At 36.9% G+C, this 144,179-nt stretch overlaps 2 protein-coding genes and 1 pseudogene across 4 annotated transcripts in view; 2 read left to right on the top strand and 1 right to left on the bottom strand.

The window, feature by feature from the left end:
* SLC35G2 (solute carrier family 35 member G2) overlaps positions 1 to 56,782 on the top strand; it is a 60,029-nt gene extending 3,247 nt beyond the window's left edge. The window contains exon 2 of the mRNA XM_072613570.1: positions 51,043 to 56,782. Coding sequence (XP_072469671.1) covers positions 51,066 to 52,304 — 1,239 coding nt within the window. The 5' untranslated portion in view covers positions 51,043 to 51,065 and the 3' untranslated portion in view covers positions 52,305 to 56,782. The remainder of the gene's footprint in view (positions 1 to 51,042) is intronic.
* On the bottom strand, positions 20,588 to 20,907 carry LOC140509246 (cytochrome c oxidase assembly protein COX19 pseudogene; annotated as a pseudogene).
* Positions 56,783 to 58,238: 1,456 nt separating the features above from the next.
* NCK1 (NCK adaptor protein 1) lies at positions 58,239 to 142,307 on the top strand. 3 transcript variants are annotated; one of them, XM_072613572.1, is made up of 4 exons: positions 58,239 to 58,536; positions 128,436 to 128,679; positions 136,239 to 136,951; positions 139,112 to 142,307. In XM_072613572.1, the coding sequence occupies exons 2-4, from the start codon at positions 128,454 to 128,456 to the stop codon at positions 139,304 to 139,306; spliced, it is 1,134 nt and encodes a 377-aa protein (XP_072469673.1). In that variant the 5' UTR covers positions 58,239 to 58,536; positions 128,436 to 128,453; the 3' UTR covers positions 139,307 to 142,307. The 3 variants fall into 3 exon arrangements, with proteins under 3 accessions (XP_072469673.1, XP_072469672.1, XP_072469674.1); XM_072613571.1 differs by lacking the exon at positions 58,239 to 58,536 and adding an exon at positions 59,268 to 59,558; XM_072613573.1 differs by lacking the exons at positions 58,239 to 58,536; positions 128,436 to 128,679 and adding an exon at positions 130,881 to 131,465.
* The last annotated feature ends 1,872 nt before the right edge of the window (positions 142,308 to 144,179 follow it).

Below are 144,179 nucleotides of genomic sequence, written 5' to 3'. Positions count from 1 at the left end.
CCTTGAAAAAGAGAACTAAGTGAAGAGTTGTATAAGAATGTGGCTATATAGTGAAGGAGGAGGGATTGGGGATGGATGTAACTGAATCACATGTTTTAGACAACTTTTTTTTGGTGACCATTTATGTGCCAGTAGAATAATATTTTTTTCAAAGGCAAATATATGAGTTATAGATGGATTGGTCTGCACACTGAAAATATTTTATTTTAAATGTTTGTTTTTATTTTCCCCAACTCTAAGAAAGTTGAGCAGCCTTCAGGGAGTACTTAAACCTGATTTTTGAGCATAAGTATTTTAGTTACAAGGGGCAAACTTGATGTAATGGAAAGAGACTTAGGATCAGAAGTTCTGAGTTTGAGGCCTTACTCCACCACTTACTAGCCATATGACACGGGCAGGTCATTGTACCTTTCTAAACCTCAGTTTTCTCGTCCTTAACATTTTCCTATGTACTTTATAGTGTGCTTGCAGGGAGTGTTTTATAAACTATGATATACTATGTACACATGAGACATTATTACAGAATCTAGTATAAATACCATATTTATATGACCATCATTTCATTCACAAAATCAGAACTATTTTGATGCTGTTTGCATGCTGACTTCCTTGCTTCACCAGTAAATCAGTTTCAATCAGCTTATGGAATAGGCAAGCATGAAAGATTGAATTTGGGAACAAAAATGAATTAGGCCACTTTGGCCAACCCCTCCATTTTTCCTGGAGAGACTGATAAATTTGGTCATCTGACGTAGTCTATTTTAAGTATTCTGGAAGTCATTAAATCACTGGATCTGTAATTTTAATTACATTTTCGAACTATTTTCAGACTATATAAATAGTGCCAAGACCAGAGAAATATTGCATTAGTATGTGTAGCTGCAAAATCTTTCAGAAGTAAAGTCTATTAGAACTGATGAAATGAATTTTTAATTCCTCTGATAAAAATGTATTGCTAAATTCCTTGTTGCCTTTTATCCTGGGTAATAACTGCTTTCTTCCATACTTCAAAACTTCCAGATAAGAACATAGTTATTGACTTGATTTTAAGGTGAGAATTTTTTGGGGGTTGCCCATATGATTTATGTGAATTTGGCCCAAAATATAATGACTAATCTAATTATTTTCAGATGACTTCTAATTCAGGTCACCCACTTTTGGTTCTTATAATTGAGGTACTGAAGTGAACTACAAAGGAAAAGGGATATCTGTATATCTTCTAACACTAATTCCTTCTTGCTACAAGGTTTTTGTTTGTTTTATTTATTCTCTTTTACAATGGGAGTAATTTTTCTTTTCTCTCTGAAACCATTCTAGAATTTGAATTGGATTTTTAAGCTCTCTGAAAAACTGTTCTTCTAGTGGGGTGGCTGGACATTACTACTCTACTTTCTTTTTTCTTTCCTTTTACATCTGCTACGTTTCACCATATACATAGTAATAAATTTCAAGTACATCATAATCTCATTTTCTTTTTTAAAAGATTATATATAACTGGAAGATAATGACATGCTTTAGCTCTTCCAATTATGAAGAGAGGAAAAACTCTTAGAATATACTATAAGAGTCAAGATAGATGAATTCAATTATATAAAAAAAGGTTTTGCACCATCAAAAACAATAGATCTAGAATAAGAAGGGACAGGTTAGGGAAGAATCATGTTTGCAATGAACATTTTTTCCTAAAAGTTTGATGTCCCAAATCTACAAATGGTAAAAATTTGTATGAGTAAGATCCAGTTTACAGTATGTAAGTGGCCAAAGAATAGGAACAGGAGGTAGCGGGTGGTGCAGTGGACAGAGTAGGCCTGCAATCTTTCTAATGTTAAGTGTTTTACAACTCTTAGGCATTATTAGACTTATTATCTGACATCTATAATTGTAATAACATACTACAATGTTATTTACAATACCACTTTACAATACTATTTTAAAAATAGACTTTACTGATTTTCTTTGGCTAGGTTATCCCCTGTATTCTTCCCTTCCTCAGAGAATCATCCCTTGTGATGATTTCTTAAAAATTAAAAAGAAGAGAGACATTTAATAAAACAAATAAGTACTTTAAAAATGTTAATTTTGCAATTCATTTTCAATTATCCTATGTAATGCCTATGACACAGTTGTTCTTTTATTTACATTGTTTTAGCCATTGAGTACATTATATTCTTCCCACTATTTACTTTACTTTGCATCTGTTTATGTTAGGCTTTCCATGTTTCTTTGCACGCATCATATTTGTTGTTTTTCATTACAGAAAAACTTCATTGCATTCAATTTGTTTAGCTCTTGCTTAATCAATAGGTATCCGATGTTTCCAGCTTTTTGCTACCACAAAAATGCTACTAAAAATATTTTGTCTTAAATGGTTTATATTCTTTTTGACAATGACCTCCTTGGAACATATGCCTAGCAGTGGTATCTCTAGGTCAAAGGATATCAACATTTTAGGCACCTCACTGCATAATTCCAAATTGCTTTCCAGAATGGTTATACTGATTCATAGCTCCACCAATAATGCACTAGTGTCTTTCCACAATTTCCCTAATATTAACTATATATTTTGTCATCTTTTCCAGCTGCTAGCAAAAATTTTACTGTGAGGTAGAAATCTAAGTTAAAGCCTATTTCAATCTAAGATTACAGGATCAAAGATTCTACATTTGATTCCTCTAAGTTTTCATGAAACACTCCCACCATTACCACTCCAGATGCAGGGTCCTGTCTGGGCTGGTTGCTCAGCTTGGTTTCTCACAGTCTGCCCTTTTTGTAGCTTAATTCTTAATTGCCAGGACTAGCTCTCTCTTGCATTCATAGATGTCTCTTTTCTTCACTGTTAGAGGCCCTATTTCTTGAATCACCTTGAATGCCACTTCTTAGTATCCATATCTGTTTAGATAGGGTATGTCTCTGCTCCCTGTTAGAAGCACTTTTTAAAGTAACATTTATATTTTCAACATTCAGTTTTAAAAGATTTTGAGTTCCAAATGTTTCTCCCTTCTTCCCTTCCCAAGACAGCAAGCAATCTGATATAGGTTATCCATGTGCAATCAGGTTAAACATATTCCCACATTTGTCATCTTGTCAAAGAAAAATCAGAACAAAAGGGAAAAACCATGAAAAAGAATAAAAAAACAAAAAACAACAAAAAAAGAGAAAATAGTCTACTTTGATCTGCATTCCAATTACATAGTTCTTGCTCTGGATATGAATAGCATCTTCCATCGTGAGTCTTTTGGAATTGCCTTGGATCATTGTATTGCTGAGAAGAACTAAGTCTATCATAGTTGTAGATGTCCTGTGTCTTATGGAGCAGATAGCTTCCCTACAAGATATAAAGGTCAGTGGGTATGGGAAGAAAAAAATGAAAATTCTCTCCTTCTTACCACCTTCTGACATAAATAAGTACAGAGGTTTCCTTCATCACATGACTCCTGTAGTGGACTGACCTGAACTAATTATTGAATGGTCCTAAGACTGCAAGCTTAGCTTTTTAAAAACCTAAAGGGGACTGGCCAATTTTTGTTTTGCCAGTGATGTCACCTCTTTGGTTTGATCAGAGAAAGATATCCACATTTCATAAAAGAATCAATACTTTGTTAACACATTAAAATCTCATCATCTGTGACTAAATCCTGGGAAGGGGAATAGGTAAAATGAATTAGTCAGGGACCAACTCCCCTCTTACAAGTGTAATGCGTTTTAATTGAATACATCAAAATAAATATAAATATTTCCTATAAAAAAAAGAAAAACATTGTTACATCTACTGTAGAGATAAGGAACTTGAGGCTCAGAGAGGTTCACTTCACTAAGGCCATGCAACTAATGAGACATAACACAGATTAGAACACATGCTTCTATTTGAAAGTTCTGTGATGTTCTCCTTATCCTATAATGAGGAATTGTAGAAGAAAGAACATGGAAACACTTAGAAGTGTCAGAAATGGTTAGCTCAGAGAAGAGAAGACAGTGGAGACATGGTAGTTGTCTTCAAATATTTGAAGGGCTTTCATCTGAAAGACAAATATTTGGCCCTACAGAGCAATACTAGGAGCAATTGTTATAAATCATGGGGAAGCTAATTTCAGCTCAACATGAAGAGCTTCCTAACAGAGATGTTCTCCACAGAATGAGCTACCCTAGGAAGTAGTAAGTTTTCTGCAGCTGGACATCCTCAAATAGAGGCTGAATTATTAGGAACATTGTAGCAAGAGAGTATTCTGCTTTGGACAGGGGGTGTCCCTTCCAATTCTTAGACACTGCATTTCTGTGTCTAGATTATAATCCATTTTGCTTCACATTCTTACGTAGTTTAAGTTAACTAATTCTTATTTAGGAAAAACAAATTAGAATCTCAAAGATTAATGAAGGTTGCCAATTGTGGCAGCAGACCAAAAGCCAGATGCTCATTATTTCCTGTACCTTACTGTTTGAAAAGGGGAGGATTATACAAATGGAGCATGGCTATAGCTGAAAAACAGTGGGAGTCTGAAATCATCAAATATAATAATAATACTCTTGAAGTGATTTGGCACAGAATTTGAGATAATTTGAAATAAGAGCCAATTCTCCCAAAGTAGATAAGAAAGAGGAAAACAGTCACTGATACATTTTTGGTGGAGTTTCAAAACGTTAGAAACATTCTGGAAAACAGTATAACAGTATACATTAAAAATCACAAAACTGATCATACCTTTCAACCCAGTGATTATGTTCCTAAAACTTTATCCCTAAAACCTTTTTGTATCTATGAGTACAAAAATATTTGTAGCTTAATTTTTTGTTAAAGTCAAACTTTGTAGGGATGGCTAAACCACTAGATAGGAGTATCCAAAAAAGATCTGGATATAATGAGGTTCTATCCTATGCCCACAAGATTGATAAAGATGACATAAAAAGAAAGTAACAGTTGTTGGAGTATAGGCATAATGGAGTATAGTATAATGGAGGTACATAACTGATGAAGCTGTGAATTGGTTCAGTCAATATGAAAAGTAATTTGGAACTGTACCTACAAAATCACTAAACTGAGCAAACCCTTTGGTCCAGTCATACTACTCCTCTGACTCAAAGAGATGAAAGAGAAAAGAAAAGGATCCATGTGTACAAAAACATTTATATCAGGTCTTTTCCTGGAAACTAAGGGGGTGGCTATCAGTTGGGGAGAAGCTGAACAAATTGTGGAATGTAATAGAATACTGTTGTGCTATAAGAAATGACAGAAGGTATGATTTCAAAGAAACTTGAGAGATGACTGAACTGATGCGCAGTAAAGTAAACAGAACAAACAGAGCTGTCTATTTATTACCAATATTGTAAAAATAACTCAGAAAGACTCAAGAACAGTGATCAATGTAATGACCAACCATGACTCCAGAGAACTGATAGTGAGACATTCTACCTGTCTTCTGAAAAAAAAAGTGATCAACTCAAGTTGCAGAATGACACATAAAATCCCAGACACAGTCAACAAGGGAATTTGTTTTGCCTGACTATGCATATGTTAAAGAAAAGCGGGGAGGAGGATTGTTTTTCTTTGTTTCCAGTTGGGATAGGAAAGGTGGGGAGGCTGGGGGAGTAAGGTAGAAAGGAGGAAAGATAAGGGTAAGGTTGCCAAAAGAAAGAAAAGAAGGGCTATTAAAACATTTTTTAAAAAATTCACAGAAGAAAACAGAAGGCCAGGAGGAATCACAGATAGCAGATCATCTTTGAAGGTTACATGTTGAATGTGACATACTTGAGAAGAAAAGCAAGCTGTATTTAAGAGAGTCTGACAGTTTCATGTACAATCTTTCTTCCTCCACCCTACTAAATGTATAGAAGGACTTGTTTTAATTGGTGTTTTTTTTTTTCTGTGTATGTATTTTATTTTCATGTTGTCTTCTCTATTAGAAAGATTCTTTTTTTCCTTTATTTTTAGTTTTCAACATTCATTTCTACAAGATTTTGAGTTTCAAATTTTCTCCCTATCTCTCCTTTCCCCCACCCTGAAACACCTTGCCTTCTGATTATCCCTTCCCCCAATATGCTCTCCCTTCTATCACACTGCTCCTTTCCCCTATCCCCATCTTCTCTCTTTTCTTGTAGGATAAGATAGATTTCTATACCATTACCTGTATTTCTTATTTCCTAGTTGCATACAAAAACAATTCTCAACATTCATTCCTTAAACTTTGACTTCCAACTTCTCTTCCTCCCTCCCTCCCTCCCCATCTCTACTGAGAAGGCAAGCAATTCAATATAGGCTATATATGTGTAGTTTTCCTACAGAACCCCTAAGAGTCATGTTGTGAAAGACTAATTATATTTCACTTTATCCTATCCTGCCCCCTAGTTATTCTATTCTCTCTTTATACCTTGTACCTCCCCTAAAGTAATTACTTGTTATTACTCCCTCCTCCCATTTACCCTCCCTTCTATCATCTCCCCACCCCACTTATCCCCTTCTCCCCTGCTTTCCTGTAGTATAAGATGGGTTTTCATAGCAAATTGAGTGTGCATGTTATTCCTTCCTTAAGCCAAATGTGATGAGAATAAGCTTCACTTTTTCCCATCTCACCTCCCCACTCTTTCCCTTGATTAAAAAAGCTTTTTCTTGCCTCTTTTATGAGAGATAATTTGCCTCATTCCATTTCTCCCTTTCTCCTCCCAATATATTCCTCTCTCATACCTTAATTTTATTTTTTGAGATATCATCCCTTCCTATTTAACTCATCCTGTGCTCTCTGTCTACGTATATGTATATGTATGTATAATCCCTCCAACTACCCAAATACTGAGAAAAGTTTCAAGAGTTACAAATATGATGTTTCCATGTAGAAATGTAAACAGTTCAACTTTAGTAAGTCCCTTATGATTTCTCTCTCCTGTTTACCTTTTCATGCTTCCCTTGACTCTTGTGTTTGAAAATCAAGTTTTCTCTTCAGCTCTGATCTTTTCATCAAGAATACTTGAAAGTCCTCTATTTCACAGAATGACCATTTCCCCCCTGAAGTATTATACTAAGTTTTGCTGAGTAGATGATTCTTGGTTTTCATTCTAGTTCCTTTGACTTCTGGAAGTTTTCATTCTAGTTCCTTTGACTTCTGGAATATCACATTCCAAGCCCTTCAATCCCTTAATGTAGAAGATGCTAGATCTTGTGTTATCATGATTGTATTTCCACAGTACTCAAATTGTTTCTTTCTAGCTGCTTGCAATATTTTCTCCTTGACCTGGAAACTCTGGAATTTGACTACAATATTCCTGAGAGTTTCTTTTTTTTGGATCTCTTTCAGGAGGTGATCAGTGGATTCTTTCAATATTTATTTTGCCCTCTAGTTCTAGAATATTGGGGCAGTTTTCCTTGATAATTTTATGAAAGATGATATCTAGGCTCTTTTTTTGATCAATGGCTTTCAGGTAGTCCCATAATTTTAAAATTTTCTCTCCTGGATCTATTTTCCAGGTCAGTTGTTTTTCCAATGAGATATTTCACATTATCTTCCATTTTTTCATTCTTTTGGGTTTTTTTTTTTGTAATTTCTTGGTTTCCCATAAAGTTATTAGCTTCCATCTGCTTCATTTTAGTTTTTAAAGAAGTATTTTCTTCAGTGAGCTTTTGAACCTCCTTTTCCATTTAGCTGAATCTGCTTTTTAAAGCATTCTTCTTCTCATTGGCTTTTGGACTTCTTTTGCCAATTGAGTTAGCCTATTTTTAAAGGTGTTATTTTCTTCAGCATTTTTTGGGTCTCCTTTAGCAAGCTGTTGACTCACTTTGCATGATTTTCTTGCATCACTCTCATTTTTCTTGCCAATTTTTCCTGCACCTCTCTTACTTGATTTTTGAAATCCTTTTTGAACTCTCCCATGGCCTGACACCATTGCATATTTATTTTGGAGGTTTTGGATGCAGACGTCTTGATTTTTGGGTCTTCCTCTAATGGTATGCATTGTTCTTCCTCAATGGAAAGGATGGAAGAAAATGCCTGTTCACCAAGAAAGTAGCCTTCTGTAGTCTTATTTTTTTCCCTTTTTTGGGCATTTTCCCAGCCAGTTACTTGACTTTTGAGTACTTTGTCAAGAAGAGGGTATCCTTTAGGGACCTGTAAGTTCTCAGTTCCTCCAAGGTGGCACAATCAATGGAGAGGAATTTACTCCTCTCCTGGCCTTTGCTCTTGTCTGGGAGCTACCAAAGATTTTCTACCCAGGATCTGCATGTAGAATTCCCTTTCTAGAGCCTCCATCAGCTCTACCATCCCATAACTATTCCTCACCCAGGGCCACCACTCAGAACTGAGACCCAGATCAGCAGCTCAATTCCCCGAGGGTCTTTAGGCCGAGGGCTCCAAAAATGGACTGCTGCTGCCACCACCATCTGGGGCTGGGGCTAGGGGATGACCCTCCTCCCTTCTCACCCACTTGAAAAAGCTTTGTCACTGACCTTTGAAGCTGTCTTTGGCATTTGTGGGTTGAGGAATCTGGGAAGCACAGCTGCTGCCAGGGAGTCTGCCCCCAAGGCTTGCTCCCATCCTGATCCTGCAGGTGCTGCTCAGTCAAGGCTGGGCTGGGCTCCGTGGGCTGCACTCCACTCCGCACCCTGTGCGATAAACTTTTCTTGTCGGCCTTCCAGGCTATTTTGGACTAGAAATCTCTTTCACTCTGTCGTTTTGTGGCTTCTGCTGCTCTAGAATTTGTTTAGAGTCAATTTTTACAGGTATTTTAAGGGGCTATGGGAGAAGAGCTAGAGTAGGTGGATCTTTCTACTCTGCCATCTTGGCTCCACCCCTTAATTGATGTTTTTTAAGTTTAGAATTCTTAAAAATTTAGAATATTGTGCTTCATCTAGTAAAAACAAAATTAAATAGGAATTAATGTAAAAATCTTACATGTGTTCACAAAATCTATTTCACAAGTACAAATGGGGAGAAATATTGAAATAGCATTATAAATTAAATTATATGTTATATTATTAAATTAAAAATTAAATATCATTTGAAAAAATTTCTGGGATTTTAGTGGACTGCGAGCTCAATATAAGTCAAACAAAAATATAAATGTACAAAAAAGCTAGCACTATTTTCAATTATGTTAAGAGCAGAATAACTTTATGAATTTTTTAAAAAGTTTAGTGGATAGTCCTATTTTCTGATCAGATCACATCTGGCATATTATGTTCCATTTTGAATGCCACAGTTTAGGAAAGACATTGATAAGATGGAAATTGTCCAGAGGAAGAGTACCAGCATGGTAAGGGGTCTTGAGGCCATATCATATAAAGATCTGTTAGCAAAGCCAAGGATTATCAACATAAAGAAGAAAAGTCTTAGAGGAATCATTATAGCTATCATGGAAAAATAATTAAATTTATTCTGTTTAGTCCTAGACTGAAGATCTGGGAACAATTGGTTGAAATTAGAAATTTTGACTTACTGTCAGAAAAACTTCATTAGAGTTAGGGATATCCAAAAGGGAAAATGGGTTGTCTGAGGGAGAGAGTGAACTTCTCCTGACTGGAAGTCTTTAAGCAGAGACTATGTAGTAATTATTAGGAATGCTTTTTTTGCATGTGTCTTGGACTAGCTGGCCGTTGTGGTCCTTTCCAACTCTAAAAGTCTATGGTTGGAATAGGAAAAAAATGGAAACAACCTACATATCCAACAACCTGATATAGTGATGAAATGGAATATTATAGCAGTATAAAATTATAAATATAAAGAATGCAAGACAATATGAAATTCTGCAATTTCACTTTGCAGAACTACAGCTATACAACTGACCAAAATCATATAAATGGGGCCCAACCAAGAAGTGGTAGAACTCCATACCCCAGAATAGTCATTTTTCTTTTTTATTTATTTGTTAATTCATTCATTTTGTTAAAAGGTTTAGACAAGATTTTCCCCTTTATATTGGATGTGTTTTTGTTTTTATCAATTTTTTTTTCTTTTTTTTTTTATTTAACTTTTAACATTTATTTTCACACAATTTTGGGTTACAAATTTTCTCCCCTTTTCTCCCCTCCCCCCCCCAGACCCAAGCTTTCTAATTGCCCCTGTGACCTATCTGCTCTCTCCTCTCTCCTCCCTCCCTGCCCTTGTCTCCGTCTTCTCTTTTGTCCTTTAGGGCCGGATAGCTTTCTTGACCCCTTAACCTGTATTTCTTGTTACCCAGTGGTAAGAACATTACATTTGGTCCTAACACTTTGAGTTCCAACTTCTTTAGCTCCCTCCCTCTCCACCCCTTCCCCTTGGAAGACAGGCAGTTCAATATAGGCCATATCTGTTTAGTTTTGCAAATGATTTCCATACTAGTTGTGTTGTATAGGACTAACTATATTTCCCTCCATCCTATCCTGTCCCCCTTTACTTCTATTTTCTTATGGTCCTTTCCCTCCCCATGAGTGTCGACCTCGGATTGCATTCTCCTCCCCATGCCCTCCCCTCTATCCTCCCCCCCACCCTGCTTGTGCCCCTGTCCCCCACTCTCCTGTATTATGAGATAGGTTTTCCTATCAAAATGAGTGTGCATTTTATTCTTTCCTTTAATGGAATGTGATGAGAGTAGACCTCATGTTTTTCTCTTGCCTCCCCTCTTTATCCCACCACTAATAAGTCTTTTGCTTGCCTCTTTTATGAGAGATAATTTGCCCCATATAACTTCTCCCTTTCTCCTCCCAATATTTCTCTCTCACTGCTTGATTTCATTTTTTTTTTTAAGATATGATCCCATCCTCTTCAATTCACTCTGTGCACTCTGTCTCTATGTATGTGTGCGTGTGTGCATGTGTGTGTGTGTACTCCTACCCAGTACCCAGATACTGAAATGTTTCAAGAGTTACAAATATTGTCTTTCCATGTAGGAATGTAAACAGTTCAACTTTAGTAAGTCCCTTATGACTTCTCTTTGCTGTTCACCTTCTCATGGTTCTCTTCATTCTTGTGTTAGAAAGTCAAATTTTCTTTCTAGCTCTGGTCTTTTCATCAGGAAAATTTGAAAGTCCTCTATTTCATTGAAAGACCATTTTTTCTCCTGAAGTATTATACTCAGTTTTGCTGGGTAGGTGATTCTTGGCTTCAGTCCTAGTTCCTTTGACTTCTGGAATATCCTATTCCATTCCCTTCTATCTCTCAATGTAGAGGGTGCCAGATCTTGTACTATCCTGATTGTATTTCCACAATACTTGAATTGTTTCTTTCTAGCTGCTTGCAATATTTTCTCTTTCACCTGGGAATTCTGGAATTTGGCCACAATGCTCCTAGGAGTTTCTCTTTTTGGATCTCTTTCATGCGGTGTTCTGTGGATTCCTTGAATGTTTATTTTGCCTTCTGGTTCTAGAATCTCAGGGCAGTTTTCCTTGATAATTTCATGGAAGATGATGTCTAGGCTCTTCTTTTGATCATGGTTTTCAGGTAGTCCCAGAATTTTTACATTGTCTCTCCTGATTCTATTTTCCAGGTCAGTTGTTTTTCCAATAAGATATTTCACGTTATCTTCCATTTTTCGAATCTGCACGCTATGTTCTGTGATATCTGTCTTTCTCATAAAGTCCTTAGCGTCCATCTGTACCATTCCAGTTTTGAAAAATCTATTTTCTTCAGTGAGCTTTTGAATCTCCTTTTCCATTTGGTTGATTCTGCTTTTGAAAGCATTCTTCTCCTCATTGGCCCCTTGCACCTCCCTTGCCAACTGAGTTAGGCTAGTTCTCAAGGTGCCAATTTCTTCAAGATTTTTTTGGTCCTCCTTTAGCAGGGAGCTGATCTGCTTTTCATGCTTCTCCCTCATCCCTCTCATTTCCCTTCCCAGTCTTTCCTCCACCTCTCTAACTTGATTTTCAAAATTCCTCTTGAGCTCTTCCATGGCCCGAGCCCATTGGGTGGGCTGGGACACAGAATCCTCGATTTCTGTGTCTTTGCCTGATGGCAAGCATTGTTCCTCCCCATCAGAAAGGAAGGGAGGAAGTGTTTTTTCTCCGAGAAAATACCCTTCAATAGTTTTACTTCTTTTCCCTTTTCTTGGCATTCTCGTCAACCAGTGACCTGACCTCTGAATGTTCTCCTCACACCCACCTCGCCTTCTGGTCCTCCCAGCCAGCGTTTGGGGACTGAGATTCAAATGCTGCTTCCCGCCTTAGGGTTTTTGGCGGGGGCAGGGCTGCTATTCAGTGTGAGAATTAAGATCAGGTGGTCAGGGGCAGGGCTGCCTCCCTGGCTCAGTTCCCTCTGGGGGTTTATGCTTAAACCTTCCACAATGGATCCAGGCTCCCGCCCATTTGGGGAGCCCCTGTCTGTAGCCGCCTCTCAGCTTCTATCTCCTGGGGGGGCCCGAGCCACGGGGGCACCCCATTCCCCTCTCAACCCGCCAAAGAGACTCTCTCACCTACCCCCGTCAGTCCCCTGTTGGTGGGGGGGCTTGTAATGCCTCTGGAGATCCTGTCTCTGGAGCCTTCTCGGATCTGTACCTCTCGGAGCAGCGGCCGCCGCCGCCGCAGGTCCGGGCTGGGCACCGCGTCTGCAGCGCGATGGACCTTTTGCGAGAGGTTTGCAGGTCCCTCTGTGGGTGGGGGGACCCTCGTGGCCACTAAAGATCCTGTCCCGTAGCCCTCTCGGATCTTTTCCTCACGGTGTTGTGGCCGCGGCAGGGCTGCTCTCTGCTCCCCGTCCAGGCGCCCAGTCCTTGGAGCTCCCCGCGAGAGGTTTGGAGGTCTCTCTGGAACAGAAATCTCCCTTGCTCCAATATTCCATGGTCTCTGTGTGCAGAATTCGCCCTGGGTTGGTCCCCTCTTCCGTTCTGTGGTTTGTGGGTTCGGAGCTATGTGTATGTGCTTCTTTCTACTTCGTCATCTTGGCTCCGCCCCCCTTATCAATGTTTTACAATAGTTTTTTTTTTAATTAAGTAGGCCAACGTGTCAGAAGGAAACATATATTTTACAATAGCTGAGGGCTTAAGGGTCAAAGGCATCGTTAGAGATCATTTAGTTCACCCTTCTGTTTTCACATACATCTACATATCAATCATTTTAGGTAAAAAATTGTTCATCTGATTCTTAAAATTCTCCATAAAAGGAGACTTTGTAAACCAAAACCTTTTTTTTAGAGGTTCTCTGTTATTCATTCTGAATCAATTTAAGCCTTTTAAGGAATCAAAAGCCCAAAATCTAGTTTTCACTCTGTTCTGAAAGAAGGGTTTTGAGTTAACAACTTCATTTGCCCAGTGTTTCAGCCACAAGCCAGTCCTAGATTCCAAGGTCACATTAGTTCCATTAATATTTCAGACTTGTTTCCTTTTGATTTCTGGGTTTTTTAAAAGACATCTAATGATTAATATATGCCTTTATTCATAATATCTGGGCCTTTTAAAGAGAGGACTCACCATATCTGACCAAGTGTTTGTACCTTTAAAAAAGTAATGCTGCCTGGCAGCTCTTCCAGAGACTCCTCTGTAGGTTTGCATATTTTCTGTTTCTGCGTTGGGATATGAATCTGTATTTAGTTACACCCCAAACCCTGCTGGCAGAAAAAGTCTCTTTAGCAGATGTCAGAATAGGAAATCAGCCATGACATCTACAACAGTATTTCATAACAGTGATACATAGTGAATTCTCAAATTATTCTTTTTGAATGAATGAATTACCAATCAAAATTTTTTCCTTTTTTTTCTAAGTGAAGATGACTTTTCAAGGTTTTTCCTTGGTTATTGTTTTTTGGTTTTGAGACTGGCTGTCTTTATTTCACTCAGGCTAGAAGTGTGAAACTCAGGGCCCTGATGCCACTGCTGAATGACTTGGAAGCTTTGACCTATTCACTTTCCAACATGAGTTGGTTGGCAGCCTTGTGGCAGCCTGATCCCAGGGGAATTCCTCTTTTGGTGTCAATTTAGTGCAGACTCTGGATCCACTTCACAGTATTACAGCTTAGAATGATTAAACTCAAGCTATCCACCAGCCATAGTTCCATGATGTAGCAGGGATTATAGGAATGAGGTACCATGTCCAGCTTTTTTCTTGATTATTAAAAAATTTAGTATATCTTTTGCATATGCACACCAGTTAATAAAGAATTATTCACAAGAACAATTTATATTTGAACTACAAAATCACATTCTAAACTTGTTTTAGGGTGACTAAAATACAAGTGTCAAGTTAAAACTAGGAAACCAGGGATGGGGTTAGAGTCCATATAATCAATTGGGTGGACTAGGAATAAATTCAGTCAGTTTAGGGAATCCTTTATTGGATCTACAAGCCAAAAATAAACTTTTTGTGAAACTGCTGCTGTGGGTCACTAAGTTTGAGGGGGATAATCAGCTACCTTAACAACTGCTAAAGGAACAGAGGTTAAATATAGTATTTTGTAAAAGAGGTCTGATGTTGCCAAACTGTTTCTTGTTACCAGATCAATAGCATGTCCCACTAAAGAATGAATATAGCAGTGAAAGTATTTTAGGATTAGATTAGAATCTAATACTGTACTACATCTCTGAAGAAGTAATATTTGTTCTTGTCAGTAATATTGGAGAATAGGTGGAAAGAAAAAAGGGAGGGAGAGAGGAAGAAAGAAAGAGAGGAAGAAGGAAAGGAAGAAAGAGAGGAAAAAGGAAAGGAAGAAAAGAAGGAAAGGAAGGAAGGAAACCTGCATTTATTAAATGCCTACTTTGTGCCAGGCACTATCTTAAGCACTTTACAAATAATATCTCTCTTTTGATCCTCATAACAATCTGAGAGGAAGAGCTTTTTGGTTTGTTTTCTTAAAATAGTCACAGGACACAGGCAAAAAGAGATTGAGTGACTTACTTAGAGTCATACAGTTAGCTATTAAATCAGGTCTTTCTGAATCCAGGACCAGTGTTTTCTAATCCATACCACTACCTTGCTGCCTGTTAGTTTGATACTGACTTCTAGTTCAAAAGATCAAATCTGGTTTTTTCGGGCAGTGTGAGGGCCATCTATTTAAGGAGGATTTTATTTTGAAGAGTTGTGGAATATGACTTATGAAGAAGAAAACCAGTGAAATTTACATTATCTTTTCCCATTTCCAAGCCTAGTGCTCCAGGGCAGTATTTATCTGCCCTAATTTCCACAGGAAGCACAGAAAGAACTGAGATTGTATTTGACTTAGGGACCATTCTCAGGGAAATGGAGTTATTGCCAACTCTTCATGAAACAGGTGGATTATAGGAGTATATTGATTTTTTTTTGGGTTATATATTAAAGAAGAGAAGTGATTTTCAGTGGCAGTCAGATCACAAAACCTCCATTTCTCAATGGTCTGAAAAGGTTGTCAAGTAGAGAAGGGAGTAGTCTCATTTTGTTTAGAACCAAAAGAAAGAGTTTAGTGGATGGATTTGTTAGAAAGGCAGACTGCAGTTACTATAAGGTGGAACTTTTCCTCAAACAATTGGCTTTGTGTCAGTGGGATGGGTTACTTCAGGCACAGGATTAAAGCTCCTCCAAGCTTTTCCCACCCTTAGAGGAAAAGGAAGGAGTGAGGAAAGTGAGGAAAAACCACAAGCATTTACTACGCTAAGCACTTTAAAACTATCTCATTTGATTCTCACAACAACCCTATGAGATAGATACTAGCATGATCCCCATTTTTTTACAGTTGAGAAAACTGAGGCAGATGTTAAGTGACTTAACCAGTATCACACAGCTAGAATGTGTCTGAGGTGGGATTTAAACTTAGGTCTTTCTGACTCCAGGCCCAGAGACCCATCCATGGTGCACTTAGCTTGCCTACTTGCTTTTCCTGCTAAGCTGCACTTTCTTTACTGTACTATCATCCACATTCCACAAGATAGGATTTGACTGGGGTTTTTTTGTGTGTGTGAAATGTGGAACAGTAGTAAATGTACTCTTGCAATTCTCTCTGCTACCTTGAAACAAAATGATATTTAGTTGTGGTTTTTATATGATCTACACTTTTTGACAGATTTGAGCACAATTATGTTTAGAGATTACAGAGTTGTGATTGCACTGAGTGATTTTGTTTACAGAACTACTATTTATGAATAGACCCAGTACGTAGACTTTTGAACGAGCAGAATGAGCAAAATGAGGAACTAATTAATTTTGCATAATATAATTTAAGAATTTTTCAGATTGGAATACATCACGTGAAACAAAAGCACCAAGTAACAATGTAGGATGTAATAAATTACTATGCAATATAATAAGTTAGTATGTCATGTTTTGGTAGTTTTCTTCAGACATAGGAGTAATTCTTCTGAATGGTGGATAACAGGTTAACAGTAGATAAGAGTTGCTATAGACTATTTTGGATTACAAGTCATCTTGGGGAGGGAAAAAAGGAGGGAGAGGGGAAATTTTAGATTCAAAATCTTATAAAAGTGAATGTGGAAAACTAAGAATAAATAAATAAATTTTTAAAAAGAGAGTGAGAGATACTACAGATAGGAAAGTACTACAAAAGAAAGCTGACCTGCTGGATAAGAATGACAACTCCTAGGATACAAGAATGAACAGCTCCTAGGATACAAGTATGATTGGAATATTATAATAAATATGTTGAAACCTACCGTATTCACTAAAAGTTTTTAGCTTAGCCAACTATACAGGGTGTCCCTAAAGTCTTCAGTGTAGTTTTAAGCTTTAATAGTTTAGACTTCTTGGACACCCCGCATATATTTTTCCCTCACAGGAACTCTGCTGAAATGTCAAAAGCAGGATTTGTTTTATAGAGAACTTTGCTTGTGAAGCTACTCTAAAAACTGTTCTGATTGCAAGTTCTTTTTGATGTAACTAAGCTGAGGTAAACGATACAGTTCGTTTTTTAAAAATGTACTTTTATCCTATTCCATGCTGCTTGAAACTCAGCAGGAGACCTTTTAAACCAAACCAAGGCAGCTCAGTTTAGAGACATGCTTTGTGTTGAGAAATGTTAGTGTCCCTCTTTGGCATAGCATAAGGACAAGGTTGAGAAACTGGGAGCTTTTCCAACTCCAAATGAAATCAAGCCTTCCTTGTGTGGCTTCTTAGCTTTTGTTTTTCAGGGCTTTTTTTTCTGAATGATTAAATTCTCATAATGTCAAACACAGCTGCATTCAACTTTAAGTACAGCCAAATAGTATCTTTTTTTTGGTTTATGCTGTTATAACTTGTCTTCATTTCTATGGCAGATAGAGAGTAGGTTAAATTTATTGGCTTCTCCCATGTGGTTACTTCACACAATAATAAAGTTCTGGAGTTGGAAAGGATTTTCAAAATATATTTACACTGCAATTTCTCCTCCCCCTTATGTCTAAGGGAACTAACTGACATGTAGAGAATATGAAAAATCATTATCTGTTGTTTATTTATTTTGTTTAATAAAGGCATTTAACACATTAAAATCTTGCAAGATTGTGTGCCTGATCAGATTATAGAGGAAACTATTCAATATCAAGCAAGTCACAAAAGAGGGAGATATGTGCTTTCCTAAAGTGTTTCCGGGGCCAAAGAGAAAAAAATGGTTCTTTATCCCCAAGAGATTTCTGTAGATGCCCCAATCACAGATGCCACTGTGCTACTTGCATCTAGTCATAGAACTCTACCAAGTCCCTTCTCTAAAATCTCTCAAAAATCAATCTGAAATGGGAAAAACAAAGTGGATAAAAATGTATGTAGCTCAAATAACAACATGTAGTTAAGCATGCTAAAAATCAAGATATTAGAGTTTTAAAATGTACTAAGAAGTTTGGGAGACCCTGTATATCTTGGACAGACCTTGCTGATAGACAATGAACTGGAACCATAATGGAAAAGGAGGAAGATATTGAAATGCACTGCATTTGGCAAACTATGCAGTACTTTTCAAGTTATTCAAAGTTTCTCTTTGCCAAAAAACCTCATCTTTTTAACACAAGTGTTCTCCCAGGATTGCAATATGGGTGACAAAAATGTCTCAGAAAATTCAAAATTGCATGTGACCCAAATAATAATAAAAAGATCCTTGGAAGATATATATGATTATTATGGCATTTTACCAGTGATATCTTCTGTGTGAGAAAGAGTGTAATAAACTTCATCAAGGACATGTATGACAAGAAAATAAGGGAAATTCATAATTTCATTAGAATGATAGAAAACAGATAGATAGTCTTAGAGCTGCACTTTTTTGTTGTTGAGACATTTTTAACCATGTTCAACTCTTCAAGACCCCATTTGGGGTTTTCTTTGCAGAGATACTGGAATGCTTTGCCATTTCCTTCTTCAACTCATTTGACACATGAGGAAACTGAGGCAAACAGGGTTAAGTGACTTGGCCAGGGTCACATAGCTAGTAAGTATCTGAAGCCAGATTTGAACTCAGGAAGATGAGTCTTCCTCACTCCAGGACTGACACACTATTCACTATGCTACCTAGGAGTCCCAAAATATTAAAACAATGATTTGGCTTCTATCACATTGGATGAATTTTATATGAAAAATTTATGGAAAGACACAGATAGGAATAGTACAGAATGAAAAGGTATGAATGGTTGTGATCAGCACTAGTGTAGAAATTACCCATACCAATGAGATTGCACATCTATCACATACATATTCAAGTAATATGAGGGTAAGGAGTAGGAGTCAGGGAAAAAATATAAAACCAAATATCTGTCTTCCTTTCTCAGAATATAGCTCTAAATGATATTCACTATCTAAATGATGATGATTTTAAGTTCAGTGATGAAAAAGGATACCAGTAGAAAATGAATATGCATATTAAAGGCAGAACCAAATCAACAATTAGTAATGAGCTAGTTATAATATGAACATTATTACACACCATATTACATGCATGAAAGAGTTTCTATCAACTTTGAATCGATGGAGAGAGAGAGACAACTGACCTATTTTCTTTAATTTTCTTTTCCTGATGTAACAGGAAATTGACCTACAAACTCAATCTTTATAATCCTGAGCATAGTACTTAACTAATATAATCTCCACATGGACTTCTCTCACCTGAGCCAGGTTACCAGGCAGGAAAAAAAAATGAAACCAAGAGAAAGAAGTTCTGGTTGACTAGTGCTTTTTGAATGCCTCTATTTCTGGCTAAACAGCCAATTAAAGAGATTCCTCTCACCATGAGTTGAAAAGACCATAAACCAATTACAGAATATCTATACATACACCAAAGTCCTTGTGAGGATTATACCAACCAAATACTTTATGCAGGTTCATATGAACTGAGATTATTGGCCAGTCTCCTGCTATATTGATATCTTTTGTTTTTACATAACTATAAATTTCCAAATATATCCCACGTTTCTCCTTCTCAGAGAACCACTCCTTCTAACAAATAATAAAAGAGAAAAAATTCAGCAAACCTAACACATTGACCAAATTTGAAAGTATACGCCCCAAATTTCTTACCTCTGCAAGAGATAGAGATAGGTACATTCCCATCTGTCCCTCAGGGTCAGGCTTGGTCATCATAATTACATAAAATTTAATTTTTGGGGGTTGTTGTCCTTTCCATTTGCATTGTTGTAGTTTGTATGTACGTTGTTTCCTTACTTGTCCTTGTACCAGATCATATAAGTCTTCCTCTCTTTCTCTGAATTCATATTCATTGTTTATTAGAGCACAGCAATATTCCATTACATTCATGTACCATAACTTTTTTTTTATCCAACAGCACAATTTTTATGTAGAAGTCAAATTGTAAAAGAAATAATAAACCAGTGATTATTAAAAGTGGCTACATGAGGAAATTACGTATTCTCATGGAGCTGCTGTGGGGTGTCAGTTTCATCACTCAGGCCACAGCCATTTCTCATTGTGCAGTCTCTGTTGCAACTAATGTTGTTATTGTTTTCATTGCTGAGAGAGTTCCTGCCAATTTTTCTAAATATAGTAGTATTGAGAAGTCCCTAAGAGTTATAGTAGTGAGAGCATTCTCCCTACTCATCTTTCAGAAGATAAAGAAAACAGCCATAGCAGATGTTCTTATGAACTTAATTTAGAATGATCATCACTAAATCTACCAACAAGCGTTACTAAACATTTATGTACCAGTCTTTGTTCTAGGTAGGCACTGATGGCACAAAAATATAAATGAAAAAGGCCTCTACCCTCAAAGGAGATTACATTTTCTAGAGGGAGACAACATGTACACTTGTAAATATATACACAATATATACTAAACTAAGAAAGAACTAGTTAGGATGTGGAAATAATAGAACTTTGGAAGAAAATGGCCATGTCATCTTGGAGTTAATAAAATTTGAAGGTGGGAAAATACAGAAATTAACAGACATGTATGCAAGACTTTAGGAAAACAGATTTCAAAATATCCAGAGGAAAAACAGCATTACTCATTGGACAAAATGAATACAATTCCCCCTCCTTTACTCTTTTTAAAAATAGAATCTTTATTGATATATTTCCTTCATGTCCATCCTCTTCCTCATTCCTAAAGAGCTGTCTCTTATAACAAAGATTTTTTTTTAAAGAAGAAAAAAGAAGAGGTAACAAATTCAGTAAAACTCATCTATATGAACTAAATTAAATTTTTTTCCTAAGTAAGATTTTAATATCAATCAGGGTCAAATATTAATCTCTTACAGATGGTGGAAACAATTAAAGGAGAATGTACAATATGTACCACTACAGAGGATTTCTGTAAGAAACAATTCAGTTGTCTTCTTCCTATTACAAGTTCTTTTTTGTTTCCAATTTTTCACTCGTTAGATCTTTAAATCCCAGCTTTTCCAGTGATTCTTGTGCCATTAGCTGCCTCTCTATTCTGCATTCTAAATATTCTTTTGATTCATTTCTGCACAAAGCATTTTCAAAATTATTATCACAAAGACACTTCATGAATTTTTTTTTTTTTAAAGTTTTGCATTCCCCAAAATGCTCCAGAGGGAAGCTGCCCTTATCTGGGGGCCAGGGCTGGAAACTCTTGGTCCCAAAGTTCATGGCAGTAGACATGGTGGTCATGGGCCTCTAAGAACGAGCTGGGAACCAAAATTTTTTAATGTTATAGATAGTTATATACCTCTGAACTGCCCATTTATGTACCCCGATTCTACTCTTCAATGAAATTCTGAGTATGTGATGAGAATAGCCAATGCAGTTATGTGGATAGAATACTGGGGCTGGATTCAAGAAGATCTAAGTTCAAATACAGCTTCAGATACTTACTAGCTGTATGACCCTGGGCAAGTTCCTTAATCTTAATTTGCCTCAATTTCCTCATCTGTAAGATGGGGACACAATGGAGAAGGAAATGGCAAACCACTCCATTATCTTTGCAAAGAAAACCCCATGGACAAGTCCATGGAGTTACAGATACAGACACGACTGAATGACTGAACAACTACAACAATGAGAAAGAAAAGAAAGGATGAAATAGTTAAAGAAATAGAAATAATTATAGTTATAGAAATAGGTAAAGAAATCAATCTGATTGCATAGCTCCCAGAAGGATTCTCACTGTTACCTGCTAATTGTGACAACAATCCTAACTACTGTAGAAAGCACAGTGAGAACTAAGGTTACATTTCATTAGTGAATTGAGGTATAGCCAATGCTTGGTTAAGTAAGTAGATTTTGGCACCATTTTGATTTTTTAGTTTACAAGCTAAAGAATTGTGTATTAATGAGACAAAGAGGAGATTTAGCACACACACACACACACACACACACACATTGATATCATTTTAATTTTTGTGATTTGATTTGGTGCTTACCATGTCCAGTGTTTTCCAAAGCTCTTTTTGAATAATGTACTTATAATATATGGGCATTGAATTGTCTATAAGCCTTTGGCTCTGTCATTCCTTAACTCTTGAATCTTGCTTTTTAATATTTTCTTCTTCACTATTCTTCCTTTCTCTTATCTTTGCACTGTAAGTCATTTATTGAATAGATGTTATTTTAATTAGAAAGGTCTTACTGAATTCTTCCCTCATGATCTTCTGAAACAGATGGTGGCACACAAGCTGTGACCATCTTCATGGCCTTATTTTTGCAAAAGTTCACCATGAAAATTGCAAGATGAGATGATTATTTCATAACATAATATTTTATATTATTATGGATTAGTAAAATATTTAAATTCTCTCTCTTGGACCTTGTGCAATAATAGTGTGGTCCTTGGTGGCTCAAAGAGTGGGGACTGGCAACCAAGAAAAAGGAAAAAGGCAGAGATAAATTGGACGTAAGGAGAAGGTGCCAATTAAAGAAATTGTACATTTTTAAAACTAAAAAACTTTGATAGCAAAAGTTTTATAGTCTGATAAAAATTTGAGATAACTTGGAATAATGAATAAAATGTTATATCTAGAGTCAGAAAGAACTGACTTCAAATTCTGCCTCCAACATTTGCTAACTGTGTGATCACCAGCAAGTCAGTTAGCCTTAAACAACTCTCTAAGACTTATCTACTAAGTTACAGTTTGGAAAGTCCACCAAGAAAAAAATTGCCACTCCTTAACATCATTGACAAAACAGACTAGGATTGAGAAACATTTTTATAAAAGAAATTATTCTTATATTAGAGGAAAATTGTACTATGTGAACTCTAAGTTCCCAACTCTAAAGGAGAAAAGTCCATAGCGTGGAGCCTGGTTGACACCTTATGGTTTCAGGCAGCTTCGTCACTTCCCTACTTCAGGATTATGTGGTTATAAAAGTCATTAGAAAGAAACACCATAGCTGATTCGAAACATAAATGTTCTCTCTCCATCAAGATTACTGCTTTGTTGCATTATTGAATACTTGGTAATAAGTATATATCTGTCCTCAGCTGGACAGATTCTCATTCCTTCTGACAAGTGGCATGCGCATTTCCTCTTCTCCCAAGTTGTTAGTGCTTCCCTTACACCTCTGTTAGTTTACTGTGCATTTACTCTGTGTGTGTGTGTATGTGTGTATTTATACGTATGGATAAGGGTATAGATATGTGTGTACATATATGTAGATGTGTAATTTGTTTCCTAAGTAGAATGTAAGTTTTTTAAGGAGAGGGACTGTATTATTTTTTTTTATAACCTGATCCTGACATCCTAGCTCATAGTAGGTTTTCAAAATATCAGATGAATTGATTTCAGTTTTTTTTTCATTTTTTGAGACTGGGTCTCTGGTTTCACTCATGGAACTACATGGATGCACTAGTGGATCATATCCCACTGCTGATTAGCACCGAAGTTTGGACATGCTTGGTTTCTAATCCAGATGTGTTTGGTTTTCCTTAGACAGTCTGGTGGCTCCTCAGCCATTCCTAGTACTGGTGCCATATTGAGTATGGATACCAGATTGAATTTAGCCCAAATGCAGCTCAGAACTACTGAGCGCAAACTCTCTACCAACTTTAAACTTTCCAGGAGCAGGGATTACTAGTGAACACCACCCTACCTGCTTTAATTCAATTTAATGAGTCAAATCATGAGTTTCTTAAAAATGAAAAATAAAAATGAACTCTTCTTTGTGCAGAAGAGGTTGTCAGTTCTCTGAGTTAAGGAGAATCACAGAAAGAACGCCTGTACAAGCATAGTAATTAAACAGCATTACTCATTGAATGTCATAAATAAGGTACGATTACAAAATATCACAAAGAAAAATTCAGAGCAGGTTTGGGATTGCCAATATATTGCCTGGGTCACTCCACCCCCACCCCAGGTTGATGAGGGCATAATCTCTGACATCTGCTGTCTCAATAACAATAGCTAGTATCAACAAGCCTTAGTATCACAGAATAACCTAACACTTAATAACAGAAGACGGATCCCTGTCAATGGGGAAACATCAAGGAACATAGAATTTAAGATGCTCCTGGGGAGCAAGCATAGACACATAAAGTTCTGGTCCCCTTATAGAGTGTCATTGAACCATGAAAAATTGCAGACACTGGTCTCAGGATTCCTAAAGGTGAAGCGCTGCTACTGCCAAATCCCCTAAGGTCTGCTTGCATCTGAGTTGCTCTCTGAAAGCCACTTGAAGCTGCTGTAAGGCTGCATAATATCAGTGAGTCTAATATAATTCCATTACATTAAGAAGATGGTGCCAAAACACTGCCTAGCAGTGAGCAGTCAGTCAGTCATTAACATCTATTAAGAACCTGTTATGTGCCGGGCACTACGCTAAGCCTTAGGGACACAAAGAAAGGCAAAAGACAGTGCCTGATCTCAAGGAGCTCATAGTCTAATGGGGAAAACAACATATAAAACAACTACATACAAACGAACTATATGCTGGATAAATTAGACATAATCAAGAGGAAAGAAATTAGAATTGCACAGCTTGCTTGTGGTCATTTGCTGAAGTAATGATCTTGCTCAGTTTCATTGCTGCCCATGGCCAGGGTTTGACAGAATCAAGCTATGAGAGAGAGCGTAGGTCTAAACATAAAGTCTAGACAACCAGGAGCAGGGAAAGGGGGCTCAGAAATACAGTACTTTGAGAAAAGGGGATGCTTCCAATGCAGTTTTTTAAAATATAGAATAGTTCCTTGTCCTCTCTGCTTGGTGTATTTCTTTTACTTCTGCATTACTTGTTCATTTCTGATGCATGTTAAAAGAAAATAAGTAACAATTGATATGCTGATGAACATCTTTAAATAGCCTAAGGACATGGCATCTATGAGACACATGATCAGAAATTCATTTGTGTGTGGACTTATATTTTTTTTTACAGTTAGCATGTGTTGGACATCAAAGACATAGATGATCTCTAAGGTCTCTTCCAGCTCTGAGGTTTTTTCCGTCTTTTTTATCTTTTATTAGCATCTAAACTAATTAGGAATTAGCTAACATATAATTTAGATTTATACTAAAAAGGAATGAAAGTCAAAGGATCATTTTATTGCCCCTTGCCATACTAAGGTTGTTGGCATTTACAGTGAAATTTTCTTCTGACAACAATACATCCTGTGTCATCCTTCACCACCATATGCTTCAGGGAATCCCTCTCAAGCACTGCGGGCACCTGTACATTTCAAGATGCTAATTCACTGGTGAACTAATTCCAGTGTTTAAAGTGGATATTTAAGCTAGTGGTACATGGAAAACATATATGTGGAGAAGGCACCTTTTATTTAAAATGTTTCAAAATCTAGAAAGAAATCTTTTTTAGAAGGGAAAATAGAGATTATATGAGTATTAAATTTGGCTAATACTGCTGCTGTCTCTAGCTGTCAGCCAACTCATCACAGTACGCCAGAACTGATTTTTTAAAAAGTGCACGTAGTAAATCTGATGCTCTTCTCTAAATTAGGCACCAGTTTTTTTGCATTTTGCTCAGGAAATGACTTGCTAATATTTGACAGTCACTTGACACCCCCATTTCAATATCACCCTACATTTCAATGTAAGGCCTTTTTAACCTTACATATCTGTTTCTTTTTCAGGAATGATTTATGTAACATTTTATTTAACTCATTGGCAACAGTCTAAAAATCTCGTCATCGCTAGAGGTGACAGGTTTATTCTTAAATTATTCTTACATAACAAATAGAGCTTTACCTAGTTAGTTACATAGATAGAGCAAGACTGGATTTAGTCTTGCCTCAAGCAAACACTGTCTTCCACCTACCTCTCTTTTTTGTCCCTGATGCACTCACCTTAGTCTTTCCTCAATAATGCTTCCTCCCAATGTCCCTTCTACTCCATCAGAAAAACAGAACTATTCATTGCCACCTAGCACTTAGCCTTCACCCTCAATGATCCTATCCCTGAATATATTGTAGTCAGTTCACCGTCTCCAAACCATCCCAGCACAACTCTAACCACTCACCTCAATCTTACTGTGTTCCCTCAGTCTAGCCTACTCAGTATCCCTATAATCCCATCTTTACTACATTCACACATCTCTTGCACTGTCCTTGGGTTACTCTCTCACAATCCTAGATCAACCCAGCCAAAGCTCTTCCAACCCCAACAAATCCATTTTAGCTCAGATCATATTCCCTTAGACTAATTTTATTTTCTTAGCTCTTTCTCTCAGACTAGTCATACACCCTGTAGCAGACGGCCTGCGTTCCTACAAGGCTTGGTGACGTGGTGAAGAAGAAAGACACGGGAGGCGGGAGAAGAAAGACCAACTCCCTTTATTGATCTGAGGGTCAGAAACTGCAAGCCTATGTGACTTTGTGCTTGTCTCCTGCCCAGATTTAATCGGTGGTTTAATCAGTCTTATCTTAAAGACTGTGAGCCTAGAGGGCATCTATTTAACATATCCCTTGTTTTCTGTAATTCTCTTGTTTGTCTCATGGAGACAGCAACATCTGGGGGGCATGGAGAGCCATTCTGGATGATAATGAGCACAGTCTCAAAGAACAGTTTCCCCTAAGGTCTGTCCTGATCTTGTCAACCGCACTCCACCCTGGCCCTCAACAACACCCCTTACTACTACTGCTGCTGCTGCTACTTCTACTGGCTAATAATAATAATTATCCAATTCTATCACCAGCCTAGTTCAATCCAGTCCAACCCAATCTACTTTTTAAGACCATACAGTTTCTCGTCTTCCTCACCTAATCCAGTCCAGTGGTTCACCACAAAAAAGTAACTATGTATTCAATAAAAGTTTCTACTTCCTCTAGTTCAGCCAGATCTCTAGTAAAAAGTGCTCCATCCCCTATGAAAACAGTTGGATCAAACTATACTTCATTGCCCGGTTTAATCAGCTTTAACCACAAAGATCATTCGAATATGTTAATATCACTGCTATTGTTAATAACAATGATACCTTACATTTTTATAAACAGTAGAGTTTACAAAGTATTTTATAATGCTTACTTCATTTGATCTTTATAGAAATCCTGTGAGGTATATAGGACATATATTGCTATCCATATTTTAAAAATGTTTTTGCCATCCTTTTTTTGTATTGATTTAGTTTTTCCTCAGTTACATGCAAAAACAATTTTAACATTTGCTTTTAAAACTTTGAGTTCCATATTCTCCCCCTTTTTTCCTTCTCCCCTCTGCCCCCAATTAAGAAGGCAAGCAATTTGTATAGATTATACATGTGTAGTCATGCAAAACATATTCATAATAGTCATGTTGTGGAAGAAAATACTATCCACATTTTTAAGATAAGGAAAACTAAGGTATAAATTAAGTCTTTCCTGTCTTTTCCAATGTCACACAGCTAGTAAGTGAAGGATCTGGAGAACAACTAGGTTTTTTGGGTTAAAGTTCAGAATTTTTTCCACTATGCCATTGTGATTCAGAGAAAGAGAGAGAGTGATAGAGGGAGAGACAGAGAGAGACAGATATTTCTTACTCCCTACCCCAGCGCCCAGCCAAGTTACTCATCAACTTAGGGTAAAAGGTTAAGCACATCAATTGACCCTGTGGACTTAGAGTTTAGAGTGAGATGACCATCCATTCCAATCCTATGCTGCTGTGTACAAGAAAAAATTTGCTATCCTTCGTGTTTGAAGATAATAGTGACCTGCTATCAATGCCTGCAGGCACTCTGAATTCATTTTCTAGGACTAATGATGAATTTGGATGAATTCATCCACACTTTTTTTATTTTTTGCCAGGGATTCCTTGTGACCAACAGGATGCATTTTCAAGATCCTGATCAATATAATTAGGTGCTGCATGGCAATGAAAACAGGGAAAAGCTAACTGTGCTATAGTCCTACTTGAAGAACAGTATATAATAAAACTCTAGAATCCAAGAAAGAGTCTGAAAGCCTCAGGCAGAATAAATGAATAAAGGTCACATCTCTCAGAGTAAAATGTGAGATTTTTTTCCCTTCCGCAAAGAGGAGTTCATGATTAGAGAATATAGTTATATATCAACCTATTCTTCCCCATAAATTTCAATTTTAAATCAGAAATTAAGATTACTCAAAAATCATAGAATCATAATTTTAATATAAATTTTATTTTAATATCCATTGACAAGTACAGATATTCAAATATATCTATAAGAATATAAAGGGAAAAAAAACCAAAGGAATCAAAAGATCCAAGTGACTGTAAATGATTGTACATGTGCCTTTAATCTTCTATTATTTATTGATTGGTAGCCTGAACACTAAAAAAGGTTTGTGCTGAATTTCACACCAGATATTGATTTAGAGCTGCAAGGGACCTTAGAGGTCACTGAGTCCAACTCCTTCATTTTAGACCTGAGGACACTAAGACCCAGAGAATAACTGTAAATCATACAAATAAAGATAAGAAATAAAAAAATAAGAAAAAACTAATAAGAAAAGGCAACACTAGAATTTGAAACCATCTCCTCTGACTCTAAATCTAAGACTCTTTTCCCTTTCCTAAACCTCTGCCAGTTCAGTTTAATTTCACAAATATTAAGTGCCAACCATGTGCAAGGTATTGTGCAAGGCACTGGAAGAGAAAGAAAAAAATGAAATGGTCCCTATCTTAAAGGAATTGATTTTTTTTTCTGGGATATTGCGCAATGCCCACAATGATTTATTAAGCACCTACATATTGCATGCACTGTGCTAGGGTTTGGAGATACAAATAAGAATAAAATAATTCTTGCATGAGAGGAGCATGCATCTTCATGGGGGAGACAAGTATTTATATCATTACATACAAAATGAATATAAAGACAATGAAAACAAATAAATACAATGTAGTTAGATAACAAGATAGGGAGAGAGGGCACTAGAGATTTCATCAGGAAAGGCGTCATGTAGAAGGTGGTACTTGAGCTGCATCTTGAAGATTGGGGCAGGGGATGAAATGACTTCCTGAAGATCATGTAACAACTTAAAACAGACCCTGGTATTATGTTAGACACCTTAGATATTCCTACTAGTCTTTAAAGAAGTAGGGATTAGACCTATGATTTCATTGGTACAGGGAACTCCCTTTACCAATGCTGGTCAGCCCCTTCTCTAAAACTTAGAGACTTTCTTAAAAATATAAATTAATTAATTAATTAATTAATTTTATTTATTTATTTTTAGTTTTCAACACTCACTTCCATAAGTTTTTAATTTTCTCTGCCTCTCTTCCCACTCCTCAAGAAGGTATGCATCTGATATGGGTTCTCTATATACATTCTTATTAGGGCATATTTTCACATTAGTTGTGTTGTATTTAGAAAAATTAGAATGAATGGGAGGAACCAGGAGAAAGAAAAAAAACAAATTAAACAGAAGAAAACATAAAGACAGAGCGAAGACTATTCTTTGATCTGCATTCAGACTCCATAGTTCTTTTTCTGGATGTGATGGCATTTTCCATCATGAGTCTTTTGAAGTTGTTTTAGGTCCTTGCATTGCTGAGAAGAGTTAAATCTATCAAAGTCATTATACAATGTGGCTGTTACTGTATACAGTGTTCTCCTGATTCTGCTCACTTCATTCAGCATCAGTTCATATAATTCTTTCCAGGTTTTTCTGAAGTCTGCTTGTTCATCATTTCTTATCGCACAATAGCATTCCATTCCATTGATATGCCACAACTCGTTCAGCCATTCCCCAATTGATGGGCATCCCCTCAATTTCCAATTTTTGACTACCACAAAAAGAGCTCTATAAATATTGTTGTACATGTGGGTCCTTTTCCCATTTTTTGATCTTTTTGGGATACAGCCCTAGAAGTGGTATTACTAGTAAAAGGTATGCACATTTTTATAGCTCTTTGGGCATAGTTCTAAATTGCTCTTCAGAATGGTTAGATCAGTTCACAACTCTATCAGCAATGAATTAGTATTCCAATTTCCCCACATCTTCTCCAGCATTTATAATTTTCCCGTTTTGTCATATTAGCCAATCTGATAGGTGTGATGTGGTACCTAAGAGGTGTTTTGATTTGCATTTCTCCAATCAGTAGTGATTTAGAGCATTTTTTCATATGACTATAGATAGCTTTAATTTCTTCCTCTGAAAACTCCCTGTTCATATCCTTTGACTATTTATCAATTGGGGAATAAAACTTAGAGTCTTAGACAATAGCCTCGACTTGCTATGGATCACACAGCTAGTATGAGTCAGAGGTAGCCCTTGAACTCAAATCTTCCTGGCTTTGAAGTCAACTCTTTATCCACTTCTCCATGATACCTTTTCCTCTTCCTTTAAAACTAAATGCCACCTCTTTCATTAAACCTCACTTTGATGATGCCAATCACTCAGCTAGTAATGACTTTTCACAACTTGTATTGCACATAGCACTTTGCTCACATCTTTTTTTCCCATATATTTATCATGTATTATTTCATCATTAGTGTATATATTAATTGTGGATCAAGGGACATTCTTTCCCACCAGAAGCCCCAGTTCTGGACTTTTATGAGGGAGTCTAACTCCCAAAGAGAGGAGGCAGGGTTTTTTCATTCTCTACTTCATTGTCCCTACCCCAGAATTCCTGGGGAAATTGCTTAAATACAGTTAGGATATGATAGTTCAGGTCTAGTGTCTCTTCAAAAGAAGGTTGCCCTTCTAGAAAATGTTTATGTATAAAGAACATAAGAAGTATTGGAAAGCTAATTATTTCCTCTGCCATAAAAGAAATGCTCAAAACACAAAAGATTTATAAGTGTGCATTAACAAATACTAAAGACATCAAATAGGAACCCAGCACTTATTATTTTTTCTTGGGAGATAAAGACAATTTTGTAGGACTGCTCAACAGGTATTAACTTTCACCTTAGGTCCGTAATTATGTGAGCAACAAGTTGGATCTCCTGTCAAGTTTGGACATGGCTTGAGCTTTCTTAGCCCTTTCAACTTCAGTATCTTCTCAGCAGTGGCCATGTCTGAGAAATTGTGGAAATCACCTCTGGCTGAGATCCTCACCATTTGTACTCCTGGGATTACCAACAGGGCTGGACATAATCTATTTCTCAGGATTTTATTTGGTGACCTGGATCCAGGAAAAGAAAAATAAAAGAGAAGAGGTAGCTAGGGGCATGAAGTCCAGTCTTAGGCTCACCTAAGTAGTGACATGTTCATATGTACAAAGTTGCCATTGCTAAAAGCAGTGCAGAGAGAAAGTTGATAAATCTCCTTCCTCATCTCACTGGAAGTATTAGGGAGAGCTAGAATTTGGTGTGTCCCAACAGAGGTTACACCTCAAGAGAGGTAAGAGGCCATACATATCTCCCCATAGTTTATGGAAGGCTCTTTCGTGGTTCAGTCATCACATGCCATGGCACAGTCATAGGGGAAATAAGAGGACTGACTACCCAGGAGCTGTTGGTCATACATGTTCTTCAAGCCACAATATGTGTCCCCCTCTATGAATCCAAAGCATCACAAGAAGAGCTGTAGTCCAGAAGATCAGATGTTTCCTCTGATTATTTCTATTATACATAAGGCATAGGTCTCTTTTAGCTTTAAATCTTATGATGCGTCATCCTGCCAGACTATCATCCACATGAGCTTTGAGATCCTATCTTATCTAACATTTTTATCTATTCTAATATTTTAGTACTGTATTTCAGAAATCTATTTCAAAAGGATTAAAATTTTTACAGTTAAAATCTGATCTTTACTTCATCCAGTAGGAAATATGAGAGAGAAAGCCTAAAGTTCACTGTACATACAAGAAAATTAAAGGGATGATCCTAATGGATACAATGGATTTTGAAACAGCTCAAAATATCAAATATAAGAACTGTTACTAATAGTCTAAGGGGTTACAAAATACAGCTCATGGATTAAATCTGCTTGTTTTTATATAGCCTGCCAACTAAGAAGAGCATTTCCATTTTTAAATGGTTGAAAAAAATCTTATCCCCCCAAAAAAGAATTTCATTCTCATTAGTAGATCTATGTTGCAAAAATGTACTCAACTATTATTGTTATTGTTTTGAATTTTGCCAATAAAAATTTGTGGAAATTTTCTCTTTTGGTTATATAAGTACCTACATAATATCTTTGACTTTATCTTTTGACCCCCAATGCCTGAAATATTACAAAAAAGTTTTCCAACCCTTGGTTTAGGTGTTCTTTTTCTCCCAGTTAACCTGCTGTTTAAAATTGTAATGAAGAAAATTAATAAACAATAAAATAATGTCTTCTCTCATAGGAAAAATAAGATGGAACAGAGTCATCCTTAGCAGGAAAGAGTGGTTGCTTTAAAAGAGTTTTGTCTATCAGCTTTCTGCTCAGGAGAGGGCACTAAAGCCTCTCTACATAGCTTTGAGTTTGTACACAGTGCACTCTTCATTTCTAACTCTATGTATTGTAGAAAAAAACAAAACTTTCAACAAATACTAATAAATATAATCTGGAGTTGAGCCTCAAATAACATTAACAAAAATAAAATTTTCAATAATTTACTTGCTCATTTTGTCCTGAAATGTTTACTTAAAATTTTATGCTCTTTTAAAAAAACAACTACAGTTGGAATGTATATTGTTCTTTTAAGACTGCTACTCTTGTTCGCCTCCCTTAAGATAATCTGATCATAGTGTCAGAGCTGAAAGTTTGCTGAGTCCAACCCACTAATTTTACAGATAAAGAACCTGAATCCTAGAAAGCTTAAGTAACTTGTGCAATATTAAAAAAAGCTAGCATCTGAAGTAAGATTTGAACTCAGGTATTCCTGACTCTAAGTCTAGTGTTTTGTTCACTATACCACCCATGTGCCCCTATAATTCATGTCATATTTATTTTTACTTTTCATATTTTTCATTTTTATGCCAAAATATTGCCATACGTTAGGTTGATATATCACAATTTATTTAGCCAGTCTTAGTCATCAGACATGCAAGTCTTTGTGATATAAAAAGATTTGAATATTTGTGTAGATAGATCCTTTTTTATAGAAAGAAAGGAGAAGTACAAAATTCATCATTCCATTTGACCTAGCAATCTCATAGACCCAAGCAGACCTTTGTGACTTTCATTTTATACACAGATCAATGCCTCTCCAAAAAGAGGAAAAAGCAATAGTGCATGATATAGTCCACATATAGTAGTGGGATGTTCCCCATTTTACTTGATGGCACTGAGTCTGCAGCTACATTCTACTCAGGTTTCTTGATGTTTTCATACTTTCATACTTTCTACTTCCAGAGATAGAGTCCTAAATTGTATGCAGGGTCTCTGTCTGCAAATTGAATTCCATCTTGGTGCTGAAGAAAAAAGATCAATATTGTAATGTGTGTTGTAGTCACAAGCCTACCCAAAACAATTTTAATTAATTAATCATTATTCTAAACCAAGAATTTGTTCTACTTGGAGAGAGAAATGGCCAAACTGGCAGAGTCCTTTTATGCTCTTGGACATTGCCCTACCACAAGGCATTTTTGAAGTTACATTTATAGGAATCTTGAAATAAAGAAAGCTTCATGATATAATAAAATATGGCAATACAATTCAAGGTAAGGTAGAAGTTATTATTTTTGCTTCATTAAAAAGAACATTTGTCATTTAATCTTTTTGCATGACATTGGATAATCAGTTCCTCCTAAAAAAATTTCAGTCCTTTTATGACCACTACTCTTAAGGGCTTTCCCCTCATCTTATCCCTGGGAAGCTTCTTTATTCTCTTAGGCATATCATTATCCCAGTTCTTTCAGAGCACTGGGAAGGAGATGGAATAACCAAGGACTCCTTGCCTTGGTTCTTGTCTTGTTACCACCCTAATTATTTGAAGTGAGTAGTCCTTTCTGGGCTGATCAGAAAAGGGAGAGCAGGACATGGTTCAAAATTGATAAAGACTGATAGTTTCTCGTTCAGTTTAGTCCAAAGACCTCAGACTAGGATAATTTTTAAATGCTTTCTTAATATCTCCAAAAAGGAAGCAGGGACAATTTGTCTGCTTCTACTGGTTAATTATAATTTGTATGTTCCTCCTTCCCATCCATAAAGTTTGAGGTCCAGCCATTAGAGCATGTACCATTTGTTGATTACAAATTATCTGCTTCTCACTTTCCAGGCAAAAATTTGAAGCCCAGACTTTAGAGTTTATGGGACTTTCCAACTCTGGTTCTCAGTCTGTGGTGTCAGACTGCAAACTGTCTCTTCCTAAAGTTCCTCTTAAAAAAGTTTCACTTCTTGAAGACTCCTACCCCCCCAGTGACCTCTAAGAATTGCTGTGTCTAAGAATTCCCTAATCCCACTGCTCATATTAACTCCTCTATGTTTTTTAAGTGTCTTTTAGGTTAGACATCTGATCTTGTTTGGCATTTAATAAGTGCTTTTCCATGTATTCGAATTGTATTATTTTATGAGGAAGAGGAAAGGTGCCAAATAAGGGCACAGCCCCGTTCTTAGGTCAGATCCCCAAGTAAGGGAAACTAGATGTTTTGCTGTGAGATAAATTTTTTTAAACAAGCTGAAGTAGCCTTTCTGAGTTTAAAAAAAAAAAAAAGTAGCTTCTGGGGTTGGCTGACAGACCATACTTAAAGATAACAGCCTTATAATACTGTGGGATTTTAGGTTAAATTTTCACTTCTTCACACTAATTGAAACTTTGAATTTCCCTAATATACCACTTCCCATATCTCTGTCTTCAATGTTAACAACTCCTCTCTCACCCTCAGACTCACAGTCCAAGAGGAAGACTTGCATAATCCTTATTTCCCCCTGCCATCTTTTGATCTTTGAAGTTCTTAAAGTGTTTGATATGAAGTCAGGAAGACCTGAGTTTAAATCAAGCCTCAGATACAGCTGTATTATCCTGGACAAGCCACTTAACCTCTGTTTTCCTCAGTTTCCTCAATTGTAAAATGGGGATCATATTGCCACCTATCTCAAAGGGATAGTGTGAGGATCAAATGAGATAATATTTGTAAAGTGCTTATCACAGTGCCTGGCACATAGTAGGTGCTATATAAATGCTTGGTGCCTTTTCCCTTCCCCTTTGAAGTTCATGCCTCCTAAGTGCAGGCACCTCCAAGGCTCATATCTATCCTTGGTTCTCTTCTGTTCCCCCTTTATATTTTTCTCATTAGCAATCTAACCTCCTGTAGCTTCAAGTAACGCTTTTATGCAGATAGCTCCTAAGTCTCTATGCCCAGACCCACTTTCCCATTAAACACTGGTTACACATTTTCTAATTGCTTATTGAACATCTCCACTGGAATCACCTCCATCTAATATGTTAAAATGGAGCTGCCTCTGGGGAATCTAGAAACTTAGGTTCTGCTTCGGATTAAACCACTATCTGGGTGCTTAACCATCCTAGGCCTTCATTTCCTCAGCTTATAGATGAGGCTGGTAGACTAGAAGATTTCTAAGGTCTCTTTCAGTTAAAAAAAATTACAATTCTACGATAACATGATGCTCACACCGACTGAGGAAAAATAGCAGCCAAAAATAGATAGGCTGAAATCAGCCTACGATATATACTTTGCTCAGTAAAACAGAAAATATTGTTATCAAGATACTTCCACAAACTGGAATCACTTGAAGCAACCCAAAGACAGAGCCTCATACACAAGTACTATACAAAAAAATCCCAGTGACAGTCTTTGGGCTCAGGTGCCAGGATCAGTGAGTAGGTTTGGGGACAACATTGCTCCACAGCATGCATTAATACTATTTGCATTGTCTATTTTACAAGATTAGTGTGATGGAAGTGCTTTAAAAAAAACTTGAAGTGCAAGCTGGGAATAATTATTATTATTATATGGGAATAATTATTAAACACAACTTAGCAGTGATGACTGGACAAGCAAACCCCTTAAGCTATAAGACTGTAGTTGCCAGAAATCTCTCTAACTGAAAGCTAATACTATTAGCTGTATCTCCTCTGAATTTCACTCATCAAATAAAGCTGAAAAATTCTTCAGGAGAAGAACATGGAAATTCACTTCAGTCCAGCAAGCCTTTATTAAGCACCTGGTACTAAATACCAGACACTGGGCTAGGTAGTAGGGATATAAAGGCAAAAATAAAACAGTGAGTTCCTAGTCTCAAGGTTGTTGTTCAGTCGTATCTGACTCTTTGTGACCCTTTAGGGTTTTCTTGGCAAAGATGCTGAAGTGGTTTCCCATTTCCTTCTCCAGCTCATTTTACAGATGAGAAAACTGAGGCAAACAGGGTTGATTGACTTGCCCAGGGTCACACAGCTAGTACATGTCTGAGACCACATTTGAACTCAGGTCTTCCTGATTCTAGATCAAGTACTCTGTTTATACTCCCAGTATGGGTTTAGGGATGGTCTACAGCAAGTACACAGATAAATAAACTCAAGTTATATGCAAAGTAATGTGTAGGAGAGGGAGAACTTTAATAGTTAGGAGGAAGAAGAAAAGAGCACTGGACTGTATTTGGCGTCAGAAACCTAGCCTTCCAATCTCTTCTCTAATGTTTACAACTAGTCTTACTTTGGACAATTTCATTTAATCTCTTTGAGCTTCACTTTTGTCACCTGTAAAATGAGACAGTTGAATTAGTCTTAAGGTTCTTCCCAGCTCTAACCCTATGATCCCATGATCTCTTGCCATCAGATTTGTTCAAAATTTCTCCTATGCGATGGGTCCCAGCCCTTGCCTGATTATCCTAGTTAATTTTACAAGGACAATTTCCTTAGGATGGACACAAAATGTGTCCTATTCTAACTTTTAAAAGAGAAATCTTGTGTTATTCCAAAATTAAAAACCAATTGATTCATTGTGCAGTCTTTCAAAACATTAGATCAGTTTTCATTTCAACAAATTACTTGACTGAGTTTCACAAAGAAATACCTTGTCTGTGTAAAAAGGATCCAGATACATTTATTACGTTACTGACCATGGCTGTTTATAACTTTTTCCCATATCATCCAGAGATGTAGGGTTGAGAATGCAACGCTATTTGAAACATTCATCTGTCTAGCATGAATCTTCAGTTCATCTTTGGACCAATACAATCTTGAGATGGATCCTAGTCTATTTATGCTTCTTTACCTACTGAATCAAAATCAGAGAAGACAGGAATAGGCACATGACAGATTCATTTTCAATACTAAGTATTATCAAATAAGGCTGTCTTAAAATGCCTCTAAATAATCTTAACTCCAAACCTAGTACAACTATTAGGTGAATTAATAGTAATATCCTACTGCTATAGAAGACAAGGAAATAAGCATCCTCCCTTATGCTCATAACAATTATATTGTCTCTAAGTGTACCTTATGAGATAGTTGGATCTGTTGACAGAGGGAGTAGCTTGGTCCCAATAATAAATTAAAACTATTGTGCTTGGGAGGCATTTAATGAATAATCTTAACTCCAATTATTACTCTTTAAAAATTTTTAATGATACATCAGTTTTAGCTTTACTGTAATTCAGAACTGCTGAACTGAAGTGATCTACCAACCTCGGCCTCTACCACTCCAGACTAGCTCTTTTGCCAGGGAGCTCTTAGTATAGCTGAAGTCAATGAGTGACCCATCCTATTAAGTTCAAAGTAGAGCTGTTAAACAAAAAAGCATGAGAAACTTGTTTAGAGCAAGTCAGACAATGCTTTGAGCATGGTTTTTTGTTTTTTTTTTTCTGAGCTAGTGGTGTATTGAATTATTGTGCAGCAGTTCCCCTGGTCAGTGCAAACTGTGGGATGGACAAGGAAGGAGACAGTAATGTTTTAGTCAAATTAATTTTCACTTAGAGTTGAGCCCGGCACTCTGGAGAGAAGCTGACTCTAGCCCACTATATAATTGAAAGAGTATAATTTAATTAGAAAAAGCAGATATGAATTACTCAATTCATTCAGCCAAGTGTTTATTAAACACTTTGTGCAAGGCACCATGTTAAATTTTATTGGTGATACAAAGAAGGATAAGATGCCATCCTTCTCTTAGAATGGTGCCAGCTAGAAAGACATTTCAGAAGAATTTAGTTCACATGAAAGCTGGGAAGCGTGGTCACAGAAAACAATCAAAGGGAGAGAGGCTGAGAACAATGATTCTTTAAAGATATGATCTTTAGAACTTGAAACTAAGTTTTGTTGTCAGTAAGGGAAGATAAGGGAACTTACCATAAAGGAAGTCTTTATCTGGCTGAGGTTCCTGTTTGAGTTACAAGCTGCGCGGATTACTTTGATGTTGATTTAGAATTTAGATGGATATTTCATAAATGACTTTTATTAAGTGGTACTTATAAAGATACTATTGTTAATTAAAAATTTGCTTTGTTGAGAAAATTCTGTAGCTTTCAGGGTCCAGGAAACTGGAGAATAGAAACTGCCAAAGAGCTTCACCTAGTGGTAACACTAGTATACTACATGATTGTTATTTTTTTGGCCTAAAAGAATCTAGAACAGTTCCCCAACTGGTAGATCTGGAATCTCCTAGTAGATCTCAAATCTTTATTTAGTAGATGGCCACACTGGGGTGGTTGCTACAGCAAGGCCCCCTATCTCCTCCCTCCTTCTTTTTGCTTTATCCTTTTTGCAAACTTTCCTAGTTTGTAAGGATTTTCAATGGAAAGAGGAGTATAGCTGGAATGGTATCCACTTCCCCTATTTTACTTAGAAATCTTTGTACTGAGAAAAATTACATTGAAATCATAGAGCTCAAATGAACTTTAGAAAGCATTTTGTGAATGAAATGTGATTCTTGCCTTCTCATTCACTCTTAGCACCCCCATGTCCAATCAGTTGCCAAGTCTTATAGTTTCTGCATTGGAAACATCTCTTGTGTTTGCCCCCTTCTCATCTCTGACATAGCCACCTCCAGCCCCCTTGCAGGCCCTTATCACCTTACCAATGGATTATTGCAATAATGTGGTGATTGGTCTCCTTGTTTCAAGTCATTCAGCTGTCAAATTAATCTTCCTAAAGTGCAAATCTAACAGTATCACCCCCTGCCCCCATTCAATAAACTTCAATGAGTCCCTATTGCCTCCAGGATCAAATACATAATCCTTTGGCTGTCTTTTAAATCCTTTCATAAATTGGCCCCTTCCTACCTTTCCAGTTTCTTATGCTTTACCCCCCTCTACATACTAGGGGATCCGGTGTTCCTAGAACATATGAACATCTCCCAACTTGGGGAATTTTCACTGGATGCCCCCCAGGCTGGAACACTCTCTCTCCTTCTCTCTGACTCCTGGCTTCCCTTGCTTCCTTCAAGTCTCAGCTGAAATTCTGTGTTCTATAAGAAACCCTAGTTCTTAATCTCGGCGCCTTCACTCTGAGACTATCCCCACTTTATCCTGTATATATCTTGTTTGCACATAGTTGTTTGCATACTGTCTCTCCCATTAGACTGTAAACTCCTTGAGGGCAAAGATTGTCTTTTGCCTTTCCTAGTATTCCCAGTGTTTGGAATAGTGTCTGGCACATAGTAGGTGCTTAATAAATGTCAGTTGACTTACTGACTGAGGAAGTTGTGCCAATATAAGATAAATCATTGGTTCAAGATTAGTCAATTCACAAAGAGTAGACTTGGGCTTCAAACATTAGTCTCCTACTTCATAAATTGTTGTGAGTTTTTTATTTTTGTTTTCACTATGCCATGAAACTTTACTGTCAGCACACTTTCTTCCTCTTGCTCGAGGACTTTTACACATGGAACAGCTTCTTCCCATTGATGATTTCCAGGCTTTAGGGTAATTAAAATTAGTGTCTCCTTACAGAGAGGCTAATTAACCCCATTCTGGAACATAAGTTGGAAGCAGAATATGGAATCAAAAGTGAGAGCAATAGGTCAAATACACAAATTCCCCTTTAAATTAATAAAATAAGCCACTTTCCCTTTTCAAATTCAGGTGAAATTTCCATAGATGAGATTGTTGCAGGGTTGTAATAACTAGCTCCCCTCTAAGAATTTCAAAGTATTTTCCTCATAAAAAGTCTGTGAGTACAAGGTACAAGTGTTATTATTCCTGGTTTGTAGACTAGGAAACTGAGGATCAGAGGTTAAGTGACTTGTCCAAGGTCATATAATCAGTAAATATCAGATATGGAATTAGAACTTGAATGTCTCTTGAATCCAAGTTCATTGGATCCTGTTCTTCTTTTATATCATGTTTGTGTAGGGTAAGAGACGTCATTGTGGTTTTCAGTTTTGCTCCTGCCTTCCTTCAGTCTTTTAGGAGCCTATGAAATCCACAATAATATTAGAAAGGATTTCCATTATAGCCCAGCATTTCCCTTTTAGACTCTCAGAACCCAAATCACTCAGACCTGTCTTGTACTGATTTATCCAAAGAGTCAGAAGACTCTTTGTTCAAATCCTTGTCCTGCAACTTCCTAACTTAGTGATCTTGGTCAAGTCACTCACTTAAACTCTCTGGGTTTCAGTTCTCCTCAAATGAAAAATGAGGCAGTTGATTGGATTAAATGATTAATCTCTAAGGGTCCTTTTAGCCCTGAAAGTCTATGATTCTATGTTGAAGGGGAAGTAAGAAGTAAATGACATCACAAGTGATAGGCGCTATCATAAACAGTAAACACAAGAGCTTTTGTAATTACAGGACTGGGGTTTCTTTAGTGGAACTCTAAGGGATAGAAATATAAAATGTCAGAGTTGGAAGAAATCTAAAGGATCATCCAATCCAATCATCCAATCATTTTCCAGATAAGAATACTGAGATTCAGAGAGGGGAAAGCTATTTGCCCAAGGTCACATAGCTAGTTAGTAGCAGAGCTCAGGTTAGAGTACAGGTTTCCCAAATTCTAATCCAGTCTAATCCAGTCTTATTTTGGCACACCCTACTGCATCTCAATTGTAGTAATGATAACAATAGCAGTCCAAACCCTACTTAGGCCAGTCACTTAAAAATTTTAAAGTATTCACCCAAGTCATTCCCTCTTCTAAACTTTAGCTATCACCATGAAAACCAGTGATATTTAGTGCTGTCAAAAAGTACTTTTGATAGTACTTTTCAAGGTCTTTATTTCATCTTTGACTTATTTTTAAAGCAATATATTTTTTTACATCACCAAAGTTTTCCCCAATATCTCTCCCAGATAGTCATTCCACATAGAAAGTATTTTTATGATTTATTTTAAACATTCTTTTCTTTTTAAATTTTAAGTTCCATATTCTTTCCCTTCCTTCTACTCACTCTCCCATTCACTGAGAAGGCAAACAATGTGATATCAATAATACATGTAAAATCACACAAAATATATGCTCACATTAACCATATTGCAAAAAATAAATAAAAGCAAGAAAAAGAGAAAGTGAGAAAATTATGCTTCAATTTGAACTCAAAATTATCAGTTCTCTCTAGAGATGGATAGCATTTTTTCATCATAAGTCCTTTGGAATTGTATTGGATCAGTGTATTGATCAGAGTAACAAAGTCTTTTACAGATGATCATCATTACAACATTGCTGTTATGGGGCAGTGATCTCCCAGTTCTTCTCACTTCACTTTGCATCAATTCATATAGATCTTGCTTTGTTCTTTTGAAACTACCACCCAACTACCCCAGTTATTTCTTATGGTTTAATAGTACTCCATTACGATCATATGCCACAGCTTGTTCAGCCATTCTCCTAATTAATGGGCATTCCTACAATTTCTAATTTTTTGCCACCACAAAAAAAAGTTGTTATAAATATTTTCTTACATATAGATCCTTTTCCTATTTTTTTGGTCTCTTTGGGAAACAGACCTATGAGTGGTATTGCTGAGACAAAGAGTATGCACAGTTTTATAGACCTTTGGGCACAGTTCCAAATTGTTCTCCAGATTGGTTGAATCAGTTCTCTACTCAACCAACAATTCATTAGTATACCTATTTTCCTTTAATGCTTTCAGCATTTGTTATTTTTGATGGGTGTAAGGTAGTACCTTAGAGTTGTTTTAATTTGCATTTCTTAATCCATAAAAATTTAGAGTATTTTTTCACTAGAGATATCTTCTGAAAACCATCTGTTCATCTTCTTTGACCATTTATCAACTAGGGAATGGCTTTTTTATTTTTTTGTAAATTTGACTTCATTCTCTATATATTTGAGAAACGAGGCTTTTATCACAGAAACTTGTTTAAATTTTTTTTTGATATTACTTTATTGTCTATGGTACCTTTTAGCAAAGTGTAGTTTCTCTGATTAGTTCTTTTAATGAGTTATGCTTTTTCTTCTGCTTTGTCTAAGATTATGATTGTGACTCCTGCAGTTTTCCTTGACAATTTCTTAAAATAGAATGTCTAAGCTCTTTTTTAAATCTTGGGTTTTTTTGGTACTCCAATAAGTCTTAAATTATCCCTTCTTGATCGATTGTCCAGGTCTGTTATTTTTCAGATATGATAGTTCATATTTCCTTTTTTTTTTTCATTTTTGACTTTGTTTTGTTGTTTTTTGATGTCTCATGGAGTCATTAGCTTCTAATTGTCCAATTCTAATTTTTAAGAATTATTTTCTTCAGTGACCTTTTATAATTCTTTTTCTATTTGGCCAATTTTGATTTTTAAAGAGGTCTTTTCTTTAGTGAATTTTTGTGCCTCTTTTTCCATTTGGCTTATTCTAGTTTTTAGGGAGGTCTTTTCTTCAGTGAATTTTTGTGTCTCTTTTACCATTAGGCCAGTTCTGTTCTTCAAGGTGTTATTTTCTTCAATTTTTTTCTTTGTAGCTCTTTTGCCAAGCTGTTAATTCTCTTTTCATAATTTTCTTGCATCACTCTCCTTCTCCCCCTCCACTCCAATTTTTTCTTCTCCCACTCTTATCTCTTTCTTTAATTTTTCTAAGAAATCTTGTTGGGCTTGTGTCCAGTTAGCATTTTCTTAGAGGCTATGGTTGTAGTTGTTTTTTCCATTATTGTCTTCTTCTGTGTTTCTGTCTTGATCTTCCCTGCCATGATAGTAGCTTTTTATGATCAAGTTCTTTTTTTTGTTTGCTTGTTTGTTCGTTCTTTGATCATTTTTCCAGCCTGTTTTTGACCTGATGTTAAAGTTGGGCTGTGCTCACCTCGGGGTGGGGAGGCATTGTCCCAAGCTTTAGGCTTTTTTTGTGCTACTGTTCTTAGAGCTAGTTCTGGGGGCCTGCAAGTTTTTGGTATTTCCAAGGAGACACGTGGTCGGTTACTGCTTTTCTGGTCTGTGCTCTGGTCTTTACCCACTGGTCCGCTGCAGCTGCAAGCACTAGTATTCCTCTTTGCGTTGGAACTGAGACTATGGCCCCTGCTCCCTTGTGACTGATCACAAGCACTGCTCTCCATACTAGAACTTTAACCCAGAACCGTATATGGGCAGTAGAATTGCCAAATAGCACCAGCTATATATCCAGTGCCAGCAATGGGTCCCCTGTGATCTCTTTCTGATCAGTTGTCCAACCTTCTTACTATCTCTAGGCTGAGAGCTCCCAAAACTTCTGCATTGTTGCTGCCACCATGTATACATGTGCTTCAGGTAGGCCTCCACCTCAACATCATAGACCTTTTCTGAAGACCTCCTAAGTTTTCTTAGGCCAGAAAAATGTCTCAGCCTGATCTTTTGCTGGCTCTGTTGCTCCAAATGTTTATTTGAGGCATTATTTAAAAGTTGTTTTGAGGGCAATGTTGAGAAAGCTCAGCTGGTTTGTTGCCTTTAATCTTCCATCTTTGCTTTGCCCCATGGCAAGTATTTTTTAAAGAAAAAACTCATCAATACATCAAAAAAGTCTTTCTGTATTATTTTCAATTATATGTTGTGATAAAATTTGATTGGGCTGTGTGTAACTTTATTTCCCCACTTCTGTACTAATTGGAGACAATGTTTAAGGTTCCTGGAGGTCTGAGATGGTATTTTATAGAATGAAGCTTGATTAATAGCTCTTCTTTATACTTGAGTCATCCGATACTGAATAAGGGTGTCTCTTCCAATAGAATAGCTCCTCTTCTAGCTGTCAAGGTTGATGGGTGGGTAGTGAGAAAGAGAGAAATCTTCTCACTGACACAAGAGTTATTCCATTATAGGACCTGGATTCTTCCTGTTGGCTCCTGCGTAATTGAATATAGAACTAGCAGCTCAGCCTTTTAAGGGCCCTCTAAAGGGGCAAATCTTTGTGGGTTAATGTTCCAATTCAATCAGAGAAAGGTATTCACACTTCGGAAAGGGATTGCAGAGTGTTAGAACTTTGCTAACAAACTAACACCCTATCATCCATCTTGTTAGATTCTATAAATTATAAGTTTATATATAGTATAAATGTATATTTATATAAAAATATAATGTTATAAATATATAAATAATAAATATATATTCTCTCTATATATTATATCAGCTAAGCTGGGGGGAGGGATTATCATATCTCCCCTCCCCCATTGTGTGAATAAACACCTCTTCAAGTTGTTTCTGTTTAAATTGATCATCAGTAAGGATCGGTTAAGTACTCATTGAGGACCCTTAGCTGAGCAAATATATGATAGTAGGAAAATCCTGTTCAAAAGATCCATGACTATCAACATAAAATGCAGTGGCCACAAGAAAAATCCTATACAATTGGACTGAAATTGACTATCTCTCTGACCAAGTGGATGCATAACTAATGCTGCATTGAAATATCCACTGGAGTCAACAAGGGAGGAATCCAAGAAACCAATTATATCTACTTGGGGGCACATGTTTAATTGCAAAAATACCTTTGAGGGATAATGCAGAAGGAAAAAAGGCAACCTGGACAAAGTAAAAGAATAATAACTAACATTTATATAGCACTTACTTTGTGCCAGGAATTTTATCATTATTATCTCATTTGATCTTCACAATAGCCCTGTGAAGTATTATTATCCCCATTCTACAGATGGAGAAACTGAGGCAAACAGAGGTTTAATGACTTGCCCAGGGTCACACAGTTAGTAAGTGTCTGAGGACAGATTTGAACTTAGGTCTTCCTGACCCTAGACCCAGCATTCTATCCACTGTGCCATCACTTTGAGCAGGTTTTACTGAGGCAAAACACTATTTTATTTCCTTCCATGACCCAAGATGTGAAGTGTTGGTCAACTATTCTTACTAATAAAAACAAGTTAATAACAAATCAAAACAAAGGGCACTATGGCTAGAGAAAATAGCATGAACAAAAGCTATTTACAGGTGTGGCAGTATAGGTGACAGTCAAGAAACTAACCTGATTAGACAGACATTGGACACCAAGGTTCATATTATAGACAAGTAGGAAATAAGGTGGAGTTAGTCTGAGGATTATGGAGGGCCTTGAAAGCCAGACAGAGATGTTTGGACTTGACAGAACAGTCAATAAGGAGCCACTGAGCAGGAAGCTGCATGTTAAAACGTTTCTGTTGTTTTTAAGCAACTGTCATAAAGTGATATGCAGGATAGTTTGGAGTCAGTAAGAGGCTGGAAGTCAGGTAGACAAGTTAAAAGACTGTTCAATATTTTAGGCAGGAAATGATGAGGGTCTAGACTAGGATGCTGGCACAGGAAATAGAGAATAAGAAATGATCTGAAAAACATTTCAAAGAAAGAAAGAAACAACTTGGAAATTGACTGGCTATAGAGGATGAAGGGGAGGGAATGAATCTATGAAGACTCAGATTTTTGCTCTGAGTATCTATGAAAATGATGGCACAGAAAGAGAAAGCTGGTTTTAGGGAAGAAAACAAGACACTAAATTCAGTTTCGGACATGTTGAATTTGAAATGACAGTAGGATAAACAAATAGCATTGTCCTGCAGATAGCCAAAATCATGGGGCCAGTGTATTTTTCAGTGATGTAGATTTGAGAATAGCATAAAAGTGAGATTTGAAACTATAGGAACGAATGATTTCATATTTTTATAGAAGCAGGTAACTATAAAAAAAGAGAGGATCAAAGACAGAGCCCTGGAGGAAACTCAAGTATTCACAAGGAGTGAGAATAACCAAAGAAGTCGGAAGTAGGAAAGTGCTATGTTGGAAAGCCAAGGATTTCTAGAAAGTGGGACTTGTCACCTGTCAGATGTTACAGGAAGTTTAAGGAGGATAAGGTCTAAGAAAATGTCATTGGATTTTTAATGAATGAATCAATCGAAAAGTTAATAATTTACTATGCTCAGCACTGGGACTCCAAATAGAAAAGAAAGATATTCTCAGCTTTCAAGAAACTCACATTCTAATAACAAGATGTACAGGAGGTTTTAACCTCAAGTCAGGATAGAATGGCCAAAGCACTCAGGTTACAACAACAAAGTGGACAGTAATGCATCTTTTTTAATGTTATTTCTACTGATAAAACCATATCTGTTTCTGATGTTGAACCAAGAGTATGGCAGAACCATCTCTCACCATCTGGTTCTCACATTTTCATGAGCATTTACACTTCAGAAATCAGCAAGCGCTACAAATCAGAGCTTGATTCATTGTTCTGTTGATTGTAGACTGAAGAAAGTGCTAAAAATGCAGATTAAACTTCAATATGTATGCATACATTTTTTTTCCCTCTAGAACCCGGTTTTTAGAACATTTTCCAGCACAAGCCTGTATTGCTCTATCCACATTGCTTGAGCTCAGCAGGAGTGCAGTCCAAGGCTCAGTGAATGAAGTCATCACCACCCTGGAGGTCTGGTGACCGTAGGATGATATTCCTCACAATACCTGGCATTTATATAATACGTTAAAGTTTTCAAAGTGCTTCTCATCCACTGTCTTATTTGAGCTTCACAACTGTCCTGTGTGAACCATTTGACAATGCCAAGGACTTTGGTGAGGAGATATTTTTCTCCCCTAGGCCTCAGTACCTGAGACTGCTGAGGAGTCTGGAGTATAGGATATGAAGAGATAGTAATTGCCTTCTCCACAAGGGTTGATCTCACAGGGGTTAAGGTAGGAGAAGGCCTAGTGTTCTGGGAGGTGCTGCCATTTTCAGAATTCTTGGTGGATAGAGAGATAGCCTTAAAACCCGGAAGACCTAAGTCTCCTGCTTCTTACATATACTGATTGTGTGACCCAGGGAAAATATTCCTTCCTGGGTAAATCGCTTAACCTCTCAGAGCCTCAGACAACTCTTTAGGACTATAACTTGCAGAGATGGTACCAGTCTGCTTTGGTAGAGGAAGTTTAATCACTCAGGAGTTCTTTGTATCAATTAAAATCATAGGTCCAGATTTTATCCCTTTTGAAGTCCCTATAAAATGCTTTTATAATTTGAAGATTAATTATTACTATCAATACCAAAAATCTAAATAAGACACCACCTCCTCCTCTGTGGTGCTATATTCTGGGCTAAAAGGTTAAATTACATTAATATGTCCAGTTTTTCAGATTTATCTAGAATTTTTTTCTCTTCTTTCAAATTTTAATTCAATTCAGCAAACAAGTACTTTCTGTGTGACAAGCAGCTTCTTATCCCCTCTAATGATATCAGTCTGTCTTCCACTAATTTAGAAAGAAGGAAATTGTCAGTTATGTTAAAAAGAGAAGGCATAACAGGAAAACAGACTACAATGGATTAAGAAAAGAATTGTTGGGTAGGAAGCTGAGGCAGCAGGTGTAGACCAAATATTGAAATGTTTATTTTCAGAAGAAAAGACAGGAAGAGGACAATAGCTTAAAAAATGGGCTATTAGATCAAGTGAATGATTTGTTTTTTTCTCAAATGTTCTTAAACATTTTCTTTAAATATTTTTTTCTGAATATATATGAAGAGGGAAGAGAAAAGAGAAAAAAAGCCATCAGAGCAGGGGCATAGTAGAGTGGAAAGTGTTTAGAGTCAGAGGTACTTTGTTTTCATCTGAATTCTGACACTATCTCAGTGACCTTGGGCAAGTCATTTATTCTCTCTAGATCTAAATTTCCTCATCTGTAAAATGTAGGGATTTAACTAGGTGACCTCTAAGCACACTTTTAGCTACAAATCTATCATCCTCTGATAATTAAGTCATAAAGGAGGTATTCTGGATGGACTCCAGAATAAAGGTGGGAGGTGGAAATTTCAGAAAAGAGAAACAAAACCTCTTTATTTGAGATTAAAGGGAGGAAAGAAATGTAAAACAAAAAAGTGATATGTCAAGGTGAAATGAAGGTCTTTGAGGTAGACCATAGGGATGGGTGATCTCCATCTGTTTTTTTTAAAGAAGTTAAATAGATAATCCTGAGAGGGGGCAAAAGATAGAGATAGAGGATTAGTTTCTTAAGGAGAGAAAATGTTTGGAGTAAAGTCATCAGCAATACACGAAGGTGTCAACAAATTATAAATAAGAGAATACTGAGAAGCAATGAGAGTTAGATGAAATTGGAGAACATCAGTCTTATCTTTATCCAGGTTTGTATGTCTTTTCTAGTTAATCTTATTGATGGAACAGGAGGGGAGAAAGTAGAGAGTGTAGTGTAGTAGACTGGGCATGAGGGTAAAGTTCTAAAGAGATCGATAATGAAGTAACTTACTATGGATTTTAGGTTTATGAGGGAGTCCAGTGTTGACAGAATGAGGCTAATGGACTGAATGAGGTTGAGGGTGCCTGACTGACTAAATATCAAAATGAGGTTAGAAAAATAAGTTTGGTTGGTATGATGAAGGAGTAGAAGAGATATTTGTGATCAGAGACAGAGAGGGAAATGACAGAATTTCAGAGGTAGAACAATCCCCTGCAATGACAATTTACTGATTTATATGATACTGATATATAGCTGATGTGGAATAAAAAAGGTTTGAAGAGTTAAAGTAGAGTGAAAGCCCATGAGATTCAAGAGTCTGAATACTCATCAAAGCAGTTATTAAAATTGCTGAGGATGATCATGGGGCACAGAGTAGAGAAGAAGCATGAATTCCCATCATAATTACTCTATTTCCTTTAAAAAGGGGGAAATGATTGATAAAAATGGAACTTTCAAGGAGAGAGGGCAGTGGAGGATGTGGCGCATATATAAAGGGTAGTTCATTCATATTGTAGTGTGGGTTCTATAGGGCACAATGAAAAGAGGCAGGGGGATGATAGAGGGAAATGGGGGGAGAGTGCACTAAGGGTATGAAAAGAATGAGAGTTAGGATGGTTTAGTTTAGTTTAATGCCTAAAGTATCTGATGAGAAGAATGGGCTGATGAAAGTTTTCCAGTGAAGGGCAGAATGTTGGAGTGGGGAGGGAGCAGAAGAAATCCTGAGGTAACAGGATATGGTTACTTAAAGAGTATGGGTAACAAAAGAGTATTGGATTAGGTACACTGAAAAGAATGGGCTGGGATGGTTTGATTTGATTAAGGTTTGGTTAAGGTACATGGACAGTCCAAGCCATACTCTAGCATTCCCAATAGGATGTTAAACAATTTTTTCTCCCTTGGCTGGTTTCCTTTGTGTCATTCTCTTGCAGAGTGTCACCAAGAAGAAGCCTCAGAAAGATCCTCTTTTAAATTATTATTATAAAGTTAAACAGATTTCCAGATGAAAAGTTCCCTTTTTGCTTTTTGCTCTTTAGAACAACTGAGATAATTTGCCAAAAGTTTCTTTTTCTTCTCTTCTCCTCATCTCATACCATTCAGATGTTTTTCTTCATGATCTCTTCCTTCCCCTCTGTCTTTCATGAAGAGGTGACTCTTCTATCTCTCCATGCACCCTTGATCCTATTCCATCACATGACTCTCTCTTTTATCTTCACTCTGTCACTAATCTTCAAAATCTTGTTTTTTTGCTTTTCTTTGTATCCCTAGAACTTAGTACACTGTTTGGCAGATAGCAAACACTTAATAAATGCTTGTTGACTGACATGAAGTTCAATACTAACTCTGCTACTTGTGTGACCTTAGGCAAGTCATTTAATTTTCTGAGCATCATCTTCCTCATTAGTCAAATGAAAGATTGGACTAAATGGACACAAAGGTCTTTTCCAGTTTTAAATCCTATTAGTCTATTTGAAATAAAAAATAAATAAAATAAAAGCAATTCCAAATTAGAAGTATCACTTAGACTCACAGCAGTTTGAATTTGAATGATTTGAATTTAGAATTTAGATTTGAATGATAGTAAGATCACAGTTGTAGAACTAGACGGGAACTCAGAAGCCTTTTCATCCAACATCAACATCTTAATTTTATAGATGAGAAACCTGAAGCTCAGGGTCACATAGGTAGTCAGCATTTGGGATGGAATTTGAAGGGACTAATGGCCTCTGACTCCTGAGTTAGCATCCTTGTCTTTCCACTGTATCACACTGCTTCCTAGGTCAGTTCTTCCCAGCTTTTTTATAATTCTTATAATTAACAACAATCCAATAAGACAATATATATGAATAATGAATAATAAAATATGTAATGAATAATGGGACACTCCAGATCACATATAAAACATTTCAATGGAATATACTACAGAAGCTTTCATTGTTTTTGATTGTTCTTCACAATGCTTCACACATAGTACAATTCTATTTAAAAAAATTATTTGTTTATTAAGTGTTGACTTAGCAGGCAGGTTTCCTCAGCAAATCTAAACATATTGTGTTTATCTAATTGTTTTGCAAGGACTTTTGGCACTTAGTCTGAAATCTTTTACTAATTGATTAATTAATTGGTTCTTAAATATTCTTACAAGGCATTGTGCTAGGCAATGGGAATACAAATTATAAAACAAAATGAAACAAAAAGAAGAAGACTTGGGCCTTAAGACTTTACATTCTAAAGGAGGGATACAACTTGTATATTTTCCAAATCCATATTCCACGTTGCTACCAATGTAATATTCCTAGAGCATGAGTCTGATCATGTCACCGTAATCCAGTGAACTAAGTAGAATCTACTAGGGGGAACTAGGCATACAAATATCATAATTAGTTATTCAACATTCACAGGTGTAAGATTTCTTTATGGATATCCTAAGTATAATCCTGGTATATTCAATGTTTTCATGAAGTAATGACAGAGTGACTGGACATTTGGAATATATAATATAGACATAAATGACCCAACAGCAAAAAGAAAAGGTTTGATATAATTTGCTATTTTTAAAACTTATTTTCCTTGCAGGGTGGGTGGGGGGGAGGACAGCTAAGGTAAGACTAGAATTTTGAATGAGAATAATTTCTAGTAAGGAAATGATTAGACAAGTAAGGTTTGAAGGTAGACCAGAATTATTAATGTAAAGAAAGAAAGATCTACAGTGCTAAAGGACACTATAGGAGACAACTAAGATAGGTGGAGGAAAATGGGTGGCTCATTCCATGGGGTTCATGGTTCTTAAAGGCAACTTTAGCTAGAGACTTTTACGCAATTCTACTACTGCCAGTTCATTTCTTCTATAAGAGCTATTTCTCTACCAATGAATTGATATGTAGGTGTCATATTGATTAAATTTGCAACTGAGCAAAAGTGTAAATCTATTTTTTTCTTTTTTTATTCAAGTGTAGACACATTTATCTGAAGACATGGATACTTCTCCTTCCAAAAAATATCCTGTAAAAAAACGTGTGAAAATACACCCCAACACAGTGATGGTACAATATACTTCTCATTACCCCCAACCAGGAGATAGTGGATATGAAGAAATAAATGAAGATTATGGAAGTTTTATGGAGGAAAATCCAAAGAAAGGACTTCTGAGTGAGGTGAAAAGAAAAGGAAGAACTTTCTTTGGGACCATGGATAGTCGAACCCCACCAACTGAAGACCCAAAGGTCAATGAGATTGAACAATTCCAGAGCTTTGCAGAAAGAAATATTTTTCAGTCTAGAAAGACTTGGATAGTGTTGTTTGGATCTGCTTTGGCTCATGGATGTGTGGCCCTTATCACTAGACTTGTTTCTGACCGTTCCAAAGTGCCATCTCTAGAACTGATTTTCATCCGATCTGTCTTACAAGTATTTTCTGTGTTGGTTGTGTGTTACTACCAAGAGTCTCCTTTTGGACCCAGAGGATATAGACTGCGACTCTTTTTCTATGGGGTATGCAATGTCATCTCTATCACCTGTGCTTATACATCTTTCTCAATAGTTCCTCCCAGCAATGGAACCACTATGTGGAGAGCAACAACCACTGTATTTAGTGCTATTTTAGCTTTTTTGCTGGTAGATGAACGAATGGCTTACATTGATATGGCTACAGTTGTCAGCAGTATCTTGGGTGTTTGCCTTGTCATGATCCCCAACATTGTTGATGAAGAAAACTCTTTGCTGAATGCCTGGAAAGAAGCATTTGGGTACACCATGACAGTAATGGCAGGACTGACCACTGCTCTTTCCATGATAGTATACAGGTCCATCAGGGAGAAGATCAGTATGTGGACTGCCTTATTTACCTTTGGTTGGACTGGGACAGTCTGGGGAGTATCCACTATGTTCATTCTTCAAGAACCCATCATCCCATTAGATGGAGAAACTTGGGGATATCTCATTGCCATATGCATCTGTTCTACTGCAGCTTTCCTGGGAGTTTATTATGCATTAGATAAATTCCATCCAGCTCTGGTTAGCACAGTACAACACCTTGAGATTGTGGTGGCAATGATCTTACAGCTTCTAGTGCTACATATTATCCCCAGTGTTTATGATGTCTTTGGAGGGGCAATCATCATGATTAGTGTTTTTGTCCTTGCTGGTTATAAACTTTATTGGAGAAAGTTAAAAAGGGAGGACTATCAAGAGATACTAGATTCTCCCATTAAATGAGACTCAATTTTCATTTTCTGAATCATGTTCAATTATGTGCACTGCCATGTTGTATTCATGTATCAATGTTTTTTGTGTTGTATAATGGACAGAGTTCTATATAATATATAGGTATAAAAAGAGGAAAAATATGCAAATGTAGAAAGATTTATATTAGTCTAACACATAAATGCAAATATTAAATATATGAAATACTGTGAACTTTGGTCTCTTAAAAATATCTATTTAATTATTTAAGGGATAACTGATAGAAAAATATGCTAGCCTTAGTTATCAATTTCTGCACTAATAAAAATTTTCCCTTTTAAGAAAATTTAAGTTATTGAAATTTATAAATTAAAGAAACTTAAATGGTATTATGACACTTTTCCTAGCTATAGTTATTTCAACATTAAACCTGAATCCCTTCACATGCACAGTGTACATTCTGGAAAACCTGTCTATAAAAAGAGATTCTAATTATAAAACCTGATCTGCATTATTACATTGGAAGTTGGCAGTAGCAAAGTGGGGAACTGAGGTAGTGTGGTTGGGGTCAAAAGGTAGGAGAAGGAAGGCTTTTTCACTGACTCAACTTTGGTTATAGTAAGTAAACATCACAGCAAAAACCTGGTCTTTCCTTTATCAGGGTTGCCATGAGTAGTGGAGGTGGAGCATACTTGAGTTTTTCCTCAGACTTTGTGGATCTGATGCACCATCCTATTGCTAATGCAGTGTTCTTTTCCATTTAGCTTCACTGGTTTACAAATCTCTCCTGGCTACTGCCCTCTTACCTTGCAACAGAAGGAGTGCTCCAAGCTACTGGCAGAGGTGCCCGCAGTGGAAATGGCAAAGGAGTAAATTAATGTGGCATGTTATCTAAAGATTTTCCTCAGGGGAACCAAAAAGTCTCAAAGGTGTATATTAATGTGTCATAATACATTTGTTCTCTACTCTTATTAATTCCTTTAAAACATGGTTGTCTATTGGATTTGCATGGGTAGGATAAATCAATAATAGTAGAAACCTTACAACTAAATTTCAGCCCATAGTTGACTTTTTGAAAATGAAATGAGAATGCAGAGGTGTACTTTATTCTACAATAATTAATGGGTTGTCTGACTTGCCATAATAATGCTTTATTTCAGATATTCAAATTCTGCTCATTTCAACTTTCAGTTGACAATTGAGTTCACAGAGGCAGAATGAGGTCATAGAAAACTCAATGAACTGGGAGTCAAGAGAGTTGGGTACTTATGCCAACTGGTTACTTCTTTGATATGTTACAATCTCTCTGGGACTCAGCTTCTGTATCTGTAAAATGAAGGGGTTAAGATAGATGATATCTGTGCCCCCCCTCTCCCCCTAATTTTGAAAACTCATTCCTTCCTTGGACCTTTAAATAAATAAAAATATAAAACAACAAACTCAACATTCTTCTGAATGAGGTATATTAAAGACACTTTTAACTAATACATGCTTATTGATTTTCTCACCCTTTGGAGTCTGAGCCAGTAGGGAAAGGAATGCAGAGGTCTTGCTTTAAGTATCATTCTTCTAATACTAAAATCTGAATGTGTAAAATATCTGAAGTTTACAAAAGGATTGTTCACTCTATAAAGGGAATCACTAGGCAGAAAGGTGATACAGTGCATAGAGTGTAGAGCCTAGAGTGGGGAAGATTCAGCTTCCTGAGTTGGAATTCAACCTTAGACATTTATTAGTTGTGTGATTCTGGGTAAGTCACTTAACTCTGTTTGCCTCAGTTCCTCATCTATAAAATGAGCTGGAAAAAGAAATGGCAAATCACTCTAGTATCATTGCTAAGAAAACCCCAAGTGGGGTTCACGAAGAGTTGGACTCAACTGAAATGACTGAGCAACACCAACAGAGGGATCCACCACAGATTTCTTCTGAATAGATGTCTTTACTACTCAAGTTAAATTGTATGTTCAAAAAATTTAATTTATGAACTTTTAAAGAGTCCATTTATTTAATCACTCAACAAATGCTGATCAAATAGATATCAATTTGACAATATTTATTTATTTATTGAGCCATGCTAGGTATTATGAAGTCTACAAGCAAGAATAAGAGAAGTGTGGCTCTGTGTTTAAGGGGTCAATAGTCTTCTTTGGGAAACAAAACATATTCATTAAAGCAATAACTTCATATGATGGAAGAAACTTGGGATGGAGTCAGACAAGCTGAGTTCTGGTCCTTGATTTAAGGTTAACTAGTTGGGACATTTGACCATTATAGGCTCTCTGAACTTTAGCTTCTTCATCTGTGAAGTGAAGAGATCATAATACATTATTTCATAGCTTACTATCCAGTTCTATAATTCTGTGATTATAAATTAGCTAGGATGACTATTAATATAATTCAGAAGTGGGACAATTTAGAGTCAGAAGAACTGAGTTCCAATTCTAGCTCTGCAACTTAGTGTTTGTGTGACCTCAAGAAAGTTATTTGACTCCTCTAGGTCTCAGTATTCTCAACCGTAAAAATGAGAGGACCTCTAAGGTCCTCCCTATCATCTCTAAATCTATGACCTTATGCTTCTATGATAAAGTATGAAAAAGACAGGAAAGAACTGAACTTAAGACCTAGAGATCCATGGATTCCAATTCCTTGTCACTTATGACGAGCTATGTAACTTTGGACAAATCACTTAAACTTTATGTGTCATAGCTTGATCTGTAGAACTGGGATAATATTAAGTATACTACCTACTTCATAGGATTATTGTAGGAAAAGTGCTCTGTAAATCTTATATAAACTTATATGAATGAGTTATTTTTTTTTTTGAGACATTAGGCAGGAAAAAATCACAGGACTTAAGTGCTTAGTTGGATATATGTGACAAGAGAGAGGTTCCAAGTCTTCATGAGAGAAAAAATGATGGTATTATTGATAAGAGTAGGGAAGATTTGGAATGGAATTTTTGGGGAAAAATGATAAATTCATTTTCAGTTCAATTCAACAAACATTTATTAAGCATATGCCTACCATGAGCAAAGCAGTCTTGAACTTGAGGTGATGGCGAGAAACTCATGTAGTTTAGAGGAGAGGTCAGGCCTAGAAACCTCTTTTGGGGAGCCATTTACATAGAAGTTATAACTGAAACAATGAGCATGGCTAAGTTCTATAATGCAGAGGAGAGCAGGGAGCCTATTCCAACCTTGCAGAAAGAAGAAAAATAGGATAGTAGGAGGAGAGTTTTGCTGACTGTTGAAGCTTAAACTGGGTTTGAGGCCTGATCAAAGGTCATTAGATATAACATTTAGGAGATCATTGATGACCTTTGAGAGATTAGTTAGAGCAGAATGTTGAGGGCAGAAGGTAATAATTACACCTGGATAGAACTTTCTTCAAGACAATTCTGTGAGGGTTAATAATTGAATTATTATCCCTACTATATGGATGGGGAAACTGAGGCTCTGAGAGGTTGAATTCACAATCATGTAACATGTTAGAACTAGACTTTGAAAGTGTGTTGCCTAAATTTAAGTCCAGTATTCTTTTCATTACCTTGATGGGTTTTGGAATGAATAGATGACGGAAGAAATAGAAACAGCAGACAACTTTTGGAGAAATATGACAGTCAAAAGAAGAGGAGGAAAAGGACACTAGGTAGGAGGGGCATCTTTTTTTTTAAAATGGCTATAGATATGTATATATATATATATATATATATATATATATATATATATATACCTGTTGTATTATACCACATAAAATAAATATTATAGTGTTTTCAAATGTTAAAAATTTACAACTGAAATTAATTGGTACAAAATCCATTAAAATGTAATATTACAAAACATAGGATTTAAATTTATTATTGCTAGGCTACTCTCTACTTCATCATAGGGTTTTAAGAACATCAGGTAAGGGAGGGCCTTAGTTCCACAAAATTCACCCATCCTCATTGTTTTCCTAGAACACTTAGTTCCTTCAGTTACTTCCGCTTACCCACATCTCTCTTTTTAATATATCTTTGTTTTTATATCTCCTAAATTTCTTCTAGCATCCTTCCCTAGCCTCTCCTAGAGAGCCATCCCATACAACAAAAGATATAAAAGAAGCAATTAGCAAAACTGAATAATACATTGAAAAGGTCTGAAAATATATGCTAGGTTCTACACCTGTGGACTTTCTATTTCATCAAAGGAATTGAAGGAAATGTTTTATGTCTCTTTCTTTGGGACCATGCTTGTTCTTTGTAATTTCACAACACTCATTTTCAGTTATTTTGTGGTGGTTTTTCTTTTCATCTACATTGTTGTAGTTACTGTGTATATTGTTTTCTTGGCTATGCTTACTTTACTCTGTATAACAGCTTTCCTTGCTTCTTTGTAGTCATCATATTCCTATTTCTTATGAAATAGTAAGATTCCATTATACTTATCTTCTATGATTTGTTAGTCATTTCGCATTCGATGACTTTGCTTCCAGTTCTTTGTAAACAGTGATGCAATAAATATTTTGGTGTATATTGAGACTCCTTTATTTAGTCCTAATTGGCTACTAGCAACTGTCATCAGTGGCCCCACCTCTGAATAAAAAGGTCAAATGTACTATGTAATTCAAGGCAGGGAGAAATCAGGAGGAATCGTTTTGTACCTTCCTAACTCCTGCCGCTTATGGATAGCAATGGACCTCATCCCATCTATCCTATAGCCTTTTGGCCATTCTCAACACATTGATCTCATTCATTCCTCAAATCCAAATACACTGCCAATCTTGTTGCTTCTACACTTACAGTACATGTTATCTTCTTTCTTCTCACAGAATTTTCATCCTGATGTAGGATCATATCACTTTACACCTGGGTTACAATAGCTTTCTGGTTGGTCTCCTTGTCTCAAGTACCTCCCCATTTTAGTTTCACTCATCTGCTAGGGTAATTTTTCTAAAGTGTAGTTCTGACTTCCTTAAAGACTGAGCTCAAATTTTACCTTGTGAGGGACTTTCCTGACCTTCTCCCCCAACTCCCCAGCCACTGATGTTTTCCCTTTTCAGCTCATCTTCATCTCTTTCTATATCTTTCATGTACCTAGTTATTTACATGTTGTCTTTCTCATTAGAATATATACTCATTGAGGGCATTTTTTTTTCTTTCTATATATCCCCAGGACTTAGCACAGTACCTGGCATAGTAAATGCTTAATAAATGCTTTTGGACTGTCTACGTGATTTTGGTCAAATAACTTACCCTCCCTGGTCCTCAGTTTTCTGATCTGTAAAATGGGGATATTAGACTCGCTGGCCCTCTGAGGCACCTTCTGAGGTCTAGATTTATGATCCATTGCCTACAACTCTACAAAGCTTCTCTTTAGCTGGGATTCCAACCACTCTGACTCTCTAGACAGCCCTTACTTCCTAACCCAAATGGCACTATTCTTGACTAGGGAAGAAGATTCTGATATATTGTGAATACAGAACACGCTTAAGAAGAATATGAGAAGGGAAAAGTACCAACAAAAGATAATTAAGCTTCATCGGTGAGGAAGGGAATACTCTAGAGAGGTCTTTACCCCAGAATAGTTGTAATACTTTCAAGTATTACACATTTCCAGTGAAGGTATTCATTACATAACTCCTTATCTCCTTTTTTTGCTTTCCCCTTTGCTTTGCCATCTCTCCCCTCCCTCCCCCTTTTTCTTTGCCCTTCTGGTCTCATTCCAGTGTGGGTGCCGAAAAAGAGATGGGGGCAAAATAAAGAAAATCAAGAAAGAACAAGCTTAGAGATAAATTGAAACCAGACTTTAGCAGGATTAATCTCTTTCCTAGTTGCTTCTGTGAGGGCTGATGTGGGGTGGAGGAACTACAAGATTCCAAGGGATGTAGGTTTAAATCTTGGCAATTATCAGACAGAGAGGAAGTCAGATGACTGTCAGCCCTTCGCACAGTGCCTAGCACACACAGTTGACCTCTAGTAAATGCTCATCAACTTGACTCAGGATCAGATACCTGGGTGCCTTATTTAACCTCCTAGGTTTTAGTTTCTTCACTTAGAAAATGAAAAGGGCTGGCGAAGATGATTTCTAAGGCCCTTCTGGCTAAATCCCTTCAACATGTGCCTTTAGTGCGGTACTGTCTCCCAGGCAGTGGTATCCACTGAATTTGAAGAAGTGGATGCGAGCCAGGACTGTGGGAGACGATGTGGAAACCCCCCCAACAGGTGCCAGGTGAGACACCGAGAGGAGACAATGCCCAAGTCACCGACGGCTTTTTAACTTGTCAGGTGAGTGTCATGGCTTTGTCTTCCCCCCCCGACTCTTTTTTTCTTTTGTAAGCCAGAAAGGAAGTGGCTGTTTAGATCGGAGGTAATGAGAAGTAAAGCTCCCCGGACCGCAGCCTCATGGTTTGGGTTCGCGTCTTTGTGGCTGGTCTGGCCCACGAGATCGGGGGGAGGAGGGTGCCCGCCTGCTCCGGCCCAATTGAAGATGGGTTCCCATTTCCATCCCCGCGATCTATACTTTCCACCAAACAACTGGACCTTCCGGACCCTCCCAGGTCCCAGAACCAGGGTGCTGCAGCCTCTGGGCCTCGCGGACGGCGCTGCGGCGGCCGCCCAGCCCGGACACGAGCCGGAAGGGAAGTTGCCATAGAAGCCGCCAAGGTCAGCGGTGCCACTACCGGGGAGGAGGCGGCTAGGTGCCCAAAGGAACGGGCAGACCCAACGAGGGCACCACGAAGAAGCGGCTTGCTGCCCTGGCTCGGTTTGCGCTCTTAAGGTCACCCCGACAACCGCGAGGCAAGGTACAAGGCAAGCGAGTGACATCTGGCCCTCCAAGCCCCAGCCACCAGCCACCCGGTGGGTTCCCTCCCAGCGCGCGCGTGCCCGGCGACTTTGATTGACGGACAGCTACGCCCAATCCCCTCCCGCTCTCGGAGCGCTCCTCGAGTCAGCGTCTTTGAGCCAATCACCGGCGGCCAGGAGGGAGTTTCCTGGGGGGCGGGGTACCGAGCTAGGGAGAAGTAGGAGGAGCCGACCCAACGGATCGGAGCGAGGCTGCCGCAGGCGGGGGCCGGTGGGCACCGTGCGCGCGCCCGTGCGCGCTCTTCTTCCCTCCCTCCTTCCCTCCCTCTCTCCGAGGTGCCCCTCCCCCTCCCTCTCGGGCCCGAGCTACGCGGCGGCGCCGAGGCCTCCTGCCCGGTAACGGCCGTTCCCCCTTCCCCCATCCCCGCCGCGGCGGTGGCAGCGGCTTCCTCGTCGTTCCCTCCTGCTCCTCGGCTGAGCGGCGACCGCGGCGGCCCTGCGGGGTAAGTGCGGGGCCGGCTCGCGGGCAGGTAGCCCGGCTGCCCTGAGGTTGGCCCCGGGTGGGGGGAGGGCAGGGCTGGGGGCCCAGCCAGTCTCCCGGCCGGACGGCGGACGGCCGTTCCCCGCCCCCTCCCGTCCTCGCCTCATCCTCCCTCCCCCTCCCCCCGCCCTCTGTGGTCTCCTTGCGGGCCCTCCCTCCCCGCACGCTCCTCCTGGCCAGCCTCCCCCGCCCCGTCCGACTGTTCATCCATTCGTCTGTCCCTCCCTCCCTCAGGATCGGTCGCTCTCAGTCCAGGCGGCCGGTGGTGCCCAGCCGCCGCCCGTCTGGGAGCATCGGGGGCTGGAGGCAAGTCAGTCAGTCAGTCAGTCAGTCAGTCAGCAAGCAGTTACTTAGGGCTGGGTTCTGCGGTAAGAGCCTGAGATGCAAAGAGTGAAAAAACAAAACGTAGCACCCCCCGACCCCCCAAAAAGCAGAGAGCCCCCGCTTCTTTTCCTACAGCGAAGACAATGTCTAGGTGAGGGGTCCTTCCCCTTTTTGTAAGCCCCTTTGGGATCAGCATGCTGGGACCTCATCTCGGAACAATCCTTTTAAATGCATGAAAAACACAGGATTTGCAGAGGAGACCGGAGTTATATTAAATACAGTTAGAAACACATTCTTGAGACAGCTAGAGTCACAGACCCCAGATTAACACTTTTCATCTTGGCACGTAAGTGAAACACGAGGCTCTGAAGGCAGCTGTTGAGGATTTAAGAAAGGAGGTGTGATGAGGGAAGATTTTGATAAGTTCTGTTGTACGTCTGTTTAAAAGTCAGAAGTATAGCTTAGTACCCTGAGAAAGAAGGGAAAAGGTGAGGGTAGGGATGATAGGGGAGCTCCCATAAGTTTGTTACGGTAGAAGGGAGTTGGGCACCTCATGGAGACTTGTGAACCTTCAGAACGGGCTTTTCCTTCTCCCCGAGTCTTTTTTGTTGTTTGTTCACTTGTGTTGGGGGATCCCGAGCCATCACTTCCATCACTAGTGGAAGGCGTATGTCTTTGAAATGGTGCCACAAAGCTTCATTGGTGGAGGCATGTGCTTTAATTGGTAGCGTAGACTGGGAATGTCATTTGATAGGTGCTCTTGGTGCACCTATTGCGATTTGTGTGTGTCTTTACATAAAAGTTAAGCTTAGCAACAAGAACTGGGTTGTAGACTAAAGTTCAGAGGAACTGGGAAAAATGATTTAGTTCTTAGGTAGACTAAGAACTCTACCAAAGCAGTCCTGAAAGAAACAGTAGCATTTTCAAAAGAATAATTTAAAAGTGATGGGGTTTTGTACTTTTAGCCCTACCTTGATATTAGGTAACTCTAGATGATAGGTGCCTAAAGTCGAAAACAGCATGTTGCAGTGGAAACAGTGCACTGGATTGAAAACAAGAGGAGCTGGATTCGATTCAGAAGCTACCACTTACTATCTGCTTATCTTATGGGAATTTATTTTGATTTTTTAGACTTCATTGTCCAAAAAACTACAGCCCTTTCCAGCTCTCCATTTATGATTTATGATCCTAAAACTAGAAGGCCTTGCAGAAGATAGGAATAGAAACATATATGAAAAAAATCTCAAGTAGTTTTATTTAATTTATTAATTTTCTGTTGAATTTAGTGTCAAACAACAAACATTTATAAAGTACCTATTTTGTGCCAGGCTCTGTGCTAAACCCTGTTAATTAATAGTTTATTTTTGAATCATTTTTAAGCACCTAGATCTTTACAAACTGTAAACCTCTGTTTATTATTACTTCTAAAGAATACATTATGGAACTGTGGTGACTTCCTCTTCCTCTTCTTCCTCCTTTTCCTCCTCCTCCTCCTTTTCCTCCTCCTCCAGTGTTTTTCATGTGATTTCCCAAAGTGTCTATCTTTAACAAGACTGCAGTTCAAAGGTATGGCAATTCACAAAGAAAATTTTTGTATTTACATATAAGCACTATTAAATATCTCAACAACTCTTAGTGTATAGTAACTATTCAATATGAGATCAGTTTATTGATAGGAAACTGTTGCAGTTCATCTTGTTCCATGATGTTCAGTTGTTTTAAGTCTTGTCCAACTCTTTGTGACCTCATTTGGGGTTTTCTTGGCAAAGATACTGAAGTAGTTTGCCATTTTCTTCTCCACTTCATCTTATAGATGAGGAAACTGAGGCGAACAGAGTTTATTGACTTGCCTAGGGTCACACAGCTAGCAAGTGTCTGAGGCCGAATTTGAACTCAGGTCTTCCTGACTGTAGGCCCTCTGCTCCATCCACTGTGTCACCTAACAGCCCCTAGTTCATCTTGGCCACAGATTATTCCGTAGTTGTTTCATGCCCATCTCTGAAAAGTCTACCAGCTCTATTGATGGTTTATCAGTGTTACAATACACTTTCTTGGATCTGTGGGACTTAGAAAAGGTCTTCTATTTCATTTTTCTGCCCATTCTGGATTAAAAAGAAATCACTTCTGAAGGAAGGTAATCTGCTCTAGTTTGTGAAAGCTCACAGTTTGCCTCTGGTTTCTTTGTAATGCTACTTAGGTCTTCCAAGGATGAAATAGTTTTGTTTTTTTTTGTTGTTCTAAGTTAAATTTCTCGGGTTTCTGGGTTGGCCCACTTTTTTTTTCAGCCCTGAGGGGAGATGGAGACCTTGGTGGGATTGGGGAAGAGAAGAAGGAATTAGCATCTACCATGTGTCAGGCACCATGCTAATAACTTTATAAATAGTATCTTATTTGGGCCACCATGACCTGTGTTTGGAACAGAAAAATTTTTCTTTAAAAAAAAAACTGTTGGATGCTTTGTTTTTGTATCACTTTATTTCCCTGCCTCTCTTCCAGAGTAAAAAAGAAAGGAAAAAAAATGAAAACTTATCAAGAAATATTTCATTCAACCTGACATTGTATGTAGTTGTCCATACCCCATAAACCCCTAGTCTTCAAAGAAATGAAAGATTCCCAAATCTCTTCTCTGGGTCAGACTTTTTCATTACAATTACGGGCATTCAGTTTCAATTTGTTGTCCTTCCATTTAGACTCTTATAGTTTTCTGTATGCTGTTGTCACTATTTTGTGTATTGTTTTTCTGGTTCTCTTCATTTTGCATCAATTTGTAAATTTCTTCCTATGTTTTCCTGTATTCCTTATATGTCTCTTTCCTTGAGCACAGTAATATTCCATACATTTATATACTGTCTGTTTAGTCATTCTCCCACTGGTGGACATCTACTTTCTTTTCAGTTCTTTGATACCGCAAAAAATAATGGTGAACATATTTTGATGTGTTAGAAATTTACTTGGTGTATAGTGGAATATCTTGCTCAAAAGATAAGAATAATTTATTCCAAGTTGCTTTTTAGAATAACTGGACCAGTTCACAGCTCTGTCAGAAGCATATAGTGTGCCTTTCTTTTCACAACCTTGTATGAGAATTTGGTAATTCAACCAACATTTGTTAAGCATCTGCTATTTTCAAAACCCTGAGCTAAGGCTGAGATACTGTGATTGAATTGGCTATTTTTGAAGGAAAAAGCTAATAAGCATTTATGAAATGTCTACCACTTGACAGAACTGGAGTAGTCCCAGGGAATGCAAATATGAAGATGAGATGGTCCTTGCACACAAAATTACTTTCCAGTTGAAGAGTTCCCACCTGTAGGGAAGAGACCATCTGAAAAAGGTTTGGAGATTTTAGAGTACTGAAAAACCAATATAGCTCAAGTATGTTATAGCTGCCAAAAAAATGTAATTCAGTCTTAGATTGCATTGAGAGACATGCTATTTATAAAGAAACTTATAGTTTCCATGTATTTTGCCCCAGTCAGACCCCAACTGGATATGTTCAGTTCTGATCATCACATTTTAGGAAGAATATTGATAAACTGAACAGTATGTAGAATACAGCAACTAGTGTAGTGTCAGTGAGAAGATAGTTTGAAGGAACTAGGTATTCTTAGCATGGAGAAAGACTTTCGTAGAGAAGAGGAATTTGGCTTGTTTTGCTTGTCCAGTGTTGCTCCAGTGTTGCAGGAGTGATGGAGGGGCAAGGGTTGCACAGAAGTAGATTTCTACTGGATGTAATAGAAAATTTTCCCATTAGAATTATAGAAGTAGGATGGTTTGCCTCAGGAGGTATGATACTGCGTTTCCCTTCGCTAGAGATCTTAAAAGCAAATGCTCGATGAACACTTGTTGTAGAGGGGATAATTTTTTTTCTTAGATACTTTCATTGATATATTTTTTAATGTCACTATATTTCCCAATATATCCCTGATCATACTTCCTTCCAGACAGCCACCCTTATTGCAAAGAATAAAGGAGAGGAAAGCAGTTCAACAATTCAACCTAAAGTGTGACATATAGAAGTGCTCCATACCCATATTCCTTCTCCTCTGGAAAGTAAAGAGGAAGTTGTCACCACCTCATGTCTCTTCTTTGGGGTCCAGCTTGGTCATTATAATTCTGTAGTATTCATAGGATCATAGATGTAGAGCTAAGGGACCTTAGGGAACAATCTTCTTGTTTTACAGGTGACGAAACCGAGACCCAGAGAGGTTAAATGACTTGTCCATGGTCACATAGGTAGTGAATTGAAAAGCCAGGTTTCAAACATGAATCTTTTTTTCTTAAATTAAAAAAAATTTTCCCCATTTAATAGTCTTTTATTTTTTTTCGATTACATGGAAAGATAGTTTTGAACATTAACTTTTATAAGATTTCGAATTCCAAATTTTTTTCTCCTTCCTTCCTTACCTCCTCCCAGACAGCATGCAATCTGATATAGGCTATACATGTATGATCCTATTAGACATATTTCCACGTTAGTCATGAGTCTTTTGGAATTGTCTTAGATCATTGTGTTGCAGAAAAGAGCTAACTCCAGCAAAGTTGGTCATTGCACAGTGTTGCTGTTACTGTACAGTGTTGTCTTGGTTCTGCTCACTTCACTCAGTTCATTTAAGTCTTTCTAGGTTTTTCTGAAATCTGCCTGTTCATCATTTCTTATAGAACAGTAGTATTCCATTATATTCATGTACCACAACTTGTTCAGCCGTTTTGCCAATTGATAGGCATCCTCTCAATTTCCAGTTCTTTACCATAACAAAAAAGAGCTGCTATACATATTTTTGTACATGTGGATCCTTTTCCCTTTTTTACGATCTCTTTGGCTATATAGGCCAAGTAGTGATATTGCTGTATCTTGTATATGCACAGTTTTATAGCCCTTTGGGTATATAGTTCCAGAGTGCTCTCCAGAATGATTGAATCAGTTCACAGTTCCACCAACAATGCATTAGCATTCCAATTTTCCCAATCTTTTTCAACATTTATCATTTTCATTTTTTCTCATATTAGCCAGTCTGATAGGTGTGAGGTGGTACCCCAGAGTTGTTTTAATTTGCATTTCTATAATCAGTAGTGATTTAGATCAGTTTTATATGACTATAGGTAGCTTTAATTTCTTCATCAGAAAATTGCCTGTTTATATCCTTTGACCATTTATCAATTGGGGAATGACTCAAGCACAAGTCTTTTGATTCTAAATCCAGTAGTCTTTCTATTACACCATGATAGTTCCAGTGTTTTTTGTTCTAATTGCATTGTTGTAGCTGTATATGTTATTTTCCTGGTTCTGATTACTTAATTTTGCATCAGTTTATATTACTATAGTCTAATTGTACTTCTCTGTATTCATTGTTTCTTATAGCAATTGATCATATTGTATTAAATTCACGTACCACAGTTTGTTAGTCATTCATTCTTCCACTGATAGGCATCTTTGTTTCCCGTTCTTTGATCTACAAAACATGCTGCTGTAAATATTTTGTGGCATATGGAACCTTTTCTTTTTATCATTGACTGTATGAGGGAATTTTTATTCGGGTATGAGTTGGAATAAGATGGCCTCTGGTTACCCTTTTAACTCTGAGATTTTGCCATTCTATAGAAAATCTTATTACATAGAAATGTGTAAATCAGGGAATGGACTAAATATGCAATTCTAATTTCTGGATCCCCTATGCTCTGTGTCACAGTAAACACTCTCACATTTTTGCTTATTTACTCTTGCATTATCAATTGCTATCTTTACTATGTGCATCTTCTCATTTCTTCATTCCTGATTACCTTTAGTGAATATCTTATACACAGTGCTAGAAAAAAAAGCCTGTGAACACAGCTAAAAAGAATTACCTGTTATCTGGCTATTTTGATAGAAATAGAGTGATTTTATAATCATTCATAATATTCAATATCATTCTTTTTCCTCTAAGCTTCTGTGCCAAATGAAGGATAGAGTTTTTGTTTCATAAAGACTTATTTAAATCTCTATCTAGAATATTTTTTTTCCCCTTAAAAACATTGTTTTATAGTATGGAAGTTCAATCTTATTTTCACAGATGAATAAACTGAAATCCAGGGAAGCTCAATGACTTGCCCAAGGTCAAAGATGTAGGGTTGGGGATTAAATCCTGACCTGCTGACTCCCAGGGATTCAGTGCTGCCTCCACAACACTGCATGACTTCTTTTGTGGTGTACATCGTAGAATTAAGATCACAGTTCTAGCTCTGGAAGAGACCTCAGAAACCATCTAGTCCAGTGCCCCTCATTTTGCAAATATGGTAGCTAAGACCCAGGGAGCTTTAGTCTGTAAGTTAGTACTACAAAAGTAGAGGTGGAATTTGAACCCAGGTCTCTTGTACTTCCATCTCAGAGCTAGAAAGGGCATTAGAGATCATCTAGGTCAGTCTCCTTTTTTTAGATATAAGTAGTGTTGTACAGTGGGGAAAGGGAGAGAATAAGCATTTATATAGTGCCTATTATGTGCCTGGCACTTCACAGATATTATCTTACTTGATCTTCACTATAGCTCTGTGGGGTAGGTGCTATTTTTATCCCAATTTTACAGTTGAGAAAACTGAGGCTAACAAGAAGTTAAGTGACATGCCTAGGTCACACACCTATCTAGTAAGTGCCTGAGGCCAGATTTGGACTCAAGTCTTCCTGTCTGCAGCCCCAGTGCTCTGTCAACAGACCACGGTTTAACTCCCACCTCCATACTTACTAACGGTGTGACCTTGGGCAAGTCACTTAATAATAATAGATAACATTTATATGGTACCTGCTGTGTCCCAGACTGTATAAAGGCTTTTTACAAATTATCTCATTTGATCTTCACGACAACCCTGGGAGGTAGGTGTTGATATCATCCCTTTTACAGTTGAAGAAATTGAGGCAAACAGTGAATTTCTTAAAGATGCACAGTAAGTGCCTGAAGCTGAATTTGAGCTCAGATCTTCCTGACTCCAGGCCCACTGTGCCACTTAACTGTCAACCCTCCTGGCTTTCATTTCCTTTCCTTAAACAGGATGTGCTAATATAATACTTTCAAGATTTACTTAACAGATTTGTTGTGAAGAAAGTGTTTTATAAACCTTAAGGCACTAATAACTTTTATTCATAAGTATTGTATTTGTATCATAGCCATCCAAAGAACTGTAACTTGTCCAAGATGAACCATCTGTCTAGCAAGTGAGACTAAAACATAGGACTTCATAGACTGTCAGAAGAGAGAGGATCTAGTCCAGTGAGTTTTGGAAGAGTAGGATGGGTCCAATCCTTGGAGACAGAAGATCAGAGCTCTAGAGCTGGAAGGGATCTTGGAAAGCATCTAGTCTGGACTTTTGATTTTAAAGATGAAGAAACAGTCTCAGAGAGGTTGAGTTAACAGCTCAGTGTCACTCAGGCAGTAAGTTAGAACTCAGGTCCTGTGATTTCCATTCAGCGTGCCTTGCTTTATCCCTGATCTGAAGAGTACTGTATTCCAAGTCAGCCTCTCTCCTTTCCTTAGTATGATCTTGACTGAGTCACTTAGCTTCTCTGAACTTGAGTCTTCTCATCTGTGAAGTAGGGATAATAATGCCTTTTGCATCTGCCTCACAGTTGTTTTGAAGCTCAAATGAAATAATGTATAGATAGCATTTTATAAACAATTAAGCATTAGGAAAATGTTAATAATTATTATTAGTCCATTGTTCTTTTTGCTGCTAACAGGATGCCTTCCCAATTATAATGAATATTTTTCATAGTTTATTAAAGATACAAATTTCATGCTTAGAAACTATATAATATGTGCTTTGAAATTTATTTTTATAGTTTTTCTTACTTATTTTGCTGTTGCACCTGAAAATAGATGACCTAATTAACAAAGATTACTGAAGGAAAACTTTTGAGTCATTACTTCCTATCAACATGCAACATTAACCTGAGTTATGCTGACCAAAAGCCCAATCAGACCCAAAAATTGATGCACGGAGTTTTCTCACAGTTGTACATCTCAAGCAGCCCATATGTCTTTTCTGAAAACTGGCCCCATATTGATCAATCACTTATGTTTTCATGTTCCTTCTATTGTTTACAGATACATGGAGGAGAGTGGGCTACCTCTTTTTTCTGATTTCAGAGAATTGTACTTGTTGGTCTCCTCCTTCCAGCTTGGAAAGTCTCTAATCTTTCATCCAGTTAGAAATCAGATTACCAAATGATGTATCATGGTTAATTGACTGGAGTGGATGTAGAATAGTCTAATGGTTATGATTCCCCCCTCTTGGAAAGGGCTGAATCTACCTCTGAGTTTAAGGTATTTCTTTACCAACGCGCGTGTGTGTGTGTGTGTGTGTGTGTGTGTATGTGTGTATGTAACTCTCCTTTGTCCATTTCAGATAAGAATGAAGTTCATTTGATCTCCATTACACCAGCATATCTTCTCATTTTCCCTGATTATGAGAAGTAGCAAGCACCTTCTTTCTCCTCTTTATACTAGTGTATTCCTCTTTGTACCATCCCTTCAAATTCCCCTCAGAACAGAACCAGTCTACTTTTTGGATGTTCTCTTTTTCTTATTTAACTCCATCAATGTCTTTTGAAGACATTATGGTTCTAAAGGACACCGTGATTTTTTGTCCCACTGGAATGTTAGTACTACATGTGCATAACAATGCCCTCTAATTGGTAAAATAAATTTGCCTTTCTAGATTTCTCTGGACTCTTGTGTGTGCATTTCAGAGTTCTTTCTTATCTCTGGTCTTTTTATCAGAAGTGCTTGAAAGTTCTCTATTTCATTAAAAGTCCACATTTTTCCCTTGTAGGACTATGTACTCACCTTTGCAAGGAAAGTTATTTTTTCTTGTAAGTCTGTTTTGCCTTTTGGAATAATGGTATTTCAAGATCCCCTCTCTTTTATTATAGAAGTTACAAGTTCTTTTTTGTTAACTGTGGATCCTTTGTTCTGGAACTATCTGAATGGCTACAGTATTTTTTTCCCATATTTTTTAATTTGACCTGAGAATTTGGGGTTTTACCTATGATATTCATAGGACTTTTCCTATTGGAATTACTTTTAGGAGATGTTTGGTGGATTTTTTCTATTCTTTCTGTTCTGGTTTATTTCTTGTCATGATTTTCAGTGATTCTTAAATTCTCTCTCAACCTTTTGCTTCCTGGTCTTTTGGGTGAGATGGTTGACTTTGGTTGGTCCTCTGATTTCTTGAGTTGACCACTACTGCCTGAGGTTTCTTCTCTCTTGGCGCACCCCCCCCCCCCCCCCAATACAAAATGCTGTTTGGCATTCAAAGCCCTTCATAACATAGCCCCCTCCTACCTTTTCAATCTTCTCATACTTTACTCTTACATATGTATTTTATGTCTTACATATATATTTTCTGTGGCTTTCTCCCATACCTGTAATACCCTTCCTCTTCAGTTCTGCTTACTATCTTCCTTTAAGTCCTAACTAAAATCTCATCTTTTCCTGGAAGCTTTTCCCAACCCCTTTTAATTCTAGTGTCTTCCTTCTGTTAATTATTTTTCATTTATCTGATGTATAGCTTACTTTGTTTATATTTGTTTGCATGTTGTCTCCCTCAGTAGAATGCAAGCTTCTTCAGAGCAAGGCCTGTCTTTTGCCTCTTTTTTTATCCCCAGCACTTAGTGCAGTGCTTTTAATATAGTAGGCATTTAATAAATGTTTATTAATTTATTGAGCACTGTGACATCAGGCCAGCACCTCTCAGATGTCCAGGGTCCCCATCCTGGAGTTTTCTCAGAAGATCCCTCAGTTTTTCTTGCCTTTAAAAGCTTTTCAGGCTGCATGTGGTCCCTAGTCATCTCTGATTGTGCTGGCACTCCTTTTGCTGTAGGGGTCCTCCTTTCTTATTGCCTGTTGACTTCTGGCCCACTTTTTTGCACTTTTGGAGAGGAAAAAGTCATTTATTCTAGTTTCTCATTGAATTTCTTGATCATTACTTGATTTGGTGCAAATTTTAGGTTTTGTGGGACCCAGGCAGTCTGTTTCTTGTTCAGAGAGCCATTATGGTAGACTTTATCTGATTCTTGAAGGAAAAAAGAGAGAAGGGAGTTCATCTGACCATAAAGGGGATGGCCATTGTAAAAGCACAGAGATGGAAGACCTTGTGTGAAGAGGAGTGGAGTGTGGAAGGGAAATAATATATAATGTTTAATGAGGATAGAAAGATGGGTTGGGGGTCACATTGTGAGGGGCTTTTGAAAGCCATTTAGAGGAATGTATACATTTATTACTTCCACATCGTGGGGCTTAGGGGTGCTGCACCTGTGTGATCTGGAAAATCCGTGTAAAGCTTTTTGCCCCTCCCGTAGTACCAGAGAAGAAATCCGAATTATTATGGTATTAAAAGATAAAATATGTGGGTAGTATACAGTATATTATACATATATTTTGTGCATTTCTGAGTTTTTAAACTTTTTCTGTGTCATCTGCTGGCCTTCTCAAAGTTCCCATTTAATTTCTTATGCTGACTTGTGAAATATCAAGCCTATGATAGGGAAAGTTGTGATATGGAAGGGATAACTGTATTTTACTCTTATGGCAATAGGGAATCACTAGTCTGTCTTCATAGAATGTAAACTCCTTAAAAGAGCAGGGATTGTTGCTTAGAGTTAGGGCTTGATGGGTCATACTTGTAGTCCCAGCTACTTTTGAGCTCCAGAGTTCTGAGTTGCAGTAGACTACTAAGCTGATTGGGTATCTGAACTAAGTTTGACATTAATATGGTGGGTAACATTTCTTCCCCTTCCCTCAAAGTACTGAGGGATCGGTAGATTGTCTAAGGCATGGTGAACAACTCAGATTGGAAATGGAGCAGGATAAAGTTGGTCTCAGTTGGATCAGCTGGTGAGTCACCCTTGTACTTCCAGCATGTACAAGATAAGGAGAGACCCAGTCATTTAAAAAAAAAAAGAGAAAGTAGGTATTATTTTTGTTTTTTTAAATCTCCAGGTACTAGAGTGTTTTGATTGGTCCTGAACCAAGGAATGACATAGTCATGTCTGGGCTTTAGAAGAATTATTTTGGAGGCTATATGAAGAATGTGCTTGAGTGGAGAGAAACAAGAGGCAAGGAGACCATTAGAAGGTCATTGTAATAGTCTAGGCAAGAAGTGTTAAGGACTTGAATTGAAGGTAGTGAGGTGGCTCTGTGAGTAGAGAGAAGAGGTATGATGCAAGTAATGTTTTGGAGGGTAGAATTGACAAAAGTTAGCCGTTGATTGAATATGTGGAGTGGGGCAGAGTATAACAGTCTTATGGAAGATTGGAAGAACGGCAGTTCCCTTGATAGATATAGGGAATTTCAGTAGAGATAAGATCCTTCTTAATACTTTGTCATTACCTCGATTTCAGCATGTCCCACACTAAGCTTATCATTTTCCTCCCCCCACTTTCAAACCAGTTCTCCCCTCTCAATTTTTTTCTCCATTTCCAATGGCGATTACTAAGCATATATGTGTACACTGTGATCTAAATTCCAAATCCCTCTCAGGAACAATGCTTCTTAAATTCTGAGACATAACCCCCACCCTCAAACAAAAGTCTGTAGAAGTTGTTAGAAGAGTTAGGTTATATTTTAATGTTTTTGACGGTAGGATTTTTCTAATCTGAAAAGGCTCAGCCTTTTAGCAGTGGCAGTTCTTCTGTTTTGGTGTAATTTTTAACCACATCCTTTTACTTAAGCTTATTCCGGAAGTATTTATGTTGCAGGTGTTTATTTGATAAGCTTTGAAAAGCATTGTCATTTAAAGTTGTTTGTGCCTTTGCATTAGCAAGACCAATGTATTTTAAGTAGAATGTAAACTTAAAGCTGTGTCAGTTCTCATTAACTAGATTTCATGGAAGGTCTACATTTTTTATTCTAAAGGAATTTGGTTGTCCGAATACACTTCTAAAAGTCATATTACCAGTCTGCAAAAAGCTATTGACAAAATACCATTATTCTGAATTAGCAAGTTAAAAAGGAGTGCCCTGAACATAGGGGAAAGAAGGGAGACATCCTACAATCTCTTCCTGTGAAACTTCTGGATATTTTCGTTTTGTTTCAGTAGGTGCTATGTTAGAGGGTTGGGGAGAGTTTGGGATTTTCATATTCATCTTGAGGGCATAAGAATTCTGCGTAAGTGGTAGTGATGGGGGCAGCGAATGCTTATAAAGTCTTTTGAATGCCAAACAGGCTTTTATATTTAATCCCAGAGTTTATGGGGAGCCACTAAAACTTATTCAGTCAGAGGGAGAGGATGACATGATCAGATCTGTGCTTTGGGAAAATCACTTAGGCAACTGAGTGTAGGATAGGCTAGAGTAGGAGAGACTTGGAGTAGAGAGATCAGTTAGGAGAATATTGCAATAGTCCAGGCATGAAGTGATTGAGGGCCTGTACCAGGTTGGTGGAAGTATTAGAGGAGAGAAGAGGGAGTATGTAAATGATGACTACAGAGATAAAGTTGACAGACCTTGCCAACAGATTGGATATGGGTTATAAGAGAGAGGGAGGAGTCAAGGATAACACCCAAGGTGCAATTTAAGAATCATCTGCGTAGAGATAATTGAGTCTATGGGAAATGATGAAATCACCAACTGAAATAATATAGACAGAGAAGAGAAGAGGGCACAGAACAGAGTTCTCTGGGACACCCACAGTTAGTGGTGATAACCTGGATCCAACAGAGAAAACTGAGGAGTGGTCAGATAGGTAGGAGGAGAACCAAGAGAGAATGCTGTTCCAGTAACCTAAAAAGAAAAGAGTGTCAAGGAGAAAGAGGGTGATCATTAGCCTCAGAGGCTGCAGAGAAGTCAAGGATGAGGGTTAGATTTGGCAATAAAGAGATCATTGGTAACTTTGGAAAGAACAGTTTTAACTGAATATTGAGGTTGGGGGGAGTTATGGGAGGTTTGAGGAGGGATGAAAAGGTTTGGGATAGTCATTGTAGTGAGTAGGATAATGAGTTAAAGCAAGAAAATATAAAAGGATTGCTTTGCAATAGTGAGGACCCAGTTAAGATTATGTAACATAAATTTCTAGTGATCCCAGCTGGCACTTTTTCCACAATTTTTTTTCAGCTTTATTCAGCAGTATGTGAGTAAGAGGGAAGCTGCAGATGGTGGGAATAATCCAAAGCTGAGACTTGGCAGGACTAGGCTCATGATAAGATAAGGGGGCAGGGACTCATAGAGATCAGTGTGGAGCTGAACTAGTTTACCAGAGAATCAATATGAAGAAGGAATGAGAATGTAGCTAGTGCAGGGGTGATGCCCAGGGAATGAAATGAGTGGTAAAGGGATAGAAGATTGAGAAGACTGAGTTTAGGAGGAAGACTGGGGTTTGGGGTCACAAGGAAGGTGGAGAGGTGAAATGACAATAGCTTGTGGTCAGGGGAATTTGAGAGTTCATGTACAAGATGATGGCAAGAATCAAGGGTGTGACCATCTTTGTGTGAGTCTGAGGTAGGGTAGAGAAATAGGTCTTGAGAAAAAAGGAAATTGAAGACTTGGGAAATGAGAGTATTTAAGGGAATATCAATATGTATTATGGTCTTCTGATTCCAAACCTAGCATTCTATTCGTGATGCCATCTAGCTGTCTTTTCATTATGTATTTTGAAATCCCTTAGTAAGAGGGCAAGAGTTGGGAAACAGAGAAGAGTGTGAGTTGGCACTAACCTCATTAAGGAAAAAGGGAGAGTGCCCTGGAGGTTGGCAGAGAACAGCCAACCAGAATTTTGATTGGGTGCTAGATATGGATTGTGTGAACCTCAAGGGAGAAGAGGTTACTAAGTGATGGTGGTAAAGGCAGAATCTGTAAGTTGCAATGGGGAACAAGGAGAATTCTAATTTCCTCCCCACAACCAGTCATTCAAGGAGTATGAGTCAAAGTGTGTGAACTTAGTCTCTTTGAGAACCAAAAGGTGGTAAAAGAAAAGATTTAAGATGAGAGCAAGTTTGTTACCTACAACAAGCATTTCAGAGGATGTGGTGGAAAGGGCAGGTAGCTTTAGAGTGGAATTTGGAGACAGGGGAAAGTTGGGTTGAGGGTAATGAAAGTAATGGATAGAATAGTGGGGGACAGATAATAGTGTTTGAATTATGACCCCCAGGGGCTGAGGTCAGGCATGACTTTTTTTTTTTTTTAACTAATTTGTTTTCAGTTTTCTACAATCACTTCCATATATTTTAGATTTTTTTCCCCCCTCTCTTCCCTACCTTCTCCCCTTCCTCCCCACTCCCTCCCCAAGGTGGTGTGCAATCTTACATAGGTTCTACACATACATTCTTATTAAATACATTTTCACCTTGGTCATGTTGCATAGAAGAATTAAAATGAATGGGGGAAACCATGAAAACAAAACAAAACATAACACAAGAGAAATGGTCTGCTTTATTCTGTGATCCAGTTCCATAGTACCTTCTCTGGATGTGGAAGGCATTTTACCTCGAGTCCATTGGGAATTTTTTAGGTCCTTACATTGCTGTGAAGAGCTAAGTCTACCAGAAAAATTCCTCGCACACTATGGTTCTTGCTGCATACAAAGTTCTCCTGGTTCTGCTCCTTTCGCTCAGCATCAGATCATATAAGTCTTTCCAGCCCTCTCTGAAGCCTTCCTGTTCATCATTTCTTATAGCACAATAGTATTCCATTACATTCATATACCACAACTTGTTCAGCCATTCCCCAACTGATGGACATCCTCTCTATTTCCAGTTCTTGGTCACCACAAAGAGAGCTGCTATAAATATTTTTGTACATGTGGGACCCTTTCCCATTTTTATGATCTCTTTGGGATACAGTCTTAGAAGCCATATTATTGGGTCAAAGGATATGCATATTTTTGTAGCCCTTTGGGCAAATTGCCCTCCAGTTTGGTTGGATCAGCTCACAGTTCTCAGATGGGACTTTGCTAATCATTGAGGAATAAGTACAGATTTTTAGTCTGTTGATGTCACTAGTCTCTAATACTAGCTTTTCTATTGATACTAAAAGAACAACATAGGTAGCAACAAAAAGCTATATTATATAGTTCTCATTCTGTATGTGTTCTGTTTTTGTTGACTTTGATTGCCTTTCATTGAAAGAAGAAAATTCATGAGGATTTATACTTGAAGATATCCAGTAATTTTTGCTTTTGCTTCACCTCTGGTCTAATGTGGTTATTAACAGAGCTGCAACTGAAGTTTTCATGTTCTTTCTAGTGTGACTTATAAAAGTGTGTGTGAAATTCATACTGAAGGTAAAACAGTGATTTAAACAATTGCTATATCATGATTATGGTATATTTTTCTTGTGTGATATCACAAAAGCATGTTGATAAAGCCCATTACAAATTAGTTACATAATCTTGACTGGACCCTCACTTTGCAATATTATCCTTTTCCACATCTAACTCATCCCAGCATATATTCCAGACTTTTAAAAAAAAATCCTTTGTTAAATCCCCTATAGTACTTCTTCTCTTCTCCCCATTCCTCTCCCTTACCCCCCATTCAGCTAAGGACCCAGATTCATTCTTCACTGAGAAATTGAGGCTGTTTACTAAATTTCCTCTACTCCTCTCACATCACTGTTTTCCTCCATCATTTCCTTCTTGAACCTTTTTTGATATGAAGAGGTGGCTAAGGCAGACCTTTCCACATGATTCTGGATTCCATCTTGTTGTGCAGAGAGCCCTGTCTGTCATTCCCACTCCCATCAATTAATTAATTAATTTCTGCTACAGGCTACTTCTCTGCTGCCTATAAACACATTAATATGTCTCACTTATTCTTTTAAAGAAAACAAACAACCCTTACTTGATCTATTCTTCCTTTGCCTACTATACTAGCTACAACCTACTACTCTAGCTCTCTTCTCTTTCATAGTTTACCTCTTTTAAAAAGCTATCTGTAATTTCTCCCTCAACTTCCTTTCCTCTCACTCTGTAAACCCTCTGCCATCTGCCTCAGACTTCATTCAACTGAAATGGCTTTCTTCAGATTTAACAAGTCTAATGACCTTTTTCTCAATCCTCATCCTTCTTGTTTTCATTGTAGTATTTGATTCTGCCTTGTCTTTAGGATATGCTCTCTTGAGGTTTTGGTGACCCTCTTCTGATTCTCCTCCTCTTTGTCCTTATCGTTCTCTTTTGCCTCTTCTTCTCCTAGGTCATATCTATTAATCTTGGATGTCTCCCAAGGCTTTGTCCTGTCTCTCTTATCTTCTTTCTTTACCATCTCACTGGGTGATTTCACTAGCTCCCATGGATTCAACTGTTATCTGTCTATAGATTATTTTCAGATCTATTTATTTAACTCTTGACTTCCTTCCTGACCTTTCCACGTTTCTAACATACAGCTTTGGTGGTACAGTGAATAGAGCACTTGGCCTGGAGTTCCAGTTTAGCTTAGATACTAACTGTATGACCCTGGGCAAATCACTTAACCTCTGTCTGATCCAGTTTACTCAGCTGTAAAATGGGAATAATAATACCATCTCACAAGGTTATTGTGAGTATCCAATGAGATATTATTTGTAAAGTACTTAGCACAGTACCTGAAACACAGTAAGCACTTAATAAATGCTTATTCTTCCCTTCCCTCCCCTTTGGACATCTCACAGTGGATGTGCCTATAGACATTTATAAAGAATATGATTGACTTTTTGACCCACTAAAAAGCTCCTGAGAAGCTCAAAAACACTCAAGTCAGTCAGGAACCCAAAGCCCTCTTTTCTCTTCTGCAGAGTTTGTGTGTGTGTGTGTGTGTGTGTGTGTGTGTGTGTGTGTGTGTGTGTGTGTGTGTGTGTGTGTGTGTATGTGGTTTGAATATCAACTAGTTGCCAATTTCCTCTTTACCTAGCATGAGTCAGCACCAGTCCTAAACCTTGACATATACCCTGGTCCAAGCACCTCCCTTCCTACTTTCAAACTTTACCTTATCCGACTTTACTGGTTGGAGAGAGGGTGCCTATTTTCTTTAGGAAACTTGTGGAGGGAATGGCTGTGTGTACCCATTTCTACCTAGAGCCCAGTGGACCATTTCCATTCTTCCTTACTGTCCATAGTTTTGTAAGTATCTCCCCTCAATAAACGCTGCCTTGATTTACTGTCCTGTTGTGAGCTCTGTGATTTTTTTGTTTTCTTTTGGCAGGGGGTGGAGGGTAGCGTTGTGGTATTTTGAACCTCAGGTGTAACACTGAACTCATATTTTTCTCCAATCCCTTTTCTATTATTAACTTCTCTATTACTGCCTAGGGCAACATTTCTCAAACTTTGTGGTCTTATGTTCTTATGGTCTTAAAAATTATTGAGAACCCCCTTCCCCCATCAGCCTTTTGTTTATGTGGGCTATGTCCATTGATATTTACTGTATTAGAAATTAATTTTTCAGTACAATTATAAAATAATCTTGTCCTTATGGTTCACTCTGAGAGGGTCTTGGTGACCCCCCCAGGAGTTCCCTGATCATACTTTGAGAACCTCTGGAATAGGGTACCACTGTCCTCCCAGTCACCCAGATGCAGATCCTAGGTGTTATCTTTGTCTCCATATTCAGTCATTTGCCAAGTCTGTCCATTGTACCTTTGCAGTATCTCTTGTACAGTATATGCTGCCTTTTCTCTTCTGACATAGCCAAACTTTTATTAGAGAAACTTGTTGTAAAAATTTTTTCCCTTCTAATTTTTACTAATTAAATTTGTATAAAAACTTTTAAATTTTATTATTAAAATAATCCATTTTATCTCGTGTGATTTTCATTGTTGCTTGTTTATTCATGAACTCTCTTCCTCATTTGTAAATATGAAAGGCAGTTTCTTCTTTATAAATTTGTTTCTGATGTCTGTCTTTACCAGTGATCTCATAATTGCTAAGCTATAGTCTATAAGTATATAGTTTTCATTTGTAGCCCTTGGGATACTTTTGAAGCATTCTTGTTTATGTTTAAGAAGTGTTAGGTATATTGTCCTAGCTTCCCCAGATGATATTTTCTGATCACACTGGACAATGACTGCCAATTTTGTTTTGGTCTCTTTAGAGAGGAGTGAAGTTTTGCTTTGTTGGCCTTCTTGCTTTGGACTTACGTGTCTTTTGCTTTTTGCTGTTGTATGAAAGAAGTGGTTCCTCTATACACTGACTTTGGTACTACTCTTCTACTGAAGCCTTTAAGTCTGAGATGATTCTAAAAAGACCTGAATCCAAATTTACCACCAACCACCTGAAGTGTCATTATATTGCATTCCTCTTTTCATATCTACTGCTAGAGGGAAATGGAGTGTGAATAAGCCATTTATCTTTGAGATAGTGAAATTGGGTGGTCTTTTGGTCCAAAAAGAACCATTGGGTTTCCTTGGCTAATTCTGGGGCCCTAAGTGGGGCGGTGGATAGAGTACCAATGCAGGAGTCAGGAGGAGCTGAGTTCAAATCTCACCTCAGACACTTGACACTCACTAGCTGTGTGACCTTGGGCAAGTCACTTAACCCCAATTGCCTCATCCTGGGTCATCTCCAGTCATCCTGATGAATGTCTGGTCACCGGATTCAGATGAGAAGTGTGGAGGAGAAGTGAGGCAGGTGACCTGCACAGCCCTCCCTCACTCAAAACAAAGTTAAGTGCAAGTCATGTCATTATTTCTCTGATGGCATGATCTTCTTCAGCAGTGACGGATGAACACACATGAAGCTTAAGCTCCCTGAGCCACATTTTTCTCTTCTGTGAAAGGAAGAAATTGGACTAGATGGTATGTGAAACACTGTTCACCTCTTGAGCTTCAATCTCATGACTAAATGATGACCATTAAATACAATTTCTAATATTATTGTAGAAGGGCGAGATTGTTAGCAGTGCCTTTTGCATCAGTATTCTTTGGTAGTTGGAGATTTGATTCCCAACACTTAAATTGCCATTGGATAGATTGTGTAGTTATGCACCTTGAAAATTGCTTGGATAGCATGACTGTCTTTTGACAAAGTTATTTCTAAGCCACTCTCTTTAATATGGTGACAAAACCTGACAATTACTGATTTAGTAAATTCCAAATCAAACTCTTCGGCTTCACCATGTTGAAAATACTACTTAGCAAAATAGGAAAGTTAAAAATATCTCTTCTTCTCACATAAACAATTGCCTTATAAACAGAAACTGAGTATGTTTCTTACCCTAAAATTTGCCTTTCATGGTACTAATTATATGTACTGAGTACAAAATACATAGTATTTTAGGTGAGTAGTCTCAGAGGGAAGGAGGACCAGGAAAAGCTTCTTGCAAAATATTGGACTTTAGTTGGGAAGGAAACCAGGAAAGCTGAGAGGTAGAGATAAGGAGAGAGAGCTTTCCAGGCATGGGGGCCATGAAATTGCTCTATGTTCTTAGATTGAGTTCCATGTTTGAGGAAAGAGCAAGGGATCCATCATCATTGAATTGTAGAATATGTGGAGGCCAGTTAAATATAACAAGATTGGAAAGGTAGGAAGGGGCCAGGTTATGAAGAATTTTAAAGACCAATGAGAAGATTTTATATTTGATATTGGAAGCAATAAGGAACCACTGAAGTTTGTTGAATAAGAGTGAGGGGGGGTGGAGATTTGATTTTGTCAGATCTACATTTTAGGAGTGGGAGAGCTAAGTAGCGTAGGGAATGGAGTACTTGGCTTGGAGTCAGGAAGACCTGAGTTCAAATCCGGCCTCAGACACTTACTAGCTGTGTGTCCCTGGGCTGTAATAATTGTATTAGCTGTATAAACTCAGCTTGCTTCCATTTCCTCATGTGTAAAATGAGCTAGAGGGGGAAATGGCAAACCACTCCGGTATCTTTGCCAAGAAAACCTCAGATGGGGCCACAAAGTGTTGTACGTGACAAAACAACAATAACAAATGTTTTAGGAAGATCAGTTTGATAGTTTAATGGGGGATGGATTGGAATGGGGAGATACTTGAGGTAGGGAGTCCAACCAGAAGACTATTGCAATAGTCCAGGTGTAATGTCATTGTGGGTATGCACCAGGTTTGTGACAGTATCAGAAGAGGAAAAAAGGGTATACATGGGAGATGTTGTGAAGGTAGAAACTATAGGACTTAGATGTGGAGGAAGTAAGAGTGAGGAATAGATCATGACACATAAGTTGTGAACCTGGGTAACAGGAGTTGGTGGTACCCTTGGTGATAATAGGAATGTTAGGAAGAGAGGTAGATTTGAGGAGGAAGATAATAAGTTCAGTTTGGGACATAATTGTGTTTAGGATGCCTGTATGATATTTTACTTTGAGATATCTAATAGGTTAGATGGTAGATTGGAGGTCAGGATTGGGCAAATAGATGAGAGAATCCTAAGCAGAGAGATGATAATTGAAACCATGTAAACTAATGAAATCAATAAAACTAGTGAAATAGTATAGAGGAAAAAGAGAGAATGGCCCAAGACAGAACACTGGGGGACACTGACACTTTGTAAATATGATATGGATGAAGAACCAACAAGGGAAAATGAGAAAGAGCAGTCAGACATGTAGGAGGAGAACCAGGAAAGCAAGTTTTCATGAAAGTCTGTAGTGGGGAGTGGAGTCAAGATGGCGGAATAGAAGCAGAGACTTAGAGTTCTCCCCTCAAACCCAGCCAAATACCTGTGAAAAATGACTCTAAACAAATTCTGGAGCTGTGGAAACCACAGAATGATGGAGTGAAGCAAATCTCCAGCCCAGGAAAGCCTGGATGGTCAATGGGAAATGTCTGTTGTGCTGCGCTAGAAGGAGAGCACAGTCTAGCATGGACTGTGCCAGCATAAATGAGACTTGAAGAGGCCTCAGGGGGACTGAATCTCTGGCACCTGTGACAGTTTGTGGACTTCATAACTCCAAAACACTGAGGACAAAAAGTGAGAAAACCTGTCAAACGTGGTGAGACAGTAGAGTGATCTGGCCCCAGCCCCAGGGTGGCAGAGGGGGCAGAGGAGCCTACAGCAGCCTCAGCAGCAGCAGCAGTAGCAGCAGCTGTCTCTGGAGTTCTAGGCCCATAGATTGTGGGGGGAATTGAGTGGCTGACAGTACACCCCCTAGTCCCACTGGAAACAGAGAATTACCTTGACAAAGAGCCCAAAAGTCAAGTAAATGGCTGGGAAAATGAGCAAAAACTGGAAAAAGACACTATAGAATCTTACTTTGGTGAGAAGGAAGACCAAAATATACAAACAAACAGCAGAAGACAACAAAAATCAAAGCTCCTACATCCAAAGCCTCCAAGAAAAATATGAACTTGTCTCAGAACCATGGAAGAGCTCAAAAAGGATTTTGAAAATCAAGAGAAGCATAGCAAAAATTGGGAAGGGAAATGAGAGCGATGCAAGAAAATCTTGAAAACTGAGTCAACTGCTTGCTAAAGGGGACCCAAAAATGCTGAAGAAAATAGCACCTTAAAAAACAGACTAAATCAAATGGCAAAAGAGGATCCAAAAAGCCAGTGAGGAAAAGAATGCCTTCAAAAGCAGAACTGGCCAGTTGGAAAAGGAGGTCCAAAAGCTCATTGGAGAAAAGAATTCCTTAAAGATTAGAATGGAGCAAATAGAAGCTAATGACTATGAAAAATCAAGAAATTATAAAACAAAACCAAAGGAATGAACAAATGCAGACAATGTAAAATATCTCATTGGAAAAACAACTGACCTGGAAAATAGATCCAGGAGAGATATTTACAAATTATTGGACTACCTGAAAACAATAATCGAAAAAAGAGCCTAGACATCATCTTTCAAGAAATTATCAAGGAAAATTGCCCTGATATTCTAGAATCAAAGGGTAAAATAGATACTGAAAGAATCCACCAATCGCCTCCTAAAAGAGATCCCCAAAGGAAAACTCCTAGGTATATTGTAGCCAAATTCCATAGCTCCCAGGTCAAGGAGACAATATTGCAAGCCTCCAGAAAGAAGCTATGTGAGTATTGTGGAAATATGATCAGGACAGTAATATCTAGCAACTTCTACATTAAGGGATCCTAGTGCTTGGAATATGATATTCCAGAGATCAAAGGAACTAGGATTAAAACGAAGAATCACCTACCCAGCAAAACTGAATATTATGGTCATTCAATGAAATAGAGGACTTTGAAGCATTCTTGATGAAAAGAGCAGAGCTAAATAGAAAATTTGACTTTCAGACAAAAGAATCAAGAGAATCATGAAAAGGTAAACAGGAAAGAGAAATCATAAGGGACTTACCAAAGATGAACTGTTTATATTCCTACATGGAAAGATAATATTTGTAACTCTTGAGACTGTTCTCAGTATTTGGATAGTTGAAGAGATTATATATATATGTACATAGAGAGAGAGAGAGAGAGAGAGAGAGAGAGAGAGAGAGAGAGAGAGCAGGCACAGGGTGATTTGAATATGAAGGGATGATATCTAAAGCAAAATAGAGGGGTGAGAGATGAATATATTCGGAGAAGGAGAAATAGAATTGGGTAAATTATCTTTTATAAAAGAGGCAAGAAAAAGCTTTTTCCATGGAGGGGAAGGGGAGGAGCTGAGAGGGAAAGAGTGAACCTTATCCTCATCAGATTTGGCTTAAGGAGGGAATAAAATGCACTCTCAATTTGTTATGAAAATCTATCTTACACTACAGGAAAGTAGGGGGAAAGGAAATAAGCTGTGTGGGGGGAGAATGATAGAAGAGAGGACAAAAGGGAGGAGGGGGTAATTAGAAGTAAATACTTTTGAGGAGAGATAGGATCAAAAGAGAGAATAGAATAAATGGGATGGAGGGAAATACAGTCTTTCACATCATGACTCTTATGGAAGTGTTTTGCATGACTGTACATGTATAACCCATATCGAGTTGTGTGCCTTCTCAGTGGGGATGGGTGGGGAGGGAGGAAGGAGAGAAGTTGCACTCAGAGTTTTAAAAATGAATGTTACAAATTGTTTTTACATGCAGCTGGGCAGTGGGGTATAGAAATCTATCTTGCCCTACAATAAAATAGAGGGGAAGAGGATGAGAGAAGGGAGAGATGTGATAGAAGGGAGGGCACATTGGGGGAAAGGGTAATTGGAATGCATGATCTCCTGGGGTGGGTGGAGGAGAGAGATGGGGAGAAAATTTAGAATTCAAAATCTTGTGGAATTGAATATTGAAAACTACAAATAAAATAATTAAAAAAAGTCTATAGTGAAGGGGGTGCTATGTGGTATCACAGACTGCAGAGAGATCAAGAAGGATGAGGAGTAGAAAAGGCCATTAGATTGTTGGTTGAGATCATATATATACATAAATCAAAAGTGAATGTTGCAAAATTATAAAGAACTAATATGGTTCAGAAGAAGAGATATGAAAAGACACTCTTAACACCTTTTGCAGAGGTAGGAGGTCCACCATTGTCACATATTTTTAGACTTTTTTTGATGTATTTACGATATGTGCAAGGGTTCTGTAGTATGCATGTGCTTCTCTTCGCCTCCCCTCTCTTTCTCCTTCTCTCCCTCCCTCCCTCCTTTTCTTTTGCCTTCCTCCCTCCCTCCCTCTCCCTCTCTCTCTCAAACACACACACATGCGTGCGCGCACACACACACACACACACACACACACACACTCTTTTGATCTTTAAAATATACTGTTTGTTAAATGGGATGGCTCTCTGGGAAGGAGCAGGGGAAAGTTTACTGGGGGAAACTGGTGATATATAAAAAAAACAAAAGACATCAGGAAAAACTTTTTTAAAGAGATCATCGGTGACTTTGGAGAAAGCTATTTCAGTTGAATGATGAGATTGGAAGCCAGGCTTACAAGTCAAGTGAAGGAGAGAAAAAGAAGTGGAGGTACCTAGTGTAGACAACTTTTTCAAGAAGGTTAGACACAAAAAAGAGAAGAGATACATAGAGGATGTTAGCTAGTTGGAATGGAAGAATCAAGGGAGTGGTTTTTGAGGATGAGGGAGACATGGGTATGTTTGTAGGCAGTAGGAAAGTAGCCATTGGACAGGAAGAGATTTAATGTAAGTGAGGAAAATTAGGGGGGACAAATCTGTTGGAGAAAATGGCATGGAATGGCATACCTATAGAGGGGTTTGTTTTGGCATGGATAAGAGTTACCTCTTCCTGTGAGAAAGGAACGAAGGAGGAAATAGTGGTGGAAATAATCTGAGTCATATGAAGATGAGGTGAGGAGAAGAAGGAATTATTAGGAAATGGCTAATTTTTTTTCAGTGAAATATGAGACATGGTCCTCAGCTGAGAGGGTAGAGGTATAGTTCTGATGTTAGCATTAAACTCTTAGTTCAGATTTCATGTTGGGATGAAGTGAGACACTTGCAAATCATTAAACATTTAATACAAGGTGGTTTATTTTGCTCCAACACAGTAAGGATATACAGCAAGGATATAGTATAACACTTTGCTTTTTTGGACATAGCCCCACCATGTCTTCAAATGGAAACATATTTCTTAAACTGGGCAGGGTAAGTTTATTCTCATGGGCTTCAGAAATCCACCAAGGTAGAGTGGTCTATCATGTGCATGAGACTTTTTATATCCTTAAATAACTAGGAAGATGTGTCAGATAAGCCATGCCTAATTAAGGCCTGGAGGCAGCTTTTCTTAGGTCTGCCCTATATTGTCTGGGGGAGGGAGGAAAGGAAGATTGCCAGGCCTAGAGGCCTGTGGGCTACCCGAGTCTTCTTACCTCACCTCCCGAGGTCTTCGGTTGGCCAAACCGGATGCTCGTAGGAGAGAAAGGACGTTCCAGAGTCGAACAAGGGTTGAGCTTTATTTCAGGGTCTCGGTTACAAGTGCAGGGGATTTCTTCCTTAGGAGGAATAGAAGAATCTCCCAAGGAGGCAAAGATCTTACAATAAGAGATTGGAAGTAGAAGTACAAGCGGGGAGAGAGGGGGAGGGGAGAGAAGGAGAAAAGAAAAGCGGAGCCTTGTGTCCTCTTTGGCTCCTCACGTGCTAAGAGAGCTTTCAGGCTTCCCTGATCCTACTTAACTCTCCAGTCGCATAGTTTGCATCTAAATACCGTGCTGTTAGATAACAATAGTGTGCCCAGATCCGGGACAATCTCGAGGGCGGGGAGATCTCTCTCCCATCACGTTTCTCACGGGAAGAGGCGGAAATACACGAGATAGCTCGGTTCACCTCGATTCCCAGCCGTTTCCTGGGGAGGTCTCGTGGGAGCTCTAAGATTTAGAAGTTCCCACCTTTACCCGCCCAAGACTGTCCATACGGAATTGAGCTTCCAACCCCAACAGAAGATGAGACAGAAATTACAACAGGGAAGCCAACTCCAGCCAGTCCTGGCTAATCAGATCTCTGGGAGGCAGCTTTGCTTTCTTTTTGATAAAGCCCCCTCATTGTAGGTAAGAAGTGGTAACAGGGAAATGCAGTCCTGTCACAAGGAGGGATGAACATTTGAAAAATTCACTGTAGTAATTGGGATAGTGAATTCATTAGGGAAGTATAAAAAAATTGCCTTGTCATTGTGAGGACCAATTTGAGATTATGTAACTTGTAGTGGATGCAGTCAGTATGTTTTTTAAATTTTTCTCTAGCTTTGTTGAGCAGCATATAAATTGGAGGGAAGGCAGTAGATGAGAATAAGCCAAGTCTGGGATTTGACATGGTAAGATGTGGAATAGAATACAGGGAAGCAAGGGACTTAAGAATATGACAACGTAGAGTTGAACTTATTTGCCAGAGTCATAATGGGGAAGGGAAGAGTATAGCTAGTGCAGGACTAATGGTCAGAGAAAGGGCTAAGTGGTGGAGGGAATTGAAGGACAAGGTGACTATGAGGAAAAAGGTTTGGAATTTTAAGGCAGAGGAAGTGGAGTGATAATAGACTGTGATCAGACAAAGGAATTTTGGAATTCATGAACATGGATGTGGAACAGTTGTAGGTAATTGCATGATCAAGAAAAAGTGTGACTATATCAATGTACAGCTGAGGTGAGGTAGAGAAGTAAGGAAGTGAATATGGAATTGGGAAGTTAGGTAATTCAAGGGAGCACCAATATTAAAGTTCCATAGTAAGAAGGCAGAAGTTGGGGAGGAGATGAAGACTGTGAAGCCAGTTACTAAACTCATAGAAAAAAGAGGGGGAACAGCCTTGACGTCAGTAGGCAATAGTTACCAGAATTTTAATTGATTAGTAAATAAGGAGTGAGTAAACCTCAAAGGGGAAGAAAAGAGGTTACTAAGTGAAAGTGGTAGAGGGAGAACCTGGAAGCAGCAGTGGATTGTGAGGAGTTTTTCCATTTCCCCTCCTCCTACTCCTATGACCAGTGATTGCTGGAGGAAGGGGTATGAGTAAAAATACATCCATCCCTGGAAAGGATAACCAGGGAGAAAGTTTTATCAGGAGGGAGCCTGATTTCATTGAATGCAAAAAGATGGAAGGAACGGAAAAGGAGATTTGAGATGAAATCTAGTTTGTTACCTATGGAGCAGGCATTCCGGAAGAGGGCACAGTTGGAAGGGTTAGGTAATTTTAGAGTGGAATTTTTTGGAGACAGGATGGTTGAAGGGTATAGGAGTAATGTAATGGTCAGTAGTAGATGGAGAACAGGGTTTTTAATAATGACTACCACAGGTTCAGAATCATTAGAACATAGTGCATATAATGGGATGAAATTATTTAAATTAGTAATGAGAAAGGTTAGGTTATCATCTGCCACAGGGGTTCAGCCTTGGATAGGGTGGTGGTGTCCCAAGACATCAGGTGATTTATTGTGACTGGAAAACAGGGGTCTGAGGTATATTTAGTACCCTGGGCAGGGATAAGGCAAGCCTTGTGGACCTGTAGATTGCTGGAGAGGGTATTTGCAATGGGATGGAAGTTGGCTTTTGTGTACTACTGTTGCTTGCTGCTTCCAAGCTTAGCTTTTTTTTTTTTTTTCCAGAGTTACAGCAAATTATGTTGAGGGACACTTCCAAAATATTAAGAGATTTCCCAGCCTTTTGCATTTACTGGATCCTTTCTTTTTTGGACATCTTATGACAGTTCAAATAGAGCTGAGACATCTTTGAGTTATTAGCCAGAGGTATTTGGATAGTGGTGCAACACAGTTCAGTTCCATTTCCCTTAGATTTCAAGTGAAGTATACTGCTGTTTCTTACATTTTCTTTAATAGTAGGATCCATATATTTTCTTTTGATTTTACTAGCTATCCCCCCACCCCCAAAATCCCAATCCATCTCTAGTTATCAAATGTTCACTTAACAAAAACACCTAAATGCAGAATTTCACATTTATTTTTGTTGAGTTTCATTAAGTTAGATTTTGGACCATTCAGGACTGGTGATTTTTTTTTTTTTAACATCTCTGTTCTCTCCTCATTGTGTCATATGCAAATCTGAGTCTCAAAAATATTCACATTAGTCTTAACCTGGTGAAGGGTGATGGTGTTCTAGATTTTTACACTTAAGGTGATTATTTCATGTTAATAGAGGCTACCCTGGTAGATTCTAAGAAATAAATAGAACTTTTCATGCTGGAATGCTTGTGTGTGGGGATACATTGTTTTCTGTTTTCATCTAAGTCATTAGTTATTGTTGAATGTAACGGTGCAAGATCAAGAGTTTTTAGAAACTCCACTTGAGACCTGAATACTGAATTGTTAATTACTATTATTAGGTTTGTATTAGTTGTTCAACTGTTTGCAATTTCACCTAATAACTATCATTCACTCTATGTTTTGCCTCCTTTAAGAATATGATGGGAAATTTTGTCAGATACTTTTCAGAAGTCAAAGTATACAATGTTTGTATTATCTTTTGATCTATCAACCTAGTCAGAAGAAGAAATGAGTAAACCTTTCTAAAGAGAAAGTATAAACCAAGAATGAAAGACATGTTGCAAAGGGGCTGAACAGTGGAAAGAATTTGAAGTTGGGCACTTCATTTTAAATCCTGACTTTGCTACTTTTTACTACCTCAGTTTATTTTGAGCAAGTTACCTGACTATTCTGGGTTTTAGTTTCTTCATCTGTAAAATCAGAGAGTTGGACTAGATGATTTGAGAACCTTTTTATTTCTAAATCCTCCATATCCTGAGTAAATTGCCTTTGAGTAATTACAAGTACTGTTTGTTATATTAATTGCAAATTATTTCTATCCTATCCTTAAAGCAAATTCCTTAAGGACTTTTCGTAGATAACATTTTAATAACCTAGTTCCAGTTGTTTACTTAAAAGTAGTAATATATAATTAGGGAATATTTTTAAAAACTACAAAGTTTTTATTTGTTTAGCTTGATTTTCTGTCTGCTAAGTCCAGATTAGTGAGGTTCTATTGTTTTAAACATTTTCCTGGATTCCTACAGAATTGATCAATCAGTAAATATTTAAGTGCCTGTTTAAGTGCCAGGCACTATATTAAACTAGAGATTGTGAAGGAAAAAAATGCTATAAAAGTTCATTTTTGTGTTAATGAATACCTGTTAATTTCAGCTCAATAAAGCACCCAACTTTTACAAGACAAACTTTAATTCAGAAAGTGAAATTTAATTTCAGAGTTGAATTTTTCATTTAAGTTGTCAGAAATATTCATTTAACCTCAACCCCCTGTGATGGAGATTATTGATGGTTATACCATTTTCACATGCAAGGTGAATGTTTCTTAACCGAAGTGACATGATTTCTTTAAAAAAAAAAAAGTCCTGCTCCAAACCAGAATAACTGACTTGAGGCTACTTGAGAACTGTCTTTACTACTCTGATAGGAGAACTAGTATTCAGAGTTTAAAGGTCAGGAGGATTGAGGTCTAGCACAGTAAAAGCCTAAGAGTTAAGAGAATTAGAGTTCAGGAGAATTAGGTCAAAAACCAAAGTCAGTTCAATTCAACACATATTTCTTCACTAAGGCGTTATGTTAGGCAGTGGGGATAAGATGAAAAATGTTAACAATTGCTGACCTCATTGTGCTTGCAGAAGTGTAATCTGATGGGATTGGGAGAGGGAGATCTGAAATGTATACCCTTAGGGTGGGTACTGGGTACTTGGAGATCTCTGTTTTGTTAGGATTTTGTATCTGCAGGGGATTTCCACGTGAACACTTGATGTGAGCAATGGTAAACATTCATTAAGCACCTTCTACTGGCAATGCATAGTTTTGGGCACTAATTAACATAGAAGAATTAAGTAAGAATTTATTATGTGGTTTGGGAACCGAATTCCTGGCAATATGAAACTTATCTTGAGTCAGAGTGAATTCAGTAATGACATTCTCTGTGAGTTTTAGCTTTGAAGAACATTGAACTAGGTTAGAGGTTGGGCTTGGAAGGGAAAGGAGAGAAAGTTGCAGATGTAGGAAGAGCATTTTTTGGAGTCAGCTGAGGGAAGGAGAAGAAAAGGGAACTGGGTGGATTAGGAATCTATGCTGAGATCAGGGCAGAACCCAGGGTTAGGGAGAAGAATACTCAGTTTGATATTGTACCCTTGATTTCTTGCTTCCTGTTCCTGGCATTTGAGAAAGCCATCTTAGCTCAGCATTTTCATGAACCCTCCCAGGTACTAATTGCACCACGACCTTAAGTTCATTGCTGCTCCTAGGCATAGCCAATAGAATAAATATCTCCTCATTGATATTGATTGATAATTTCTCTTCTATTACTTAAAAAAAATTCTTATTTTGAACTTAAGCACCAAGACATTGGTAACTTTGGAGGATCATTTTCAGATGAGTGATGGGTTCACATGCCATGTTACAGAGGAAATTTAAGAGAATGGAGAGGAAGGGGAGGCATCCAGTCTAGATGACTTTTTTCTAGCAGTTTAGCTAACAAGGAGAGGAAGAATATAACCGAAGAAAATAGCTAGTGGAGATGATGAAATCTAGAGATAATTTTTTAATTATGGAAGAGAGTTGGTCATATTTGTACATGACAAGAAAGGATGAAGTAGATAGGTAAAATGTTTAGAGATAAAAAGGGAATGATAGTGGAAGTAGTCTGCTTAAAGTGGTAAGTAATGGGATCAAGGGTACATGTAGAGGGGGTTGGTCTTGGCTAGGATAAGTACTACTGCTTTATCAGAGTCTGTTGTGAAAGAGGAGATAGTGAGTGATGATGTCAGTAATATGAGAAAAAAGTGTTTTGCTCAGGGTGGATGACCTCAGTTTTTTCAGTGGAATTTGAAATGAAGTCTGTAAGTGAAAGGGTTAGGGGAGGAGTGCTGTGGGAAATTTGTGGAGAGAAGATATGTCAGTTTCCTGGTGAGAAGTAGATTACACAGGTTTATGCTATGCTGGTCTTTCAGAGGTAGGCTCAGTAATTGGTCTGAGGCACAGTTGGGTAGAAGTAGCTTCACTGTCTTCAGTCAGGAGGATCATGTACTCCCATACTTGCAAGCAGGGATTCATAATCCCCATATCTAGAATGGTGGTGGACCCATTCCCCACCTCTGTCATTCTTGTAAGGGCAGTCAGCTTGGTTGCTCAGTTCTGCAGAGGGCACATGATATTTCTAATGGGCACTCATATACACCACAAACATATACCTGGGGGAGGCATTGACAGAATTCCTACATTGATCTTGACCTCAAAGAATGAGAGCTTTTGATTGCCCAGTCTTATTCTCTCTAGTCTCCACAATACTCATGCAGTCCCTTTTGTCCTACCAAATCTAAGGTCTTCCCTAAATCCCCTTTCCCACTTGATAGTTCCAATTCACCTGTATCAAGTCCCTGTATCCAGACTTGAAGAACAGGCAGGATAATTTCCCCTAGGCCAAAGGCCCAAATTTTCCTGAGGTGTGGGCCATGTCAACTATAGAAGAATAGTGGGAACCAGAGGCCATATAGGGTTAACTCACAGTGACCTGAAAAAGGAGAAGTATGCCAGAAATATAAGGAACTTTTGTATACTGGCAGCCAATTTACCATAATTCCAGGCAACCTCCAGTGGTCCACTGGGGCAACCTGTTTCCCTCAGAGGTTTTAGGGTTAGACCACTGAAAGGAGAAGCATCCTTGATGAGGTGAAAGTGGCTGGAATACTCATATACCCTCTTAATTACTTCCTCACACACAGTTATAGTGGTTATCATAGTGTGAGAAAGGACTTCATGAGTTCATGGTTCTTATTTTGTTGCTTATAGTAACCTTTATATATTTTTACTAACACAGCATCACACATCTAACACATTGCTAAGAGGATTCATTGATCTTTCTTCCCAAACTCATCTACTCTTTTCTTGATTTCCTTACCATTGTCATCAGCATCACTGTCCTTTCAGGCACTTGAATTCACAACCTCATGGTAACCCTCAAATCTTGACCCTCAGTCACATTCACCCCACATTGCCCAGTTTTGCAGATATGCAAGATAATTGCCACATTTTGTAGTTTCTATCTTTACAGTTCTCTCTTGTACAGTGCCCTCCACTCCATTCACACAGCCATCACCTTAGTTTGGACTTTTATTATCTTTCCTTAATTATTACCCTAGCCTTTTAATTTGTTTTCCTGCCTCAGATCTCTCTTTACGCCAATACTTCTACACAACTACCAAACTGATTTTCTTCATGAGCCTTTTTCCTGATCTCCAGGGACTCTGTATTTATTACTTCTAGAATCAAATATAAAATCTGTTATTTAGCAACTAAAGCTCATGTACTAAGCTCTCAGGATGTGAAGAAGGTACATTCTGTGCTCTCTAGGAGCTCATAATCTAATGGAGGAAGATAGCTGCTAGTGCCTTCTACTCTATGATTATCTTCCATCTAATGCTCTGTATATATCTATGTACATACACGTTATCTCTCCCAGTAGAATTCCTTTGGTGATCGGGACTGTTTTGGCTTTTAATTTGTATTCCTAGAACTTAGCTCAGTGCTTTACTCTAGTAAGGACTTAATAAAATAATATTTGTTGATATGTCATCATATATACACATATGCATCCCATAGAACATAGCTACTTGATCCCAGATATTATTTTTCTTTGCATCCTCATTGTTTAGCCCAGAGCCTGGTATATAGGAAGTGCTTAATAAATTCTTTCTCCTTTTTTTCTTTCATCCTTCTTTTGCTCATTCTCGTCACTCTTCTTTTTAAGAATCAGTAATTCTTTCAACCTGCATTAAACGCTTACTATGGGCCAGGCACTGTGCTAAAGCACTGGGGATGCCAAAAAAAAAAAGCAAGCAAAAGTAGTCCTTGCCCTCAAGGAGTATACATTATATATGGGGGCACAATACACATGGTGGGGTGGTCATCAGAAATAGTGTCTTTTCCCCAGTAAATAGGGTCTTCAGGTTATCAAATTCTACCCTACTGTGTTTGATCCTATATGTTATATAATTAATTTCACTGATCTCTTCTTTTCTTTTAATAACATTTCCCCACCAATTCCATATAAAGATAGTTTTCAGCATTCATTTTTGTAAGATTTTAAGTTCCGAATTTTTCTCCCTCCCTCCCCTCTCCCCAAGATAGTAAGCAATCTTATATAGGTTATACGTATACAGTCGCGTTAAGCATATTACCACAATCATCATGTTGTGAAAGACAAATCAGAACAAAAAGGGAAAAATGACTAGAAAGAAAAAAACAAAAAACTGCAAAAAAAGTAAAATAATGTACTTTGCTCTGCATTCACGCTCCATAGTTTTTCTCTGGGTATGGTTAACATGTTCCATCACTAGTCCTTTGTGATTGTCTTAGATCGTTGTTGTGTTTGTCCTTCATTCTCAAAGAGGACCATGACATCAACATGATGACATGACTTGTAGTTGACTTTGATTTAAGTGAGGGAAGGATGTGCAAGGTTACCAACCTCACTTTCTTCTCCTGAGCCATCTGGGTACAGTGGCCAGATATTCATCAGGATGACTGGAGATGACCCAGGATGCAGTGGGAGATCTTGGCCCTTTCAGGCTAAGGTCTTATCACATTCTCACTTTAAGTGAAGATTTCTTGATCTCTTTGTTTACAAACTGGAAAGGGAAACTAATGGGGATGTTGGGCAATACTAGGTGAGGAAGGGAAGAGGATGTGACTGTAAAATAAGAATACAGCTTTTAAGATCTGTTTTTCCAGGGGTGAACAAATTGAGCTACAGCCAGACTTTGTATGATCACCTGAGATAAGCTACAAAATCAGAACCAAGAGAATAATATACGCATTGACCTCAAGAAAACAAGACTAAAAAACATCAGAATTCAAATAAATGAAATGGTCAACTTGACTCCACTCCAACTCACACTTCCTCATGAGACACTGCACCTGGGTCCCCTCCCTCCCCCTGATTGGAGAGGGTGAAGGGTGAAGCTTAGATCATTATATTGCTGAGAAGAGTTAAGTCTATCACATAGTTGAGCATCACATGATGTTGCTGTTACTGTGTACAATGTTCTCCTGGTTTTGCTCACTTCACTCAGCATCAGTTTGTATAAGTCTAAGTTTTTCTGAAATCTGCCTGCTTATTATTTCTTTCTTTTTTAAAAAATTTCTTAGCTTTTTTTAAATTTAGCCTTTTATTTTTCCCTAGTTACATGTAAAAACAATTTTTGACATACATTTTTAAAACTTTTGAGTTCCAGATTCTCTCCTTTCCTCTCTCCCTCCCTGCCCTTGCATTGAGAAGGCAAGCAGTTTGATATAGGTTATACATGTGTCGGTTCATCATTTCTTATGGAACAGTAGCATTCCATTACATTCATATACCACAGCTTGTTCAGCCATTCCCCACTTGATAGGCATCCCCTCAGTTTCCAGTTCTTTGCTACCATGAAAAGAACTGCTGTAAATACTTTTGTACATGTGGGTCCTTTTCCCTTTTTTAAGGATTTCTTTTGGATCTGACCTAGTAGTGGTATTGCTGGGTCATAGACTATACATAATTTTATAACCCTTTGGGCATACTTTCAAATTGTTCCCCAGAATGGTTGGATTAGTTCACAACTCCACCAACGATGCATTATTTTTCCAATTTTCCCGTATCTTCTCCAGTATTTATCATTTTTCTTTTCTGTCATATTAACCAATCTAATAGGTATGAGATGGTGCCTCAGAGTTGTTTTAATTTGCATTTCTCTAATCATCTAGAGCACTTTTTTCATATGACTATAGATAGCTTTCATTTCTTTATCTGAAAACTGCCAGTTTATATGCTGTGACCATTTATCAATTAATCAACTCACTTCTCTCTATATTTTAGAAATGAGGACTTTATCAGACACTGGATGTAAACTTTGTTTCCCAGCTTTCTGATTTCCTTGTAATCTTGGTTGCATTGGGTTTGTGCAAAAATTTTCAAATTTATTATGATCAAAATGATCCATTTTGCATTTCATAATGTTCTTAATCTCTTGTTTAGTCATAAATTCTTCCCTTCTCCCTAAATCTGACAGGTAAACTATTCCTTGCTCTCCTAATTTGCTTATTGTATCACCCTTTATATCTAAATCACATACCTCTTTCTACCTTATCTTGATATATATTTCTGCCATACTATTTTCTAGTTTTCATAGCAGTTTTTATCAAATAGTGAGTTCTTATCCCATAAGCTGAAACCTTTGAATTTATCAAACAGTAGATTACTTTAGTCATTTACTACTGTGTCTTGTATACCTAACTTGTTCCACTGTTCCACCGTCCTGTTTCTTAGCTAGTACCAAATAGTTTTGATGATTGTTGCTTTATAATATAGTTTTAGTTCTGGTACAGCTAGGCTACCTACCTTTGCATTTTTTTCATTCCCTTGATATTCTTGACCTTTTGGTCTTCTAGATAAAATTTGTTATTATTTTTTTTAGCTTTGTAAAATAAATTCTTGGTAGTTTGATTAGCATGGCAGTTGTCATTTTTATTGCATATTTTATTATATCAACTTGGCCTACCTATGAAGAACTGATACTTTTCTAGTCGTTTAGACTTTATTTGCATGAAAAGTGTTTTGTAATTGTGTTCATATAGTTCCTGGGTTTGTTTTGGCAGGTAGACTTCCAAATATTTTAGGTTGTCTATAGTCAAAATGGAATTTCTCTTTCTATTGTTGCTGGGCTTTGTGGGTAATATACAGAAATCCTGATGATTGATGTGGGTTTATTTTATATCCTACAACTTTGCTAAAATTGTTAATTGTTTCAAGTAGTTTTTTAGTTGATTCTCTAGGATTCTTTAAGTATAGTGTCATAACATCTCCACAGAGTGATAGTTTTGTTTCCTTATTGCCTATTCTAATTCCTTGGATTTCTTTTTCTACTCTTATTGCTAAAGCTAACATTTCTAGTACAGTATTAATAACAGTGGTAATAATGGCATCCTTGTTTCATGGTTTTATGATGGTTTTATATAGATACTGCTTTTCATTTTAAGGAAAATTCCATTTATTCTTCTGTTCTCTAATGTTTTTAATAGGAATGGTGTATTTTGTCAAGAACTTTTTCTGTGTCTGTTGAGATAATCATGATTTGCTAGCTCTGTTTTTGATAGTGACCTCCATTTTTATATAGTACCAAATCATCTCAGTGTTGCCTCTTGTTAATATACAACAAGTGCAAAGGAAGATTATCTGTCATTACTTGATCTCAGAGCACATGACAAAGGCAATGATCATCAAAATGACTTGGTATTGATTAAAAAAATAGAGGTCAACCAGTGGAACAAATTAGATGACAACATATAGAAGGAAACAAATGGAGTAGCTTAATGTTTGATAAGCTCAAAGACCCTGTTTGCTGAGTAAAAGACTCACTCTATGACAAAAACTACCAGGAAAACTATGTAGCAGTCTGGCAGAAATTAGGCTCAGAATAATATATAGCACATGCCGAGATAAACTCTAAATAGATACATGATTTAGATACAAAAAGTCACTTCATAAACAAATTAGAGAGGAATAGATTACCTTTCAGATCTATATGGAAGAAGAAAAATTCATGACTGGAGGTGCTAAGAGGATAAGATTAAATGCAAAATTTTGATTATATAGTTTTTTTTGAAAAAATACACAAACAAATCCGGTTTTAGATAGCTACTATGTATCATGTAAAGCTCCATTTGTTCCTATGCTTTCTAGTTTTTTAATAGGAATGAGTGTTGCATTTTGTCAAAATCTTTTTCCTCACTGATTGATATACTTTTATGGATTTTTGTTGTTTTTAATTATTGACATGGTCAATTTTGCTTATAGTTTGTTTTCATAATATTGAACCAATCCTGCATTCCTGCTATAAATCCAACCTGAGCATGCTGTATAATTTTTGTGAAATCTCATTAGCATTTTATTTAAAATTTTTGCATCAATTTTCATTAAGGAAATTGGCCCATAATTTTCTTTATGTTTTTGCTCTCCCTGTTTTACTGATCAGAACAATATTCGTGTCATAGAAGGAATTTGTTAGGACTTATATTTTTTCTTTTTTTAAAATGTTTATTTATTTATTTTTAGTTTTCAACATTCATTTCCACAAAATTTTGAGTTCCAAATTTTCTCCCCATCCCTCCCCTCCCCCCACCCCCAAACGCTGTGCATTCCGATTACCCCTCCCACCAATCTGCCCTCCCTTCTATCACACCCCTCGCCCCCTTTATCCCCATCTTCTCTCTTTTCTTGTAGGGCACGATAAATTTCTATACCCCATTATCTGTATTTCTTATTTCATAGTTGCATTCAAAAACAATTCTCAACATTTGTTCCTAACACTTTGAGTTCCAACTTCTCTCCTTTCCTCTCTCCCCCCCATCCCCACTGAGAAGGCAAGCAATTCAATATAGGCTATATTTGTGTAGTTTTGCAAAACACTTTCATAACAGTCATACTGTGAAAGACTAATATATTTCCCTCCATCCTATCCTGCTCCCCATTTCTTCTGTTCTCTCTTTTGACCTTGTCCATCCCCAGAAGCATTTATTTCTAATTACTCCCTCATCCCACTTGCTGTCCCTTCTGTCATCCCCCCAACCCCACTTATCCCCTTCTCCCCTAATTTCCTGTAGGGTAAAATAGATTTTCATACCAAATTGAGTGTGCATGTTATTCCCTCCTTAAGCCACATGTGATGACAGCTTCACTTTTTCCTTCTTACCTCCCTCCTTTTTTCCCCTCCATTGAAAAAGCTTTTTTCTTGCCTTTTTTATGAGAGATAATTTGCCCCATTCCATTTCTCCCTTTTTCCTCCCAATATATTCCTCTCTCATCCCTTAATTTTACTTTTTAAGATATTATCCTTTCCTATTCAAGTCACCTTGTGTTCTCTGTCAATATATATATGTGTATAATCCCTCCAACTACCCAAATACTGAGAAAAGTCTCAAGAGTTACAAATATTATCTTTCCATGTAGGAATATAAACAGTTCAACTTTAGTAAGTCCCTTATGATTTCTCTTTCCTGTTTACCTTTTCATGTTTCTCTTGATTCTTGTGTTTGAAAGTCAGATTTTCTGTTCAGCTCTGGTCTTTTCATCAAGAATACTTGAAAGTTCTGTATTTCATTGAATGACTATTTTTCCCCCCTGAAATATTATCCTCAGTTTTGCTGGGTAGGTGATTCTTGGTTTTAATGCTAGTTCCTTTGACTTCTGGAAAATCATATTCTAAGCCCTTTGATCCCTTAATGTAGAAGCTACTAGATCTTGTGATATCCTGATTGTATTTCCACAATACTCAAATTGTTTCTTTCAAGCTGCTTGCAACATTTTCTCCTTGATTTTGGAATTCTGGAATTTGGCTACAATATTCCTAGAAGTTTCTCTTTTTGGATTTCTTTCAGGAGGTGATATTTATTTTCAACATTTATTTTGCTCTCTGGTTCTAGAATATCAGGGCAGTTTTCCTTGGTAATTTCATGAAAGATAATGTCTAGGCTCTTTTTTTGGCTTTTTTGGCTTTCAGGTAGTCCCATAATTTTAAAATTATCTCTCCTGGATCTATTTTCCAGGTCAGTTGTTTTTCCAATGAGGTATTTCTGTCTTCTATTTTTTCATTCTTTTGGTTTTGTTTTGTGATTTCTTGGTTTCTCATAAAGTCATTAGCCTCCATCTGTTTCATTCTAATTTTTAGAGAACTATTTTCTTCAGTGAGCTTTTGAACCTCCTTTCCATTTGGCTAATTCTGCTTTTTAAAGCATTTTTCTCCTCATTGGCTTTTTGAACCTCTTTTGCCACTTGAGTTATGCTATTTTTCAAGGTGTTATTTTCTTCAGCATGTTTTTGGGTCTCCTTTAGCAAGGTGTTGACCTGCTTTTCATGCTTTTCTTTCATCTCTCTCATTTGTCTTCCCAGTTTTTCATCCACCTCTCTTACTTGATTTTCAAAATCCTTTTTGAGCTCTTCCATGGCCTGAGCCCATGGTATATTTATTTTGGATGTGTGGGATACAGAAGCCTTGACTTCTGTGTCTTTCCCTGATGGTAAGCATTGTTCTTCCTCATCAGAAAGGAAGGGAGGAGATATCTGTTCATCAAGAAAGTAACCTTCTATAGTCTTATTTTTTTTTCCTTTCCTGGGCATTTTCCCAGCCAGTGACTTGACTTCTGAGTGTCCTCTCCACACCCACCTAGCTTCCAGATCCTCCCAGCTAGTCCCTGGGGGCTGAGATTCAAATGCTGCTTCCCAGCCTCAGGGCTTTTGGCGGAGGTAGGGCTGCTATTCAGTGTGAGATTAAGTTCAAGTGCTTAGGTGGGGGCAGGGCCACCTCAAGGGGCTCAGTTCCCTCAGGGGGTTTATGTGGAGACCTTCAACAATTAATCTGAGCTCCTGCCTGCTTTGGGAGCCCCTGTCTGCTGCTGTCTCTGCTACTGCCTCCCGAGGGGGCCTGAATTATGGGGACACCCCACTCCCCTCTCAGCCAGCCAAAAAAGACTCTTTCACTGACCTGTGAGTGGAAGGACCTACCCAGTGGGTGGAGATTCCATCCCTGAAGCCTGCTCGGATCTGCTCCTCTCGGGTGCTGCGTGGCCAAGGCAGGGCTGGGCTTTGCTCCGGGTTGGTGTGATGGACCTTTCGTGTCAGTTTTCCAGGTGTCTCTGGAACAGAAATCTCTTCCACTCCGTTGTTCTGTGGCTTCTGCTGCTCCAGAATTTGTTGGGAGTTCTTTTTTACTGGTATTTTATGGGCTGTGGGTTTGGAGCTAGCATATGTGTATCTTTCTACTCAGCCATCTTGGCTCCTCCCCCTATTTTTTTTTAAATCAAGAATGTTTGAAAATCCTCTTTTATTCTTCCCCTCCTACTTCTCAATGGCATTATATTCATTTTTACTGGGTAGGTTATTCTTGGTTATAATTCTAACTTTCTTGCCTTCCAGAAGATCATATCCCAGTCCCTTCACTTTTTTATAATGGTAGCTTCTAAGTCTTATGTGATCCTAATTATTGGGCTATTTTATTTTATACATTTAAAAGCATTGTTCTGAGAAGGGGTTTATAGGCTTTACCAGACTATCAAAGAGATCCATGACACAAAAACGGTTAAGAAACCTAGCAAAGGTGGGATTAGATTTAAATCTGCACAAAGTAAGAGTTGTACATAGATTTTCCCAAGCTTTCTATTGTTTTTATGAAACCCTCTGATCTGTGGCAATCACGAGAAAATGGCAAATGGACTAAATGATCTCTAAGGGACCTCTTTAGTTTTATAAATATAATATTAAATTCATAAAATTTCTTTAATGTGGGCTGTTTTTAATTAAATTTTGTTCTTCAATAAGCAGAATTCTGTCCACTTCCCCTAGTTGAGAGAAAAAGAAAAACAAAATGTCTTACAAGTATATGTAGTCAAGCAAAACACATTTCTGCATTGGCCATGTCTAAAAGGGCACACACATGTATGTATGCATACATGCTTGTACACACACACACATATATATGTATATGTGTATACACATTCATGCCTATTCATTCACATGCATATTGTAATTTGTCTCATTCTGTACTGTATACTATTAATAGGTAGGCAGCATGTTTTATCATTAGTCTTCTGGAGTCATAATTGATCCAGAGTTCCTGAGTCATTCCAAATGGTTCATCTTTGCAGTATTGTTGTTATTGTTTAAATTGTTCTCCTAGTTCTTTTCACTTCATTCTGTATCAGTTCATACAGGTCTTCTAAAGTTTCTGTGTCACCATTTCTTAGATCATAGTTTATTCCATCATTTTTGTATGCCATATCTTGTTCAGTCATTCACCCCATTTCAGTTCTTTGCCACCTCAAAAAGAGCTCTTTTTTGTATATCCTTAGAGTTTGTTTTACTTAAGACTTATCCCTCCCTTAATCTACCTTCCTAATTTCCCTTTCTTCCCTTTTCCTCTTATTTTCCCTGTTGAGTGACCTGTATTTCTATACTTTGTGTGTTGTGTGTGTATCTTTCTCTCCTTTGACCAGTTTTCAGACAAGAGTGAGTTTTTCAAGTTTCAATCACCCATTCCTGCTTGTTTATATTGATAATTCTTTATACACCCTCATTATGTGAAATAGTTTTCCATAACCTTCCTTTTCTTTCATCTCTCCCACTTTCACACAGTATATTCTATTCCTCTTCCTCTCTCTTTCCACTTCTATGTTTTCTGTGTAATTAGACTCTCTTTATGAACCCTGTTGATGGTAGGTTTCAGAAGGGACATGAATCATTTCTCTATATTTGAATTTAAGCAGTTTATCCTTTAATTCCTTATAATTGTTCATTTGTGTTTACCTTTTTAAATTGTGCGTTTTTCAGTTTCTGTGATTATATTTCAAAGTTTCTGAACAGTTCTAGTCTTTTCAACAGGAATGTTTGGAAGCCTTCTGTTTTATTTAAGATTCATTTCCCCCCCTGTAACATTATGCTCAGTTTGCTGGGTAAGTTATTCTTGACTATAAGCCTATATCCTTTGATTTCTAGAACATTGTAATCCAAGCTCCCTGCTCCTTCATTGTGGTGACTACTTAGTTCTGTGTGATCCTGACTTTGACTCCTTGGTATTTGAATCCTTTCTTCCTAGCTACTTTCACTATTTTTTCTTTGATCTGGAAGTTTTGGATTCTGGTTGTGTTCATTTGGGGGTTCCTTTTAGGAAGTGCCCAATAAATACTTTCTGTTTCTACTTTTCCCTCTGGTTCTGGGTAGTTTTCCTTCTAAGAAATAAGATGGGGAACAAGGAAATACATATTAAGTCCCTGCTATGTGCCCAGGCGCTATTCTAGACAATTTTATGTACATTTTCTCATTTAGTCCTCACAACAACCCTGCAAGGTAGATGAGGAAGTGGAGTCCGAAAGAGGTTAAAAGATTTGCCCAGAGTTATAGAGCTAGTAAGTGTCTTGAGTTCTGATTTGAACTCTGGTGTTCCCAACTCCAGGCCAGATTCTCTATCCATTGTGCCACATAGCTGCTGCTTAAGATTTCATGAAATGTGTCTAGATCTTTTTTTTGGGGTGAGGGGGGAGTTTCATAGCTTTTAGGTAGTATAACAATTCTTAAATTTTTTTGTTCTTGATCTCTTTCCCAGGTTAGTTGTTTTTGCTGTTAGATTTTCTTCCATTTTTCTTCTACATTTTCTTATATTTTTTTCAATCTTTTGATTTTGTTTTTAACTTTGTAGTTTTTCTTATTGTCTTATGGAGTCAGTGGCTTCTGCTATTCTAATTTTCAGGAAGTTTGTTGCTTAGGCAAGGTTTGTAACTCTTGTGCCAAGCTGTTAATTTCCTTTCCATACCTTCTTTTATAGCACTCGTTTCTTTTCCAGTTTTATTCTCTTGCTTTATCTTCTCATATGTGTAAACATTTGAAACTTTTTGTTTTTAACTTTTCCTTCATATCTGTTAGGAATTCTAGTTGAATTTATGCAGCTCCTATGTTTTTCTTTGAGACTTCAGTTGTAGATGTTTTAGAATCATTCTGCTCTCATGCATTAATATTAATATTATATTGATTAATATCAACAAAATGCCATTTTAAAGTGGGATTCTTTTTTTGTTTGCTCATTCTTCCAGCTTACTTTTTGACTTTCAGACTTGATGTTATGGCCAGGTTCTGTACACTTCTGGAGGGAAGGTGTGGACTGATTCTGTTGTTATTTTCTTGGGTTACTGACTATTGTGTTATTTCAGAATCTCAGGGTCAGCTCAGGCCTAGATATGAGCAAGCTTTCAGTGATTCAAAAGTCATCTGATCTAAGGCAAAGTCTGATAACTGCCCAGTTGTCTGAGCTCTACAGGTTCCTGATCTGGGTTTTGGTCTGAGCAACAATAACATGTTGCTTTACTCATTGCCATGAACCACAAGCTTTGTGGTTCAGAGTGAAAGTACTTTAGGCTTACCCTTTGGTTGGGGATTCCCACCCTGATTATTCCTTTGCAAACTTCAGACTAAGGTGGAAGCTGGAACTAAGACCCTAGCCCTGCTCTTAGTATCTGAGCCACACCACTGCTGCTTGCTTTTGAACTTAATTTTCTCCATATGTCTCCTAGTGCATGTCCTACCATTTTTTATCCCTTGACCACTGGGTGCAAATCCCCTTCTCACTTCACCCTGTTTTGTGACCTTAGACTAGATACTGGGTAATAAAACTGCTATCTATTCCTGGATATTGTGTGAAGTCATAGTACAGGTGTGGGACCTATATTTGCCCTGGAGCACAGCCTGTGTTGGAGTGCTCCATTCTGTGTTGTTCTGTCTAGGCCACCTCCCTAATATCCTCTTTCTGTCTTCCTATGTTTACCTAGGCTGGAAAAATTACTCACTGTGACTTTTTCATATATTTCCACATCAAAATTCAATCTGATGTATTTTCTATATCTGTTTAGAGGAATTTGGGTGAGAAAACTTAACTGCTTCTTGCTACTCTGTCCTTTTGGCTCCTTCCCCTGTGTATTATTTCTGCTAATGAATAATCAGAATGTAATATGAATACTGGGACTGCTGGGTGGCTCAGTGGATAGAATGGTGGGCCTGGAGTCAGGAAGACTCATCTTCCTCAGTTCAAATCTGGCCTCAGATACTTAATAACTGTGTGATTGGGTTAGTCACCTTACCATGTGTCCCTCAATTCTCTATTATCTCTATAATTGTATTAAAAAAAAATTCATTAATCAACTTACTATGTGCAAGATAATTTGATAGGCATTGAGAATCCAGATACAGAAAAATGAATTAGTCCTTGACCTGAAGTAGTTTATTTTTTTCTGGAAGAACAGCACAAACATTTGTAAGTAAATACAAACTGTATCCAAAGTAAATACAAAATAAGTGTATGGTCTATGTAGCTAATAACTTGAGGAATGGCCTTTGTAGGAGGAGACATTTGATCTGAGTCTTGAGGGAAAGTTCACCTTCTAAGAAGTGAGAGTGCTTTCCAGTGCAAAGGCAGGAATGTAGAAAGTGGAGTTTCCCTCCACTTGTGGGAAACAATAAGTAGACTAGTTTGACTGGAATATAGAGAGTGTGAGGGAGAATGGTGTGAAATCTTAGTCTAGTAACAATAGCTCACATTTGTATAGCAATTTAAATTTTCAAAGGGCTCTATTTATATTTTGTTATTTATATCTTTTTCTCATCATATCATAGCTCATTTGATCCTCACAAATTGTAAGGTAGGTTCAATTCTTATTAACATTTTCCACATTAGGAAACTAAACCTCAGAGGCTAGTGCCCAGGGTCATTTAGGAAGTCCATACGTGAGATAGTAGTTGAGCTGATATATTTTAGCAAGTTCAGTACTTCTTGGAGCCAGATTTTGAAGGGCTTTAAATGCCAAACAAAATTTATCTTAGGGCTATTAGGGAGCTCCTGAAACTTCTTGAGGAGGGGAGTGATATGTTTAAACTTGTGCTTTGGGAATATCAGTTTGTTGAGTATGTGGAGGTTTAACTAGAGAAGAGAGTGACTGGAGGCAGAGAGAATAATGAGGAACCTATTCCAATAGTCTAGGTAGAGGTGATGAAGTCTTAAACTAGGAAGGTGGTCATATGAAAAAAAGATATGGGGGCAGATTTAAGAAATGTGTGTGGGAAGTGTTATGGTAGAGTGGAAAGAGAGCTGGTTGCAGATTCAGAGGACCTGAGGTTTAAATTTCTCCTTGGTAAACTAGTAGTATGACTGTGGGCAAGTCACCAACTTCTCTGGATCTTAATTCTTTTATCTTTAAAATAAGGGAGGTGGGCTTGATAGTTCTTGCTTTTCCTTCTTGCTCTAGAACTATCATCTTAAAATCCTAAGGGATAGAATTAAAAAAAATGTAGCAACTGATTGACTGTTTGGGGTTTGGGTGAGTCAGGTAGTGCATCCATAATGGAAAGTGAAGTTTTGAGAACGACTCAAAAATTGCGAATCTGAGTGTTAAAGTTGTAGAGTGCTCAACAAAAATAGGGATGTCTAGAAAGAAGGAAGCAACACTTGGAGAGAAAAATAAAAGCTTCCATTTTATACATCTTGAGTTTGTGTATGTTTGTACTTTGTTGCTGAAGAAGACCATGCCATCAGAGAAATGATGACATGACTTGCACTTGACTTTGTTTTGAGTGAGGGAGGGCTGTGCAGGTCACCAGCCTCACTTCTCCTCCAGAGCCATCTGAATCCAGTGACCAGATATTCATCAGGATGACTGGAGATGACCCAGGATGAGGCAATTGGGGTTAAGTGTGCCCAAGGTCACACAACTAGTGAGTGTCAAGTGTCTGAGGTGAGATTTGAAGTCAGATCCTCCTGATTCCTACACTGGTGCTCTATCTACTGCACCACCTAGCTGACCCATCTTGAGTTTAAGGTTCTTAGAGGATATCTAGTTGGAAATGTGTAGTTAGTGATGTGAACCTGGAGCTTAGGAGAGATATAGACTTACAAATTTGGAGTTGGAAGGGATCTTTAGAGAAGTAGTCTAAGGCACACCTCAGTTTATAAATGAGTAACTGAAGCCCAGACTTGCCCAAGGTTACATAGGTACTAAGTAACTAAATAGTATTTGACCCCACATCACTGGTCTCTAAATCGGTCCACAGTTAGCTTTGAGGTATAGAATAGAGGATTAAATGCTGCATAAATTTCCTTAGTTGTGTGACCTCTAGTACCATTTAGTGGTTGTTCAGTCATTTCAGTCTTGTCTAACTCTTTGTGACCCCATTTGGGGTTTTCTTGGCAGAGAATCTGCAGTGGTTTGCTATTTCCTTCTCTAGCTTATTTTTACAGATAAGGAAGCTGAGGCAAACAGGGTTAAGTGACTTATCCAGGGTCACATAGCTAGTAAGTGTCTGATGTGAGATTTGAACTCAGGAGGATGAGTCTTTCTGCCTCTAGGTCATGTACTTTATTCACTGTATCACCTGTATGCCACATGAGTAGAAATGGAAAAGGTGAATGGTACGAATAACCTAGTCTCTTAAAAAGAAATGAAACATTAGGAACAAGGGGAAAGAAATCGAAAGCTGAGCTTAGTATAATGTGGAACTGATTGGTGAGTTCTACATTTAGCATTGGGAAGGGAGAGAAATGAAGTCAGAGCAGAAGTAATGTCCTGGAAGAGGAGCCAGAGTCGAGTGACTGGAGGTCAAGGTAATCCAGAAGTTTAGCGGGGAGAAACTGTTGATTATAACTCAGTTTAGCCATAGGTATTATGTAAATGAATTGGGAAAGATTTTCTGTGATTTCAGGCAATTAACCACTCATTTCCAACTGTATATAGTAGTTGGTTGTTCTTTCATTTCCTCTGTCCTCCTTAACTTCCTAGAAATTCTAATTCAGTATTTCCTAAATCTCTTCGTTTTATCTCCAACAAACTTTTCTCACCCCGTTGCCAGTTTTTACTTGACACCTGTGCACTGTGAGAGCTTTCTTAGCTCCCTTCACCTTAGACAAGGGAAGTAGTTTTAGAACCTGTGATCTCTTAAAGAGAATATAGAAATATTTCTTACTAACCTTTGAGTTGATTTTTTATTAATAGTTATTCTAAAAATTCCCCTTTTAATTTGCACTTACATATCCTATTTACTTAATCTTTCCCCTCTTTATAAGATGCAACCTGATCCTTATGCCTAAATATATTTTTTAAATTTAATTAATTTATTTGTTTTTAGTCTTCATCAATCACTTCCATAAGTTTTAAATTTTCTCCCCCTTCCTCCACCCTTCCTTCCTGAGCCAGCATGCAATCTTGTATGGGTTCTATACTTTTACATAGTCATGTTGCATAGAAGAATTAAAACGAATGAGAGAAATCATGAAAGAAATGAGAGAAACCAAACCAAACTAAAGCATAACACAAGACAAAATAGTCTGCTTCATTCTGCATTCTGATTCCATGGTTTATTTTCTGATATGGATGACATTTTGCCTGAAGGGTCCTTAGGGAATGTTTTAAGTTCTTGCATTGCTGTGAAGGGCTAAGTCAAGCAGAAATAGTCCTCGCACACTGTGGCTGTTACTATGTGTAATGTTCTCCTGGTACTGCTCATTTCACTCAGCATCATTTCATATAAGTCTTTCCAGCCTTTTTTGAAGTCCTCCTGTTTGTCATTTCTTACAACACATAAGTATTCCATTACATTCGTATACTACAACTTGTTCAGCCATTCCCCAATTAATTGGCATTCCCTTGATTTCCAGTTTTTGGCCAACACAAAAAGAGCTGCTATAAATATTTTTATACATGTAGCACCTTTTCCCATTTTTATGTTCTCTTTGCATGCAGCCCTATATGCCCAAATATATTAAACCTTTTTCTGCTATAGAAATTTATAATTACAGATTTAAAAAAAATTTTTTTTACTTTTAAGACAATATAAAGCTTTTAATTATGGTTGTTGTTTTTTTTTTTTAATCTAGACCCATATTGAGTTAAGGAGCAATGTCATAAGTAACTTCCTTTTTCTCATGCAAAGGGATATAATTCTGCAATTTATAATCTTAGAAAGTTGTCTAGGCCACTGAGAGGTTGTTACTGGCCTGAGTCAAAGGCCAGCATGTGTCAGATGTTAGACTTAAACTCAGGAATGCGGATCTTGCTGCTAAGAGGACAACTCCACTATACCAGGTTCTTTCTCTTATGGTTGCTATATTTTAATTAGTTTCTGTTGTCATTATCTTATTCTGAAGGAGTCTGGTTTCTTTGCATTTTGTTTAAATCTTGGCACTAATGAGATGGTATTCCAGATGACCACAATGTGGGGTGCTATCTTAGTCATTTTCTGGCCTATACACCAAAAAACAGGAGCTACAATCTGGTATCAGATATAATTTTAAAAACAAAAACTTAAAATATAAGTAGAGATAAACAGGGAAATCACATTATGCTTAAAGGAAACATAGACAACAAACCAACATCAATCTTAAACTATATGTTTCAAATATTAGTTTGGAACATGTAAATTTATATGTAAATTTATAAAGAAAAACTGAATTCTAAGAAGATGTGGATAGCAAAACAATAGTAGTAGAAAATTTTAATGTCCCTTTATTAGATTTGGACAAATCTAAGACAAAAAGACAAAAGACAAACGGGAAATAAAGATTTGAACAGATTGTTGTAAAAACTAGAGCTTAAAAGATTTAGGATATCTCCTTAATCTGACTGCTTGGGGATATTTATTTCTTAGCACTCAGTGGAATTTTACAAAAATTTTCTATGTTAGGAAGAAATTTATAAATACATCCTTTACAGACCATAAGGATAAAAATAGTATTTAGTTTAGGAAGCAACTTAAATGGATATTCAGTAATGAAATCCTAAGTAACAAGGGAATCAAAGAATAAGTCAGAGAAATAATAATTCTGTAAAAGACAGTGAGAATGATGAAAAAGCATTCCAAAATTTGGATGCAGCTAATGCAGTCATTGGGGAAAAATTTTGTTGCTAAAAGCATACATTAACAAAATAGAAAAGATTAATGAACTGAATAGTCAATTTTAAAAAAATGAGAGAACTAAAGATAAAAGAGATTTTGAAAATTAAAAGAAAAATAGATAAATTGGAAACAAAAATACTCTACAGAATGGATAAACAAATTAGCTTATTATGATTTTATATTATTATAATATTATATATTATATTTAGCCAACCTGAAGAGGTCAGGAAGTTAAAGCAATACAATAACAAATGAACAAGGTAGAATTAAAACAAAACCAGAAGAAATAAAAAAAAAAGAATTATCAGAGCCATATATGCATAGTTACAAGATAATAAGACTGAGAACACAAATAGAATATTGTCTTCAAAAATATAAAAAACCCACACTAATAGAAGACCAAATAGAGATCTAAAATATTACAATCTCAAGAAAAGGAAATAGAACTGGCTGTAAAAGAACTACCAGAGGAAAATTTTCTTTGTCATGAAGAATTTACAGGAGAATTCTATCGAACTTTTAAAAACAGTTAATACCAATAATGCACAAATTATTCTAAAAAGTAAAAAAGAAACCACTTTTTCATACTTTTTTTATGAGACAAATATAGTTCTAATAACTAAAACAGGGAAAAGGTAAAATACCAGACTGTAGACCAGTATTATTAAGAAGTATTGATTTTTTAGAAAAATACTGTAATAGCTCTCAGTCCTTTAAAGTTTGTAAAGTATTTTGTATGTGTTATCTCATTTGATGTCTTACAACAAACTTGTGAGGTAGATGCTACTATTATCCCCTTTTACAAATGAGGAAACAGAGGCTGAGAGGGTTTAAACCCAGGATTACCAGGAGAAAGTATCTGAGGCAAGAGTCTAACTCAGGTCTTCTAACTCCAAGGTTAGCACTCTACCTTCTATGCTACCTAGCTGCTTCCAATTCATAATTTTTAAATAAAATTCTATCAAAAAGGGTATAACAGTTCATCTAACAAATCTTTGATTATAACAAGTTGGATTGGGGATGAAAAGATGGTTCAACATTAGGAAAATGGTCATCATGGTAATTCTAAAAAAACAAAATCATCCAAATTTACTTGATAGTCTCAATAGATATTGAAAGAACCTTTGATAAAGTACAGTGTTCATTTTGCTAAAATCTCTACAATATATAGATATTGGGGGATTGTTTAAAATATAATAAAGTATTTATTTAAAAGCAAAAGTAATCATTATGAGTAATGGGCAAACACTGCAAATTATCCTAGTAAACACAGCAGTAAAGCAGAAATACACATTCTCCCCATATTTGGTATAATTCGAGAAATGCTAGCAATAGTAGTAAGATAGGAGGAAGAAATAAAAGGAATAAAGTTGGTAAAGGAGAAGATAAAACTATCTCTTTTTTCTGATGATACGACAGTTTACTTAGAAAATCAGAAAAGACACCAGTTGAGATAATAGCTTCAGCAAAATTGGAGTCTACAAAATAAACCCATTAATAATAATAGCATTTCTATATAAAATAACAACATTTAAAGAGGCAACAGTAGAAAGTGAAATCTCTATTCAGATAACTACAAAATGCATGGACTATTTAGGAATCATTCTACCAAAACATACTGAATACTTAGAACAGCTTAAATAACTGGAGAAATAATTAGTGTTCATGGATGGTCCATGCTAATATAATAAAATTTACTGTACTGTTAATTTGCCTTTTTAATGCCATACTAATCAAAAATGGGATACTGGAGAGAATTTCATAAAATAATAATTCATTTGGAGGAACAGAAATCTAGATTACCAGTGGAAATATATGTTTATCCTTCATTCTCGAAGAGGATCATGACATCAAAATGATGACATGACTTGCAGTTGATTTTGATCTGAGTGAGGCAGGGCTGTGCAAGGTCACCAACCTCACTTTCTCCTCCAGAGCCATCTGGGTCCAGTGGCTTGATATTTATCAGGACAAGTGGAGATGAGCCGGAATGCAATGTGAGACTGTGGCCATTTTAGGCTAAGGTTTTATTAGATTTTCTCTTTGAGAGAATACACCCATTCAATGAATAGACCTCTTTAAGTAGTTACTCAAGGGATGGCCCCTTGTAATAAAAAAAAAAAAAAAACAAACCAAACCCGAAAAGAATCAAACTTGGAGGGGAAGACTCTCAGGGTACCTGGGTAAAAGAGAAACAGTTACTATTTAGTGTGAAAAGAGGTAGGGATAAAGTGGTAATATCATTTCCAGACCACAGACTATATTATGCAGCAGACATCGAAACTATTTGGTATTGGTTGAGAAACAGAAATGTATCAACAGAACAGACTAGACAGGGTAGTTAGAAATAATGGAATTCCATAACTCAATGGTTGATAAATCTGAAAGCATACTTTACTTAGGAAAGAACTACATGACAAAAACTAGGAATATTCAGTGCAATTTGATAGAAATTAGGGTTAGATCAACGCGTGATACCATATTTCTTAATAGATCCAAAATGAATATATGACTTGAATTAAGATATATATACATATGTGGTATATGTATATATATGATATGTATATATGTAGATATGTATATATATATAATCATATATCAATATATTAACTTAGAAGAGCAGATGATTTTATATGTCTATGATAGCTATGAGTAGGAGATATATTCTTAGTCAAATAATTATAAAAGATAAAATACATCATTCTGATTACATGAAATTGAAAAACTGAACAAACATAACTACTGCATCCAGAATAAGAATGGAAGTAATCAGAAAGGAAAAACATTCTTGTATCACATTTATAAGGTTTTAATATCCGAGACAATACACATGCATAAATTAAGCATACATATGTGCATATGTGCATATATCTATACATGTGTATTTGCATGGACTTGCATTTGTGCATATAAATATAAAACACAAAAAGCCATTCCTCAGTAGATACGTAGTCAAAGGATACAAGCCAACAGCTCTCAAAGTGAGAATTTTAAATGATTAACCATATGAAAGAATGTTCCAAATCACTTATTAAGTCTAAAGTAAATCAAAACATTCTTGGTTTTACTTCACACCCAGCAAATGGGCAAAGATGATAAAAGATGGGAATAGTCAATGTTAGAGGAATTATTGAAAGATAGTCACACTAATGGGTAGTTGAGTACTGCTATGAATCAATAGGGTTATTTTGGAAATCAGTTTGTATTTATGCAATTTAAAGCAATAAAATGCCTATACTCCGACTCAGGTCAGATATTCCACTACTGGGCGTTGAAGTTCTTGATTAAAAAGCAGCTAAGTGGTGCTTTGGATAGAGTCCTGGACCTGTAGTCGGGAGGATCTGAGTTCAAATTCGGCCTCAAACACTAATTCTGTGACCATGAGTATATCACTTAACTTCTGTTTCCTCAGATGTAAAAGAGGATAATAAAAGCACTTACATTGAGGGTTGTTGTGAGGATCAAATGAGATAATATTTGTAAAGCACATGGCATAGACCTGTCACAGAGGTGCTTTATAAATGTCATTATTACTATGTCTTCATAGGCAATAAAATATAACAGCACCTTTTGTGCAAACAAAACAGATGCTCATTGATTAAAAATGGCTAAACTGTGGTACATGAAATATTGCTGTACAATAAGAAATGATGAATTGATAAATACAGAGAAGTATGGAAAGATTTACATGAACTTGAGCAAAGTGAGTGTAATCAGAGCCAAGAAAATAACATACACAACGACTACAGCAATGTAAATGGAACAAACAACCACTGCAAAACAATTAAAAATGATTGTTTCAGAGTTACAGAGAACAAGCGTGATTCCAAGGAAGAGAGAGCAGAAGATACCTTCACTCCTCCCTCTAGCCTTTTTGCCTCAATAGAGAGGGAAAGGTTTTAAACATTGCATATGTTTTTGTTTTTCAATGTATTTATCAGGTTTTTTTTTCTTTTTCTTTTAAACATATTTGTAATATAGACTAGCTAGCTCTTTGGAGGGGAAAGATATATGGGGGAAATTGAGGTGATGTAAAGTAAAAATTTATTTTTAAAATAACCTATGTCTACTACAACTTCATCTGTCCAACGTAATATATTTCACATTACCTTTCCTTCCCAAGTATCAGCATGAATGTATTACCTTTTACAGAATCATCTCATTTAACTAGATCTTATTGTGCCTTCCTGTTCTTGTAATGTGAATTTTACTGTGAACTTTTATCACTTGAATGACTACTATTTTCAAAGGGGACTGCATCTGAGGTAGGACCTATACTTATTCCAGCAATAAGGTTTCATCATATATCTTTATCTCTCTTCATGTTATAGTATAATTACACTTTGTTTTTTTATATGTTTCTAAAAAGTTATATATAAATGGAATTATTTTAAAATGCCCATGGAGAGCTTAATCTTTTTTTGAGGAATCTTGTAGTAAATTCTTTTATGAAGTGAATAGCCATACCTTAATTTTTTTATAAGTTCAGAATTGGCATTTTGGATTTTCTTAAAACAAATCATCTTTAATTTGGAGTTTACTGTGGCATTTTTAAATGGTGCATGCATTCTCTTCATGAAATTATGGATTAGAATGTTTCAGGAAGTTTTAGTTTATGAGAGCATAAAAGTAGTTCTAGAGCTGAAAAGGAATTCAGAGCTGAGTATCTTAGCTTTTTCCTGGGCTTGGAAATCTCTGGAGATTCATTTTAGGGGAGAGGGATCAGTAATAACCCAGCATAAGGTGTCACCTGCACATTTTAAAGGATCATATATTGACAAGAAAAGACCACAAAACCAACCAGGGCAAGTCAGTAAAATGTGAGAATAATTATATGGGGGGAGGGGGCCCACAGATGGGGATTGAGCAGGTGATACATAACCACTGAAACCTGGGACAATACATCTGTCCCCACCCCTACTCCCACTGGAAGCAGTCTTACCTTGACAAAGAGTTAGAAAGTCAAGTATTTGGCTGGGAACATGAGCAAACAGGAAAAAGGTCAGACTATAGAATCTTACTTTGGTAATAAAGAATATTAAAACAGACAGACAGAAGAAAACCAACTCAAAACTCCTACATCAAAAGCCTCCAAGACAATAGTTATATGGGGATATGAAAGGAAGGAAGCAAGCCTTTATTAATCACCTACTACATACTAGGTACTTTGATCCTCACAACAACTCTGGGAGGTGGTAGGTGCTATTATTGCCCCAGTGACTGATTAAGGAGCCTTAAAAATTAAGTTTGAAACTGAGGAAGATAGGTTTAATTGACTTGCCCAGGGTCACATCTAGTATTTGTCTATGGTCATATTTGAACTCGAATCTTCCTGACTCCTGGCCCAGGATACTATCCGCTATACCATTAATCTGCCTGTAGATTGGATAGGAACCAAGCTTGTGATTTCATACATACTCTTAGAGAGTTGTTTAGAACAATGAGAGGTTAAATAATTTGTCCAGGGTCACGCAACCCTGAATGTATCAGAGATGGAACTCAGACTTGGGTCATACTGCCTCTGAGGCCCACTCTCCATCCACTAATTCAAATAATCTTTTGTAGATAGATGAGATCTTGAGATAATAGACTATAAAGGAAGTCAAAATTAATATGTTTATATAAAACATTATATTCAAAGGGAAGCAAATGAAACAAAAGTAAATGTTGAGGATGCAGAACTTGAAAAATGTGTGTGTTGTTTATTACTCTGTTTCAACAAATACCTTGCAAATAGCCCATGTATAAAGATCCTTGTATTTGTTCATAATCTTTGAAGAATAAGAAGTCTAGGGGGTAGTGGTTTGTGGGAGGGTCCATGTGTTCCTGATGCCTCCATGTTCCATTCTTGCTTTGTACCATGAAATTCCTTTTCTTCCATGCAGTCGTAAAAGAGTACTGGTTTGGCAGTTGAAAGGTCTATATTATAATTCTATTACTAGCAATATAGCATTGGTCAAATCACAGATTCCCTCTTCTTTGAAATTGGGTTGGATAATACATCCACCTTTAAAATGATTTGACCAGTGACTAAAAGGCAAGGATAAATGTTTTGAAATGGATTTTAAAGTTTTTTTCTAAGTGAAAATTTATGTAATATACATGAAATTTATTCTCAACAATCTTCCACATCTTCTAGAAATACTTTTTTTCTAAATTATATTAGTTCACCATGGAAAAAAAGAAGTGTAGTTTGCAGAATCATAGAGTTTAAAGTTCTTTAGTGTTTAGTCCAATCTTCTACACAATGTATTGGCTTACTTCATTCTCTACCTTCCTGATTACTCTCACTCTGACTCTTAGTAAGATACTAATTCTCCAGAAGATAATTACCAAATTCCAAAATATGTCTTTTCTTCCTGGGGCTAATATCAGGTGTATAAATAACTCCAACAGTTCAGATTTTTAAAATTATTATTATATTCTTCTAGCCACCAACTTTTGACTCTGATTTTTATTCGCCTTTCCTCTCTCAAAACCTTTTTCCTCACTGACTTCCTTCATTGATACCTCTGTCCTATCTGAGAACTCTTCTTGTTCTCTAAGAAGTTGAAGCTAGAAAGGGTATGCCTCAAAGATCAGCTTTCTTTTAACACCTATAAAATTGGTGATTGCTTCTGTAAGGAAGAGCAGTATAGCACAAACTGATCAAGGCATTGGTACATATAGTTGCCTCAGTTTCCATAACTCCTGTTTTTTAAATGAACTTAGAGCAACATAGGTTGCTCTTGGGAATGTTCTTTAATCCACTTTCTTCTACTTGACATTTCCTTCTTTTTTTCTATTTATCACTAGTTTGCTCAGTTTGACATCAACCCAGGCTCCTTAATCAGTCACTGGACAGCGATCAAAATATTCCAGACTCTTAACCCTTCATTTCATGGGTACTGGCTTTTTTACAGAGGGCTTCTGAGTTCAGTCCTAAGACTTAGGACAACCAGTGAACCTGCAGTGCTCAATTATAGGCCATTGTTTGCTTTCTCCAGCCTTTTTTCCCTTCCCTGCCTGAGCACAGGATGCACCCTGTTTCCTCCTACTCTTTCCTTTTTACTAAAATTGTCTCATCTGTTCTCTACCACAATATTCCCAGATGCCAGATTCAATATAGAACCTATTCTTATCATGCTCTTCTGCCCCCCTCCTTGCCTGTCCAAGCCCATGCTTCCTTTCCCTCTTCTAGTGACTTGAACAGTTTTGTAAGCATTTGTTGTGGCCTTATTTGTCACCCTTTGTGTAGCTCATTAAGGAGCATGACCTGTTCAAGTTATCTTTGTTGATTCTTGTAGAGGTCTGTATTATGTTAAATATTACTTTGAAGGATACCCAGGTACCTTCTCAACCTGTCCTCTTTGTCCCAATTAGTCCCTAGTGAGTTTTAGTTACTGACCTTATATCTCAGAGCTAACAAATTTTACTTACTTCAGTGTTTTCTATGTTCAGACTCTTAATTCTATATCTCTTATTATGTATATGAAGATACGGTTTTGCTTCTTAGAACTTTGTAACTACAGTTACTATTCTTCATTCTGGGGAATATAAGTGACTTAGTATTGCTTACTATGGAATATACCTATATACACCCATTTATACCTATCTATATTAGTAAGTAGGGCCTTTGTTCAGATGTGTGCATACTGGAACATTTTTCCATATGAAATCTGAGTTATCATTTTAGAAGCATAAAGGGTGGAAAAATCCACCAATACCTCTATAAGACTTCACTTGAGACACACACACACACACACACACACACACACACACACACACTCTATAAGTATTAATTGTCTATTTTTTTTTCCCCTGCTGAGAAAGTTCAGTTGAGAAAGTCTTCCCCTCTTTTCCCAATAATAACTCAAAGTTAAAAATTCCGTTTTGGCTCAGATGGTCCTATAACACCTGGCATCACAGGTAGGACCCTTCATTATTATTATCATTATTGTTAGGACTTTAGTTAGTTAATCTTCTATATAAATCAGGAAACATTCTAGACCTATACTCTTGTCTCCCTCGGTTACTGAGCTGAAAGATCTGGAAGTAACACATAAAACCTTGCCCCCTACAATTAGTGTCCTGGAAGCCCCTAATCTCCACTCATTCAAAAGGAGGTAGTATCTCTAATATATATCAGAAACGAATGAGACTTTTCCTATATAAAAAAGGAAAGCTGGGAAGCCATTTTTGGAACTTCTATAGCACCCCAAACTGGATGGAGTACTACCATACTATCACCCAGATGTGGATGCAAATTTAGAGTACTACAGCATCCTGCTTCTGTCTCCAGCCAGCTATAAAGAATGTCTTTTAACAGATCTCTTCTAGATATACTAAGTCTTGTGCATGAGTGTCCTTTTCCCCTCCCTAGTGGAAATGGGGAGTTATCACCTAATCCCATTTGGAGGGGTATTTGCAGCTAAATAAAATATCAGCAACTAATCAAGTAGCTTCCTCATTTTTAAATTCCCTGAACTCAAGAGAACTCTTTTAAATAAATAACCCTAATTTACCTTAGGATCACATTCCTTTATAAAGACTCAGTTTTTAGCCAGTCATTACATATAACTTATTTATAATAATGATAACAATAACATTTATGAAGTATTTTAAGGTTTATCTACCTTAGGCTTAATTTGAATCACCTTGTAGGCATGGTTCATTGCATTCTGAAACTTTTAGTACCTGAGGCTACAGTGATTTCCAGTAGTTTTAATCCCATCCCAATATAAGGTACTAGAGAAGATATAAAGTCAGAAGAAAAAAAGTGTAAAAATTTATTTTGATTGTTTTTAAGTAATGCTAATTAACATAGTTCCCCCTGTGAGAATTGCCTAAAATTTTACATGATTCCTGTGAAGTGCATTAAGAATTCTGTATATCACTAAATATCTCATATTTCTTTTCTGATCTAATTTTTTTTACAGCACTCAATAATTTATGTAGATTTGGCCTTCATAGAGAATAGATAGAATATTTTGTTACCACTGTGAAGCCTAGTACATTCTTAATATATAATATAGTATATTGGATACTTTTTTTCTTCTTCATCATGGTTTTGGGATTATATGTTGTAAGCTTTAAAAATAATTAAGAAAATCATGCTTAGCACAGTTCCTTTTAATCAGTTATGACTTATGCCTCAAGAAAATGAAATTTAAAAGTAATCTTTGCTCATTGCTAGACCATTAATTTTTGTTTCTTACTGTAAGTTTTCCATCTAAGTTTAAGTTGCTCAGGACATTTAAAATTATTTAGGAAGACTATAAGATTTTGGGGTGTTTTAATTGAAATTAAAGAATATCATTTTATAAATGCTTTTATTAGTTACTGTATATTTTAGTTAATTATTTATTGGGTCTCTTTTTCTTCTTCATTGTTTACTGAGAGATCTGCAATCCACCCAAACTTCCTGAGTTAGTCATTTGGGTATTGTTATGATAATGATTTTTATCAGAACAGGAAACTGTTGAATTACGTGTTAAAGTACAACAGATATTAAAGCAAGTCTTCCTTAGAAAATTTTTTTTCACCCCTAAAACTAGGTAATCCCTAACCTATTTCCCAAAAAATAATCATTTCCACAAAAAGTTGTGTTTTATATGATTGAAGAGAGAAAAAAGTGCTGTTACTACTTCTGATTCTGCGTGATGTATGATTTAATAAAGAACTGTGTAGGAGGAAATTACTTATTTACAATAGGAGAAAAGGGTATCTAGTGCACATCCCTTAAATCTTTTCTGTATACAATCAAGGGTGTATACAAGCTAACCTTTTCCAAATTAAATTTAGGTGAGACATGTATATTCACTATGATCTGAATACTGTGGGTCCCTCTAACCCAGATATGACATGTATATGACTAAAATAGGACTGATTTCACAAGCAGTGCAGGAAAATGTAATTAATCACATGGTCTGGAAATCACTTTTCTTTTTAAACGTCAATGAGTGTATAGCGATACCTACAATATATTCTTGAAAGCATTGTCATAAATGTCTGACATTTCAATTATTGCCCTGCAGAGGACCTGCAAAGCTCATCTTTTTTTTTTTTGTGCAGATTTGGTGAAATTTTCAAACTGTTTTAAGCTATTCTATCTCTTTTCTTCTTTTCCTCATCTAATGGCATGTATGCTGCAGCTGGATATAGTGGAATAAAATGTTTCCCAAACCCCAATTTAAAAAACAAAGTACTCCCTCTTTTCTCCACTCTCCTCTCCTTATTCAGATATGCCTTCTGGAACAGTTTGAACCACTGACCTAATTCAGTACCCTGCTTCCAAATTAAAGTTTACCTGTCTTATCACAAAGAGATGAAATCCTGTCCTTGTAATAAAGATCTCCAGAGAAGTAGATTCTACAACCTTCCTTAGTTTTCTTAGCCCATTGATAAAGTACTTTGGCTTCAACTTATGTCCTTTATTTATCATAACAAAGTAATGCCAGAACTGGGATTGGATATCTGTATCTTAATGCTTTTTTGGACTCAGACCCCTTATTTGTAAAGCAAAAGGTTTTGACTTCATTAGATGATATTTATTATATTCCCTTGCTTAGCTCTAAGAAGCTGTGATTCTATGGTCTTTTGCATATTTATCCCTTTGGTGAGCACTTAGGGATACAATTGGGAGGTGATTATAAGATTGTAAGATCAATCCAAGCAGAAGAGAGCACACAAACAAATATATTCCATGGATGGACAATGTGGACTCTAAATTCTATGATGTCATCAGAAAGATAGCACAGGGAATCTGGAAAGTTTCAAACAGGCAGACAATCAGTAGGTATCCACTAGCCTGGCAAGTTTGCCCATCCATATGGGAAAGTTGTTAGAAGAGACCCTTTTAGACAGATAGTGGGATCTAGGCTTGGGAAGCTAGACCAGCTGGAAATTAATATGCAGGGATGGGAACCTAGTTCCTGGGAAACCAGCATCTTAAGTTGCTAGGAAACTGGGATACAGGGACAGTTATTCAGTAAACTGAGAGACTGGATCATCAAGGCAGAGTAGGGTCAGTGGTACCATTTCTGTGATGGAGAACCAGAGTATTACTGAACTGGGCTATTTATCAAACAGTTTTTTAACCAATCAATAAACATTTATTAAATGCTCACTATGGTTATATGAATGTAATGGAATACTTTTGTGCTATAAGAAATGATGAACAGGAAGACTTCAGAGAGGCCTAGAAGGACTTATGTGAACTGATGCTGAGTGAAAGGAACAGAACCAGGAGAACTTTGTAGACAGCAACAACCACAGTGTGTGAGAAATTTTTCTGGTAGACTTAGCCCTTCACAGCAAAGCAAGGACCTAAAACATTCCCAATGAATTCTTGAGGCAAAATGCCATTCACATCCAGAGAAGGAACTATGGAATTGAATCGCAGAATGAAGCAGAATATTTTCTCTCGTGTATGTTCTGTTTTGTTTGGGTTTTTCTCATGGTTTCTCTCATTCATTTTAATTCTTCTGTGGTACATGACTAATTTGAAAATGTGATTAATAAGAATGTATGTATAGAACCCATATAAGATTGCATGTTGTCTTGGGGAGGAAGAGGGGAGGGAGGGGGAGAAAATCTAAGACTTATGGAAGTGATTGTAGAAAACCGAAAACAAATAAATTAATAAAGGAAGTGCTTTGCAAAAAATAAAGCTCTTTATGTTTCAAGTGTTCTGCGAGGTGCTGGAAATACAGACAAAAATGAAACTGTCCCTGGATCAAGGATTTTATAATGTGTACATACATACATACATACAGATAAATACAAGGTAAATAGAACTTTGTTAGGGCAAATAGAACTTCAGGAGTGGAATGTTGTTGTTGTTCAGTCATTTCTGACTGTGCATGACCACTCTGGGGTTTTCTTGGTGAAGATACTAGAGTGGTTTGCCATTTCCTTCTCCAGCACATTTTACAGGTGAGGAAACTGAGGCAAGAATGGTTAAATGACTTACCCAGGGTCGCACAGCTAGGTGTTTGAGTTTTTTATTGGTATTCTTTATTAGTACTCAAACTTGAACCTCATTTTTCTTGTATTCTTAATATGGTAAAATTTATTACAGTTGAAAATTGTTTAAGTGGTTCTGTTTTTCTTCTTTGATATACAAATTGACCTTTTCAGGAATCTTATGGTCATTTTCATTATTTCTGTCATCAGTCATTATTGATGAAATGCTTTCTGTGTGCCAGGTGCTGGGCTAAGCACTGGGGATACAAATACAATCAAAAAGAAAGATAGCCCCTACTCTCAAGAAATTCACATACTGATGGGGGAAGGCAATAAGTAAAAAGGAAGCTGAAAAGGGGGAAGGGCAGGATGATTGGATCTTGGGGGTCAAGCAAGGTAGAGAGAACTCTAGAGTATAGCCTGGTGAGAAGTGAATTCATAGCTGGCCTGGGCAGTCTCTTCAAATGGAGTCTGGGAGGAGCCATCCAATCAGAAGGAGGGACCAAAAGAGTTGAATTGCAGGGCTGGTGTCATTTTACAGGCTGAAGACATTTCTGGGGCATGTCAGTAAAGTCAGTAGTATAGTCTAGTGAAAAACAAAGACATCAAGATGTAATTGGGATATGGATCCTTTTTCTTTTTCACTAGGCTGAAAATAGCTCTCATTTGTGTAACACTTTAAGATTTGCAAAGTACTTTACACACATAACCTCATTTGATCGCAATAAGATAGATATGATTATTGTCATCTTCATTTTACAGATGAGGAAAATGAGGCTTAGAAACATTTGCTCATGCCTCCACAGCTAGAAACCATTTGAGCAGAATTTGAATCTAGGCCTTCCTGACTTCAAATTTAATGTTCTGTCATCCACTATGCTAGAATACTCCAAATGTTTGATTTTTTTAAGCCAAAAATAGTTTTTGAAGGGATAGTGTTTATGTGGAAGAACAGAAAAAAACAGAAAAACTGTTTATTATTCTAAACAGCTTTTCAGAGCTTTCCATTATTATCATTGCTTAAGGTACAAGCAATGGCATGACCTTCCTTTTTATCTGAGTTACTTAGAGCAGTAACTATTCAGAATGGTCTTTCTGCTTAGGTCCCACACATTTCCGGGTAGACTTTCTACTTTTCTTTGCTTTTTATCTGCAGGTTAGTCCATGTTTTACCATTGTTTTCTCGTATATTCTACAGCACATCTTTCTAATCACAAGGTTGACCAATAGGTGCAGCAAATATACAGTGCTGTTATACTGTAGTTTTTTATACTATATATACAATAGTTTGACTATTTTAAAAAAGGCATCTGCTTCAGTAGAGCAAAATGCAGCTATAAAGACTCTTCCAACAGGGTATCCCATGCATATCTTACAGTCATGCAAGAGTCCTTGATATGTAATTTGCTATTATCAAATGAAATAATATATGCAAAGCACTTAAACCTCGAAGTGCAATATAAATGGAGCTACTTATGTGTGTAACAACAGTATTGATTTTGTTTAGCTATCTTCTGGCTAAAATAAAATGAGACACAAAACAATTAGACACATTTTTACCTCTGTTCAATGTAGTCTCAGTGGAATTTTGTAGATTATATAAGTACTCCAGATGATCCTATTTACAAAAGACATTGTGTTGATGGCATCAAACTACAAAACATTTCAGAGCTTTCTAAATGAGACCAATTTTTGAGACCAACTCAAAAGGGTTCGTCTTAATCCACATAAAAAAAATCAAGTGGATGAAGAATATTTATTTCCTAACATTATAATATGTAGGATACTAGACTGTCCATTACAGACTTCGAGACAAACACTGCAGATGGTCAATAACTGGGCCTAGAATTAAAAAGAAGAAAGAGAGTGGGCTGGATTGGCTTAGGGAAATTTTTCAGTGCTTAGGGAAATTTTTCAGTGCTTTCCTTGAACCCAGACTCTCTCTGGAACAAAAAACCCACCTTTCAAGACTAATATTTTTTCTGGTGATATCATATGATTGCAAATCATGGAATACTATAATCTTTCTAATGTATCAAAATTGCAGGTCACACAAAGGGCAGAAGAGAGATTCATAGAATGAATAAATACTCTGCAAGAAATTATCAACAACCAGTTACATCATTTTGGGCTATAAGTTATCAGAGATAATATGACTAAAAAGAAAAATAGATTCATCTTTAAGGTTTAAGAGATGAATAGCCTGTATGTTACATCTGTATGATGTTGAGACCCAGAAGAAGACCTGGCATTTTGGAGGCACCCCCTGTGAAAGATTCATGGAATGACATGAACAAGAGTCATACAGATTGATAAATTGTAAATGAGTTGTAGTCTGTACCATTGGAGGGCATATGCCGCATGGATAAGATCAAAAACCCACTGAAGAACTGAAAAAAGGATGATATATATAATCCCTAACCAAAAGAAAATTATGATCTAATTAGGAACATAAAATAAATATGTGCATAAAAATATTGAACATTAAAAAAATACACAATCAAGTGCTATGAAAGGGGAATCTAGAAAGAGAAAATGACTTACTAAATTAGTGTCAGTGATGTTCAGAACTCAGGAATTTTGGCTTCCAGCCCAGGATCCTTTTCCATTAGAAAACTATAGAAAACTCTGTGTGTCCTTAAGGTTCTGCCCTGGGCCTTCTCTATACACATTTTCTTGGAGACCTCATCAGCTCCATGGAGTCATTTACCTCTATTTAGATGATTCATATGTGTGTGTATGTGTATATATATACATGTATGTATGTATGTATACATACATATGTCTGCCTTAGTCTCTCTTGAGCTCCAGACCTGCATCATCACCTGCCTTTTAGGCAGTTTGAACTGGATATCCCTTACATATCTCAAACTCAACATGTCTGAAACAGAAGTCATTATTTCCACATTCTTCCTCCCCACCCTTCCTTCTCAGCTTCCCTCATTGCTAAACACACCACCAATCCACCCACCCAAGTCCTAAGTTTTGGGTCATCCTCTTTCTTCACTCATCCTACATATTCAGTCAGTTGCTAAATTTTATAATTTCTTTTTCTGCAACAGCTCTCATAATCTTCCCTTTCTCTCCACTCACAGAGAAACTAATTTAGGCCCTCATCACTTGTCCACCTGGATTGTTGTAGAAGTCTTCTCATGGGTTTTCTTGTCTTTTCTCTCATCTCAATCTGCCCCCCACAGTTCTACTGACATGATTTGCCTATAGTATATGCATTCCATATTTAATAACTATGGCCCCTTATTACCTCCAGGATCAAATAATATAAAGCCCTTTGAAATTTCAAACTCTTCAAAACCTGGTCCCTTTCTACCTTTCCAATCTTCTTACATTCCTGTCTCCTATCTCTGGAATTCTCTCCTTCCTCACCTCCACCTTCTGGTTTCCCTCAAGTCCTAGCTAAAATCCCTCTTTGTACAAGCAGTCTTTCTATTCTTCACTGCTAGTGCCTTCTCTCTTTAGATTATCTCCTATTTATCCTACATGTATCTTGTCTGTAATTGTTTTTGTGTTGTCTCTCCCATTAGACTGTGAGCTCTTTGAGAGCAGGAACTCTTTTGTCTTCCTTAATCTCCCCAGTGTTTATCAGGTTACCTTCAGTCTACCCTACTTATCTTAGATTCTGTTTTATATATATGTTGTCTCTTTCCCATGAGAAACTCAGTCCTTTTTTGCTGTTTCCTTATATCCTCAGTCCTTAGCTCATTACCTGCCCTGTAGTATAACACTTAGTAAATGTTTATTGATTGAGTAATTGATTGATGACTGACTTTATATGAAAGATGATGTGGAGAACAGCTATGTCACTAACAAAGACAAGGAGGTTGGAAAAGGGAGCTGGTTTGGAGCATCTTTCAGGTGACAGCAAGATACCTAAATGGAAATCTCATGTATGTTATTGCTGACACAAAATTATATATAGTCTGGTTGAGAGGTTCTGATTATAGATATTAGCTAAAGTAATCTATTTGCTGACTTGTATATATATACATGTGTGTATCTGTCTGTATCATTCCATTCTGAGGAATTAGAATGCATATAACATTATATGTAACATTTCTCCTATTTGGAATACTTCTCTCAGCCATCCTGTCATTTTATAAAATCCCAAATCAGAAAATTTACTTTTTTTAGGAAACCTTTCCTGATTCAATTAATTTCACATTAGTCAGTCTTTGGATACGTCTTGTTATATGCTAGATATTAATGTGTATATACCCACTTGATTATTTCTTTATAAATAATTTTATGCAAAAAAGCTTGTTTTTCTCTGCATAGTCAAATTTTGCACTTCTTTTAAGGACCAGCTACAGTTTTTTCTCCACGAAGTCTTTTCCTAGATCACTCCAAACCACAGTTGCATTTATTGCCTTTATCATTTTTTATATGAAACTTAAGAGATTTTTAAAATTTTGCATTTCTCTTATTAGTGTGTAGTCTTTCATATGGTTATCAATAGTTCGCAGTTGTCTGGAGAACTATTTGAATTAACATGTATTTTAAAATTTTGGATACTATACTTGGTGCTGTGGAAGCACTCCTTGTTTGTCTTTCGTTCTCAGTGAGAGCCATGGTATCCGAAAGGTGATACCATGACATGCAAGGGAATTGGATTTAAGTGAGGAAGGGCTGTGCAAAGTCACCAGCCTCACTTTCTCCCCCAGAGCTATCTGGGTCCAGTGGCAAGACATAGATCAGGATGACTGGAGATGGCTCTCAATGTAGTGGGAGACCCTGGCTTTTTTTAAGTTAAGGTTTTCCCAGGTTTCAGTTTAACTGAGTTAGTGTCCATTCAGTGATTAAGACTAGGTAAGAAACGAGGCAAATAATTGCCTGTTTTACCTAGTCCACAACAACAACAACAACAAATCAGTCTGGGAGGGGAAGACCCTCAGGGTTTCCAGTCAAAACAGGAACAGTTGCTATTTACGTTTACTATGAGCCAATCTGGGCCCAAACTAAGAGCAGTGAATGGTGCTTAGGCTGGGACCTATTGTTGGCCAATCAGTGAGAGCCAGAGTGAATTGGATTTAAGGCATGATCCTTAAGAAAGAAATCTAGCCAGTAAACTCAGGATATCTTGTCAGGTTTCAGAGATCAAAATTTACCTTCCTTTGGGCAGAGCACTTTTGCTGGCTAGGGTATGATATCTTATATAAGGGTATGATGTGTCAGAGGTTCCCAGACTTATTTGGCCTACTGCCCTCATTTCAGGGAAAAAAAAAATTACTCAGCCCCTGTCCTCCCAGTTCTACTTTCTTTAACCCTTTAACGGTATTTTTTTTTTTTTTATATTTGTGTCACCCAGGGCTACCACTGGCTTCCCCCCATCATTCTAGCACCGCTGCCCCCCCCACCCCCAGGGTGGTATTGCCCACTTTGGAAACCCTGCCCAAAAGGGGGAAAGGAAAAGACAGAAAAAAGGAAAGGAGGGAGGTGTTGCTCAGTGCTTTATAAATATTGTCTCATATGATCCTCATAATACCCCTGGGAAATAGGTGCTTTTATCCTATTTTACAGTTGAGAAAATTGAGGCAGAGGGATGTTAAATGACACAACTAGTAAATGTCTGAAGTCAAATTTGAACTCAATTCTTGGCTCTCGATCCAGACTCTGTCCACTGTGTACTCAGCCTCCTTGTATTTATGTACTATACTAGGGTACTTAATTCAATTTAATTAGCTTTAGTGTATTATTTGAGTTAGAAAGTCACTGACGAAACCTGTATGTATTTATGGAAATGATCTTGTCTTAGATTTTGCACAGTTTTATCTTCATTTCCATTTTCAAAATGAGTGGCAAATTTGTTAATCCTCTTAAGCTTCTTTTAATGTGTTTTTTTTCTAAATGATGATGTATTATGTTGCAGTTTTTTGTTGTATGGACCAAGCCTAGAGCAGTATAAAAAATATGCTTTAGGTATACAGTATAACACTTTCAGTACTGAATGCTACTTTATTGTTTTTTTAAAATCTTGTTGGTTCTTTCTATACTCCTTTAATTTCAGTATCAAAGTGATATACATATATGTGTATACATACACATTTACACGTATATTACATCCTTCATCTAAATATTGAAGAGTGCTTTGTTTTTAGTAACCTTCCTTTTGCCTTCTTCCCTTCTGTTTTATTTCATTTTTTCTCAATTATGTGTAAAAAATTTTAAAACATTTCTTAACATTTTGAATGTCAAATTCTCTCCCTCCCATTCCCCCTTTTTGAGAAGGTAAGCAAAATGATATAGACTATACGTGTGAAGTCATGCAAAGCGTATTTCTATATTAGCCATGAGGTAAAAGAAAACATAGACTGGAAAAAAGTTTAAAAAGTATGCTTCAATCTGCATTCAGACTCCATCTATTCTTTCTCTGGAGGTGAATTGCATTTTTCATCATTGTCTTAGAATGTTGTATTGCTGAGAATAGCTAAGTCATTCACAGTTGATCATTATGCAATATTGCTGTTTTTGTGCACAATATTCTCCCAGTTCTGCTCACTACACTTCATATAAATCTTCCCAGGTTTTTTTGTAACCATCTGTTCATCCTTTCTTATAGCATAGTAGTATTCCATCAAAGTCATGTACTGCGATTTGTTCAGTTATTCCTCAGTTGATGGGCATCCCCTCAATTTCCAATTTTTTGTCACCACAAAAAGAGATGGTATAAATATTTTTGTACATATAGGTCCTTTTCCCCTTTCTTTTTAATCTCTTTGGGATACAGACCTGGCAGTGGTATTTCAGGGTCAAAAGGTATGCAGTTTTCTAGCCTTTTGGACATAGTTCCAAATTGCATTACAGAATATTTGGGTCAGTTCACACTTCTACCAGCAGTACATTAGTGTCCTGATTTTTCTACCTCAAACATTTTAAATTTTTCTTTTTTGTCATATTAACCAATTTGATAGGTATGAGATGGTACTTCAAAGTTGTTTTAATTTGCATTTCTCTAATCAGTAGGGATTTAGAGAATTTTTTTTATTACTATAGTTAGCTTTGATTTTTGAAAAGTACTTTGAATATATCTTTTTAAGTCCTGTTTTAGAGAAAAGAAGTCTCAGTCACAGATGAGCCTATTAATAAGGAGCTAAGTAATGAATGACATGATTTTGTTATTGTGTTTTTTTTATATTTATCATTGGTTCAGAGATATCTGAGGAAATACAAATTTTAAAGTTTATAAGTATTTTTCTATTCTTTAAAAAAAATTCTTTGACCAACATTGATGTGTCTTTCTGATTGATCTCTGCTTTTTTCTACTGTAGTCTGCATTAATATTTCCCCTTCTTAAAAGCTTAAGTTCTAAAGATGAGAACTGTATTTCTTTCCTGATTGTATTCTTTATTCCCCAGGAGGGCTCAGTAAACTTATGAAGAGTAATCCTTTTTTCTTACATAGATATATCTATCATAACTATATGCCAACCCATTATTTGTGACGTAAGAGATGAAAGAATAAGAAAAAAAGTGAAATTTTAAGTGCTCTGTGCTCTGTGAGGAATTGGTATTAAGAATATGAGAATCTAGTGGTTAGATTCTAGCCCAGGCTTTAGGCTTCATTTTCCAGGTTAATTTCCCAGGGCACCAGTTCCTCTTTGAAACCAGTCCAAGGGACCTTGTCTTCAACCCTGGGGCTATTTTAATGTGTACCCTTTATTAAAATTCCCTGCTGCCTGCACACCCACTGAAAACAATGAGCCTTCTGGGCTTTCCTTGCCACTGAGCTGATTGGATTTCTTCAATTCAGACATAAGGTTCACCTCATCCCTAATTACTTGTCACCCTTCTTCTGCCACTGTTTGCAAGTATTTTTTCTAGAACCTATTTCACCTTTGCCTTCTACTCCTAACCTGTCTCCATATATTCAAGATCATAAAATAGAGTTTATTAAACAAAAGAAAAGAGTATACACAGATTCAAAAATAATACAACAAAATAAGTTAATTAGAAGTGCATATAATACAACCAACAATATGACAAAAAACAACATTTATTAAACACTAACTGCATACTGAGCACTGTGCTAGGCCTGAGGAAAATACCAAGTTTAGATAAGGCATAGTCCTTGTACTGATAGGGTTTTTAAAATGATAGAGATATAAAATGCTAACACAAATAACCAATAATGTTCAATGTGACAAATATATTAGAAAATTAAAACACAAAATCCTAATTAAGGACTGAGAGTATAAAAGAAAAAGAAATTCACTGTGTGTGTTTCGTCAGTTTTCATCTTTCGTGGAAGGTAATGAGGACAAGTGTTCAAATAAATACCAGGTGATCTCGGACAAATCACTTAACCTCTTTAGGCCATAGTTTATTTGTAAACGGAGGAAGTTAGAGTAAATAACCTTTCACTTCACTGCCATTTCTTAATCCAAGGTCCTATGACCTTGGTCTCTCTGTGACATTTGACATTTCTGACTTCCCCTTCTTTCTGGATGCTTTTGTCTCCTTGGCTACCAAGACAATATACACCCTTGTTGTTCTCCCTAATATCTCTATCTGTTGCCTTTGTTAGCTCCTATTTTTGACCCTTTAAATAGGACAAAGTAATTTTGAAATAGGTATAATAATTTTCTAACAGGTATACCTTTCTTCAAATGTTCCTTTATCAGATTAAATTAGAAATTCAAGATTTTTAAAAATAATTTGTGGAATATACAGAGAAAAAACTTGGGACTTGAAAAATCCAAAATCAAACCAGCATATAAGGAGCTTCATACATCCAAATACTGTCTTCAGCCCTAATTTCTTGGCATTTTGTCTTTACAGATAAGGATCTTTTAAAGGGAATAATTTTTAATTTTCTGTGCCTTTTATATTGACAGTGCCAAAGCTACTAGAAGATGGCAGAAGAGGTGGTGGTGGTAGCCAAATTTGATTATGTGGCCCAGCAAGAGCAAGAGCTTGATATCAAGAAGAATGAAAGACTTTGGCTATTGGATGATTCCAAGTCCTGGTGGAGAGTTCGAAATTCTATGAACAGAACTGGTTTTGTGCCTTCTAACTATGTTGAAAGGAAAAACAGTGCTAGGAAAGCTTCTATTGTAAAAAATCTAAAGGACACTTTAGGTAAGTGTTTAGTCATATCCAACTCTTTGTGATACCTTGGAGTTTTCTTGACAAAGATACTAGAGTGGTTTGCCATTTCCTTCTCCAGTTTATTTTACAGATGAGAAAACTGAGGCAAACGGGGTTAAATGCCTTGCTCTGTCACACAACTAGTGTCTGAGGACAGATTTGGGCGCAGGTCTTCCAGACTATAGACCTAGCACTCTATCCGTTTTGCCACAAATAGTTGCTGAAGTTGATTAAAATCGTTAACTCAAGTGGTATCGTGCTGAAGCATTAATGGCACCAGGTTAATCAGGCAGGGCCAGGCCCAAGACTCAGCAGTTTAGGAGAAGGTTTGTCAAATAGTATAGATTCAGGTAGATAATGGTTCAAGTTCAAAGACATCAGTCTGCAACTCCATGCTTCTCCATACAATTTACTGTAGTTGTGAACAAAATATTTCTAGAATTTATAATGTCAGTCAAAAAGAATGTCCCTAATAAACAGGTTTGTAGACTGATTCTAGAGTATAGAGGAGCTTCATGGTACAATGGAAAGAGTACTTTGTGAGTCAGAGAAGCTGGATTCACATCCTACTTCTGATCCTCACTATTTGATGCCACCCTGGCCAAGTCACTTCACTTCCCTGAGTCTCAGTTTCTTTGTCTATAAAATGAAGGGGCTGAACTGGATGATCTCCAACTTTATGGCTTTTAGACCTGTTGTCCTATGGTGTTTACTGTCTGATCCAATATTTAGCCTAGTAAGGGCAATCTTAGGCCTATGGATGTTAAACATAGCCAGGTCAGAGGACTGTGGATAGGTACTATGCCCTTATTAAGTCAAAACCAGGTGATATGTCATTTAAAGTTTAAATGTAGAATAAGTTATTATATTTGACATGAACTTAAATGCCTACTGGCCTAATATTTAAGCTACTGGTTTCCTAGTTAGAAATCTCAACTTCAAAAAATATTATCTCATTTTTTTCTGTAGTTTTAATTGTAACATGTAGCCAACCACAAATAATCAGCCTTTTATAATCCCTCTGTCTTTTTTTCTCTTGTTCCTTTCCTTCTCTGATTCCTTTTTCCTCTGGATCCCTTTGTTGGTGCAAGAAAACAGAGGTCCTTGCTTTACTCTTCACTTGGCTAAGCTGAGAGGAAGGAAATGTGGAGGGGTGAGGATTGACCTCAGTTCTTTGTCCTTTCCCTCTTGGCTTACAGGAAAAGAGTTGGGGAGGGACTGGATTTGATTGTTGGTATTCAGGAAAATATGCCATTACCTAATATTGGGTTTTCTACACAGGCAGAAAAGAATGTTGAAAAACTTCTATTTGGAAAGATAATTTGGTAGTTAAAATAACTGACTTAAATAAAAATACTTTTGTGTTTTACAACTGACTAATTGCCTTAAATTAGTTTTTATTGTTTCTCATGCATCCTCATGAAGGAGGTAGTTATCACACTACTTTGTCCTTTTAATTTATTATCAATAATAAAAATAAAAACTAATGCTTTTGAATAAACATTTGTAACATTTTCAAAACAGTAGCAAAATTTGTCATAGATTTAAGAGTGTGATACAATGCATAATGGTTTCCAAGCCTGAAATAAGCAACATTCCAGAGGACTTTTAAGCATAGAATATTAGCTAGATGATCACTGATCATCAGGAGATACATTTGAAGTAACTTTTGCTTAAATCTTCAAAATTTGAACAATATATGAACATTGTTCTTAGAGATTTAAATGATTTGATCATAGTTACTTTAAAGCCAGAATCAGAACCAGTAATTTCTGATCTTTTAAAACCCTGTATTCTCAACAAAACTGTATGTACATGCTGATTTAAGGACGTGGAAAAGAGCAAGTAAACTTCTTCATCAGCCAAGGATATCAGTGTTATTGGTGAATATCCAGAAAGGGTCAAGAACATACACAACTAGTCCAGTTTTTGTAAAAATTACTAGAAGTTATTAAGAAGATAAGATAAAAGTTCATTTGACATTTGGCACTCTGATAGGGAGGGGAAAATTCTGATTTTAGTGCTTATTAATTAGTCTTTCAGAAACTGGATTAGGTATCTTTAAAATGATTTATTTATGCAAAAAAAAAAACCTTACTATTTTCCTGACAGTATTGATAATGTTTTAGTCAGCTGTTTAAGCCACAATTAACTAATGTATGATATATTTCTTTTCACTTATATGGTGTTGCTCTTTTAGGGAACTTAGAGTGCTCTATGAAATCTCCTTTAAGTTATTTGTTCATATAGCTGGAATGATGATAATAATCTGGCAGTTTCATCCAGCCAACCATTTCTCTGTACTTTAAACTTTTGCACCCAGCCATTTGTTAGTTGCAAGTTCCCTAAAGTAATTAATGGACCAAGCTGCTCTTGATTATACTGGTTGCTAGGGGTTAAACAGAAAAAGAAAGGGAAAATACCCAAAAGAATGGATATAGAAAATCACTTTAGTAAATGTTATCAGATGATTAGGCCACCTTTTAAAAATATTTTACATTTGAAAGTCAGAGTGTTTTTTTTGTGCCAGACATGACATACTTGTTTAACAAGTTCTTGTGAAGATCAAAAGTTTCGGAATGGGAGAAGCCTCAGAAAAACTTTTATTGTTTGGGTATGGGCCAAGTCACATGGATTGGGTGTGGGGAGTTTCAGTGTTGAAGAGCAGACCAGGAAGCTCACTGTGAATTATCCTGAGCTGTATGACCAACTGAAAGAAAGAGAACGCAGGATTTTGAACAAAATGGATTGGTTGAACATCATTAAGGACTTTTTCAGTAAGTTTAAGTATTTATTAGCTCCTTAGATCTATTTCAGTATTTGTATTTCTTTGAGCTAGATTTTCTCCCTTTAAAGATGTAAATGTTCTATAGGAAGACCTGGCCTGTTTATGTTTTGTTTTCATCTTTTGCTGTGGAATATGTGACTAATTATGGGGAATTTTAAATAAAATTAGTTCTGTCTTAGATGAAGCTAGATTACTAAAAGTGCTTTTAGAGTTGCTAGAGACATAGAGATGAAAATACAGGTTGTTCCAGTATGCTTATATTTTCTCTTAAACTCAGTATTTAAAGTAGAATATAAACTTTGGTAAACCATAGAAATGACTAAAGTTCATATGAACAAACTCACACAGAAGAGCTTGAATTTTGAGTTATTATCTTTAAATTTTGAAGTATTTTAGCAGTAATTCTTTTTCTTAAACTTTTGAGGAAAAAAAGATACATATCAGCAGAAGCTAGATATTGGTAATAAACATTTAAAATTAACCCAATTACAATCTGTAAGCAGTAGAAGTTGATATTTTTGCATGTATTTGAGCATTTTGAAAGAGTTGCCAAAACTCCTTACGAGGTAAAATACTGAAAGAAAATCATGTACTTGTAGGATTGTTTTTTTGACATGTAATAAAATATTTTATTACATTCATAAATTACAATTCATAAAATATGAATTTAATCTGTATGTCTTCTATGAATTTTTTGAAAATAGACCTTTTGTGATCACTTAGGTCTGATTTGATCTGCATATGTGTTTGTTTTATTTTTCTGTAAAACCAGGTGGAGATAATCAGTTTCCCTATGCCAGAGGCATTTGAGGAAGCTGAGAAAAAAAGTTACCAAGGAACTTTCTATTTATTCTCAGAAGCTAGAGAAGGGAGGAGGAAGAGAAGGTGTCCTGCCTTCAACTCTCACTAACTTTTCAATCCTGGGCAAATAATTTTTTCCTCTCTAAAATGGGGTAACAATACCTGTGTTGTGTACTGTACAAAACTCTTGTGAAGCTAAAGTGAGACAATGTTTGGAAAATGCCTTTGAAAACTTTAAAGTGCTATAAAACATCCTTTATTATTTGAGGAATGGATTAGGAGACCTAAGACAAGAGCTCATTTTCTCTGATATTTGAACATCTGTCATGTGAAAAAAGGAATAGGTATGTTTAATCTGTGTAATCCTAGAGCACAGGATGAGAATTGACATGTAGAAGTTATAGGGAGGCAAATTTCAGCTTTTAACACTGAGAGCTGTCCAGTGAATGACCATTTGTGAGAGATTCCTTTATTCATTAAGCATTTATTAAGTGCTTCTGATATGCCAGGCAATGTGAAGTACTATGCTAAGCATTAGTAAGACAAAAAAACTAAAGTCCTTTTCCTCAAGGATCTTGTGATGGGCAAATAACGCACACAGACAAGTAAAGGAAATTCAAAATATATATAAAGGAAATATGAACTCATTTTAGAGGAAGGGGCTCCAGTCTCTGGCGGGGATAGGGGTAGGGGCAGATTCTGTGCTTTGGCTTAATTTGGAAGTGATGTTCTGCATGGAGTAAGAAGTTGGGCTAGGTACCCTTGAGAGCAGAAATTCTTAAACTTTTTTTGCATCATGGACCCCTGGGGCCTTCTGGTGTAACCTATGGACCCCTTCTCAGTAATGTTTTTAAGGGCATAAAATAAATACGTAGGATTGCAAACTAAGATAATTGTATTGTAAAAAATTATAAAAGTAAGTTCACAGACTCCAGATTACCTGCTCTAGAGCCCCTTTAAATCTAAGCCACCATAATAAGGAAGCAGCCAGGTAAGAGTTCAGAATGAAGAGAGAATCCAAGGACAGAGATATGGGTGTATGGCTAGAGGATCCATCATAAAAAAGCCTTAAGGGAAGAGGTCAGAAATTTCTTAACCAGGCATTTCTGGCTCCAGAGCCAGGGGGAGGGTGGATGTTAACTCTTTGGTTATCTCTGTGACCTTTTCTTGACCACATCATGAAAAAGATGAATCTTTAGGTAGATACATTTCCTTCATTTCGTGTTATCCAGATATTTTTGCAGTTAATTATGGACTTAACCTAGCAATCATTTTCAAACACCACACTTTTCACTTACATTCTATTTTCTCCTTAATCTATTAAGTAAATGACCATAATTGATTTATGGAGGTTTTCTTAGTGGACCTTCTACCACAGACAAGAATTATAAGTGGAATTTGATGACAAAACAAATGGCAGAAATAGGACATGAGTGATGACTAACTTTGACAGATTTAGCTCTTCTCAGCAATGCAAAAGACTCATGATGGAAAATGGTATCCACATTGAGAGAAAGAACTAATGGAGTCTGAATGCAGATTGAAGCATGCTATTTGCTGTCCCTCTTTTTTTTTTTTCTTGTGATTTCTCCCATTCATTCTAATTCTTCTTTACAACATGACTAATGTGAAAATATGTTTAATAGAAATATATATGTAGAGCCTTTATCAGATTGCACACTGTCTGGAGGAAGGGAGAGAGGAGGGAGGTATAGAAAATTTAAAACTCAAAAGTTTATGGAAGTGAATGTTGAAAACAAGTAATTAAAGAAAAAAACAGCATGAAATTTGGAGAAATAGATGATTGATTAAGAGATTAAGAACAGGCTGACACACTGAGGACTGATTAAACAAAGAGGATATTTAACTGCGGTTGGGAAGAGGGTGAAAAAAAAGATTTGTGTGAGTTAGGGACTTTGACTTCTGTGGGAGCCAGATGTCTGAGTTATCTGGTTGTTTATGTATGGAATGGTAACATGGTTTAACTACTCTGACATTTTAAAATTGAATGAATCTTTTTTGTTTGTTTGATACCTTTTCCTCTGTCCCTTCCCCCAGTTCCTCTGCTTGAGGAGAAGGCAATGAATAGAAATACCTTACATTTGTATAACACTTAACTTCTAGAAGTATTTTCATATTTTTTCGTCATTTAATAGCGGATCAGTGAGATTGTTAACTTAAAAGACCTGATCTGACAGTCAGACTCCACAGTCACTGGCTAGTGGTCCACACCTCTGGCTGTAAACGATATCTTGTGTTCTGACTCTGAAGCATGAAAGTTGAAGGAATTAATACCATAATATTACTTATCTGTATTTCCACTTTTAAGGATAAAATGAGCAACTACTATTATTTTTATTATTATGTTTGTTCTCTAAAACTTCGTTTGCTAGTGTAGTTCTTTCTACTAATTTAGTATGTTCATTTGGGGCTAGAGGTGATTTCTTTAGGATTTCTAAAATTCACAGAGAGAATGATAATGATTAAAGACTACTTTTGTAATCAGCATGTTTTGCTTCCAGAGTTGACTGATTTTTGACCATTTATAGTAAATTAAGGTCTGTTTATTTTCTTTTTTAAATGTTGATGCCTTAAGAAAAAACAAACCCAACACTGTCCCTCTCCTACGATATCAGAATCTTTCTTTGAGACAGATGAGGGGTACAATGGATAAGGCACTGGCCCTGGAATTAGGAATATCTGAGTTCATATGTGGCCACAAACACATACTAGCTGTGTGACTTTGAGCAAGTCATTTAGCCTTTGTTTGCCTCAATTCCCTCAGCTATAAAATGGAGATAATAACGTCCCCTACTTTGCAAATAAGATAATAATTGTAAAATACTTAGCGCAGTACCTGAAATGTAGTAGGTATAATGTAGATACTTAAGCCTTCCTTTTCTTCCTCCTGCCTTGTAATAAGTAAATGTAATTAACTAGCAAAACAGTTCACTCTGTTGTTGCTGTACCTAAAAATACCTGACTCATTTTAAACCTGTAGTCCACCACCTCTTTGCCAGGAGGCAAGAAGTATATTTACTTCATCATTAGTCATTGCATTGAACCGGAGGTCTGAAGTGCGTTTAGTGTTTTCTTCTGCATTGTTATGGTTATATAAATTGTTCTGTTTATTTTGCTCTGCATAAAAATCTTCCCAAGTTTCTTTAAATTTTGCATATTAGTAATTTCTCACAGTACAGTAATATTTCATTGTATTTGCATATCGTAAGCTCTCAATTAATAGACACTCCCTTTGGGGGGATTTTTTAAACTAAGAGCCACAGTTATTTGGCTTGTATATTGATAGCTTTAGGTTTTAACTTATTTTTCTTCACATGTATATGTATGGTTTTCAAAAGTAGGAAAGGCTTTATAAAAAGAAAATATATTAAAGTTCAAAATCCTATATTACCTGCATATAGATATTCAAAATAATTATAATCATTAATAACATTTATGTAGTGCTTCCTATAGTGCTCAGCAATGTGTTTGACACTTTACAACTATTATTTGATCCTTGCAACAACTCTGGGAGGTAGATGCTATTATTATCCCCATTTTACAGGGAAAAAAACCCTGTGGCAAACAGAAGTCAAATAATTGCTCAGGGTTACATAGATGTAGTAAGTTTCTGAGACCAGATTTGAATTCAGGTCTTCCTCAATGTACGCCTGCCTCTCTGTCCACTCTTATCTCTATTCATATTTCTTTCTCTGTAGCTGCCATATATTTTTTGAGCTTCTGTGAACAGTAAAAGAATGGGTATTGTAGGTGAGATAAATTATGTTGTGTGGATAGTAGGATTTAAGTCCGTATCACTAGTGAGAAAAAAAAATTTGTATTCATTCCCAGAAAGATGTGCCACATTGAAATTTGAAGACTTTATGAATAATGATCAAATGATAACTTTTTGATAATTGTTTGCTTTTTCTTTTTCCATTCCTATTTTTTATGTAAACAGGTATTGGAAAAGTGAAAAGGAAACCCAGTGTGCCAGATTCTGCATCTCCTGCTGATGACAGTTTTGTTGACCCTGGAGAACGTCTCTATGACCTCAATATGCCTGCTTATGTGAAATTTAATTACATGGCAGAGAGGGAGGATGAATTATCTTTGACAAAAGGGACAAAGGTGGTTGTCATGGAGAAATGCAGCGATGGTTGGTGGCGGGGGAGCTATAATGGACGGGTTGGATGGTTTCCTTCAAACTATGTGACTGAAGAGAGTGACAGTCCCTTGGGTGACCATATGGGCTCCTTATCAGAGAAATTAGCAGCAGTTGTCAACAATTTAAATAGTGGACAGGTGTTGCATGTGGTACAAGCTCTCTACCCATTCAGTTCCTCCAATGATGAAGAGCTAAATTTTGAGAAAGGAGAAGTGATGGATGTTATTGAAAAACCTGAAAATGACCCTGAGTGGTGGAAATGTCGGAAGATTAATGGGCAGGTGGGCCTGGTGCCAAAGAACTATGTTACTGTCATGCAGAATAGTCAGCTAACCTCAGGACTGGAACCATCACCTCCACAGTGTGATTACATTGGCCCATCAGTCACCGGTAGATTTGCTGGCAACCCGTGGTATTATGGGAAAGTCACCAGACATCAGGCAGAAATGGCATTGAATGAAAGAGGGAATGAAGGGGACTTCCTCATTCGGGATAGTGAATCTTCAGTAAGTCGTTTTTCATTGATAAATAACAGTTAGGTTCTGAGTTTTCTTTAGAGCTAGAAACTATGTAAATAAATCCTCTAATTTGACATTATTTCTTTATTAGGCTATTTGGTTTTGCATTCTGAAATACTGTCTTGTACATCAAACTGAGGAACTGAGAAAATTAGAAATTGACCAAATCAGAATTGATATTGGTTGTGAAAAATGGAAACTAAAATGTATTTTAAATTGGGTAATTTGCCTTTGAATTAAATATTCAAATATTTCTCTGTAAGAATATAGAGAAGTCTAAATTTATAAATAGGCTATATTCCAAGTTTCTTTGCATGTTGTTTGGAATTTGGCAGACATTTTCCTGCCCCTTAAAAAATCAAAACAAAGTCAGCATTAGGGATAAAATCTGAATTATAAATGATAATTCCCCGGTCTGCCTGTACAGTATAGGTTTATTTAACCTGTAATCTACGTAGAATGAATCATTTCTATTTTAAAGTAAAGGAAAATAATTCTATTTTAATGCTAGTAATGAAATAGTGCTGAAAAAGTAAAACAAAATGGTTAAAAAAGAAATGAACCCTGACATTATTTTAATACTTTAGTTTACAAGTGGTTTTCATATCCTATTTCATTTGTTCTTCACAACAACCCTGTGAAGGAAGTACTACAGCTATTATTATGTCCTTTTTACAAATGAGAAACCTGAGGCTGATTGTTTCTTGCCAAGGGCCACAAAATTAGTAAGTGTGAGGTGTGATAAGAACCCAAGTCTTCCTGACTTACTACCTATTATGCCACACTGTCTCTCAGACTGGCAAAATTTGAAGGTACAAGATTAATTTGAGGAGGATGTGGTTGATGGTAGATGGAGACTTGGTGGGGTTCTGAGAAGGGTTTTTGGACATTTTCAGGGATTTTAAGAGGTTAGTTACATAAATTTAATTTCAGAACTTAGCTTTTCTTAATGGGGCAACTGGGTGGCTTATTGAATAGATCACTGGACAGAATCAGGAAGACCTGAGTTCATATTCTGCCTTATCTGCTTGTGTGAACCTAGGCAAATCAATGTATCTTCTAGCTTCGGTTTCCTCATCCGTACGCTTAGGTAGTACCCACCTCCCAGAGTTGTTGAGGACCAGTTGAGTTAACATATTAAGCAGGCCTAAAGTGCTGCATAGATGCTAGCTGCTATTTTCTTTTTCTTTCTTATGCAAATATATCATAAACATGCTTATGTTTAGCAACCATAATTAAGGTTGGGTTTTTTTTTTTTACTTCAAAAAGAATTAAAGGGGACAATTTCTTGAGGTATGAGAGGAGGATGGATACTCTGTGTATATTTATCTCCCCCTCCCCCCCAAAAAAAGAGTGGAATTAGTAGTTTGGAAAAATATGTGGTCAGCCAGATAGCTGTACTGCACAATGAGATTCTGATAGAGAAATATTAGATTAGACAGTTTCTTATGCTAGCCATTGCCTTGTGGTGATGCCATCAGCTCTGGATAGCTTACTTCTGTCCACAGGAGTGGGAGGTAGGAGAAAAGGACAGAATTAGTGATGGGGGAGTTATTGTGGGGGGAGTGTGAGTCAATATGCAACTAACTGTCTTTTTCTATCTTTGGGAAGGTCAAAGTCATGTGTTTCTAACTCAGAAAACTGCCTGTTGAGAGGCTTTCTAGATTGCCGTGGAACATAAAGGTGGCAGTTTTGAGAGCAGATGACTGTTTTCTGTTTTTTTTAAATAGATTTTTTTGCAAGGCCAAAACATTTAACATAAAATTTCCTAATATACTACCACTTCCTATTGTGTAACCTTAAAGACTTAAATTAGGTCTTTGCTCTGGAGTGTTTTTGATGGTTGTTCCAAGTTCCCTTGTAAAGCTTCATATTCCTTTTTCCTTTACAACAAACATTGGTATTCAGAATTTTTTCCTAAAAGTTTTATGTTAACGGAGACTAATTGTAAGGAGGTGGGTGAAGCACAGTTGTTCTATGTGTTTGTCAAATAATCTTTGCTTGGGGGTAGGAGTGTATTATATCTCACGTTTTATAACTGAGAATTTATTTTATATATTATATAATCTGTATTAAAATTGTGATAGCCATATCTTGACTTTTAGCAAAAATGACTTAAATTCTAAATGTATATTTGTTTTCTTTTAGCCAAATGATTTCTCAGTATCTTTGAAAGCACAAGGGAAAAACAAGCATTTTAAAGTCCAGTTGAAAGACACTGTTTACTGCATTGGACAGCGTAAATTCAGCACCATGGAAGAACTTGTAGAACATTATAAAAAGGCACCAATTTTTACAAGTGAACAAGGAGAAAAGTTATATCTCATCAAGCATTTATCATGATAGAAAGATGACCAGAATAACTGCCACAAATTTCAAATTAGAAATATAATTGAAGACTAAGAAGATATTGGTCCAATCATGCCAGACTGGAAATTGATGTTTTTAACTCTATATGAAATTGACTATAATACATATGTATTTTTATTATAACATAGCAATGCACATATATGCCATTTTATGTAAAAAAAACCAACTTTGTAAAGCAATTGCTTCCATCTTTTGATTTTCAAGCTTTATTGTCGCTTCTTTTTTTCTTGTTTCCAGTAATGTTCTATATTTTTCATTATCAGTTTAGTGAAAAACAGACATCTTTTAAATTATAGACATTCTAAATTACTTATCCTTTATTTTTCTAGCAGAGTTACCATATCAGGTAATTGCTTTCTTCACACTGTCTCTTAAAGTATGAAAATATTGTGTCCCTATAAGAAATACTCTAAAATAAATTTTAATCTTTTCTATGTATGACTGAAGAGCAATAATCACTGGAAAAGATTAGAGATGATTTCCAGGTGCCATTTTTCTCCTAAGCCATTGTAAATACCAAATATGCCTGTCATAATTTTTCAAAATTCATTCACTGCCTGTGTTTCATGCAAAACATGAAAGTTGGAAGAAATTCTGTGGAGTTTTAATTTATAGCTACTGAGGGGGCAGGGGAGATACCCTAAAGAACTGAATTGGTCTTTTCTGACTATTCTCTATCTGTTACTTGTGCGAAAACAAAGCAATCTCTGTGAGATACATTTAGCTTTTAAAACAAGAAATGAACTCTATAGTGTCATTTTTTCCAAAGGGTTTCACTTCAGGACATATTCTGTCTATGCCAATAAAAAATAAGATATGGCAAAGTTTTGGGGAAAAGAATAAACTGTAAGATACCTGACTTTTTTTTAGGTAACATCAGCAGTTTTAGATATACTTAAAAAAAAATATGTCCTACTCTCTGATTTCTAGTTTTGATAGGAGACAGTCAGGACTTGTTGACCTGAACACTAACTGTAGAGTTTTGTTCCCAAACATGCCTTATTTTGAAGCATTTGTGAACTGGTCCTGCTTTTCTGTGGGAGAAACAGGACTTATTCATGTAGTTATGGATTTTATTTCAAAGTCTATTTTTGTAGATGCTCTTAATTGTGGGTTTTTTCCCTCACCGTGCACAATGGATTTTCAGTGGAAATGTGAGGCATGACTGTAGTAATTAGGTGAATTCTTTGTGCCTCATGGGAAAGTTGGTATCATTACTTTATAGCTGACACCTTGTCAATATTTTGTTTTATTCACAAATTGAAACCTGAAGATTTAAGCTAAACAGCCAACTGAAGATGCTTATCAAAAATTTCAGATGTTTATTAAAGCTACTTCATTTAGTAAATGGTGGAGAATCAGTAAAAATATGAATGAACAGTATTTTGTGAGTTTTTAAGATTAGGATGATCCTTTTGGTTTTTTAAACAATAATTCTTCAATGTTCCTTAAATATGTGAACTGGTTTTTTTGTGTCTACCTGTTATTTACACACTCTTAATGAACCAAGAGAACTTTTAAAAATTGAAGTCTATAAATTTAATTCAGTTTTGAAAAACATAATTATCTTAAAACATGATTTTTGTCTTAAAAGTTATTTATTACTTTAGTGTTGCCACTGGGTGGCAGTCTTGGCTTGAGAAACTTTGTTATCTGCCATGAAATGACAGAACTTTCCAAATGTTATGATGATGGCGCTGTTAAGGTAATCGGCATTATTCCTCCTCTGCTTTTGCAGCTTAGTTAATATTGAGCTTTCTAACTTAGTGACAGTTTGTTTATAAAAGCTAATTGTTGTTAGAGAACTTTAGTAGTAATAAATGTGATGTATGCTCACTATTTTTACAAATTTTGCTTACCAGAAATATCAGGAGATCATAAGGCACACCAATTAATATTTTTGCAGATTTACAGAAATACCTGTCAGGAATGGATCTCACTTCCTTCATATATAAATGAAGGGGTTCAACTAGATACTCTACAGGCTTTTAACACTCTGTAAAAGGAGAAGGAATAGGTCCAGTCTCTGCAAATAGAGTATAATTTACCTTCATTGTGGATATGATGTTTTTTGAGAGTGTCATAACCCAGTTCTCTTCTCTTGTATTGGGTTAATGTCGAATAGGATTTTTAAAAAGCAGCTAAGAAATAAGCATCATCAAAAATGAATATGTATTTCTTGACACAACTAGATCATTATTACTGTTGCTAAAAATGGCTTATGGAGGTCAGTGAAGTCTATATTTCCTTGTATTATGTTCTTTCAGGATGATGATCATACCAAAGTGAACCATGCATTTAATTTATACCAGTGTGCTGAAATATTTTCTTGTAAACATCACACACTCAAGTGATACATATGCACAGGTTTTTTGTATTACCAACCCTCTTTGCTCTTTGTACATCATTGTCACTTCCCAGTGTCCTTCTTTCCCCCATAGATAGAAACTTTCCTTATAAAAAAGAAGTAAAACAAAACCAGCATACTGACCATATCTGAAAGTATATGTATGTAGCATTCTATATTGATAGTCCTATCTTCTGTCTACCAAGAAGAACAAAGTATAAATATTACTGAGCCATGAAAAATATGACTCAGAAGAATTCAGAGCAGCATAAGTAGACTTGAATGAACTGATTCCAATATAAGTAATCAGAGTAGGAAAACAAAGTAAATGACTTGCCAACATTTTAAACAGGGGTGGGGGGAGAAACAACAGATTAATTATATCTAAACTTCATCCTGGGCAAAAATGAGAAAATACCCCTTGTTTGTAGAGGTGAGAAGCTGTGAGTGTGAGACATTGTATATACTGTACAACTCAGCTGATGCACAGTTCTGCTGAGCTTGTTTTTTATTTCTCTTTTATTTGTTGCAAGGAATGGCTCTCTGGGTAGGGAATGGGGAAGAGCTCTGTCCAGAAATGAAGGTGATGTAAAAACATATAGCAATAAAAGTTGGGGGGAAAATAAAGTGTTTCACCAGTTCTTGACAATCAAAATTGACCATCATGTTAATTTGCATCCTGATATCTTGTAGTAGTTTTTTCATTAGTATGGTCACTTTGAATATTATCCTTTTGGTTTTTCACTCTGCATAAGGTCATATGACTCTTCTCAACGTTTCATATTTATCATTTTATGGCCTAATAATATTCCATTATATTCATATGTCATAATTTGTTCAATCATTCCAAAATTGATGAGCATCTGCCTTGTTCCCACTGTTTTTGCTGCCATAAAAAATTATGGTATGAATTTATTTTGGTCTGCTTGGGAACCTTCCCTCTATCTTCAACTTCCCTTGCAGGATTTACTATCGTTATCACTGGGTCATTTTAATTTAGTCACTCTGCATAATTTGAAATTTTTTCCCTCAATGTTTGGAACAGTTTGATTGACCAACAGTGTAATTAGTGTGACTGTCTTCCCATAGTTCTTCCATCATTGAATATGAAGATGCTTCTACGATTTTTTAACAAGTTGTTGGTCGTGAGGTGAAACCTCAAGAGTTGTTTTAATTTACATTTTTCAGTAGTGATTGAGCATACATAAAAGAATACTCAATTTGCAGAAAATACATAGGATATGCAATATCATTTCTTTTTCATGTGTGTAAAGAAAAACTTGTAGCTGCTTTATACATCAGTCTTGCCCTTGGAGCTTTAGTTTTTTTACTTTGTGTGCTTAAGTTTAAAGTGTGCAGTAAACCCAAATATAAACACATGCCCATTCACAATATAATCCCTCCCCAAAACTGGACAAAAGAGTTCTTAGCGATGCGCGCGTGCACACACACACACACTTTTCTCTTTCTCTCCCTATCTTTCTTTCTCGCTGTCTCTCTCTTTGTCTCTCTCTCTCTCTGTGTCTCTCTCTTTCCCTCTTAGAGTTTTACAAAAGGAAACATCATTACTGTAATCAGTTTAGCATAAATGACATACATACTACAAATATTTACTAGAGTAATGAGCAAACTTTTTAGTTGAATCTTTGACTTTAAAGTCTATAACCTGCTTTCCTCTACATGTAAGCACTCTTAAAATTGACTTATGTAGGATTAAAATTTAGGATCCTATTATAATTCTAGAAAAAAAATACAAGGAGCCCCAAAAGTCTTAGTGCAGTTTTAAGTTTTAATAGCTATTGAAGAAGCTTAAAATAGCACTGACAGGATACCCTGTATATTATCTTTGTTCATATAGCACTTTAAGGGTTATATAATACTTTCCTTCACAGTCTTGCAAGTACTATTTTTCTAAGGTTGCAAATTCAAAAACTGGCTAAATGCCTTGCCCATGCTCATTCATCCGGTAAGTATTGGAACTGGGGTTTTAATCTGAGCTTCCCAACTTCAAGTCCATCATTCTTTCCATCACACTACGCTTGGGGAAATTATTTCATAAGTCATCTTCGTTCCCCTATCTTTAGGAAGAATTCCATATCACCTGTATTTTGAAGAATTCCCATAGGGGCGGGGATTCTGGCTTACTTTTTAAAGATTGAACTAGATGCTTGCTCCAGCAGTGTGTTTAAGAGGATACTGCATAGTAGTTTTTGTGGTAGGGCCCATTGATTGAGGATGAATGTAATGGAGTATTATTTTCACCAAGAAGTAACCAGAATTGATAAAAATACAGGATTATGAATTGGTAAAAGTGTGCTATTTGTATAATTTATTAAATTATGTATCAGGAACTTTTAGTCATTTGGGGATACAAATATAGTAAAAATTCCTTTTCACAAAGAGCTTACATTTCAACGGGGCAGATAACTATGACATTAAAAAAGTACAAATAATTGAATTCAAAGTAGTTGAGGCAATCAGGAAAGACTAAGTCTAGAA

Source organism: Notamacropus eugenii, chromosome 5 (genome assembly GCF_028372415.1).
Source record: "Notamacropus eugenii isolate mMacEug1 chromosome 5, mMacEug1.pri_v2, whole genome shotgun sequence".
NCBI classification, from domain to species: domain Eukaryota; kingdom Metazoa; phylum Chordata; class Mammalia; order Diprotodontia; family Macropodidae; genus Notamacropus; species Notamacropus eugenii.
The sequence above is the reverse complement of the archived record's forward strand: the minus strand, read 5'-3'. Positions and strand labels throughout refer to the sequence as shown.

Bases quoted from the DNA above. Each gene is read 5' to 3' on its own strand.
- NCK1 (XM_072613572.1), top strand. From the start codon at position 128,454: ATGGCAGAAGAGGTGGTGGTGGTAGCCAAATTTGATTATGTGGCCCAG. The intron at 128,680-136,238 runs GTAAGTGTTTAG...TTATGTAAACAG, and splicing joins AAATCTAAAGGACACTTTAG to GTATTGGAAAAGTGAAAAGG. The intron at 136,952-139,111 runs GTAAGTCGTTTT...GTTTTCTTTTAG, and splicing joins TTCGGGATAGTGAATCTTCA to CCAAATGATTTCTCAGTATC.